The sequence below is a fragment of the Felis catus genome, chromosome A2, assembly GCF_018350175.1.
Source record: "Felis catus isolate Fca126 chromosome A2, F.catus_Fca126_mat1.0, whole genome shotgun sequence".
Classification (NCBI taxonomy): domain Eukaryota; kingdom Metazoa; phylum Chordata; class Mammalia; order Carnivora; family Felidae; genus Felis; species Felis catus.
In genome coordinates, this window is record NC_058369.1 from 133350319 (window position 1) to 133494497 (window position 144179).

The 144179-nt window shown below is 38.3% G+C and overlaps 2 protein-coding genes across 3 annotated transcripts; one reads left to right on the forward strand and one right to left on the reverse strand.

The window, feature by feature from the left end:
• Positions 1-749: 749 nt before the first annotated feature.
• LOC111557449 lies at positions 750-3024 on the reverse strand. Its single transcript, XM_045052637.1, has 3 exons — positions 2767-3024; positions 2166-2724; positions 750-1851 (listed from the first exon to the last, which is right to left on the reverse strand). The coding sequence occupies exons 1-3, from the start codon at positions 3022-3024 to the stop codon at positions 1643-1645; spliced, it is 1026 nt and encodes a 341-aa protein (XP_044908572.1). The 3' UTR covers positions 750-1642.
• On the forward strand, positions 1735-89877 carry MDFIC (MyoD family inhibitor domain containing). 2 transcript variants are annotated; one of them, XM_045052633.1, is made up of 5 exons: positions 1735-1869; positions 2922-3107; positions 21503-21625; positions 55390-55668; positions 87144-89877. In XM_045052633.1, the coding sequence occupies exons 2-5, from the start codon at positions 3023-3025 to the stop codon at positions 87389-87391; spliced, it is 735 nt and encodes a 244-aa protein (XP_044908568.1). In that variant the 5' UTR covers positions 1735-1869; positions 2922-3022; the 3' UTR covers positions 87392-89877. The 2 variants fall into 2 exon arrangements, with proteins under 2 accessions (XP_044908568.1, XP_023106283.2); XM_023250515.2 differs by lacking the exon at positions 1735-1869 and adding an exon at positions 2498-2639.
• Positions 89878-144179: the final 54302 nt, after the last annotated feature.

Genomic DNA, 144179 nt, shown 5'->3' on the forward strand with positions numbered 1-144179 from the left:
GATGCCACCCTTACACCTTCCAGAGGGAAGACCTGAGTTTACCTAAAGAAGCAAGATAGCCTTGAAGACGGATAGATCTGAGTTCTAAATCCTAGCAGTGCAATCCTGGCAAGTTATTGGTAGGGCTGATCTAAGAACACAGAAAATTTATAAAGTGTATGTATGATAACTGATCTATATATTTTTAAAATGTTTATTTTAGAGCTAGAGAGGCAGAAAGAGGGAGACAGAATCCGAAGCAGGCCCCCGACTCTGAGCTATCAGCACAGAGCCCGATGCAGGGCTGGAACTCAAGAACCGTGAGATCTTGATCTGAGCCGAAGAGTGCTTAACCAACTGAGCCACCCACGAGCCCTGACACCTGGTATTTTGATGTGGCCCTTGTGATCTAGTCATCATGCCAGGCTCAGTGTAATCCATCCAAATGCTTCTGCTGTATAATGCTCAGGTATTGACCCCCTGTCCTCATACCTGACATTATTCCAAATGCTATAGGAGACTTATGTTTTTCACTTATATTTTTATTTTATAATTATTTTTTTATAGTAAGCTTATTATCCCTCATGGGACCCTGTGAAGAGTTTCTCTTATCATCTTTATGAGGCAACAAAGGGATAGAGAGTTTGACTAAGTTGCCCAAAGTCACACAGCTGAGCAAGATACAGCATTTGACCATCCTGGTGATTCTATAACACAGGCTCTCATTTATTCCTAATATTTTTATTTGAATTTTATTCCTTCCTCATTAAAAAGTAAAATGTTTAAATTCAAGAAGTGTTTATTGAATCCCTTACCATGTGTGCAACATTAAGCACTCTGTGTGAAATTAATAAATATTTATTGTGCCTATGACTTTGTAGAAGAGTTGTAGAACGTCTTGATATTCATGGACTGTAACCTCTGTGAGGGGATTAGAAAAAAAAGAAGTCAAGGAAGTGTGCAAAAAAGGGATAACACAATCTTTCCGAGTGGCTACTTCCTACCCTGTTCCTTTGATTGCAGATAATGTTGTAGTAGACAGTGATGTTTCCTAAACGTTTATTCTCTAAAGGAACTACAGTCATCCTCAGAATTGATCTGCTTCTATCAAGCAGATTCTAGAGTCCAGGCCCCTGTACAAGTTTTCAGCAAAGTGAAGGCACTTTTATGCACACTGTTTCTGAAATGTCTAAAGACAGAAGAAAAAAAAATTAGGCATAGGTCATTAGGGAAAATGTCATTTGTCTTTTGGGATGTAGAGTTTGACCTCACTGTCATCAGCAACTTCAAAGTCTGTGTTCTTCAGGTTTAACTGAAAGTAGGTTGGGTTGCATTGGCAGTTTCAAGTTAAGAAATGGATTTTTTTTTCAATCAGTTGAAATCAATTCCAGTGGGTTTTTTAAAGAAAGGAAATTCCTGGGATATTATTGATACACCTAGAAAGCTGCATCCAGTGTACATTTTCTTCAAGGTTGACAACATGACTGATTTCCTCTCTTGGCCTAGAGATTTAAAGCATGAGTTGGTTCTACCTTTCTAGAAATGAATTCTGCATTTTGCTTGCAATGAAAGAACAAAAGTTACCTGAATATATTATTAAAGTACTTTGTACCTGCAAATTGCTTCGTACAAGTTATTCTAGGCTCATCAGGTTATGCTACAATCAGAACGCCTGATACTTAGTTGGCTTTTTACTTCCGACCACAGGTTTATTTTGCCACCGAAGCCATTCACTGTGCAAGGCCTGGCTTGGGGCCCTGGGCCAGGGCGTCCTCTGGGATGTCAACCTTGTCTGCCTGGATGCCTCCAGTTGATTCAAGCAAGTGCAACTGGTTTTACTGATCCACGTTCCTGTTGGACCAGAATAAAGACCTGAAAAAGAGAATAAAGGTAACTTCAGAGGCATAGAGTTTAAACACTGAGCTAAGGGTCACGGTTTCAAAACCACACTTTTACTATCCTATCAGGAAAGTTCGATAAATATTTATATTTTTTGTTTTGCATTGTCCCTCCTAAAGGTTTCTCCTTCACTCAGGGAGTTCCCAGATCTTCAGTGGGTCTGGGACAGAATTGGGAAGAAAGGCTGGGAGAAGAGGGAATGGGGTAAGTCTGGGCAGGAAAACGCCTAGGCAGCCAAGGACCAGCCAACTCCCTCCTTTCTCTCAGCCCCTAGAGAAACCCCTTACCCGGAGCCAGCCCGTTCCGGCTTTGGCCTCCTGACCCAGACAGTGCAGGGCGAGGGAGACCACGTTGCACCGCCCCCAGCCTTGGGCGGCCCGCCAAGAGTTCGAGGCCTCCTGATCCGGATGTGATGAAAAAGAGCAACAGACTGAGAAGTGTTTCAGGAGTGGAGGAGTGGTGGCAGGGGGACAGAGAGCCAGAGGGGGAACAGGCCCCCTTCCTGGGGAGCTGGCCGGACTGAGCTGGCTGGAAAGAGAGGGCGGAGAGCACGGAGTCAGAAGAGCGGCCACTGGCGCAGTTGCAGCCACTGCAGTGTCTGGGCTGAGCCTGAGGGAGGCGGGGAGGGACGCGCAGGGGCGGCCGCCACTGCTGCCAGGCCACTGGGGTGAGATGCCGAAGCTGCTGGATCCTCGCTAACTTTGCCGGGCGGAAGAGGAGAAGGAGGAAGGGGCTTTGAGAGAGTTGGGGGGGATGCCGAGGTAGGTGGTGGTCTCCCCCGCCAGAAGGAGGAGGGGTTTGGTCCCCTTCCCCGCGCTTCCAAATCCAGTCTCCCTTCCCCGCCCCCTTTCAGTGCCTCCCTCCCACTGCCCTCCCCCGCCCCCCAACTCCACCACTGTCAACGTGCGGGGTAGCAGTTTTCCTCCCGGGTTTCAAATCAAAACTTCTCTGGGGTGGGGTTTGGGGGAGGGAGGTGGAGGGGCAGGGAATGTCCTGCAGGGGTGGCGTGCTGGTCTCTGAAAACACTTTTTCCCCCCCACCAGAAGCAGTCAGTTCTCTGCACCCACCACCTAACAGCCCTTCGCGTCCGCCCCGGGGGCGGCGAGCTAGGCGGCAGCGCGGCGCGGGCTCGGTGGAGCGGCCCATGTCCGGCGCGGGCGAAGCCCTGGCTCCCGGGCCCCAGCGCGGGGCCGAGGCGGGCGGCGGCCGGCTGGGCGCCCCAGCCCAGGGTGAGTGCCTGCTCGCAAGTTGCGAGTCGCTTTGTCGTTGTTGCATTTTAAAATGTGTCCACACATTTACTGATTGAGGGAGGGGGGTGGAGGTTGGTGTGCAATGAGGACGGAGTCTCACCCCGTAGTTGTGAACTTTTGCACAGTTAGTGCTACTCAAGAAAGTTCTCCAGGACTCCAGCCCTAGATCAACAACCGGATAAGAGGGCGGGATCCGCTGGTCCTTCCACTCCCCCTTCCTTTGACTGCAGGGAAACTGGATGACATGATTGCTTCTTTCTTAAGCATATGCATTTTGGGGCCTAAGACTCCAATATGTGGGATCTGAGGCACTCTCGCCTGCTTCACTTCAGTTCTTGTGTCTTCCTCAGATCCAGGTCTGTTGCTGCTCTCTGAACAAGCTAAGCACTCTGGGCTCATCTTTGTTTCTTGTGAGCCACTCTGCAGCTCAGTTGATGATCTGGGGTTCTGTGACCAGTTCCTTTGGAATGGCTCACGCAAACGTTTCAATAACTGTTTTGTTTTGAAATCAGCATGCTTTAAAAAGGAACACTTGGCAAGAATGAATTAGCTCCTTTGTGTTTTTCCAAAGTGTAAACACAGGCAGCCTATAAAGAATATGATCTTGTTTCTGGGAGACTTCCCTAACAAGCTTATAAACAAGTCAGGCAATATCTTTGCTCTCTTGAAGGTAACATCCTTGAGGTTTTCAGGGAGCAAGGGCCTTACTCTTCTGATGCAGTTTCCTCTAACGGTGGCTCTGATTTAGAAAGTTCTGATACTGATTTGGGCTAAATAATTTTCCAGGTCTTCAAAACCTACTTTATAGTCCTGATTTTAAGCATAGCTGATAGCTTTTGTATTTCTTTGACAATAATGTAGTGAGCTTCTTGGGATTGGTGTGGTTTTTTTTTGTTTGTTTGTTTGTGTTTTGTTTCTTTGTGTTTTTTTTTTTTTTCTTTTTCCCCAAGCTGCAAAAATGGAAAGGAAGAAGTTAATGTTGAACTCAAAAGAGGTGAAAGCAGAAAACATCCATGGCTAAATTAAAATGTTCTGGCATTCAGGGCTGTTAAATTGAATTATGTTTATCATTGCTTTTTGCTTCTAAACAGTGAGTCATTTTTTTCTAAACAGAAAATAGAGCAAATCAGAGAAGTAGAATGATAAACATGTTTTCCCAGAAGCAGCCCATGCTCTGCACATTGTATTGCCAACAGTCATTTTCCCGTTGTTAGGCATGCCCTTCATAGTCTTATCGACTCATTGATGTTTCACACTTGAGCTGTTAATCACTATTGTTAAACAATGCTTATGTCAAAATCCACATCAAACACACTACAAAAACAATTGATTTGGACATAGTGATATCTACAGTGTCCAACTTACTTTAATAATACGCATCGTTAGAGTCAGCTAGAACTTGCAGTGGTGTGTAATGTAATGCAATGCAATGCTGTAAAATATCACATGATTCTGATTTTAGGAAGTGAGCATCTAGAATGGTCTGAAGTGCAGTTGACTGCATACAGGATTACCAGTGTGCAAACTCTTGGGGTTATATTGTACCTGAAAATCGGCTTACCCTCAGCAACATAGTTATATACCGCCTTTTTATTAGTTTATCTTCGACTCACATCCTTTAAGCATCAATTTAATTGCACGTGTAATATAAGGTAATGATTGTAATGATTTTTTAGGAAGAAAATCTTCAGATTCTTGCTAAAATATTATGCCTCATACAAGCAGATTTCATAAGGTAATTGAAAGAAAACAAATTTTGGAGTGAGTGGGTAGGGTAAAAGTTTGCAGATGCAGCCTTCCATAGGTAGTTTGGTCCTCTTGGTAAAGGCGTTAGTGAAGAAAGAAGCTTTGCTCACAGAGTGCCCTACTCTCCAGCTCTTGAGTTCTTTCCTCTGTCCTTGGATTCTTTATCATCTTTTCAGAAGAATAGTTTAATAATTTTCTGGTCAGATGTGGCTGCTTAGTTAATTGAAACTTGATTTAAAATTTTTATATATTAAAATCTGTGAGAAAAATGGAGTGTTTTATGGCAATTAGCAGAAAATATCTTTTCATGAAGAGGAAATATAAGGTCAAGTCTTACCTTGTAGGCAAAGATAGATAGATGTCAAGATAAAACCTATGCATATATTACTATATCATGATGAGATATCCACACTCCTAACTAAGGGCATGCAATGTTAAAGTTAAAAGAAATTATAGGGGGGTCTCTAGTGAACTCCCCATCAAATCTAAAATCCCTTTCTCCGTTCTTCCAGATGGTTAGTTAGAAACCTACAGTGTAGCTGATTCTACGTAACGGCATTCAGGGTTAGGAAGGTTTCCTTATTAAGAGCATTGTTCTACCTCTTTAAAATTTCTGCTCTTTTCCTGTGATTCTGCAAGGAAAACTCTATTGGTTTGAAAGCATTAAAAACATTTTCTGTGTATTTTGAAAATTGTTGCAGAGCAAGAACATAAGCTCCTATGCTCCAGACTGTACGAGGGAACCAGGATGGGTGTGAGAAGCTTGTAGCAGCAGGGATCTTGGGCCCTGGGACAGCCCATGGGCCAGGAGGTGGTGATGCTCAGCTCCAGCTCATTGTTGCCATTTGGGCTAATATCTTCCAGTATTTCAAGAGACACTGGAAATACAGATTTTTATGTATCATCTCTCCCTTTTTAAAAGTTGGCAATTGATTAAATACAATTTTGCCCCGGCCAACAAAACAACTACACTTTCAGGCTGGATATGGCCTCTAGGCAGCTGATCTGTTATCTCTGTTCTAGAAATCAGAATGTAAACATGTGTTTATAACTGTTTCCCTATTTATGACTAACTTCTGAAAGATTGGCTTGATTTGCTGTCCCATGCAAAGTCCCTGTATGAAGGTCTTGATAGATGAAGGATAATTTGGGCCAAACTTAATTTTGTTTTAAGAGAGAATGGATCTTGTATACGTGATTCATCTAATTGTCATTTTTTTTTCATTCTTGGATTAAACATCTTAAAATTCATTGTGTTATCACTGAAAATGTAGGTACTTACTTTTTTGTGCGAGAGTTACTAGAATCCATGTACTCGGAAGAGCTTTTTAATTAAGTACTTCATTCATACATTTGCAACCTGGGACTATGAGGATTTATAAAAATAACTTAGTCCAAATGGATCACTTTAAAAAAATTTTTTTAACATTTATTCATTTTTTGAGAGACAGAGACAGTGCAAGTGGGGGAAGGACCGAGGGAGAGGGAGACAGAATCTGAAGCAGGCTCAAGGCTCTGAGCTGTCAGCACAGAGCCTGGTGTGGAGCTCGAACCTAGGAACAATGAGATCGTGACCTGAGCCAAAGTCAGATGCTTAACCGACGGAGCCACCCAGGTGCCCCCCACTGGCTCACTTTTTAGAAAGGTTGTCCAAAGTATTCAGGTGACTTGGCCAAGGTCTCATGCAGTCCATAGAAATCAGGGTAGAACCACAAACTGGGGAATATATGTCATTGTGATAAATGTGGTTGAAGTAAGGAATGAATATAAATCTTTCCTACGGATGGATGAATCGAAGATAATAGGCTTTGGATACTGTGAATCACTTGAGCCTGTTCCAGTCCCTGCATCTTCCCCCTCCCCCCGCCACTCCCTGCATTTGCCAAGACTTCGATTGTTGGACTGTGAGTGCTGGAATATACTTTAATGTGATAATGTGTGATTTAATGCACTCTTCTCTCTTGGGAGAGTCCTCTGAGACTATTAGGCAGACTTTTCATAGCAGGATGCAAAATGCCAGTGAAGTTAATTAAAAATAATTTAAAATAGAAGCTAGGGAGAAAATCTTCGAGTTGAAATTACATAAGAAGAGCTTTGACTTAGAAGCTTAGCTAAGTTGTCAGGAGTTTATAGTGGCTAATCAGATTTCCTTTATGGGAAGCCTGTTTATTTCAATTTATACAATGTATGCTTGTAACACCCACGTATCATATTGTTTTATCCTTCTGATTAAGGATGGAATTTCTCAAAGTGGATCCTCTTTGGATAGCTTCTCTCTCTGGTTCCAGTCCGGGGAGATTGTGCCCTCCAGGAGACATTTGGCAACATCTGGAGACATGTTTGGTAGACATACAGGGAGTGGAGTGGGTCCTTCTAGGATCTAGTGGGTAGAAGCCAGGGGTAATGCTAAATATCTTACAATGCATAGGACCAAACAGCCCCTCACAACACAGAATTATCTGGCCGAGAATGTAAGATGCATTGAGATACTACCCTAATATTTCAAGGCTACTGACATTTTTGGTCCCACTCTGGACTTTTAGAATCAGAATCTCTGGATATGGAAGGGTCAAGAATCTGTATTGTTAACAGTCTCCAGGTGCTCTTTATCTCTAGTTGAAAATAATTGTTATATAGGCTTTTGTCTGCAGAAAGATATATTGATAGGTTTCTAGTAAGTCTCTCATTTTTAGTTAGAAAGGCCTCAGAAAGCTTTAAAAACAGTCTCTCTTTCAAGTTCCAAATTTTAAATCCTATCACTCTGTGTATCTTCTACATTACTGTCAGCATGTTTATCACATACCCCAATTAATAAAAATAATCCTGAGTGTATTCTTCCTCAAAGAACTTTCTAACATTTTGTGGACTGTAACACAAATGTATTGTGAACTTTAAAAAGGAAATACAGAGATGAAAATTGTAAGTGGATGTAAGTACATGAAAATGTAAGTGAAATAGGTATTTTAGTACTTTCTTCTACCAGCTCAGTAGATATTCGTGTCCTGCCACCGTACACTTCTCTTTGGAGATCCCAGCATTATGGAATAATAAGGAAAAGAGTGCATAATTTGCACATGTGTTGTGTTCATTTGTAAGTTTGAGTTTTGGAACCTAAGTTACCCTTTCTCATAGAAACAGTGATAAATTATATTTAGTTCCCTAATCTCAAAAAATTAGAATCAACTTATATTAAATATTTATTACTAATTTTCATTTCTACCATAGCCTTTTTTTCCCTCTTTGCATTATTTCTGCTTTATTCAAATGCTTCATAAATATTCAATCCTACACACACACACACACACGAATATATATATATATATATATACATATATATATATATATATATATATATATATATATATATATATCTTGAACCTTGCTGTGTGACAAGTACAGAGAGGAATACACTGAATGAAATTCGGGTCTTGCTGAATGAATGATGGGAAGACACCTACATTCACCCATAACTGTAATACAAGGTAGACTGATAGGTGCTATGATAGATGTAAAAAGAATGTGTGATGGCAGAACATGGGAGACAGAAAGTATCTCTAGCTGGGGCATTTGGAAGAACTGCAAGGAAAACTTTTGATTTGAGCTGGACAAAGAAGCACGATCATAGAACTCAGCTCTGTGAAGATGGATAATGGAGAGCAAAACTTGGAGGTGATTATTACAAAATGTTGAATGCTTCACTAAGCCCTTTGTATGGGCTGTATCAAAGAACAAAGAGTGAGGTAAAGTTGTAAAGATAAACTGAAGTAATTCTGAGGATGGCTCTAATTCTCCACTAAGGCGTTTGTATATCCTTTTTGTAGGCAGTGGTGAGCCATTGAAAGTTCTTGAGAAGGGGAAGGACAGGACTAAATTGGTGTTTTTTTAGGAGAATAAATCTGGTGGCAGTGCAAAGGATGATGTTGGTACGAGGGGCAAGAGTGAAGGCAGTGATTATCCGGGAAGCTATGACAGGCACTTGACAAAAAGGACATAGGGCAGCCCCACTAGGAATTTGATTGAGGAAATGGGTTTAAGGACAATAGCAAAAGTAGGATAGAGTTCTTCCTAGCTGTGAGAGCCCCTTGAGGGCCTTAAGTTTTACTTACTCAGCTGTGAATCTCCTAAAGCATAGTGTCCAGATTTTGTTGTATCCAATTGATATGGTTGAGCGATGTATTTTATACGGGAGGTAGTGTGAAGGTAGAAATTCAAGGTAATCCAGGGGTTTGATTTTTTAGCCTGAGTGGAAACATGGGAGGAGCTGTTGAGTCTTCTTTGGATCATCTTCGTTCCTGGAGCTTATCCCTTGCCATGATAAGCCAGTAAGCCACCAAGAACTAGAACTTGTACCTAGGAGAGTGGTGAGGGTCAAGCTCACAGGGTCAGAGTTCACCACCAGATAGTTGATGGCTGGACATAAGAGTGAGGGAAAGGACTGAGGAAAAGCTCTGGGGGCATGGCCACACTTGAGGAAGGAGAAGGAAAAGAATACAGAAAGAGAGTCCATAAGGATTGGTCACAGAAGCCTTAGAGGTTTAGTGGTCATGGAAGATGAAAAAAGTTGTGATTTGTTAAGGGAGAAACCAGCTGTAGAGAGGATTTCAGTTGGGTGGATTTTGAGCTTGCTCACCACGTGCTAATGGAAAGAAATCGAGGGGAGAGAGGGAGATGGAAGTTGAAAGGGTATGGGGTACAGTGGTGGTGTGGTGGGTGTGTGTAATTGAAAGTAAAATTCCGGGACAGAATTGGACAGAGACCAGTCATAGGAAAGTAGACCACGTTCCCTTTACAGATGGGCATGGGAGAAAATAATAAATGATAATCTAGACACAGTTTGATGAGAAAGAGAGATCTTGGAAGGCCTAGATCTTCTTAGCAAAGTAGATGGTAACATTTGCTGAGAGCAAGAGTGGAGGGCGGTTAGGATGAGTCAAGAAATTTGAGATGTGTGGAAAAGATTTCAAAGAATGAAGTATTCAAGAGGGATTCAATCTGGGGCAAACAAAAGGGCTGCTCTGTAGCACTGAGGGCTTAACTGAGAATGAATGGCATGAATTTTTAGTGGACACGGTCAGCATGGTTGATTGCCTTTCTCAGCAAGGAGCATGTGGGAGCTTGGGAATAGAGCTGATAGAATGAGTTTTTGGAATTAGCATAGGGTTGGAGGTTGGCAGGGTAGAAGCAGTGGGGGACAAAGGCGGAGGATTACCCATGTGTGAGAAGAGTGTGTTTGTTCTAATGAATCTTGTGTTCTAGGGTGTATGGGGAGCCAGACAGCCCAGCAGTGTAATTGGCAGGTAAGGTTTCTGGCCAGCGAGAACCATGCCTGTTGGCCTTGTTTGGTCAGTTAACATGTAAGGATTTATACGTTTATACATTTATACATACATATATGTATTTGAATGACCTTTATAGGGCTAGTTGGGGGGGAAACTGGAATTTTTGGGTGTGTAAGAGCCTTTCCTGTTTCTTTGAACCTTATTTCCTGGATCTTGTTGAGGTGATATCATGGAAAATTCTAATAGCTGTGTGCAATTATTTTAGTATCATTATATTTTTATAATAATAAAAGATTTGGGGAAAATAAGGAAACCTAAATTGACATAATCTGAAGTTAAGCCATTTGCAAATGGAAAATTAGAACGATACAATAACCAACAAAGGAGAGAAATGATTCAACCAAATAAATGGTCTTTCTGAGGTAACATGATTATTCTACCCTATATAAAGTTAGGGGATGTGATTTTTATGTTTCTTTTTCTAAAAGTCTTTCTTAAGTTTTTACTAAGGAAAGATTGATCCTGCACTGTCTAGATACTAGATGTTTGGATAGTTGGATGTTGGTGATTGGAGCAGATGAAGGACGTCGTGGTTCCTCCCATTGTCTTAATCATACATGTATTTGTGCACCAGTGTTTTGGATGCTTCTCTCTCTTTTCCTTATCTCTGTGTCTGTGTGTCTTTTTCCCTTTCCTCCTCTCCTTTTGCCATTGACACTTTGCTGAAGTTACTTAAACTTTTTGTATCTGCTTTCACATTCGCATACATCTTCTCCAGAAGGAAAGCTTTTAACCTTGAGTTTGAAAGCCAGTTATGTTTTAAAAAGATTCTAATTTAATCAGTTAGGGTTCACTAAGTAGGAGCTATGAACAGAGTTATTTTAACATTAATTTCGTTTGTGGTTTCTACTTGCAGTCCACTTCTGTTTTCAGATTCACACCCACATGATCTGAAGTAAGATGATTCATATGCATGTGCTTTTATGCCTGATTTTTTTTTTTTACTAGTTTCAGGAGTAGAATCTGAAGTTAATTTTCCTGCCAGCACATAGATTTCATTATTGATACATTTGAAGAGAAACCGTGTCAACAAATCGTTTTTGTGTGCCTACTGCGTGCGAAGTCTTGTGCAGATTAAGAATCTGTAATGCGTAGTTTGCCCACAAGGAATTTGTAAAGTTAATTCCTTGTCTAAATATCATTTCAAGATTACAACAAGAACCAGGTGACAGATTAGTTTATGGCCAGTTGCCAGCTGACTGGTGCAGTTCTGGAGCATACAAATTCAGAGGTTGAATGAGAAACCCAGAGTGGCAAGAAGTCTGTTCCTTCTGGGTTGGGCTGCTAGTGATCCCATCTGAAGAAGACATAGTTTGCAGGTCTTTTGGTTTGAATTATGCAGAATTGAGCACCAAAAATAAAGCAATTTGTGGTTGAGTAGGTGACAGACTCTCTGAAGGCAGCTGGAACACACAAAAGAACCAGCCTCTTCTCTAGGATCGGGTCCTCCTACTCTTTTCCCTGGATCAGCCCTTGATCTCCTGGGCTCTATAAACGTGGACCTACTCTGTTGTTTGTTTTTCCATCGCTCATGCAGCTTGCATTTTCTGAGGGGTATTACTCTTTATTTCTCACTGAAGTTCAAGATGAAATTTTGGAGCATGGGAAAGGTGTAGGAGCTTCCATTAAAATATGTACAACATGACAATATACCGATTTGTCATCACTATGCGAAATGAATTTTTACTTGAGCTAAGGAGTAACATATTCAGTCTTTGTGTTGAAATAATTTCAAGAAAAAGGTGGCATTGGTAGTGGGCCTAGGAAAATATACATGTGAGAGAGATTGGGAAGTTATAATTAGCTGGATCTCATAGTTGACTCTGTTAGGGCGGAGAAAATAGAGAATTGAAAGATGATTCTGTGAACACCGCTGACCAAGATATAGACTATAGTTGGAGAAACAGGGCCAGAAGAGAAGTGGTGATGAATTGCTAAAATTTTAGGAAATGTTGAGTTTGAGTTGCCAAAGATATATTCAGGTAGAGGTGAGACTTTAAATCTGTAGGTCAGGACAGGGAGCAAGTCTAGAGGAATGGATTTACAAGTTCTCCTCCTGGAGGCCATCAGCCATTTGTGAGATTACAAAGATTGTGGGGCCAGAATGGGTTTGTTGTCTTAGAGGAGAATCCAAAGAAAGCAGTGTCTCAAAGAAATGATCCTGAAGGCAAGAAGCCACGTCACTTTTGGACTGAAGTCCAAAAAATAAATGGCAATATGGTTCTTCTTCTCTTATCATTATCTTATTTGTGTTTTCACTACTATGTGAAATGCTCTTCTCCATCCTCTCTCACTTATATCAGGAGTGGACTCAAATCATAGCTTTGAAAAAGGCTTTACAGATGAAACAACCCCCTTTGGTTCACTTTTGATTTCCATTGGCCTTCATTCTTGTAACAGTGCCAAATTAAGGTTCATCCCCACCCAATATAACTGAGAAGTAACAGAAAAGTTTTAGAATTGTGGCACTTAACAACAGTGATCATGACAAAAGACTGAAGATGGGTGTGTGACATCATTTAAAAAAAAGAGGAAGATGTCAGAGTCCTCAATTCCTTTTTGTAATGGGCTTAGTCAATTGCTAAGAAAACTGCTGCAGATATGGCCTCTCTGGATTTCCACAGTAAGACAAACTGTTTGATGATGGCTTTCTAGACAAGATGAAGAAGACTATCCTGTCTATAAGGGTGAACAGAATGTTAAAAAGGTCCCGAAAAATGATTGAAGGAATTGAGGGTGTTTAGCACGGAGAAAATAGACACAAGGGCATGAGATATTTTCTAATATGAGACAGTCACAGAGGGAACATTAGACTTTGATTGCAAAGAGCAAAATAATGATGAATCAGCAAAAAAATGTAAGGAAGTAGATTTTAGCCAATTGTGAGGAAAGCCTGTGAATGATTAAAACAGTCCCAAACTGGAGTCAATGGTGTGCTGAGGCTATTTCCCTGCCCCAGAAGTAGTCATGCCTATACTCCTTGGCTTGTTCTTGGGGATATTGGATGGTGAAGGTATTCATCTGAATTCAAGTTAGCAGGTTGGGCTGAGACCTCTAAAAGCTCATCTAACTCCAAATTCCATTAGCCTGTGAGTGTTTGGTTTTAGCATGAGTATACTTGGTTGAAAGAACACAAATGAACATATATTTGAAGTGGAAGGAGTTTACTATGCCTCAGGGTAGGTCATCCTGAAAATATATTTTTAGGAGAAAGAGCTATAGGTTTGGATGTCAAAGGGCAGGAGATAAAGATGACCTAGGTAATGTGCCCTGGTTGCAAGTATCAGCTTTCTGTCATCTAACTTCTCCCTACTCCTTCTGCCATTTATTTAGAACCCGGATTTATTGAGATATTATTATATTTTGTACCTATTCATTTGCATGGTTCTATTCAATTGTATATTTATCTAACTTTGGAATTGTTTTCCGCTTTGCTGTGTATATAACCCACTCTACCTACCCCCAAATTTTGAACCAGTTGAGTCAATGTCATTTTTATCACTCTTGAATATAAATGCACCCTAAGCTTTTAAATGCATACGGAGCCCTTTGAATGAATGCACACTAGATTTTGCTCAGTCTTATTTTTCAAAATATTGATAACAGTGAATTGATTAAATTAAATTGATTCAGGCATTTAGTTAGTTCTAGAAACATTTATAATGATTTGTGCTTATATAATAATTCTTGTATTTGCAAAATCATGAAATTATATGCATATGGGGGCGCCTGGGTGGCGCAGTCGGTTAAGCGTCCGACTTCAGCCAGGTCACAATCTCGCGGTCGGTGAGTTCGAGCCCCGCGTCGGGCTCTGGGCTGATGGCTCAGAGCCTGGAGCCTGTTTCCGATTCTGTGTCTCCCTCTCTCTCTGCCCCTCCCCCGTTCATGCTCTGTCTCTCTCTGTCCCAAAAATAAATAAACGTTGAAAAAAAAAATTAAAAAAAAAAAAAAAGAAATTATATGCATATGCTCATTCATCTGTTAAAATATTTTGGTTATCTTAAATTTTTGGACAATGAGATTTTAATCCAATTTATTTTTTGTTCTTGAATTAAAATTTTTGAGAGAACACGTGTGTGTGTGTGTGTGTGTGTGTGTGTGTGTGTGAGTGTGTGCAAGCAAGGGAGGGACAGAGGGAGAGAGAGAATCCTAAACATGCTCTGTGCTGTCAGTGTAGAGCCCACTGTGGGGCTCAATCTCATGACTGTGAGATGATGACCTGAACTGAGATCAGGAGTTCAACTGACTGACATTCAACTGAGTGAGCCACCCAGGTGCCCCGATTTTAACCCATTTTAGAGCATTAGGCAAAGCAGGTTGGTTTTGCAATGTTTCTTGAAGGTCATTAGGCTTGAGGGTTTTGTTTGTTTGTGTTATTTTGATGAGTGAAGAAGTAAAATTCCAGAACCTTAGGTCTTCCTGGAAACTGCTTTATCTTTGATTTTTAAAGGTTACATATGGGAAGCATTTGTAGATTTCCACATTGTTCTGAGCCTCTGGGAAAAACAGACCCAGATTTTTTACTTTGCCCAGAGATTTTAGTCTTGGATTACTTGAGATTTCATAAACCGGAACACACATAGACCATCTGAAACGATGCTGATATTTTAAAGGAAGAGTAAGAATTGTTTAAAACAATTGCTTTGTTTTCAGAAAAAGGAGGTATGAATATAGATTGCACAGCAGTAAGAATATCCATAATATATAGATTATAAATAATCTGACATAGATTATTATCAAATATTAAATTGAATTGGATGAGATCTAACATGCAAAAGTCCCCAAATTTAAGTACAAAGAATGGTACTTGTATTCCTTTTATATATGAATATATGTGTGTTTTACACTAAGTTTTTGAGGTTTTGTAAAGATTTCTGCCAAGCACCATCATTTATATTAGTCTTCCATGAAGTAAGCAAATAAAGTATGGTTAACGAGTAGAAAATATATTTGATGGTTGCTTTGTACATTTACATATACCTCTGCCTAGTTCAGTAGAATATTTTGAGGTGGCTTATAAGAGTACATTTTAAAAGAATGTTAAAACCTAATAATGGAAAATACAGGTACCTAGGAGATCCAAACATGAGGGAAAATCAAAATGTATATAGAGACCGTAGGGTCAGACTCACTCAATTTTGTTTGTAAATTTGGGTCAAAAAGAAAACTTTTTCTTTAATACGATGTTCCTTGTGCATCAGGAAAAATGTATCGCTTCTCAGAGAAAGCAATAGTTTTCCTCATACTAAGTCTGGAAATAGATTTCTTGCCTGCTTTTTCACATAGGGATTACTGACTAGATAGTTCCTTCAACATCTTCCATATGATAGCTTTATATCAGGGTTTTAAAAGATGCTTATTGTAATAACAGTTAATGAAATAATAATAGCAAATGTGGATGAGCCCTTACTATATAACAGAAACTCTGCTTTCCAGGCATGATTCCGTTTATTTCCACAGCCAGTTTATGAGATAGATACTATTGCTATTCCTATTTTAAAGATTAAACATGTGACAGTTAATTTGCCCAGGATCCATAGCATTCGTGGTTGACCCAGGCACCCTGATTTGAGATCCGGTGCCGCTAACCACTTCCAGCGCAAAGTACAATTTAGAGATGGTCTTTCTGTCCCAGAGAACCAAAGAGAGTCTTTGTTCATCAGGAAGGATTCAGATATCTGCACTTGTACATGACAGGATTATCTCCATTTCTTGGAAAACCCTGGCACGTACAGAACTCTGTGTTTAAAAGCTCATTAGTAATTTTCACAAACTAATCATCCTCATGCAGCATGGCTAGATTCTTTTACTATTGTGTGCTAAAAGCATTTAACTCTTGAGATGGTATATTTGCTTGATTACAAACTGATGGAAAGACTATCCCTTTTCAGTGGTTGACACTGTTATCTTTTAGAAAGTCTTAAGTTTACTATGTCTACCTTCAATGGGCAGAACTGAGACTAGTTATAAATTACCTGATAGCAAATTTGTGTTCAAAATAAAGAACAACTTACTAATAGACCTAACTGACCAGGAATAGGGTTGTTTCCTTATGTGAGGGATCATTCCTTGGAGGTTTGAAGGGCTGAGTGGTGTGGTGGTGGGTCTTTCTACACTTGGTACAGTATCAAATGAGCTGCAAGATGCTTTCCACTTCTGGCTTTTCTCCTATTTTCGCCTGAATGTCTGTCTCTGACTCTCATTCTGCATTCTCATCAGTAAAATGAAGCCAATGTGTTCTTACGATATCATTGATGGTTCTGGAGATCAAATAAATATTAAAGCCCTTTGAAAATTGCTAATACTGTAATTGCAAAAGTTAATTAATTTACTCTTTCAACGAAAGGAAGTGTTTTATTTTTAAAAACTTGTTTAACAACCATATACCAGTTAAGCGGCTGTTCTGTGGCATAGAACATAATATGTTGTACGTATATTATTATCCAATTTACTTATATGTAATGCTTTTAGATTTTTCTCTTGTTAATCACCATTCAACTGGGTTATTCCCTAACTCTCAGAGGTCAGTAAAATTCTCATTCTCAAGGTTTCAAATTTGGACAATGTCGACGAGGTAAAATATTATAGAATTTTAAATGAAATGGAAATTCTGTTTACCTGGATCTCATTCTTCTTCAGCAGGAACGATTGAGATTGGAGAGAGATTACTTTTCACCATTCATACCCTTGTTTAGAAAAATAACAAAAAATAAAGAGTATTGATCCTGTGAGAGAGTCATTTCTGAGTAGGACATATTGTATTTAAATCGATCATTTAGAATTCTTACTATTTTCTTTTGATTCTTTTGCTTAATTCATGCTTGTTATTTTCTTTGAGAATTAACTCAAATCCAATGCCTTACAAAGGTTTTTCTTTGATTTCCTCCACTCTATTCTGAACCCTTCAACGTGTATATGAAGTTTTGGCTCTGTTGTTTAGACTGTTTGCAAAGTCAGACTTACAGAATTGTGGAGACAAAAAAGGCCTCTGCCATCATCCAGCTCAATGCCCTCACTTCTGTTTGAAGAAAATGAGACCCAGCCCCAGCCACATAGCTGGTCAGTTTTTGAGTCAGAATTACAACCCAGTGCAGTTTCCATTACCTTCTGTTTGGTAATTGCTTGATTGTTTTGTGTGTATGTTTGGTCTCTCAAGCTAGAGGATTTTTTTTTTTGTCAGAGACCAAGGTGACTTTATTTTCCTCCCTCAGCCAAAGATTTCTTCCGTACTTCTGTGATTCCTGGGAGGCTAGCCTTATGGAAGCAGATGCCAGTAGTATGCAGCTGTCCTCTGGTCTAGTGCTGTTTTTAAAGTGTCTTCAAGTGTATTTTAATTTCTAAAACAATGCTTATGTATTCGTCTATTAGTAGAGCTTGTTAATGTCCTATATAACTCATGATTTGTATTTTCATAGTTGTCCTGACCTGGAGACCAAACTGATTACCTCTGTATTAGTGATTAGGTAAAATTGTATTTTCTCCTTACTTGGAATACGGTGACGAGGTGATGTGAAGTGAGGTCTGTATTGCAGTATTGAATAGGCTTTTCTAAGTGTTCTCGAAATCGTGTAGTACAGAAGAGCTTGCTTAGAACAGTGTCCCTCAAACCTGGCCATATATGATGATGACATCCCTCCCCCCATCCTACCCCATACCACCTGAATTGGAACCTGTGCCTCTTTATGTTTAAGGGTCTCAACAGTGAAGACCCACTGGCATAGAAGAACAGCATTATTGAGATGACCACGGTCCCCTTTTAAGAGAAAACTGTTAAGTTAGAGAGCAGTGCTGCTTTGTTGTATACGCAGAATTCTTACAGAAAGGTACGGGCTGAGCTCATGCATCATGAAGTTACTTGATTGCCTATGGGATGTGCCTTTTGGGACCATATACTAGTTTAACAGCATCTACAAACCTTCATAAACCCAGGAAGGAATTGATTAAACCAGGACTGTCGCCCTGCTTCTGCAGTTCAGAAGTGACACACACACAGTAAACCTCCATTGATAACAGAAATCTATTAGAAATGGCCTGTTTGTCATCTTACTGAGTAGTGGCTGACCCAAAGTACTGAAAGTTGTAGTAAGGTTGGTTCTGCGGCTGGGCATCATGATTCCCGCCTTACTATTGTCTATCAATTAAGTCTTAGTCTGCCTCCATACGTTTCTCCAGTGTTAGATGTAACGGCACCCCATTTACGAGACTGTTATATAGGTATTCCATTAAATATTACAAACATGCCAATAAAATAATATACACATGTTAAAAAGTTATAGAACATTCAAATGGTCACAGAAATTTAATTTTTAAAAGTGGAGAATTGGCAAAAGTCAACTGAATTTTTATGCTTAGAACCTTTTCTGAGCCTTGTTTTGGGCTGGGTGCTGTGTGGGTCATAGCAAAAAGCTGAGGCCAACTTTTGGGCTAAGACATTTACTTTTCAAACGAGGCAAAGTTGGATAGACTGATGATTATGATTTGATAGTAATTACATTTTGTTTCTTATTTCTTGAATATAAAGGGACAAAGAATGATAATTTTTCTTTTTTAACTTGAGAAGGACTCTAACTCTAGAATTTCACAGATAAGGAAACTTAAAAAAAAAATAAGTGATAAACTGTTCCTTAATAAATACTTAAAGCAGAAGAACTTCATTTTCCTCTTAGTGGTGGGTCACTAGTAAATCAGCGTGTATATGGACCACATGACATTTTCATTTATTCAGTGGAGAGTTTAGAGGGCCTGTGTTGAGCACTTGAATATTGGACATGATTCAAATGTGAGTCAAGTGTGTCTAGAGGCTTTATTCATACCTATTTTCTTTTAGTCAGCAATGCTTCATAATGCCCTGGTTTCATGAATTAATTTTAATGGAATTAAACTTGAACAGCTCAAAATTATATAATTAATTTCATTCAGCTTCAATTAAAGTTGCTAATTGAATCAAGCCTACTAGCATGACACCTGGCGGCAGTTAGCTTCATAACAGTAGCAGCAAGTGTGTGGGACTCTGCTGATGAGCTAGTTTGTGTATACTAGTGACTTTTTATAAAAAGCTCTTCTGTTGATAATCTCAGAAAGGCCTTGAGTTGACTGTAACAGTGGAAAGATTTCTGGAGTTGTTTAAAAAAGTAAAGATTTTAATTGAAACGAACACCTCTCAGGAAGATTACATTTTCTCTAGGATAATGCTGAGTAAATGTTACATAAATCTTCTAGAACATATTGGTTTAGCATGCTTCTGATTTATATTTTACTGCTATCTGAATATGGTTTTGCTTTCTGAAAATACTTAGCATTGAAGACCTTGCTTTTTTTCAGAGATTTTTAGCCTCTGGACTTAGTCCTAAGCGGTGTCCATCTATTTTCATGTGTTGAAATGTGTTTCATGGCAGAACTTTTCAATTGTTGTGAAATCCCCATGGTACATGAGAAACTTTTGCATGTGCAGAAAATTTTTCCTTCCACTGGAAATGTTAACAGAGTTGACTAACAACTTCTGTTTGAATCTCTTTCCTTTCCTTGCTTCCATGGCTTGACATCATCCAGTTTCTCGTCCTTCTCTGACTCCTGTCTAATTGTACAGACCCCTCTTGGTACTCTTATTTTAATGTGCTCACTCTTTTGATGGGCCCACTCATTTAAATGGCTTTAGCAGTCAAGTTTAGGAAGATCACTTTTCCCAGCTATAACTTTATTTATGATTTGCACTTTCAAATGTGCAACCTAAAGTCCTCCTCTACTAAACTGTAAAGTTCAGGAAGGCCTGAGCTGTGTCTCAGAATTCATTGAGCCTTCATTGCCCGACATGATGCCTAAAACATCTATGTACAAATAGATATTTTTAACTAATAAATTGTTCTCCTCCTCTCCAGGTTTTCCCCTTCAAATCCTTGACCAAGAGAGCTCCATCATCTCCAATCCCATCTTCCCTGATCATCTGTGCAAATCTCTAGTTATGTTCTCACATCTACCCCCTATCCCATCTTGTTGTTCAGTAGATTAAGCTCTGATTAAACTGGACTATTCTAAGCCTCTCTTATACTCTGTTCTCCCTCTTAGATACATCCATACTCCAGTGATTGTCAAGGATGTAAGTGCAGTAAAATTACCTAAGTGCCCCATCCCTAAATTGAAATAGAATCTTTAGTGGTGGGGTCCAGGAATCTGCTTTTTAAAAAGCCCCCCAAGTGAGTTAAAATGCAGACGGGATTGAGACACTGCTGTGCACAAATGAATTAATCTTCCTAATGCACAGCTCTGATAAAGCAATTCATAAAGCTTCAATGGCTACTTTGACTTACTCATCTTGCCTTGAAATTCTGTCTAGATTTCTCACCTTCACATTCAGATACCCATGCTGTGTCCCTAATCAAACCTTTATAGTCTTATCTCCTAATGTCCCCCTTAAAGTATTTCACACTCCAGAGAGTTGGAACCTTTGCTGGAGTTTATGCTTGTGGAGTTTGGCCAGGCCATGCTTCCACCTGGAATGACCTTTCTCCCATCTCTGTTTGCAGAACTCCTGCTAGTGTTTTGAAGACTATCCAACATGCACCTTTCTCTGGGGTGCTGTTCTTGAGGTCTGAATCTGGATGACTTTGTTTTTCTTCCTTTGAACCTCTTTATTGCTCTGGACCTCTTCTAACATGGATTTTACCTTGTGTTGTAGTTAGCTTTTTGTTTGAGTTGTTATGTTCCTGATCAGATGTTACTTTTCCTTACTGGCTTCCCCCCTAAGAGCCCATAAACCCCTGTATAAATCTCCCATCCTAAACATCTCCCTTTGTGAGAATACGTAACACAGCCGTTGCCTCTTTCCCAAGTTTCTGCAGAGAGAACTCTGCTTGTTTCTGTACCTTCTCACTTCTCAGTTGTTCCCACTGAGCTTCAGCCTGATTTTTAATCCCCTCTGTTCATTGGGATCTCTTCTCCTTTGTTGCTTTCTCTGCTGCACCTGCCCTCTGCATGTATGGACTCACTTTCATCTTTTATGTGACCTTTCCCCATTTCTCTGTCATGGCACACCACTTGTGTTATGATGACTTATTTACGGTAACAGGTTATTTTTACTGTAAACACGTTTGTTTCTTCGATGCTTGTCACATAGTAGGTGCTCAATAAATCTGTTACTGCTTCAATACCTATGCGACAGTCAATAGAGGTACTGCTCCCACTTCCTTAAATTATGGCAGACTGGGAAGCATTTGGAAGAAAAACACCATAAACTGAAAAAAATAGAGAACAATATGTAACATTTAATGGTAATAGATCTTTTGTTTTATTTAGAAAAATGTGATAAAGAAAATACTGAGGGAAATATAACTCAAGCTGCCGATAGCTGCTTCGCACATGGAATGATGCAAGACCAGTCCATTTGGGGAAATTGTTCAGATGACGAACTCATCCGAAGTAAGTATTTTTAGAGAAAATCAGAGTGATTTGGGTATATTCCTATGATAATAGGCTTTTAGTTAATTGTCCCATATAATTTTCCTGGAAATCTATAAACCAACAGAGTTTATCTGAAAGTATGTTCATGAGTATTTTAAAAAACAGAGCTAAAACTACAATATAGGTAATCCTGTTTGTCCATTTTCATCCTTTGTGGTTTTTTTCTTAGAAAAGGAAGAATTGACCTGTAAACGTTGGATTTTATTCTCATAGAGCTAGAGATAAAACTTAATTCCTTCTTGAGCAGTGACTGAGAAGTAGTCAGACAATTCTAAATGGACTGTGAAACTAAAAAGATAATGAAAGAACAAAAGGGCAATGAACAGTATTTTGGTAATGCCATTCTGGTCTCTGTTCTTGTAGCCAAATGACTCCAAATGTTTTTTTTTTTTTACAATTCCCATCATGGGCATTACTTGGCTTTTCTTTTTCTTCTCTTCCTCTCCCTGAACTTGCTCTGTAGACTGTATACAAAAGCTGTGGTTTATTTCCATTTGATGGTGGGAATCCCCCGGAAACACCAGTATCTTTTGGGGACTATGTAGAATACTCATGATGTGTCAGGTTCTCCTAAGACCTGAGGCTTTCCCCCACCCCCACCCCCACCCCCACCCTGGTAGGTTCAAAATGAATTTGCTATATAATGAAATATTCTTTGTAGCAAACAGGTAAGTATAAAGAATATTGTTATGCTATTTGGTGATAGAAAAAAATACTGTCAATTGCATGAAATAGTTTCTTTGTTGAGATGATGATGATTCAGCCTGTATGATGGGACACTGGCACTCTGGAAGCATCTGTCTAGTTGTTTTACTAATATGCCCTGAAGAAATGCAGAGACAGGGCGCTTTGTGCCCCCCCCCCCCAACCCTGGGAAAATGGACAGATGAATGCATACACAAAAGATAAAGTCCGAAGACAGAAACGCCACTCCTGCCTGAAAAATAGCTGGTGAGAATTTCCAAATATTTGCGGGTGACCTTGGACTCTGAATTCTGATTTACAAATTTCAGAAACTGTATTTTCGTTCTCGTCCTGGTCACGCTTTTCTAACTAAGGCAAAGGCGACTTTGTTGGGTCCAGAGAAAAATCTGATGTCTGGATTTGCCAAAACGGAATGTTTTATGTCATATTTAAACTCAACTCAAGCCTGGATAGCACTTCAAAGTTTGCTATTGTGATAGCTTCTGCTGTTCCAACTCCCTGACACTGAACTCTACAAAGCTGCCTGGATTTCCTTCTTTGGCCCCATAGGGTAGTTGGCCATCTCTGAATAATTTAATGTCTGTCTCTCTTAACCCCACAGCTAGGGAGATGTGTGTTTTCCTCTCAGCATCCAGCACATTTTGGGGGGCCCAGTGAAATCTTTTGTAATAACAGTAAGCCCTGGAAAGAAGGCCCTGGCTCAGAGTTGCATGGGGGAGGAGGGGAACATCTGTGGTGAGTCAGGACCGGGCTGGCTCCTGTTCCAGGAGTCCTGTGTGGCTCCCTGAGCACTGTGGAAGAGGAGGACAGCTGGCTCTCATGGAACTGATTTTAGTGTTCCCACTGTAGTGTGAGCTTGGCTGGATGCAGGGATCATCAGAAAAATGAGGCCGGCTGGGGTGTGGGAACGTTTTCAAATGCACAACCCACTCTTTTTCCAAGCTTCCATGGGATAGCTCAGCTGCATAAGCAAGAAGTAGAGGAGAGTGAGTCTGTTTAATACAACTTCTTTTTCTCTATCTGTTCTTGAGAGTGTTTAGAAGGGCTGGCAGCTAACATCTACGTTGTCCGGATGCCTGCTGCTTTCTTTGTTGGACATTTAAGGCGTAATTTATAGGGGACTGTTAGCTGTCAGTGTGATGAGGCTGTTTTTACTTTTCTGAGAATAACTGAGCTCTGGAAAGTCAAGGGAGTGGTTGCTTTGGAAATTGTATTCTAATTAAAGGGTGTATTCTCAGGCCTCATAAACGAGATCCAAGCTGAGAATAATTTCCAAATTATTCTCTGAACTTTAACCCTGACCTCAGTGGACCACCCACTTGTGGCTCACACTTGGTTCATACTCCACACAGAAGTTCAAGAGCTTTGTGTGTCTTCCCTGGTCCTTCTAGAAAACATTGCAGGTGACAGACCTCAGGTACAGTGCTCTCAGGGCCTGGATTTCACATTGGTTGCCCTTGAGTTGCTAACTTATTACTGAGAATCCTTTCTGGAAGTTATAAATAAAAGAGAAGAAATCCATATGGAATCAAACATTTCGAATAAATAGGCCACACACAATCTGGTCAGGGAATGTGCATTGTGATTCTCTTTCTTATGAAATTTAAATTAAAAAGACAATTCTAACGACTCAAGGTTTTTTTTTTTTTTTTAACCTAAATCAAATCAGTAAAGAATTAAAAATGTAAGGAAGGTAATTTGAAGAAATTTTATGTTTGGGAAGTTTTATTTTTTCATCTTACGAGTTTCCTTTTTACAGTTTACAATGGGTTCATGTTATGAGAAAATATTTTTGGTCTATAATTGCTGGAAAGGGGCTTAAGTCTAAAGTTTAGAGTTTATAAGAGTATATTTTTATGACAACACCAGTAAAGACTTTGGCTTTTCCCCTCAGTTTAGCGTATATGATTCAGTATATAATTTGGAGCTATGCCTTGTTTTTATAATCACTATTCCTCTGAATTGGTAAAATAAATGTGGCAGGGAAGTGACACCCTCAATTAATATTAATTTTTCTATTTAACCCATAATGCACATAAACTGGTAACAGGCAATAGGCAACATTTCATGTTTTAATTAGACTAGAAAAGGAACAGAAGTAACATTTTGATCTTAGTCTTTGGGGGGATTTCTAAGGTAGGAAGGAGTGTGTGTGTGTGTGTGTGTGTGTGTGTGTGTGTGCGTGTGCGCCTGTGTTCCTGTGCTTACATTCAGATACATGTAGTATTTTCCTTTAATTTAGGTCAAATTCTATTTTAATTATTTCTTATAGAGAGCTCACATTTTTCTTTGTTCTTCTTTCTAAAGTGCCTTAGGTCTCTATCTCTGATTTTCTAGGTCTTTCGGAAAAATTCTTATCACTTAACTTTATCCTTGGCCATTGCTTTTACATACATGTCTCCTAATTCTAAATGCCATTACTTAACTCCAGAAATTTTCCTTAGCTCCTCTTCTGAAATAAATGTCCCATTAAATTAAACTATTTTGTTCAGCTAATTCTCTCCTTTGTGATTTTGTAGAATTCCCATGATCTGAAGCAAAGTTCGAATGCTCTACTTAAATGGCAATCCTCATTCTATTTAACCCATTTATTCATTCTGAAGAGTTTCTGGCTCTCGTAATAGTAAGCACTCAATTGGCAGTAGGTTGCAAGCCTGTTGCCCAAGTCACTCTTGCCTCCTCTTCATGGAGCTAATGCATCAGGCTTTTTCACTCGGCTTGCTGCTTGACATCTTCCTCTTGGTGTCCTCTGAGCTTCCTCTCAACATCAGCGGGCTCGGTTATGAGGATCTCTATTCTTTCTTTCCCAAGACTTGGCCAACGTAGCTCTGATCGCTCCTTAGTGAATATTATTTTATCACTTTAGGGGCCGCCTCTATGTCTAATACTGAAAATGGCAGATACTCAGGTGTACTGTTTATATACAGAGAACATTTGTTACTTGGTGACAAGGAAAGATCCGGAGAGATTGGGGTTTAAATTTCTTTTGCAGGTCTCATGTTTGAATGCACATTATAGTAGTAGTATTAATATTCTCCGAGAATTCACTCATATAACAGAGGATGTAAACAAACCCCTGAAATAAATACCACCCAATAAGACTGGGAGAGGCAGCTTTCGTGTTACGGTTCTCAGTGGACCTGGAATTCTTTCCTAATATTGCATGCTCATTCATTGTGGGATCCCATATCGGGAGCAAGTCATTGTGACGTCATCTTGCTCAATATCTTTGCTTCCATTTGTCTCTCAGAAAAATTCTCTTTTTAAAAAAAAAAATACACTGACCAAATGGTTATGTGGTTGCAGTTAAAATGCTTTGGTCTGAAGAGAAGAATCTTTAAAAAATTTTTTTTAACGTTTATTTATTTTTGAGACAGAGAGAGACAGAGCATGAACGGGGGAGGGGCAGAGAGAGAGGGAGACACAGAATCTGAAGAAGGCTCCAGGCTCTGAGCTGTCAGCACAGAGGCCGACGCGGGGCTCAAACCCACGAACCATGAGATCATTGCCTGAGCCGAAGTTGGACGCTTAACTGATTAAGCCACCCAGGTGCCTAAACATAAGCTGTTTTTGATGGTTACTTATAATGATCTCATTGTTCAATGACCATCACTAGGCTGCATTCTAGAATGGAACTCAAGTTTACTGACACACTTCTCCCTTAGGGTGCATTATTCCAAGCTCATCTAGGTTTTGACCAAGAAGTTAGAGAGAACCATTGCCATCTTTTGCTTTGGGCATCTTAAGTTCAGTTCTTGGAGGCCAGTGGGAGTTGATGGTCAGGTTCGGATCCTGGATACATGATTCCTGCTGGTGTTGGGCAAGTTATTTAAACTCTATGATCAAAATTCTCATTTTTTAAATGGGGGTCCTGGGGTGCCTGGGTGGCTCAGTCAGTTAAGCATCCAACTCTTGGTTTTGTCTCAGGTCATGATCTCCTGGTGTGTGGCATTGAGCCTTGTGTTAGGCTTCACATTGTAAACGTGGAGCCTGCTTTGGATTCTCTCTTCCTCTCTCTCTCTGCCCCTCCCCTGCTCTCTCTCTCAAAATAAATAAACTGTAAAAACAAAATAAAATGGGGGTACTAATTCTGTATACCTTATTGTGTTATTTTAAGGATTATAGGAGAAAAATATTTTTTATGCTTAATTATCACAGAAATATGTGTCTGAACATTGAATCGATTTATTGATTTTCATTATCTTTGGACACAAGTATCAGTTTCAAAGCTTTGTTTTTTGCTTTTGTTCTTGCTCGGTTTCTTTCTTTCGTTCTTTCGTTGTTTCTTTCGTTCTTTCTGGATCCATGGTTCGAATGGGTTACATGTCCAGACACCTGATACGCTGGGTATTAGACCATGTCTTCCTGAGATCATTGATAATTATGTCATAATAGAGCATTGGATATTACATGGTTTGTGCTTAATAAATCCTTAAGAAGTACATGGAATTAATGAGATTCTTAAAAATACATCTTGCTTGTATTATTTCGTACTTTAAGTTCCTAATATGAGCATTCTAAATCAATACATTCTTTCTTTTTTGCCTTCTAACCCCCTTCTTATTCTCAAGCCATACCTGATTCGTTCACGTCGAGTTCCAAATATTCATAGATGACTCCTAAAGATATTAAAACAGTCAAGTCATAGGTTTGACTGCTCTTCACTTTGAAGCTAGTCTGAAGAGTTCTCAGTGAACGGTGGCAGTGCTCTGAATAATGTTCATTGTCTGTGGAGGTGGGTAGGAATGGCACTTTATGTAAGACCTATTTTCGTTCCCTGGTTCTTACTTTTCTTGCTTTGCTAGAAGAGTCTGAGACTCCTTTAGTTCCTTTGTTCCTTCATTGCTCTTTCCCTTGCTTTCTGCCTATCTCCCCAGCTTCCTTCCTTTCTTCTTCCTTCTCCTATCTTTCTCAACCTTTTTAAATTAGTTTTAAAATGCTTCGCGTTCTGTAAAGTATACAATGTATATAGCTGATGTTGTTGTCCTTACTATTCCTATTAATATTCTAATTTATTACTTACCCTTCACCCTTATCTTATACCATGACTCATTTTATTTCCAGTCTATCTCTTGCTGCCCTTTTGTCAAAGATTTTCAGGCTCTTTCTGATATCCCTAAAATCTTTTGGTCTTTATTGGGAGAGATGAGATGATATTGAAATACAGGTGGTGGGTGGGGCTCAGTGAGGGAACCAGATATATTCCTTTCCCATCTGGGAGTTTCTTCAAGTCTCAGGGAGGAGCTGAGGCCTGGAAATTACCACAGAGATTACCCTGAAAATGCTAACCACTGAAGAAATAACATGTAATGATCAAGACCATAAATGCTGTGGTCTAGATAATTTTAGTTCTCAAACCTCCAACTTCCTGGAGTTGAATACTGTGTGAATTTACACATAAATTATTTTTTTGTAGAATATGTTATTCATGGGTACCTTTCAGGATTAGGAGTCAAAATATAACTTTTAAAGCTGAATAAAAAATCGGTTCTTTTAAGATGGAGTGTTACAGTGTGCTGACCCTGTGTTATGTTTGTGATGCAGTGATGAACACTACAGGTGTGGCCTCTGTGTTCAGAGTTGATAGTCTTGAAGTAATGTGTGTTATGAAAGCTTTGATGGGAAGGAGCAGGCTGTTACATGTTCACATTTGAGAAACACAAATTCTCATGGTAGGGAGAGGTCAAAATGGGCTTTCCAGAGGGAGCGATGTATTTGGTAAAGCCAAAAGGAGCTAGCCAAGTCTGGCAGAGCATGGGAGTGGGTGGAGCCAGTGTTCCAAGCCAGTAGGATGGTTTACAGGTCTAGAGGTAAGAGGTCAGCTGGAAGAGAGTTGGAGAAGTTTTGCCTAAGCTGAGATGGAAAATATTGGATGAGAGCTGGAGGGAGGTGGGAGGCAAAGAATCTGTGAACATAAGGGTTAAGGGAAGATGGAAGGTATTGAAGGGAGTAGTGACTGAAGCAGGTTTATTATTTTGTTGGCCTATATTTTAGGGCAATAACTGTTGGGGTAGCTGGAAAATATAAGTAAGAATGAGAAACGGAAAATATTAGGATACCGACTGGGAGACTGTTGTATTAATCCAACTGAGAAAGATCGGTCTTGGATGGGGTAATGGCAGGTAGGATTCAGCTTTTTGGGGTGTACAGTCAGTAAGACATATGGGGTAGGGGAATGGCAGGTGCTGGGGATGAGGCCAGGGTTTTTAGTTTGGACAAATGATAGTTATGATGAAAAGACAGTGGGGCAAAGGACTTAAGGACGTTGTCCAAAGAGAGTTTATAGCGCTGGGCTGAGGATATCAGATGGGTTGAGAAGGAAGTAGAAACAGGAAAGATCTAACAAATAAGAAAACTAGCCAGAGAGGCTGACAGTCCCTAAAGGTTTGTATTCCTGAAGAAACAAAACAAGTATCAATGCAGTCAATGCAGTAAATGAACAGGAGAAGTAGAAAGAGTAGATGAATTATGAGATTGGGAAATAAGAATTTAAGATTTCTGAGGTAGGACAACACCCAAGGTGTAGTTGTGAGGCTGGATATCTGAAAGAGTTTCTTCCAAATCCAGAGTGCTAGATTTGGAAGAAATTTTGGAGGCTTCATAAAAATTGCCCTGTTTAGTAGATGGGGAAACAAATCCAGAGGCTCATTTCAATCAGCACGGCCAGTAAGAGGCAGAGCTGGGGCTTATCTATGTTTTTTGTTTGTTTTGAGTCTCAATCATCTGAATTCTTCATCAAAACATAATAGTTGAGAAGAAGGCAGCCAGTTGGTTATCTCTGGTTCTTTCCGCTTTGCCCTAAGATTAGTCACCTGTTGGGGAAGAATGGAAGAGTAGTTTGATATTCTTTAAGCTGAAGACCCTGAAATGAATGAAAAATAATGCACACTGTGTGGAGCTGCTGGTTTGCTTCATTGAAAAATTCAAAGGGGTCTTCTCCATCTAGTTCAGTAACATACAAAATTGGGATTTTTAAAAAAAAGATATATATATCTCCATCTATATGTATATATCTATATGTATGTGGGGGGTTATATATATAATTGTGTGTGTATGTATATGATTTTTATCAAATTAGATGTGTATTTTTCTTTTTTCCGTAATGAAAGATATCTCTTTGCAATAGTTACTTTTAGGGAGTTATGTCAAATTAAGTGTGGGGGGGGTGCATTTGTGAAGAAGACTTCCACTTAATATTGTGTATACCTTCCTCTGAATCATTGATTTTTCCCCACAGGGTAAATTCTCTTATTATATTAAAAGCAATAACATTTTAAAAGGAAAATTCTCCCAGATAGCAAAAAATACCAGGGCAAGGGGCCAGCTTCCGAAAGCTACATTAGAGCCCCAGTCACTTGTAAGAAATGCTTCTCAAGTGACAGATAAGCCAGGAGATTCAGATTCCTTCGGGTTCTGTGGAAGACAGGACCAGCTAAGTAAATTGGTGGGTGTGTGCGTGGAGAATAGTGCAAAACGAGAATTCAGGTCCCCTTATTCAAAAACTGTGAATTTTAAGATGGCAGCAGCTGAGCTTTGCACAGGTCAGAGGTCCATGAAGCTGGGCCTGGCTGGAGGCTTCAAGAGAGTGGCCATTCCGTTCTGGTAAGCAAAAGAGAATACTGTATACCCGTTTTATAATTTGGTTTTTCAGTAAGGCACTGAAGTTCTAGAATGAGGAAGTTTTTCTTTGCTTGGCAGATCCTGCATTTGTCACAAGCACAAATGACTTGTACAGGTACTTGGGAGCTGCCATGCAGCAGACTCTGGAAGACAATGGTTCCGAGCTTTTATCCAGCCACAGGAGTGAGACCTGCTTCCAGCTTTAGCCATGGCTCAGTAGTAGAGAATGAGGTGTGTTAGAATGAGGAGGCTTGGTAGAAATTCCTCTCCATTCCTTCCAGGAACTCCATTTCCCCTCTGCCTTAGCACAGCTGAGAGTCAATACAGTGACTTGTCCTGTGTTTCTTTCAGTGAGTCTTTCAGGACTCAGTGGTAAATCCGTGCTCCACAGTTTTCCACTGAGAGCTGGATTCTTCCCAAGTCCTTGGGTTCTGCAGTAAAACACATAAAAGGGAAATTTCTTTTAAAACCCTCTGATGCTGGTCTTAGAGGGTGAAATTGCATTATGTGAGCTAGAGAAGGAGTGGGTGGAGAAATTTGTTCTGCATTGGACTATAATCTAATTAAATACATTTCCCATGGTTCTTGAGAACTTGGATTGGGAAATTTTAGAAAAAGCAAAAGATTTCCACCATCTCAAATTGTCATAAATAATTGATTCATGCCTGTGATCTAATAAGACCATTCATGTCCTCTTTGGATGCTGCCCATCATTGCTCCTCGTAATGGAAAAGGTACTAATGTATCATCCACGAAGAGGCCCTCTCTGCAGGTGGTCTTCTGCATATTTGTTCAGCACTGCAAAGGTGCTGTAGTCATCACAAAGGTGAGTGAAATGTAGGCAGCAGCAGTGAGAACATCGCGTCCAGAGGATGATGTGATCATGCGCAATTAGCATTTTTCTCCTCTTCCTTATGAGTTAGTTTCTTCTTTTTGCACTTCTCCCGTATCCAGTAAATTTTTGAAAGTCCTATCAAATAGCTCTGAATATGAATAATTACTACTGGAAATGTCAAATGAAACCCATATTCTTACATATTTAGGTTTCTAATATTTTTCATTTTAGCAAGTTTCAGGTGGTTGATTTTTGGTCTGGCTTTACCTGTTGAAACAAACAGAACAAATGCCTTTTAGTACTTCTTAGGTAGATAGGTATAATTTGCCTTTTTTTTTAATAAGAGGAATCCCTTTTAATTTCTATAGATTATACCCCAGTGGAATATATGTGTGTAATATAAAATGTGTGTGTGTGTGTGTGTGTGTGTATTAATTTGAGAGAGAGAGAGGGAGGGAGGGAGAGAGAGACAGAGAGAGAGAATTTTTTTTTTTAAAAAGTTTATTTTTGAGACAGAGAGAGACAGAGCATGAACAGGGGAGGGGCAGAGAGAGAGGGAGACACAGAATCTGAAACAGGCTCCAGGCTCTGAGCTGTCAGCACAGAGCCCGACGTGGGGCTTGAACTCACGGACCGTGAGATCGTGACCTGAGCCGAAGTCGGACGCTTAACCGACCAAGCCACCCAGGCGCCCCAAGAGAGAGAGAATCTTAAGCAGTCTCCACGCTCAGCATGGAGCCCGACATGGGGCTTGATGTCACGACCCAGGGTTCATGATGTGAGCTGAAATCAAGAGTTGGGTGGTCAATCAACTGAGCCACCCAGGCACCCCCCTTTTTAATATATCATTTTAAATGTATATCATAAGATCTTTCTTATAGGAGGTTGAATAAAACTGGCTTTTTTCTATAAAGTCCAAATTTGTTTGGACTGATCCAAATCAGGGTAAAATATTTCAGGCTATAAGATCTTCTGATAATTTAAACATTAAATTTGAGGGCGCCTGGGTGGCTCAGTCGGTTGAGCCTCCGACTTAGGTTCGGGTCATGATCTCACGGTTCGTGAGTTCGAGCCCCGCGTCGGGCTCTGTGCTGACAGCTTGGAGCCTCGAGCCTGCTTTGGATTCTGTGTCTCCCTCTCTTTCTGACCCTCCCCCGTTCATGCTCTGTCTGTCTCTGTCTCAAAAATAAATAAACATTAAAAAATAATAATAATAAAATAAAGATTAAATTGGAGCCTAGCTGCTAGTCTGATACGTGGAAAGTTGATGTGAAGGGGGTGTTGGTAGTAGCTGACACTGGAAGTCAAATGGCAGAGTCTTAAATTACTCATTGCATGGAAGAGTATTGAGTGTGTTGTTGCTCTGATTATTCTCACATTCTCTTCCACCTTCTAGTCTAAACTATTTGATCCCTAACTAGTATCCAATTTGTTCTCGAAGTCAAAGCTTCTTTTAGTTTCTTTATAAAGCTTCTTTTAATTTCTTTGAAATCACACTGATTCTTGACGACTTTAGCTCAAAGGCCCTAATGTCTATTTCACTTCAGCCACCTTACAAATATAGACCCACCTTGGACCTTGTTACTGAAAAATCTCTAAGATTTCGAAATCAGAAATTGACTTTCTCATTTCTGCCTGTTTTTGACTTTAATTAGGCCTAATCTGTGAACTATGTTCTTTTGCCTCATAGTAACTCATCTGCTTCTTCACTTCATGTGCCTTTGTTTTCATGGCCTGCTAGCACCTGCAAATGATCTGTCATTATCCCCCTCAGTTCTATGACCTTGTATCCTATTTGCCGTGATAATAAAGTAAGACAACACCATCAGTATTCTCAGTTCAGATTCCAGGGGCTGGGGATCATAGATAAAAGATGTCATATCGCAGTAAGATTAGCTGTGGTATAAATACATACTCTCTAATCTCAATTGAGACCTCTCTGATACTCAGTTATACTTTAATTTCTAGTTGGTTTTCACTTATGGTCTATTTTTGCCTTTTGATTTTATGACACTTCTGTTTGCTGAAGACTCAGATTGTATTCTGATACATCTGTCTCCATCACTGAGATATTCTAGGCTCTATTTTAATACTAGCTCCTGGTATTCAAACCCAGTTTGGTCCACATGGATGATACTTAGTCTCTCCTGGAAGGTTAAATACAACTAAAATAGTCTTTTTTTTTTTTTTTTTTTTACCATTTATTTGTTTTTGAGAGAGGGAGAGAGAGACAGAGTGTGACTGGGGGAGGGGCAGAAAGAGAAGGAGACACAGAATCCGAAGCAGGCTCTAGGCTCCAAGCTGTCAGCACAGAGCCCGATGTGGGGCTCGAACCCACGGGCTGTGAGATCATGACCTGAGCCGAAGTCGGACGCTCAACCGACTGAGCCACCCTGGCGCCCCTGAAATAGTCTTTTAATACTGATAGGTCAGTTATCGCAGTGGTCTCTTCTCAGACTTCTGTGTGTAGTGTTTGACATGACGTGCTTCCTGCTGGAAATTCCTGCCCCTGCCTGTGTAGCTATACGGGGTTCCTTTTCGGATCCTCCAGATGCTCTGAGTTCCTTTCTGTCTCTGAGCTTTTGCACTCTGGGTCTGCCCACCAGACTTAATTGTCAATTCCCGAGAGAGACTTCCCAGACTTCTCAGTCTAAACTGGGCTTCCCTATTTCTCCAGGCATCCTTGCTTTCTGTCGTTGTCACAATTTGTAACTTGTTTCTGCTGTTACATGTCTACAGGTCTCCTGGCTTTAGGTTGCACCCCCAGCAATTAGCATTGATCCAGGAGTACATTGGACCTTCCCTAAGCTACTTTGGATGACTGTGGGAATAAAAGAAATTTTGCTTTTTTTCCTCCACTACTTCCTTTCATGAAATTTTGCCGTAGCCCAAATGCATTCCTTTTTCTTCCCTCTCCGGGTCCGATATTTTCCTTCTCCCATGCTTCACTCATGCTACCTGTCTCCCCACATCTCCAGCTGTACAGGCGAGCCATGCTGTGATTTCTGCAAGCACAGTGGCTTTATCTTCATCTCTCCTAAAGGGCTCGTTAATTTTGAAATCGTCCTGTGTGGATGGCCCTCTTCCTCATCACTGAACTGAAGGCTCCTTAAAGGCAGAATTGGCGGCTCATTCAGCTTTGTAGCCCTCACAGCATATAGCCCAGGGCCATGCACAGAGTTTGTTCCCAATACTGTCATGTTAATTGTTGAATAAATGAAAATCTGTACCTTTTGACTACATTTAGCTTCTCTGTAGGAGACTGACAGCTTTGAATTGGTTAAGCTGTAGTAATTTGTCTTAAAATGTGGATTGACTATCTTTGCCTCTCTTAAGGAGCTAATTTTCTCAGTCTACAGTTCATGCATATCAAAGGATGCTTTTTATTAGTAATATTAACAATGTTATTACTTAGAGGTTTTTACAGTTAATGAAATTTTTCATATTGATGATCTCACTTGGCCTATCAGCAACTTTATCAGGCAGGTGGAATAAGTATTATTATCTGTAGATGGGCCTGAGCTCAGAAAAGCTAAGCAGTTTACCTAGGGCCACACAGCTAATCTCCCAGTGATGTAGCCCTGACTCTCAGATGGGGAAAGAGTAGGGAAAGAGTCAGGACTCTGTGGTGTTCATGGTCCCCTAAAGATTACATTAAAATCATAGGGGAGATGATAGTTTTCTTAAATTGTTTATTCCAAGCTGAAAATTCTAATCCATTTCCCTGGTTGGAAATTATTGCCCTTGTTCACTATTAATGATGTGACTGTATCCTGCCTTTGTGTTGGGTCATAAAAAAAAGTTAGGAAAATTTTAATATACTATATTCTTTTGGAATTTTACCTTTGTTGTGATAAATTCAAGTCTATTCCTGGGCTTACAATATACTTGACGTTTTCGAAAAAGGGCTTCTTTGTTTTCAGAACTATTATCTCATTGCCTCTATGAGAACTTACCTGGTCTCATTCGGAGAGAGAGGCAGAGAATCCTGACATCTGCTGTTCTTTTTTTGTGGTCTGAAGATAGGCATTTTCTTTTGGCACCAAGAAGAAATCAGAAACTGAAGCTGAAGATACAGGGGCCAGAATATGCTGCTGTAGTCCTATGCCGTTGTTGAAAGCAAGGGTTCTCCACTCTTTGCCTTAGCTTCAAAACATATTGATGTCCAGACCAGTCCGCACCAGTGAACGTAGATCATATGTGGGCATGGTCTGGACAACCTTAGTTTTTCAGAGCTTCTTAGTTAATTCTGAGGTATAGCTCAGACTTAGAACTAATATGGTTTTCAATTGAATATATTGCCCAAACAGAGTTTTTCTTTGAACATTTAGAGACTTTTTGTTTGTTTTTTAGAAAGTGGTTTCTTAACAGTTGTGTTTAATGACCCCTAGGGACTGATAGCCATGGCTGCCTTTTTGGGAGAACCCAGGTACTGGCTCCTTGATTGACACTAAGCTTGTTTTGAAGTTTTCTAGAGAGATGTTTACATCGTTCACAAAGTGTTTCTTACTTTTAGTTTCACTGTGCGGCACTTTGCGTTCTATAATCCTGGAAAAGAACTATTACAGTTGGTACTTGTGGCCTCGTTAAATGGCATGATGGGGTTGGATAGCGCAATGAAAGGACTTTAAAATCGAAAACTTGATGTCGCCATAAGGGATTATTTGATTATCTTAGGAATCTTGATTTATTAACCCAAGATCAAGGTTTATGTTCCAGAAGAGTCAGATTTCTTAAGGTTGAAAACTCTTTTGCCTGTTTTTCTGAGGAATTACAAATGCCTGCTTTCATCTTCTCTTGACACTCTGTCCCGAATGGGAATAAGCCATCTCTTTCAGTTAAAAATGTCTGCAATAAGCAGCCTTCCAATCAAGTGTGTGTAGATATAGTGGAAAGAATATCTCCTTACCTATTACGGCAAGAGTTTGTTCTCGAAGTAAAGCAAAGTCCCTTATAATAGAGATACAGTTTACCTAAGAGTCAGATTAATAAGTAAAAAAAGATCAGCTTTTTGAATAATATATGAATTCATATGATATCAGTGGTATCTAGGCATTTGGGACAATACATAATTAGTTTCAGTGCCTTTAGAGAGGGAGATGTGGATGTTAAAATAAATTGCTGATGAAGCACATACTTTGGAGAACAGTGTATTTCAAAACTTTGTGCAGTATCAGCTATTTCTTTCAATGGTATGGAAATATAGCATAAGACGGAGAAGATTTATTAGGGGCAGTTGTACACCATTCTTACTGTATAAAAGTTCATAGTTTGCTCATTTGGAACTAGCTACTAAAAGAAGAATAATGGCAAATATTTACAGGGCTGCTGGGAAAACATTAGTTCTGTACAACTTCTGGCACCATTTTTTGTTGCCAGTAAACCAGGAATAAGCATTCGCTTCCATAAGAATCATCACTATCGCAATATTTAAGCATTTAAAAGAGCTTGGTCATTTAGTTATTAAGAGTGACTGTTTTTACAAAACTCTGTAGAATGCACCTACCCCAGAAGATTCAGTACTCGTGGAGTAAGAAGACCTGGAATTGTGGAATAAATATATTCTGAGAGAAGAAGGGAGGAACAGAGTTTGGAATAAATTGATTTTATTAATTTGTTAATTAGTTAAAAAGTGAAACTGACTCTGTGGAAGGAACTGTTTTGCCATGAGGAATGAATATCCCAAACTCAACTGTTCTTGGGCAGTAGCCTGTCTCCTCATTCTTACCTTGAGGGAGTTCTTCAAAGGTTTCAGTTTTACCAGGAAAACTAATTAGGCTCCAACCTACACACTAGATGTAGTTGAACGTTCTCTGCGAGCACAATTTACCATCGGCTCCTGAGTGTGTGAGACTCATAAACGAAATACTGTATCTTTTGCACAACTCTTTGAAGTTTGTGCTCTGATGTTGGTGCATTTACACTATCATTATCTTAAATGGTTTCACAAGTTTTTTTCCCGAGAAGTGGGGCCCCTTACCTAGCCAAGGATTCATCGCCCTGCTCATCACTTTTCTCAGGGTCGCTTATTTTGATAAACATGACGTTGATGAGCAATTCCTTGTCTCCATTAAGCCTAAAGAAAATGAGGGGTTTGTTAGAACACTCACTGGGAAGAAGTCTTTAATTTAGTTTGTTTTTCTGGTGACATCTACAGCGTTAAAGTAAAAATATTTAAATGGAACAGTTCACCGAGTACATACTTAATGTGTAAAAAGAATGAATGTGTGGGAGTGGTCATTTTCTGCATTTAATTTTTTTCTTTTTTACTAAAAACAAACAAAAGCCCAACCACTACTTCTTCCACCTAAAAAACAAAACAGGGTAACTAAGCTCACAGAGTCAGAATCTACGGCTCTGGCAGGCTGAAGAAGGGCGATTATAGCTTGGTCAGTAATAATGACAGATTTTGGTGTCCATTTTAGTGTATGAAACACTAAATTACAATGAATTGAAAAGATGGGTAGTTTATAAACCTAGAATAGCATATCTTGGGGGATAAGGATGACGTTAAATCATTTGAGGATGGTTTTGGTCTTTTCTCTTAATTGTAGGTACAGTGTTATTTTCACGTCTTTGCATATTAATACAAATGTGGAAGTATTTGTGGATAGCCTTTTTTGGAGAGAGGCTCATTATTATGTGTCTCTCACCCTTTAACGTATCCCTATTTTTTGTTTTGTTTTTGGCACAAATATTAGAACTCAGTCCCTTGAAAAATGTCATGTAGAAGTTTCATTATTCAGATAACTTAATTTTTATAAGTCTGCATGAGTGCTGTTTCAACTTAGTTTCCAGGCAGTAGGGCCTGATGCAATCCACTCTAGTATGCCTTGCGAACTAAGTGCTGAAATCTCTCCTACTGTTACTGATGATGTATGAAGACTTGGGAAGAACTGGAGGTGTCACTGACGACAGGTACAAACATAGCATGGTGCTTTTTTTAAATTTTTTTAACGTTTATTTATTATTGAGAAACAGAGACAGAATATGAGCAGGGAGGGGCAGAGAGAGGGGGAGACACAGAATGAGAAGCAGGCTCCAGGCTCTGAGCTGTCAGCACAGAGCCCGATGCAGGCTGGAACTCACGAACCGTCAGATCATGACCTGAGCCGAAGTCAGACGTTCAACCGACTGAGCCAGCCAGGCTCCCCACATGGTGCTTTTTTAAAGCAGAGGAAGGTACACATGTGGCAAGCCAATTAGATTCACTCCCATATTCTTAATAGACAAAGGTAAATGTAGGAAAAGTGAAAATGAAATTATGGGCAAAAGCTTGACTTGTCAGCTAGCTCTAGGTTTGACTGGAGTGATGCTCCTGGTCAGACATTATAAAAGGGGCTTTGTATAGGCAGAGAAGGTCAGATGTGAAGTCCTGTGATTTGGATTCTAATCCTGACCAAAACTCCTTAGCTTGGGATCACTGGGCAAAGTCACTTCATGCTCTCCACCTTCAGAATATGGACGGAAGGGAGGTACTCTCTTCTCTCACTACCTCTTGAGGTTAGTGAAGAGGCAAACATGAAAACCTAAGTGGAAATACATTGTTAACTCTAAGTTTCTAGATGCACATTTGTAATACATAACAGTGACAGTAACTGGTACCCAGATTAGACTAAGAAGTGCAGGGCCATTTTGAGTTAGGCATTGGAAAGAATGGAACCTCTTCTTAACCCCATTTTCAGGCTGATCCCGAGATACTGAGCAAAGACCGAGGAAAGAAAGTGGGGTTGTCTGGATTCTCCCATTGGTTAGCCAGGAGTTAGCAGGGGAGAGTCAAGTACACACAGCATGGCCTGTTGGTATGATCCTAAAACGAAAACAACAACAACCTAAAACACATCATCAGAGTTGCCTAAAAAACCATGAGAAAATGAGACTCTGCACTGAAGAGGCCTCTCTTTATTTTAAAATGAATTTTCAGTTTTAAATACAATGAAATATCTCAGTCATAAACAAAAGATTACTTTTCTAGGAAAAGGATACTAATTTGCCCTTGATCCTGGTAATATCCCACTCTATTAGTGTTTTCAGTATAAAACAATATTCCTACCTAAGTTACCAATCAACTTATATGCTTAATAAATAGAACTCTGATTTTTCTTAACATTAAAGTAGCTCCTTTAGAAATGGGGAAAAATGAATATTGAAAACACCCATGAGTGAACCGGGCTCAGCTTTAACAAGTGTTAACATTTTGCCACATTTTCTTAAAGTGTGTGTGTGTGTGTGTGTGTGTGTGTGTGTGTGTGTGATTGTTTTTTAAAAATCATGTTTAACATGGCAGATTGGACATACATATTCCATTCTCTTTGGAAATCCCACTTAAATGATTATAAATTAAAAATAATTTTACAGAGAAATTTAAGGAAAGCAAGAACAGACCAGGAAATGACAGATCAGAGATGTTAAGAGTTTTCTGTAAGGTGGGAAGTAGATGAGGAAATAACTGACTTTGTAGCACTGAGTAGCCAAAACCTAAGTGTCAGTATGACACAATCTGGCACTACCCCCAAAAGGCTCCGGATCTTGAGTCACCGAGGCTCTTGGGCTCTGGGGTGAACTTTGACGCCCAGAAGTGTGCTGGTTGGAAGTTTGCATACAGAAGGCTTAGACCATCAGATCTCTTCCCCTGCTTGAGTCCGAGTACCATATTATTCCCACTCTGACTCTCATAAGACACAAGAGAGGGATGCTCTGGGCAATATAAACCAGGGAGGCTCCAGATCATAGGCACCTGGCACAGCACAGCACGGGAGTGAGTGGCATAGTGATCACAGGGTGCTCAGTGAAAATCAGCTGCCGGAAGGATGAGTCACAGTTAATGTCCCAGCCTCCTTTCCTCCTAAGCATTGATGGACATGAACCAGATAGCACATACTATATAGAGAAAATACTTATTTTCATATTCTGTTCACTGGTTTTCCACTTTTGAAAAAAAACAAGTCTTAATTTTACCCCTACTGGTTACCATTGCTACAGCCCTTAGCTCCTGACATCTAGCCAAGAGCAGAGGGTTTGTGAACCTTGTGAAATTAGTAATTGTTCGCTGGAGGTGGACAGCTCAATCACTACTGTCACTCCCCCTGGTTAACCTGGCTCCCAATCAATGGTCCTATTTAAGTGTCATACCTTCCACCCTCTCAGACTCCTTTCTCTAGAAAAAGATGACATTTGAATACTTACCTTAATAGATATTATCTAGATGACATAGATTCCGAATTATAAGGCCCTAACAACATGGGTGCTTACGTTGGTATTTTCCAGTTTGTTTTATGTATATATTATATGCCATGTTTACATTGTTTCTCTACATGTGGAAAATGAATCCTGGGCCTATATTCTTGTAATATTGAAGTTAAAGAATGTCCCTTAGAGATCAGTGTGTTCAACCTCTGTGGGTTCTGTGTTTTGTTTGTTTCAGCTGGCAAATTGAAGCATAAAGAGGTAAACAGTTTATCTAGCGAGACTCAGGTAGTTGGTGGCAGAAATGGGCTAAAATTTTTGAGAATGGTCTTTGATTATCAATGAGAATATATCGTTAGCTCTTGCAGTTTGTAAACTACAGTGTGGGATTTGCAAGGCTAAATTTTTCCTCAAGTTTTCATTTAAATTCTACTTAGTTAACATACAGTGCAGTATTAGTTTCTGGTGTACAATATAGTGATTCATTGCTTCCGTACAACGCCCAGTGCTCATTACAAGTGCCCTCCTTAATCCCCATCACCTCTTGAACCCACTCCCCTCCCTCCTCCCTTCTGGTAACCATCAGTTGGTTCTCTAAAGTTATAAGTCTGTTTCTTGGTTTGCCTCCCTCTCTTTTTTCCCCCATTTGCTTATTTCTTTCCTTAAATTCCACATATGAGTGAAATCCTATGGCATTCGTCTTTTAAATGCTATATTAATTGAAAATAATTGCTAGAAATTAATGGGGATTTTAAAGACCCCAGGTAGATAAACTTATTCAACTGACTGTCCATTTGCCCATTTTGTTCTCCCTTAAGAGTTTGAAATCATGATAAAAATTGCTCTTGGTAAGCTCTCTACTGATCTGTGACTCCTGTATTAGAGTTAGGATTCTCCAGTGTGGTGCACAAGGCAACAGCTATGAGACTCGCTGGAGGAGTTTGTTTTTGAAACCACGCAAGATATTCCTGAAGGGTATATGTTGCTCAAATAAACTTCTGTGGAGTTGGAAAAAGATTGAGAAATACTGCTAGAGAATTATATTTTGAGTAAAGGAATCAGATTTTGAAAATGGGAATAAAATAGGAAGAGGACTACAAAATCGGAATGACAGTCTCCTTTCTAAAATCTGAGCAGATTCCTAAGAACAGTAGCAAGATTCTCCCACAACCATTCATTTCACTATCCGAGAACATGGAATAATTCCTGCTAGTCTCTCCAGCCCCAGAACAATTTTCATCCACTTTAAATATAAATAGATTTGTACATTTCAGAGAAATGGATGTATGTGTTTCTTTCTTAGAAAGTAATTAGAGGATAAGATTTCTATAAATGTTTCCTAATATTCCAAATTGTAGTTGTATATATACAGTTGATGGCCCCTTTTTGTAACTTCCTCAGAAGTCTTTTCCTGGGGGTATCTTGATTCACAGTAAAGTATCTAAGTCAACTTCTGGTCAGTTTTATTGAGAGTGGTCTTATAAGTGATCTTATAAAGTGGTCTTATAATTTACTATTGTAATGGCTTATATGGTAAAGAAGCAGAATATCTGGAAGAATATTGCCAGGAATTGTTGATGGAAGCATTCTATGATTTTTCTGATGCATTTGTTAATGTTTATCCTTTAAATGAGGCAATACATGTTTTGTCCAAAGGACTGTGTGAGTGTCCTCTAGCCACACTGGCTTCCCAGCAGGTCAGCAGATGTGCTGAGCCCTGTTCTGTTGCGGAGCTTTGCACGTGTCGTTAGGTTGGCCCAGAACCCTGGAACTCTCCGCGAGGCCTTCTTCCCCTTCAGGCCTTTGGTGAAATGCCATTCCTAGCTATCCTAAGCAAAACAGTTTCACTTATTATTCTAATAGTAGTATTTTTCCTTCATAGCAAGTACCATGATTTCAAGTTGTATGTTTTGTTTATTATGTACATGTCTCATGTCTTTTTATTCAGCTCTACTTGACGAGTCTTAGCGCTGTGCCTGATACATAGATGTTCCATAAGTATTTGGACACATAAAGAAAACAGAATTCTGTATATCATGGGCACTTCACCCACTCTTAATCTTCAGGTGCTAAGATCTATCGTTGTTTTTTACTGTTTGTGGGTTTTTATCTACTGCTGGAAGACGGAGCAACATTCTTCAGAATGTTAACGAAATTAATATGAGGTCTATGGTGATGAATAAATTTGACATTCTCATTTTCCCATTTCATTTGAATGATAGCTCATAACTGGCCTTGTAAATAACACAGTGTGTGTGGGCTGTTACAGGGTGTTAGGGTTGTTATCTGGGTTAAGTAGAACTCAAATTATATCAGAGAGGTATGGGGAAAGGCAAACATGCTTGTTTTCCTTGTTTACTTTTCTAGGTAAGAAATGCGTACTTAAGGTTTTATTTTACTGGATTGAAATTGGGAGCTGTGAAATGAATATTATTGTCTGTCATTCCTTCATTCATTTTTCTAAGTGACCACTATTTGAGGTACTGTAACACATCTTCAGAAGCGCTGGGCACTTGAATGTAGCATTTAGTAAATGCTCATTGAGTGACTGACTGAATGATATGTCTCTTGCTACGGAGGAGCGTATCTACAGTCTGGGGGAAAGGGCAGACCTTTAAACAGATGTTGGTCTTCAGGGAGAGAAGAAGGGAGCTTTACTTTTAGTTTGTGGCCCAGTGTCCACCAATGAAACCCGAGGGACATCTCCTGGAAGGAAGGGGTTTTTTTTAAATATATTCTTAAAGAGATGGTAAGAAAGAGCACTTCTTCTTTCAAGGGCTGTCATCATCTCGAGATGTGATGTTTGGAGCTGTTTCAGAGAGTCTTGTAACTCTGAGGAGAAGAGTCGGATGGGAAAGTTGGCATGCCGAGGATGGCAGTGAAAATACAGAACCTGTGAAATTAGTATTAATTAGAGCCACCCTGTCTTCAGATTTCTTGTTATGCAAGATAATAAATATCTCTTAGCTTTGTGAGGGCAAGGCATTTGTAAATTTTGTGAAATCTCTTCTGCCTGGAACAGTGGCTGGCACTGTAGTATGTACTTGCCAAGTATTTTATGATGTATTTAAGTTAGTTTGTCGCCAAAGGTACCCTGAAGGATTTAGTGGCTTTTAATGGTAAAATCCAAGGAAGAAATGGTCTCGATCTTGTTAATCTTTAAACGTGGTTAATGAGTTTGTTCCTCTGTGCTCATGTTGGGGTAACATTTCATTCCCATAGAGGTTAAAATAGTCTTGATACATTGGTGAAGACAAGAATCTAAAATTCACATTCCTCAAATCCGGCTCCAAAAATTTAAAGTAGCCCTGTAACGGGGTGGGGAGCGGGGGCGAAATTTCATCTTAGGAGAAGACAAGTTGAGAATGAGGAAATAGTGTTATTTTTTACCTAGTCCTTTCCATATTGAAACCTTTCTATTATGTTTAACCTGTGATCTGTTGCTCACGTGTAAAAAAGAATTTAAAATTCGTATGTGTGAATCTGCCGCCACAGGTTTGGAAAACTTCACTGCACTGTTTTTCTGAAAATTGTTTTTAGTTACGTGGGATAAGCAGCTAGTTTATTACTTCCTTATGGAGGAAGCTCTCCAGGATCTCCCCTAGGAGTTGGACATGATCGTTAGGGCCATTCCAGTCTTAGAGTCAATTCTGAGAACTTTGGAGTCCTAAATCTTTAAATTAGATCAGAGAGAGCATCACCTGTAATGAGAACTGTTCTTAGAATGAAAGCACAGAGGTTTCCTTGTCTCGGACCCTATCTTCAAGGAATTTATTGAAGAGTGGAAAGCTATCCCAATAACAAATACTCACCAGTGAACTTTGAGGGTTATGACCTATATTAAAGCTCTGGGGAATAACAGTGGAATTTACTTTTTTTCTGATTTACCTTGTATAAGCTACCAGAAATAAATTTCTTTTTAAATGTTCAGTTAGCAGTGCATCGTTTCCTCTACCTGATTCCCTGTCTTCTAACTGGAACTTCACTTGCAATTCTGCTGCTCCAACCTCAAAGAGATACGAGTTTTACTTGTACATTAAGTTGGATTTACTTTTATTAAAGGGCAGGGAGAAAACTTTCAGATGTATAATTTGGTACTGACTTTTTAATGCTGTTTTCAGGAAGGTCACTTAACTAGTATTTTTGATGCATTTCCCTACACATTGTATGATATCTGTAACTGAATCTTTAATTCCCTTGTTATAACGGAGAATTTCTTGAATCCTTGCTATAGCTCCACCATCCTTATATTATGCTTTTACAGCAATTCCCTAGACTCGTGAAGGTGAAGGATGAAGTTTATAATGGTATTGAATACCAAACTGTTGCTTGATTTATTCAGGAAGGTTGTTACATACTGGGATCAAGTGACAGCTTAAAAGCTAGTATAATTCATCATCATCAGTTAATTTTCACTGGGTGTCCACTGGGTGCTGAACACTGTACATGGCTCTTTGTCAGCAGGTATGTGCCTGATAAGGTTGATGGAACTCTAAGAAGACGGAACCTTGTCTTTAAGGCACTTGCTGTATAATCAAAGGCAAGTCAGCAAATGCCCAGTGTTAAGCTCTGTATACAAAATGTGTGTAACTAAAAGTACTTTATTTTTTGAACGGTTCTTGTCAGTAAATTGAGGTCCTGCTCTCATTAATAGCCATACTGGCACCAGAAGAAAGTGGGTGATGTTGGATGGATCAAGATAGGTGTCAGTTATGGTCCAGTCTTTGCTTGACCAGCACATATTTATGTGTGTGTCTACATACAGATACTTTTTGTTTCCGTGCATATGGATTCAGAATATTCTTAATGAGATCCAATTATCCTTTCAACCAACACATGTGGACTCCACCTGTCCCTAATGAGAGATGAATCAAAGTCACATTCAGATGATGCATCTAGAGCTAGCGTCATACGGTCATTGTTCTGCACACCTCTGGGTGATATTTATTCCTCCTTTGACATGGTTCAGAAATGTGATCTCAAATCAAGTTTGGATTTAGCTCCTCATGATCTTGCGACTTATGTTTGAAAACAAATCTAACTGTATGATGGTAAAGGAAGTATAGGGCAGCTGTAGTGTAAACTCTCAAGTACAGTACTGATCTGGGGAATGTCCGTGTCAGTCTGGTGAGGGATAGTACAGAAGCATCTCTTTATTGAATGTTTCCCTTGACCTTGGCCTGGGTTCTGTAGGCAGTAGATGTGCTTACTCCAGGATCATCTGCTAAGAAGATTTCCCTTGTTGGGTGTCCCTCATGGCCCTTTCCTCAAGGAAGGGCTTCAAGGATTTTAGCAGTTCTCTTCTTGTTAACAAGGACTTAGATTCAGGGATTGCCTTTTGGTGGAACTGTCACAAGCCTTTATTTTCTAAGCTAGAGATTTTTTTAGCAATGTAATTTCTTTAACATCTTTGTTATTTATCAATATCCTTTTGGGGGAGGTGATGGGGTAAGACTTCATTTTCTGGTAACTGGCATCAGAAGTTGGTTGAATAATCTTTGACTCTGGTCCCTTGACCTGCCATCTGTGTTTTTGAGCTCTGATCTCCTCCTGTCTCTGCATACTGGCTTGCCGTCACTAGCTCTTTCTGTGGTTGGTGAGGCTTGACCCCGTGGCCGCTCCTTCCTCAGGCTGTATCCCTCGTGAATGAGTTATGTGAACTCCTGAGAGGCAGTGAGTGCGGGAGGCACTGGAGCTGGGAGTCTCAAGCCTTTCTTGAGATCAGCACACTCAATTTTGACTGAATACATAATTTGGTTGCTGAAATCCAGTTACCATGTATGACTCTCTGAACTCTAGTGGTCCCTCCTCACTGGCTACTAAGGCTCTTGCTTAGGGTTGTATGTCTGTGAATTGCACCAAGGCAAGTAGAGGCCAAAACCTACTCTTTGTCTACTCATTCAGGTATGCAATCAGGCAAGGAAGGCTTTTGAAATGTGTGCAGAGGGGAGCACCTGTTTGGATTTCCCACAATAGCAAATTTATATGTGTGTTGCTGGCTTTGTTTGTGTTGCTTGAAGGTAAAAGGAGCTCCCTTGAATGAAGCTGCCTGCTTTCTCCAGGTGGCTGTTACCATGGCCAGTTAGAATGGAGTTTGTTGTTTTATTGCAGCAGCTACTGAAGGCCATAAGAAGTCCGATATACCAATTTGTGAGTTTTCTGCAGAGTACTCCAAAGCTCCAGCCTCAGTATGCACATGATTTCTGTTCTAAGAACTGATGGCTACTCACTTCAATGAACTGCTTTGCTACTGGTTCACAGTGACTACTGATTTTCTAGGGTAGGATGTATTGATTCTCATCTTCCCCATTCTTGGCTTTACTTAACTAGTTTCACACTTTAATAGCCTACTCTTGATGCAGTTTTTTATACTGGATCAGAGTTCTTGGTTTCAAGGTTTTTTTGACTTGTATCCTTGCCTTACTGGAGAGCCCTCATCCCATGGAGGAGGGCTAAAGTCACTCGAAGGCAGGGATGATCCAGGACCTATGTCAGAAAGCAGTTCTGCATCTACCCAAGTATGTCAATGTGTATCTTCAGTTGAAGCCTAAGAGTGCTGCATGCTTCTTAATGGGAGGTGTCCTTACATGCTTTGTGGTCCTTGAAATCTGTAATTAGTATATAAAACCTCAGGATGGATTCTGGAGTGTTAGATATGTGGGGTTTTCAGTGTGTACTTCCCTTAGTTGTTACCAACACTAATTTTACTGCAGTGTATGTTGTTTGAAGTTAGTAGATGCTGCATGTGGTTAAATAAGGTATTTCTGATATGTTAAAGATATGTGAATGTGTCCTATTCCATTGTGATAATCAGGTGCTTTTATTAATTTTTATTTTTTTAATGTTTATTTTTGAGAGAGACAGAACAGAGACAGAGTCTGAGTGTAAGCTGGGGAAGGGCAGAGAAAGGGAGACAAAGAATCCCAAGCAGGCTCCAGGCTCTGAGATGTCAGCACAGAGCCCCACATAGGGCTTGAACTCACAAACCATGAATCATGACCTGAGGTGAAGCTGGATGCTCAACCGACTGAGCCACCCAGGTGCCTCAATAATCAGGTGCTTTTAAAATGATTACTTATAAACATGGTATTAATATTTTTTTAAAAAATCTTTTTCTTTAAACCTATGGTGAAACACCAGCAAGGTCAAAGAAATATTTAACTTATGGTCTGAAGGTTGAAGTATGAGTAGTTGTTCTGTGATACTTGTCTTCCTACTGTTTTCAGAATTCCAAGGAGAGATTCTATTTGTTAAGACATAACACAATTATAGGATTTTTCAAACTTCTGCTTGCCCAATAATTGTTTTTTTTTCTTAAACCAAAGAAGAGCCTTTTATAACTTAAAAAACAAAAAACAATAAAATTTTAGGATGTAAAATAGATTTCTGGAAGAGTATGACTTTGTGTTGCCTTTTTATTTGTATGTTTTCTCTCCTACAAGAAAAGGCTGCTTAGGCGAGATATATATATATATATATAATTTTTTTTTTTTAGTTTTTTTTAACGTTTATTTATTTTTGAGACAGAGAGAGACAGAGCATGAACGGGGGAGGGTCAGAGAGAGGGAGACACAGAATCTGAAACAGGCTCCAGGCTCTGAGCTGTCAGCACAGAGCCCGACGCGGGGCTCAAACTCATGGACCGCGAGATCATGATCTGAGCCGAAGTCGGCCGCTTAACCGACTGAGCCACCCAGGCGCCCCTATATATTTTTTAAATGTAAGTAGATAGGCACTTTTTTTTAGATATGTATCATATAGTTGCAAATAATTATAAGTAGAGGATATTCGATCAGTTGAATCAAATGGTAGAAATACCTGAAAACATAGGGATACCTACCGTAGCAGAATGACCCCATCTTCACTATGGGATTATATCAGAAGACCGTGTGATCTGTTAGTACATAAATAAAGCTTGTAGGTAACAATCCGTAATGAAACTTGCTAACTTAAACTGAAAAGTATTCTCTTCTCAAATGTACGAGTGGTGGGCTCATGTTATCCACATAAGTTAGCTAGAATCCATGATGTGTAAGAGCTGGCATAAAGTAAGGCCAAGTTTGTCATTCATCTGGGGATGGAAACAAGCATTCAAGAAAAGCTACACTTGGAGGGAATACAATAAAAATTGTTCGTTCATTGGCTTACTGCTGGGGACTTTTCAGTAAAACATGTAAATCTTAAAATGTCAATGATTTTCCTTATTTTTAAATATATTTTTCAATCAAGTCATTATTCTTTCTGAACAATGAAAGATACTGTGTATTTTTTTTGAAACCTGTTATTTCATAAAAAGGTCTTGCATTGATTTATAGGGGGAAAAACCCCTAGTAACAGAATTAAAAAAAAAAAAAGCCTAATAGTAAATCAGAAAGAAATGATAGGAAAATTATGTAGGGAAGAGTAAGGAAAGAGAGTAACTGTGGTACGAAACTGGAAAGTGCTACTAAAGTGTCCATACCCATGAGGACCTGTCACTTTATCTCATTTTGCTAGTGAAGGGCCTCATGCCCAGGGAGATGAAGTACCTTTCTCAAGCTTACAGAACTGGGGAAATACTGACTCTAGAATTCAACCCCTCATGAGTCTCGCTGAAAACCTATCTTCCCACCATCTGCTAAAGCCAGTGTCTCATTTGAGGAAAACAGTAGCAATTGTGTACAAATTGCTCCTGATGTAAAGGTGACCAATTTGTCCCAGTTCACCTGTCTTGTTTTAAAAACTAAGAGTTCTGCATCCCAGCACCTCCCTTAGTCCTGACCAAATTGGATGGTGGTCACTCTACTGGATTTCCTACCAGCCATGATGAGGCTAAAAATTGTCTTTGAGCAGCAGAGTAATGCTGGGATACTTTTCCTGCAGAACTGCATGATGCACGACTATCCCTCAGTAATAACTGGCTTCTGCATGGTAAAGCCAGCTCATCTGCTGTCTTCTAAGACAAACCCCAGGCTGTGGGTTTGACAGTGGTCTTTCTACTGCTACTAATGTACTGTTTCTTTCTAGTGAAAAGTGGTATCTTTTAAGTCATTTGGGCTAGGGGCAGTTCATATATATGTACTTAGAATTTGCGTCGTTGTTAATAGGGTTTGATAGAAGCTGTAATGTTTGGTAACATTGTTTATAACAGCGAGTCCCAGCATTAATCCCATGACTGAATAAAAGTTTATTTCTTATGGAACAGTATAAGATGAGCACACTAGGTCAGTGAGAGGCTCTTCTCCCTGCTGCCATGCAGATTCCTTCTGTTTGTTTTCTCCAAAATGCCTAAGATATTTCCCACTGCTGTGGTCAGAGCTGGGTTGCTGGCTAGTGCAAGAAAGAAAAGTATAGAGGACACACCCAGGGCTTAGGCCCAGGCCTGGAAGTGGCGGAAATAATTTCTGCTCTCATTCTTTCAGAGTGAACATGGATATATGGCTGAACTGAACTGCAAGAAAGACTGGGAAATGGGTTAGCCAAGAGCCCGGGACAATGGGGAGCATGGAATTGGGGAAAAGCTAGCAGTCCTCCCTCCTTTGAGCTCTTCTTCATTATGGTTAAGGACTTTCTTAATGATTGATTCTCCAAACAACTTGTCCAGTTTTATCCTTTTGTTTGGGAAGTATTTGCAACCCCTACCACTGATAAGTGATGAATTACTATTAAAAATGCTTTCATCATAAAGAGAGTCTCTTCCATCTTGTACATTTCAAATTGCGTAGAGAGAATTTGATTGGGCTTCTCAAACCGATCAATGTTCCAAAAAGGACACAATTGCAAAATATATTTCACTATGTTAATATATACATTAAATAAAATGAAGATGGAAAATATAACACGTGATGAAAAAGTTCAGAGGCTCAAGAGATAAGTCAAAATTTTCAGAAAGACCTTGGGCGGGGAGGGGGGCAGAGAACTAAGGAAACAGGTAGAAAATGCCAGGAGCTTTCAGACTGTGTAAGGGCTAAGATGCTGGGTCTATCTAGGGTACACTGAGAAAGGCTTGTATCAAGCTGAGGAACAGAGCCATTATTTTAACTTTTATTTTAGTTGATTTTAGCCTAAATCTTACATTATAACAAAGATAATTTTATCACATTAGTGCATCTCGAAGGGATTTTTTAAGCTATTGGGTATTGACGCGTATTACATGTATATACAATAAAACACCACTTTATTTATATATAATCTCCACTATTTTAGTATGTGTGCACATGTGCATGTTTGTCTCTGTCTCATAGTGACCATGGAGTCACATAATATTGGGCATCCAGAAAAGCTTTGTCACCTATCTCTGGGAAGAGTAAATTCAGTTTATACCAAGTCACCCCCTAACAATATTCTATTTTGATAATTTTGTTACCATTTTAAATTCTAAGCATTTAACTTTTTTTCATATGCATACCACCACCATTTAAAGTGGGCAAGTGGTATGAGAATTCTTTTGTAATTTTATTAAATCTGATTTGTGCAAGAGACCAGTGACTGAAGAGGTCTTGCACATGCTAATAGATTATATGCTATAACAAAATGTTGCTTTATATTGCCCCTCAGGCAGCTACAGTTGCAAGTGTAGTTATTACTTGCTGCAATATCACCCAGTTTAAAAAAAATTATCAAAAGAAGTTCATGCTATTGACTCATTACTCCCATATTTATTATTCTTATTGAAAATCACTAGATTTAATTCTATTGGTTTCCTCCCTGATTGAAAACATTTGAACCTAGAAAGCACAGTATTTCTTAAGACATTTGTAACTATTCATCACAGATATTAAAATTACAATCATGCGGCATTGTGTGAGCACTGGTAAAAAAAAAAATTCTTTACACATATGGTAAGCGGGTGACCAATGCTATCCAGGTTTGAAGATGCTGAATGTTCATATAACTGGTATTTGAAATTTTGATGTGTATTGCATTAGTTACTGAATGTCAAGAATACATTTTTTTTGCTCATATAGAGTAAGTTTAAAATGGGGTCTTTTGTAGAAGCACCCATCCTGTTTAGAATGATATAACAGATGCTGAATGTTCACATATCAAACAAAATGCCAGCTTTCTGTAGAAAAGAGGTGTCAAAAAGTTTCTTTGTACCTTTAACGCATGTGATTATGTAGTACAAAATGCAGAGTTTGTAAAATTTCTTGAATATACAGGCAAAAAAATGAATAATTCAAAACAACTCGTAAGTTCTACATTCTATTGTCCCTTTATAACGCAGGCAGAAGATAGCAGTGCGCTCCCAATAGAGCTGAATTTGCACAAGTTACACCTCGGAAAATGCCAGATGGTCTATGGTCTACTTTTGAGAGCTGTCACATATGTAAAGATTTGAAAAAAGAAAGACAGCTGAATGAGAGCAGTGGATCATTAAAGGGAGAGTGAGGGTCCCTAGGCATCACTTGTGTTTTAAGAAGCATTGTGTCGTTCCCATATTACTGTGGGTTTTTTTTTTTTTAAAGCCATACACAACTTTTACACAATAAGGAAAAGAAATCTATTTAAAGCCAAGTAGTTAGGGTTTAATCAATCAGATGTTTTTGTTCTTTGAGAATAAAATCCTGTTTCTGACTTGGTTTTGCTTAGAATTTGACTCTAAGATTCAAGTCACACCCATGAAAAATTAGCAGTGAACTTAAAATAAATGTTAATATAGCTAATATACCTAGGGTTTATCCATTTTTAATTTGACTTACATACTGTATGTATCTGCCCTAATCCTAAAACTAAGAAATTATTTTAATAAAAAAAAAACTATTACTATTAAAAAACCAAACTGGCATAAAGAGATAATATTTGGTCACCTGACCATAATACAAACTATAGTTAAAATAATTAGAGGACAGTGAAACAAAAATGAATGTACTTTGATTTATCTGCCAACAGAAATAGATATCATTTTGAAGATTGAAATGTAGATAAATCATTAAGGATATGTTTGAATACCGCTTGAGCCATATCTGGTAATTTGCAAATAGTCAATTTTGATAGTAGAAAAAGGTCAGATCTGTCAGTTTGAGAATTTGGTGGCAAGACATAGTTGTCTTTTACCACCTTTTTTTAAAAAATTTACTTATTGGAATGTTTTAACTACTACATAGTAGTTTTAAATTTATCTTGGATTATGGACTGTGACAGGATATTTTTGGTTGATAAGAAGTCTCCTTAATATTGGTCAATTGGATATTTCAATTTAACCAAGCTCTTGGATTGCTTTTGAAATATTCTTTTCAGAGAAAACGTGGCCCAAACATTCCATTTATTTGGTGAAATTACTGGTGAGTGCTCTGAAAAGACCACATTACGTTTGACTATCTTCTCTGGCATCCCTTTAAATACATATGCATAACTATGTGTGTTCAATAGCAGTCGTTAGGGTGTCCTTCTAGTTGATACAAGTTACAGGAGCCGCAGATTAATCTCTAGATCAAATGATTGCACACTCATAAGAAATAGATCTACCTTTGCAGATGCCTTGTCGATATTTCTTAACAGAAGGGCATATATGGCTGCTAAACAGAGAAGTAAGGTTTTTTTCATCGAAAGTAAGGAGAAAAACAAAATATTTTGATACATTTTACCACCATTACCTTACTTTTTAGACAGTCATTTTCCTTTATCACTGAAGAACTGAAAAACTTTAAGGGAGCTCATAGGTTAGTTTAATAAATCAGTTATCAATGTTAACAGATTTTGTACGAAAGCATGCTTTTGTTAAGTAAAAAGAAAAAGAATGTTTTTCTTAAAATATGCACATTCATGAGTTAGCATGTTTTGATATGTTAAGATGTTTTTCTTCAAGAGACAGAGGATATGTGAACAGGAACGGAGGTAAACGATGTGTGCTGGAGATTTACTCAAATGCAAACTGTCTTTGTCAAAAATATATACCAAGTCTTAGCTAATCCCCAGAACACAGATAATCAGACATGGTCGATGCCACATATAATTGTGACTGCTTTGCATGCAATACTTTTCTCAATTGAAGAGTTCTTAGTATTCAGATGTAATATACATTTCATAACTGCTCATATTCATAAATGGAAAAGAAGATTAATTAAAACAGCACTTTTAGATTTGAAATTGCAGGAAATTATAAAATAGTAAAATTTTGGGACCAAATTGTTTTTGGTGGTGGTTTTTGCTGAAGTGCGATGATGGATAGCTTTGCTTAGGGGCTACTCAATCAAGGTGAATGTTGATTTTAATAATTTCATTATGTAACCAATGTAAAGTAACACTGGGGGTGGGGGGAGTTAGGGCTCTTTAGCTACAAACACTAGATTCCATTTTGGCTAATTTAAATAGAAAATAAATGTATTAGCATACAGGCCCTCCCAAGAGTTACACAGCCACAGATCATTCCCATCTATTCAATGGGGCTTCTTTGTTGAAAACCCCACTGCTAGACTGTCGGTTCATTGGTCTGATAGGAAGTGGACATCAGACACTGCACCCCACTGCCGAGACCAATAAATGCTTTCTACATGGTCTGTGCTGAGGGTTTCCACCTCTCTGGTGGAGGTGGCTGCCTTCTTGCATTGGCCATTCTGCATGTAAGTTATACTTGTGCTTAGTAGAACTTAGGTCACATGCCTGCCCTTTAGCTGCACAGGAGTCTAGGAATGGAATAGAGGAATTTACCAAAAATCCATGAGGGTGTTCAGAAATGCCAGGCAACACCAATGATGAACAGTCATCCTGCTTTTTTTTATGATTCATTGTCCAAACAACCAATTAGTTTGTCCCTCCTTAGTGTCATGATGTTAAAATAGTCTTATATTTTTTCAATCTGAAAGGTTTTGCTTTTCATAGGTAGGCATTTAATACACCTGTAATTTATTTGGTTAAGGAATACATGCCCTTAAATGTGTGCACACATTTATATTGGGAACTCTCTCTGCTTATCCCCTGGTTTATGTGTTTGTGTCTGAACCATCAGCTCACTGCTTTAGCTCCTGTTGGTTTTTTGATAAGACTATATATGTAGTAAGTCAAATGCTGCAACCCTCGTTTTCTTTCTGAAAATTTCTTTAGTGATTGATTACTCTCCCTCATAAATTCTTGAATCAGCTTGTCAAGTTCCCTCAACAAGCCTGTTGTTTTATGGGAATTACACTAAATAAATAAATTGGGGAGAATTAACATTTATATGCTTTACAGTTAGTAGTATATTCTTTAATGTCCTTTAGTATTTTTATAATTTTTGCCAGAAAATCTCTGCCCATTTTGTCCTAGCTTAATTCTTAACAGTGTTTTTCTTGGCTTTGTTTTTTGTTTGTTTGTTTGCTTGTTTGTGTTTTGTTTATGATACTATGAAGAGTTCATTTTTTCTTGTATATTTGCTATTTGGTTTCTGTTGGCCTAGAGGAACTTTTTTTTTTTTATTTTAATATGGTTGATCTTGTATATACCTTGTTAAATTCTTTGTGTTTCAAGATTTATAGTCTCCTAAATTTCCCCTAGAACATTCAAATTAGGTATACGTCTCAAAAACATTTTTTTTCAGACCTGTTACTTCTTTTTCATATTTATTGTTTCCGCCAGGACCTCTAGTGTAATGTCGAATAAGAGGGGTGAAGCTGGGCTGCCTTTTCTTGGTCTTGACCTAAATGGGAGTGTTTCTATTGTGCTGACATTTAACTCTGGCAGATGTGTTTTATCAGATTAAGGAAACTGTCTTCTATTCCTAACTTTTCATAAATGGTTTATTTTTATATCAAATTGAAGGATACATACAGAAAAGGTTTTCTTCTCCAGGATTTAAAATAAAATTGAAGGGGTGCCTGGCTGGCTCAGTCGGAAAAGCATGTGACTCTTGATCTCGGGTCCTGAGTTCAAGTGCCACATTGGGTGTAGAGATTACTTAAATAAATAACCTTTAAAAAAAAATGAAGTGAAATTGAAAAGAAAAACAACTATATTTCCTTCTCTATTATCCAGCTTTGACACTTGAATTCATTGTTCTTTCCCTTCTATCTCAAAAGACAATTAATTACTTTAGCCCATTATCAGAGATAATTGAGATAATATTGCTGTTTCTAGCACCCTAAAGAGGGGCCTAGTACATAGAAGATACACATTTGCCGTTGATTGGGTGTGGAATAACTTTTTCAGATTTCCAACTTAAATTTTCTTAAAAAAACAAAAGTCTTTCCTGCTATTTTCCTATTCCTTGTGTCAAGTCACTTCTGATGACCCTGTTCCCACTTTGCCTTTTGTACTAATTGTTTTCTCTGTGTCCATGTTAATTAATATTTCCTTTTTCTCCACCTTCCATTTTTTAGTACCACGGGTGAAACCCAGGGGAAAAAGAAAAAGTCTGTTACTGCATATATTTTGATGATTTTCAAATATTTTTTTAACTGGAAAAACTTTTCCTGTTCTTTAGCCCAACCTCAGCGCCTGCCTCAGCTTCAAGCGTCCCTACAGGAGCCAAGTGAGGAGGAAGGCGGCAAGATAAAGAACGGCCCCACTAGTCTCAGCAACGGAAACGGAATTCACCACCACGGGGCCAAAAACGTATCTGCGGATAATCGAAGACTTTCAGCACCTGTTTCTAACAAAATGCATAGAAAAATTCAGTCCAGCTTGTCCGTCAACAGTGATATCAGTAAGAAGAGTAAAGTTAATGCTGTCTTTTCCCAAAAGACAGGCTCTTCACCTGAAGGTACGTTTGAGATACATGCTTATTTTATTTGACCAGATGTAAAATCATATTCACCAATAACTACTTGATCAAGCAAACATGAATGAAGAATCTTGCTTATCTTTCAAACAGGAGTTTTGGTAAAACGCAACATCTGCCTAGGGAAACACAGGCTTGGAAAGGAAGTGTTAGCAACTGACATCCTGCTTTAGATTATTGTCTTCTAGAGTGAACAGTCAGGACTTTAAATAGAACTCATATACCTATTTTTTTTAATACCACATCTGAACACATGAATGCAGCATTCTGGTGGTGTGTGCCTGTGTTCTCTCTGTCCCTGATTCATTATGATGTCCTGTGGTTCAGAAATGACTTGCTTGTATTTTTGTCTTGCAAATCAGTTCTTAAATACACACAAGTAAAATGAGGAAAGGATTAGGTAATTTCCATCCTCTCACCAGGGATGGGCCCGGTGATCTGTTGCTTCACTGAGGAGCATCTTCCAGCCCCCGGTGTTGTCACCCCTCCAGGCCCACCTCATTGCCCATTCACTTTGGTCTGGTTGTGGCCTCTCCTCCCGAGGTACATGGGTGTTCTTTGACCTCTGGGGAATTACTGATTAGGTCTTCAATGTGCTTCACCCTGTCCTTGGCCAGGTTCAAGTCAGGTTAAATACTATGAACGTGAGAAAGCTTTTATTAGAACACAAACCCATCCGATGATGGGTTTACAGCCCACAGAGTCCTTTCATAAAAATGGCTTGCTGTGTTGTATTTTGTTAGAGAAGAATAGCCTCCCTACCATGTGTAAGGTCCCAGATTTCGCCCAGCCTATCCATGTTGTTCTATTCTTCCTCTTTCCTCTCCTTTTAGCAGTTCTTGGGGATCAAAAACCTCGCATCTGCATTTTAGATACAGATACAGGTATATATTTCCTCCTCTGGTTCAGATCTATATGTGATTCTTTTTTTCTAATTCCCCTTACCTTTCAATTTTAATTACCATGAAATTTTAAATAAGGCAAATTCTGTGGATGCCTCTGTGAAGTTGGCCATGCTTATTCATAGAGATAAATTGAGTTGTAAATAGGAAATTGTATTGAGAGTTACCAGTAAGGAGCGGGAGAAAGGATATTACATTTTGGCTACAGGTGTCCTAGACTCAACTGAGGTAAAGTGTTAGGTTGATCAAATGATATGATAATAAGTGGTCTGCATAGTTCCAGGTCAGTGACACTACTTTCCAAACTAATTAGATTGAAAGGGACATGATTGACACTTTAAAATGAGTTTGACATGCAAGCTGTATGGTCATCTCGGAAGCAGAGGTAGGCTGTTAACTAAACTGGCTCTCCAAGGAGTTGGGAAGGCAATGCAATTTTCTTTAGAGTATCTTTGCTTCCCAGTGATTGGGTGAAATAATTGAAATCTACTTGTTTTATACATTTGAATTTACTTATTACAGCCTTAACCTCTTCTTTTCCATTTGATATTTACTTATTGTAAAGAATGGTGTATCAGTCCTACCTGAATTGTATCAATCCAACCTGAAATAGCTTATGGAACTTTTAGATTGTCCTTGTTTATTTTTAATTCTGGGTCTGAAGTTATTTCTAATGGAAGAATGCAGCCTCCTAACATAGGAAGGAAGAGGAAAATCGATAGTGTTGAAATGAAATAGAGTTGTGTTCTCCCCCTTTCTCTCCCAGGCCTGTGAGTGTATGAGGGAGATAAGGATGAGGGAAGTCCCTTGTCATCCTCCTCTTTATCACCACATCTTTTCCAGGTTGGATTGGGGAATGAGGAATGTGAAACACAAATGAAGATGTCTAAATATATTGTACGTCATCCTATCCAGAACGTTGCTGTGAGGGTATAGGATTTAGCTGATTGTATGTTGTTGTGATTGCTCAAATCTAGATGAACATGTCCCAGTTTCTTGTGTTCTCCAGCTTGGGCATCCTCATGCTTTTTGATGCTGTTTAAAGTTGACTCCTGATTTTCAGTTTTGAAGTTCAGTTTATTCTCTGGCAATGTAGTTGTAGGGAAACAAAAAGTACAGACCTGGTAGATGGCAAATGAAATGACAAAGTGCCGGCCACCAGCTAGCTGGGCGACTTGCATTTCTCAGGGGGCTGCTTTTTCTATGAAATGGTTTGGAGTAGGAATCTTCCAAGTTAGGTTGAGTTCAGGATTCTGTGATGCCATCCCCACAGCAAAACTGCTTCACTTCAGCGCAGGTTTCTTGCTCTGCAGAATGTGATTCCTGGTTGAGCAGAAATTTAATACTTGCTGAGTAGGCCCGGGTAATGGCAGGAATGGTTCTGATGAACAGGGAGAGCATCTGGATTTCAGGAGGTATGTCACAACAGTAGGTCTTGAACAGGCTTGATTTAGGACACTGATAAAAGTGGATACAAATTATTTTTTTTTAAATGAGAGATTTAATTGTTTTCTCACTTTCTTTTTGTTACATTTTCTTAAGTCTTTATTGTCTATGCCTGTTCCTCCTACAGTAACAGGAGCAAATGAATAGCAAAATAATATTCACTCAATTCAGCTCAAAGACAGCTAACCACAGTTTGACAGTGTGATTTCTAGACAAACGGTGCCTGTGGTTATTTTTGTGTTACACATAAATAATATTGACAGGGGCGTTTTTTCTGGTTCAGAAGATGGAATTAAGTATGAAACTATTTTATTTCGCTTCATTAAAAAAAGTAAGGGCCTCTTTGCAGACCAAATTTTGAAAAACCCTTAAGGTGTGGGCCCCCTTGGGGTGCCGGGGTGGTTCAGTTGGTTGACTGTCTAGCTTCAGCTAAGGTGGTGATCTCACGGTTTGTGAGTTCAAGCCCCGCATCAGGATCTGTGCTAACAGCTCAGAGCCTGGAGCCTGTTTCAGATTCCATGTCTCCCTCTCTGCCATCTCTGTCTCAAAATTAAACATTAAAAAGTTTTTGAATAAAAATATATTAAAAAAAAAAGATGTTGGCCCCCTTGCTCACACAGAGCTTAGGATTTACCAGCCCCGTAATTGAGTCAGTGTGTTGGCAACATCTTGTAAGATGCAACTGTAGGTTATCTATGGACTGAGCTCAAGTAGTAATGTGTATTGTTCATTCTCTTTTAAACTAGGCTAGCATGATTTCATTGTACCCTCCCAACAGCACTTTAAGTTAATCAGCTCTATGTAATTGTCTTATTATAAATGAGCCAACTGAGGCACAGATGGGTCAGGTGAACCCACTGAAGTCAATTGACAGGTGGTAGAAATAAGATGAAACCCCAGACCTTCTGGCTCCACAATCTATGCCCCTAACCACTGATACTTTGCCTTACTGAAGGTCTTTATGACAAAGGTCGTTACTGGTCATTCCCGCATCGCATCTGATGTTGATGGTGTTATCTGTGGATGAGGCAAGGATCTTAGTATACATTTGCCTTCTTGAAGCTTTTCCTCCTAAAACTATAAAAACAATTCTCACACTTTTGCCCTAGGCTTGTTTCCCTTTCCTGCCAGACTAAAGTGCCGAAGAGGTTGGACTGAGGTGACTCAAATTTTGTTCTTTATGAAGCTTTAGTGCTGGGCACCATTATAAATTAACTCTATAAATTAGAGTTAATAAGTGATACAGTGTTTTATTCCACACACTTTTATCCTACTCTTCCTTGAAACCGGCACTGCAAAATAAAATAGGTGCTCATATTCATTAAAAAATGTTATTTTAAAAATTTCCTTTTTTGCAATAGAGGAAAAAAAATACCCGTGTTGGAAAATATTGTGCCTTTTATTTAAAGTTTATTAAATAAGTAGATTTCTACTTGTTTTGTGTAAAAATATTTTCATACATCCTTAAATTTTCTGATTGCATCACCCATGCGGAGAGTTTTAAGACTAAATGTTTAAGATTCTTGACCTCTCAAATAATTATAGGATAATTTAGCATCATGTAATATTCAAATTGCCAAGGGTTTTCATTAGACTCTAAGACACTTTTCTTATCCTAGGAATGGTAAATCTAACACATTTGAGGTATGCCAGTTACAGCTATATATTTGTGTGAAAATTAAGTTTCAGCAAAGGTGTTTTTAGAATAGACATTATACCTTTCGGGTTAATATGCCATCTTATATACTTCTCCAACCCCAAAGCTCATCGAACTTCAATTGAACAAGACAGCCAAGAGCCTGGTGTATATAGCAGTACCTAGGATCTGTCCCATTTTTAATCACACACAGGCTGTGTGGCCTAGGGATTAGACCACAGACTCGGAAACTAGTCGGCTTAGGTTCAACTATTGGCTTTACCACTGACCTGTGATGTGTCCTGGGGTAGGCTTTGTACCTCAGTGTCTTAAGTGTAAAATGGGGCTATTATTAGTACCTACCTCATAGAATTGTCGTAAAGAGGAGTTGAGTTGATGCCAAATTCATTTGAGTTAGAACGGCAGTCTGGCCCAGATGAAGCATCTGATAAGTATCACTGTTGTCATTGTCATCATTAAGGAGCTCACAAGTGTTAAGAATGTTAACTTCCTGAAGAAGGCAATGCCTGGGTGGACGCTCAATAGATAGATGAGAGAGACATTCAAGGCTGTTAGGAATTAATGTGGTTTGTTCAGATAATCATAAACAGTTTACTGTGATAGAAGCGAAATTAGCCATGAGAGTGGAAATGTGACAAAGGGAAAGTCCACAGGACCCCTGGGATGTCCTGTTCCTCTGAAGCTTTAAAGCAGTCTCTTTGAAGGACACCATTTTATATCCAGTATACATTTCTTTGAAAAAAATTTTCTCTCCATAATGCAGAAATTCCATGGTTGCAGTTATTCAAACCAGATGCCTTCTTACCTGTTCAATATTGCTATCTATTAAGCACCTGCATGCATAGTGCCTTCACAACTTTTAGTATGTTAGAAATAAACTATTGCCATACCTGACATGATGAGTTACTCTGGACTTGTTGAGCTGGGATGCTACCAATCTCTAGGAAGCTTTTGGAACTATGGATGGACTTGAGCCCAGTCTTCCAATGTTACTGGTTCTCTCTGCTTCCTTTTCTTCAAACTATTTTCTTGGTTTCCTTCCTCTCTGACCTATCATTTTAGATTCTTCTTCCTCCCCCTTTTCCGTGTATTTCCCCTTGTATTTGTAGTGTAGCAGTTTTTCACGGTATACCAGAGGGACAGGGCACCTTAGCGTGAGTAGGAGCAGGTGGGGCACACAGCCTTCAAAGTGGATGTGGCACGATTGAGCATGAAAGGGTGAAAAGCTCAGGAGGTGATCAGATATGTCCTGCCCCGCCTTTCTTGAGCATTCCTGGTGAAATGGTAAAAATATCTTTCCTTGACCTCATCACTTCCCCTACCCTCCTCACCATCTGCAAACCTTGGCACAAGGCCATGTGTTTCAAAGCATGCCTTTACTCCATTGGTTAGAGGTCCCTGTACATGTGGTTAAGGGGTACAAGTAAATGCCCTTCCTTCTTGTCTCCCCTCAACGTGGGATGCTCTCGTCATTTTCCTTGCCTTTTTCACCTGTGTACATTTTTTTTCAGAACTCAACTTAGGCATCATCTCCTGATGCCCAGTTTTGAGCTAATTGCCCCTCTTTTGTGTCCCCATAGCACCTTCCACATACCCAATGATACTGAAGTTTGTCTTCCTGCCTGCACTAAAATGTAATTTCACTGAAGGCCAAGACTCTGTCTCATTCTTTTTATTTCCAGCACAGTCTAGAGTCTGGCTTGTAGTAAGTGTTGAAGCAAGTAAGGAGTATAAACCTGAGAACACAGGTACTTGTTCTTTAACATTCCATAGACATTGTGGTTGAAACCTCAGAAAGGCTGAAATCCTCAAGGGAGAGCGTGTGGAAAGATAAGAGTGCAAATATCAGAGGTCAGAGACAAAAATTCTACTGGGGTAGGACTGGAACTCAGAACTTCTGCCTCTTACCCCCATTGTTTCTTCATTATTCCTTGTGATTTTCAGTCAACAACATGTTGCCAAATCCTAAAAACAAGGGGGAAAAAAAGTAAAATTCAAATTGAATTGTTCATTCTTAGTTACATAATACTATAAAATCTTACATTCATTTTCCCCCATAAAACGTCAGGTTTGCCTGTAATTGTAGAAATACAAGTATTTTAGTGGAAGGATAATAGGATTTTATGAGAGGACTATAGTGTTATAATTTGAGCTTCCAGAAACACACCTCCTCTGACTTTGGCAAGATAGGTTTCTGCTTTCCTCAAAATACTTAGTTTGCTTGGATGATGTTTTGTTTTGTTCTGTTTTCTCAGGCACAGTGCCTTCCATTCCGTGTCAAAATGGTTGTGTGGGAGAAAGGTTTAGAACTTTGCTTTCTGAGGCAGTAGTTGCCAGTCCATTGGAAAACAGGCTTTTAGTAAATTTCACTGCTCAACCAACCAACTAAATGGCACAAGAGTCATACAGTAGATGGGTACGTGAGGAAAGACGACATGATCAAAGTTGATCTCAAAGTAGAAATCATTCTTTTTATTGAGATATTTTATTTATTTGAGATATTTAATCAGCTTTTTAAAAAAAATTGAAACAATTATCTATCCAAAGTGCTTATAAAATGTTTTTCTTTTTTTTTAATAAATGATGTTTCTAGATACTTGAATACACTGTAGATTTTAGGCAAATAGGTTAACTATATAATTGATGTTCTATAGTAAATTATTCTCTTACCCATCCCTTTAATGATCAAAGAAAAGATTTTATAAGGTTCTGAAATACGTATAATTTAACATTTGGAACAGAGATGCCTCAGATAGCTTCATTTGAAATAGCTTACAGTTTTGCAGGCCAGGTTAAAGAAGAGAAGCCATCAGCTATGCATGGATTTTACTTCCTTCACCTTTGGCTTTTTGGTTTTGTAGACAAGTTGCTTAGGCCACTGTTCTAATGATCTAAATTAGTTTAGCATTCACTCAGGAGATGGGTGGGGAGGAAATAAAACAATGAAGATAGAGATATATTGGCCAGGAAGCTCTGGGGTGTGGGGTGGCAGGGTGAACAGACCATTTAGAAACCCAGCTTCAGAATAATAGGCTGAATGGAAAGGATTGAACAGATCTTGTGACCCTATTCATACACCATGGTTTTAATTTTTTCTTTGATGATGAGAATTTTAGGTGGTGTTTGTGTGTGTGTGTGTGTGTGTGTGTGTACGTGAAACAGCACTAGGGGATACAGTAGCCAGGCTTCTCTAGAGCAAACTTTGTTTTCTACCCTGTGAGTTGGACTGAATGTGATAACTGAGAAGCAGAGGTTTTCTTTAGGGTTTCAGGATTAAGGGCTGGGTTAAAACTGAGTAGAACTGAACAGCCGTCAGACCTGCATCTGAATCAGGACCGTCATTAATTTTCTAGTTCAATTAGTTGGAAAAGGGAAAAGAAATGAGGAAATCATGAATAGCTCAGTGTAGTTTAAGGATGACCATGAGTTGAGTTTTAGAACTGTTGGATTTCAAATGATGATACACAATTCAAGAGCATTTGGGAATATATAGTTGGAACTTGGGAGGAGTTAAACCCAAGTATGCTAATTGATATTCTCATGGAGGGAATATTTGAAACTAAATCTGGTTGAGTTCTCTTAAGAAGAGATTTATGAGAAACAGTCAGATGGCGGAAAACTGACTGACTCAGAGATCACTGGAGGCCAGCCAGCTTGGTGGGAGGGGAATGTGGGTTCAGCTTGCACACTTGGGAGACAATCGCATGGAAAAGTTCAGATTTTTCTCCACAGGTGATGTTAAATAGAGTCAGAGTGAGGCCACGATACTGATAAGATAGCCCTCGGGAGACCTCAGAGGCAAAGAAGAGGATTATCTTGCTGAGAAAAACAATTGGAAAGGATAGTGCCACGGAGGCCAGGGAAAGAATGTAGGAAGGGGACTGTGCCAGATAAGTGACAGGTTCAGCGGGATGAATACTGAAATATTTTATGGGTTTCATTGTGGACATCATTTGGTGACGTAATTTAGAACCATTTGCATGGAGAAACCAGAATGATGTAGGCTATGGAACACTGAGGAAACACATGGGCAACAGTAGTTCTAGAAAGGCTCAAGTCCAGGGTGGAAGTGTGGGTCCAGCGAGTTTGTTTGTTTTTCATTTTAAGATGGCAAAGCTTTGAATGTGTTTACTTTTCGATGGAAAGGATCAAGGAAAGAGGAAAAGTTTGAATACATAAAAAGGTAGTAACATTGACTTCTTAACAAGCCAGCATACATGGGTTCTTTAGAGTTTAGCTCTTTATGTGGTTGGATATCCATTAACAAGGCAAGAGAATTGAGCAACCAGAAAAGCATTTACTGAATTGTTAACCTAGATGACTCCACTCTGTTTGTGGTGTGGTTGATTAATCTTAGAAGACTTCTGAATAACCTCTGTGGAATGACTGGGTATGAGGAAATGTAACTTAAAGTGATTAAAAAGCCTACCTCAAGCCCTCACTCCGACCTCATTCCAGGAGCACTAACTGCCATTTGAATGGGAGGCTTTCACAGGGCGGGCATTTGTGATTCTGAGTTCCAAACTTCTGACTGTTGTCTTTTGGTTCACAAGCGGATGTAAGTTGATAGCTTCTTATACTTTAGTTTGGCAAGACCCTTAATTGAATTTAAATCCTAGCCTCTATATATGTATAGTATAAGAAAGGAAATACATGAACACAAAAACAGGTAAAGAATTAGAAGAGGGGCGCCTGGGTGGCTCAGTTCGGCAGCCAACTTCAGCTCACGAACTCATTACTGGTGAGTTCGAGCCCTGTGTCAGGCTCTGTGCTGACAGCTCAGAGCCTGGATCCTACTTTGGATTCTGTGTCTCCCTCTCTCTCTACCCCTCCTCCACTTGCACTCTATCTCTGTCTCAAAGGTAAATAAACATTAGAAGAAGAAGAAAAGTGTAGGAAAGATGAGTAAAGAAGCCACTGCATCATCCAGGAAAATAGAAGACAGGTGAATTTTAAAATATATATAAAGTAAATTTATCTTGTAATGTGGCTTACTCTTTTTCTTTTTTTTAAGTGTATTTATTTATTTTGAGAGAGACAGAATTCCAGACAGGCTTAAAAGTGCTATCAGCATAGAGCCGGACACAGGGCTGAAATTCACAAACTCTGAGATCTTGACCTGAAATCAAGAGTCAGATACTCAACTGACTGAGCCACCCAGGCACTCCTCACGTGGCCTACCTTTGACTGAATTACTATTGTAAGTAAAAGCTTGCAAAGGTTAAAACCTAACCTGTAATAAATTGAAATATTATGATAGTCTCTTACAAAGTAATTCTGATCATTTTTGGCTCACGGGCTTCTTTGAGAATCTGACAAAAATTGTGATCCTTTTCCTCAAGCTTTTAAGAAAGATGGTAAGAAAATCCTGTCAGTTCTTGTGTTGTTCCTGGAAGTAAATTAAGACACTTAACAGTGAAGGTGGTGCAGATAATGGGGAGCCTGAAGAACCTTCAAAGATTTTGAACAAATGAATGACATGGTCTAACTTAGCATTTTTAAGCATCACCTGCCTCTGTGCTGATAATCCACTGCAGGTACAGAAGGACCAAAGAGGCCTACTGTGTGCCTTTTGCAGTAAGTCAGGTGGGAGATAGCTGTGTTGGATCCGGGTGGCAGTAGAAGTGGTGAGATGTTTTTGCATAAGGAGGTATTTGGAAGGCGGAGTAAGATTTACTGAACAGTGAGATTTCAGAGAAAGATAGAACTTAAGGATGACTCCTGAGGTGTTTTTTGTTAGTTGTTTTTTTGTTTTGTTTTGTTTTGTTTTTTGCCTAAGCAATCTAAAGTAACAAGTTGCCATTAATAGAAATGAGAAGGCTATAGGAAGAACAGGGTTTTGTTGGTAGAGGAAGATAAGGATTTTGGTCATGGATTTGAGATACTCTTTATTTAACTGGTGATATGAAATAGTTGTTTGAATAGAGGTGTCTGGAATTCAGTGGAATGGTCTGCAGCCTAAGATACATTTTATGAATCATCAAGATACAGAATGTTCGACGAATGGGATCTCCGAGGACTGGGGTTCTCAACCTGGGGACCTGGAGGAAGATCTTCTGGGCAAAGCAAGTAGGAAGTAAATTACCACTCTCTGGACTTTACCCCCAGAGATTCTAATTCATTTGGAATTGGAGGGAGGCTGGTGGCTAAGGTATCAGTATCCTCTACCTGCTTCCCACCAGATTTAATATGCATGTAGAATTAGGAACTATTGCTCGGGATGAAGATAAATTTAGGTATTCCAAAAACTGAGTCACTGGACTAGTCCAATATACAGAGGTCAGAAAATGAAGAGGAACTTTAAAAGAAAGAAAAAAGAAGAGGAGGAGGATGAGTAGCCAGTGATCGGGGAGAAGGAACCACTAAAGAGAGACAGCTTGGAAACCAAATGGAGGAAGTGTTTCAGTATGAACGAATGAATGATCATGGGTCAAATGAAACTGAGAGGTCCAAACAGGTGCATGGGAGGTGACCGTTGACATTGTCCTGTGAAGGTCATTGGTGACCTCATACTTTTGGTGTCGTTAGGGGGATAAGAGTATGATTAAAGTGGGTTCTGGAGAGAATGAAAAGAGAGGAATTGAAGATTGGAAGTCTAGGATACTGTATTCAAGGAATTTTGCTGAAGGGGGATGTTTTTAGAAATAGGATATATTGGGGGCAATTAGGTGGCTCAGTTGGTTAAGTGTCTGACTTTGGCTCAGGTCATGATCTCATGGTTCATGAGTTTGAGCCCCGCATTGGGCTCTGTGCTGATAGCTCAGAGCCTGAAGCCTGCTTTGGATTCTGTGTCTCCCTCAATCTGTCCCCCCGCCTGAACCACCACTCACATTCTTTCTCTCTTAAAAGTAAATAAACAAAAAAATATTTAAAAAATAAAAAGAAATGAGATATATTGGTTGATTGTTATTGGTGATGATGCAGGAGAAGGATGTCCTGGAGTGTAGGAGAGAGGGGAGGAGATCCATTACAAAGTGCTCTATCTATATCTTATCCTTCTCAGGTTTTAGACCATTAAAAGCAGCCATGGTTTCAGATGATCTTTATAGTGTCCACTATAGTAGTGCTTATAGTAGGAGACACTTTCTATTTCTTTAGCTGGATATCTTTCAAATAACCAGTAGGATTTGGCATAGGTTTACTGTTTTGGAAACCATCCATTTAAGAAAATACTTTATCATTTGGCATGCTGTTAATTATGATAAAAGTTTCCATTCGTTTTAGAAGGATTTCAAAAAATTATTTCATAGTTACAATAATAGCACTAGACACTGCGTAATAACTACAATTCTCAAAGGAGGAAGTTTTTGGGAAAAGATACAGAATGTGCAGGATGTTTTGAATCTTCTGACAAAAACTGGCTGATGACTCATGAGTCTCTTGTAGTTTATGAAGTATACACAGGGAAAATAGTATCAAAGTATTATTCATTGAATATAATTTTTATCTTCAAATATTTGAGATGACCACTCACAGTAAAACTTGCTCTCTGCTGGTCACAGTAAATCAAAATTCTTTGTTTTGTGTCTCACTTTAACCTAAAATTTACCACCATAGCTACAGTATTTACCTTGTTAAAAAAAAGAAAATTAGTTCAATTTCTGAGGTTTGAAGGATAAAAATCTTTAAATGAGCTAATGACTCGAGGCAAATACTGATGTGTAATCCATACCTTAACTTGTGTCCAAATGCCAGATGGTCTGCCCACTGACAATCTGGAAGAAAGAAGAAATTCAAAGTTTTAAGCCTAACTGGGTTATGTTCATGCTACTTTGACTTCAACTAAAACCATTTTTGATAATGCTCTATTCTGTATTTTTTGTCTTGGCACCTTAATAAGTTTCCTGGTGTTTTTTGTTTTTGTTTTTTTTTTTGCCCTATGTTTTTCTATGTTCTTTCCATTCCTTCCTTTGTGTGCCCCACTGTCATCTCTGTATGCTCAAAAGATCTATTGTTTTACTGGTTAAATAGACACTAAAATATTTAAGAATAGAGAATTGCAATACTGGGGGGAAACCCATTTGGAACTGTTTGGAGTAGGCCTTCAAGCTGAGTTTGGGCTCCTTTGGTTTGTAACTCCAAAGTATACTTTGTGTAGTCCATCTGTCTTTCTCGCCCCCTGCCCCTCCATCACTCCATCTCTTCGTTTTTCTCTTTTTCTTACTTTCTCTCCCTCCTGACTCAGACATGTTGCATGATTTAATTGAACTTATTGCAATTTACAGGAACCCAAATGACAGTGATTCATGACATTTTCAATGTTTTAATATTAGTGTCCAATGGTTTTATTTTTAGCTTTTGTGTTTGTGAGTATGGGTATGAGAATTTTGAACAATGGTTATCTTCTTCTAGATTGAATTAGATTCTTATGGTATTTGAGTTGATTTCTTTCAGAATACATAGTTGCTCACTGTTTGGAGTTAGGCAGGGTCATTTGAGAATGTAATTTAAAAAAAAATGAAGTAACATAGAAATGTGTACAGTTCATCTTAGAACTCTTTTCACTAATTTTAATACTAATACATAGTGTTAAATTAGTGTAGTTTTTGAGGACTTTTTCAAATTAATTTGTATAACTCTCAGATAGAGGGGAACTCAAGGTACAACTTTGCCTTATTTCTGAAAATTTCTCACAAGGTAAAATATTTTCTTAAAAGAAGGCTTAGGTTGAATATACTTAAATGAATAAATATACTTAAGTGAAGCTCTTTGAAAGATTCATTTACGATCCACCAGTTCAGGGGTCTTAGCTTCGGGAGGGGTCCATGACTTTGAGAGGGAAAAAAAAAATCAATTTCATTAGTTTCTGTACTTGAAATTTAGCATTTCTCTCAGTTACAAATGGAAACAATAAACTTTAGTAGCATTAGTAGTACTTTTAACTTTTGTCACTGATATTTTCTTTTATTATTAATTTTATTTTAGAGAGAGCATGCATGTGAGTCGGGGAGGGGCAGAGAGAGAGAATCTTAAGCAGGCTCCCCTCTTGGCTTGGTGCCTGATTCGGGGCTCAATCTCATGATCGACTGTGAGACTGTGACCTGAGTTGAAATCAAGAGTCAGACACTCAACTGACTGAGCCACCAGGCACCCCAATCACTGTTATTTTCATATCCTATTACCATTGCTGCAGAAATCGTGAAATAATTGTTTATGCTAATCACTACTTTAAAAGTATAGCAGTTACAAGGTCAGTGGATCTTGTCATTGATGTGTTAGAAAAAGCACATACTTACTTTTATTCTACCTCAACTTTTAATATTGTAACTATTCAACATAATTGGTTTCCTTTGAAATCGTTTTTATTTGACACATTTGAAACTGTTATTTTATGTCAGTGGCAGACACACAAAAAACAAGAATACCTGCTCTATCCTGCTTTGCTGCATCCGAAGCATTCTTTGTAGTATAATTTCCTTTGCAACCTTACATATCTGTGTGCAATTTTCATAATACAGAGAACACAGATTTTTTAACAGCTTTTTCTTGCTCGTATGAAATTGAAATAAGCATAAAAGACATACCCAAATTTCCACGTCAAAAAACAATATTAAATAGTAAATTCCCAAGAAACTGTTGTTCTCACGTTTACATCTTCATGCATACTTTTGTAAAAAAAAATATTTTTTACCCACGTCATACTCAGCAATATCAGGATATAGAGGAATGGAGAAAATTATTTCCGTGGTTTTGCATGCCACAGTTTGGGTAATCTTAATTTAACTGTCCATAAATAAATACAAGACAAAACAGAGGAAATGTATCAAAAGTCAACAACCTGGTGAAAACTTTGTTTCCAGGCTCTCAGGCAAATCTTGCAAAGGGATTTGAATTGACCTGTAACATAGCGTGGCATCATGGCCCTCTTCCCAGCACGGGACCTTGGTAGTTGGTACTTACTTTGCGTCTGCCTGGCTGAAGGGAAAATGGAAGCTGGTAGGTAAAGGAGGCAATTAGAAGAATAAAAGTGAATAATTATAAAACAGTTTACTCAGGGAAATTAATTGTATTCTTTATGTTGAAAGGGAAATATTCATACACATAAATAATAGTGGTCTCCTCAAAGATTGAGAAATCCAGGATTTGGGGGGAAATGTGAAGATAATTGAAAGAAAAGAGCAAAATGGATGAATATACTAGTTTTCCAAAGACATATTAAACCTGCCTAAATTTCCACTCTGAATTCTCTTGGGAAATCAGACTGGAAGAACTGGACCTCTTGGGGAATAATATCCCCATAACATAACATAATTTAAAGTTGACACTAGAAGCTGAAGTTTATTTTTTTTTCTAATAATTATGCTCAGTGAGGGATGCAGAAATTGCATCTTGGAATGACAGAAGAGTAGTTATTTTAGAAAGAACTTTTCAACATCTGTGGTAGATATCTCCTGGAAAATGTGTTCTGTAGAGTGACAGGAGAAGATGAAGTAAAACCAAAAGTAATCTTCGCCTGAGGCCATACAAATGAATTTCATGATGTCAACAGGTATTTAAGGATCTGCCAGGTGCCCAGGCCTGTGTACTGGATTCTATAGAGCAGTCCCATGTTATTTTGTAATCTAGTGCCTTTGAGTATTATTCTTTTTTAAAAATTACACTTTTAGTCAGAAATAACTATGAATATGCTGGCTCTTGAACTCCACTTGACCCTTATTATATGTACCTGGCCTCCCAGATGTTGTCTTCCTTATTGATATTTGGATCCCTCGATGAATCTCCCGACTCGAGACCCTGTCCTTCAGGCATGCCTGCCTTTCAGAACCAAAACCTAGACCCCTTTTCTTTTTCAACCTCTGTCTGTACCAAGACGCTGAGCACTACCAAGGAAACCTTGACCTCCATAAAAATCACCATCACGACCGATGTATGGTCTCAGATCTCAACTGGATTTTCAGAATCCCTCAGCAAACCTTCTGTATGTCCCTGACTCATTCAACAAATCATTATCAAGCTTGCTCTGGGGCAGGCACCCTTTAGGGGACGAGGACATTGCAATGAACTACGCAGATAAGCAGACCTGCCCTCTCCATTTTCCACAATGGCTATTATATTTTGTTGCCACTCTCATTACATGAAGCTCTCTGAAACTTTCTCTCCCTCTCCATGGGGAGAAGATGCTTTCCCTGTACAGATTTCTTGAAAGGTATCTGCATTTGCGGTCTCTACTTCCTCATTTTTCAATTACCCCTCCTCCCACTGCTATTCACTTTCATCCCTATCACATCACTGGAATTTCTCTGGCTAAGCATACTATTTGACACAATCTCCTTGAAATATTTTACTCTCTTGCTTCCACGGCACCTCCCTTTCTTGGAGTTTCTTTGCCCTTGTTAAGTCCCCAGTTTGCCCTGCCTACCCCCTCTTCCTCAGTCCTTTTCTCAAATGCTGTTTGTCCCCTTCCGTCTCTTCTCCTTTTGCTCAGGACATTCTCCCTGGGCAGCTTAATAATTGTATTTGCCGTAAGCATTTCAGCGACTCTGGCTCCCTAGCCCAGACCTGACCCTTAAGCTCTTAGGCCAGTGTCTCCAACCACCTCTTGGACAACTCCATCTGAATTTCTTCAGAATTATCCTATGATGCTTTCAGAGTATCTTTAACTAAACTATTTGTCTATGTTTCTTGCTTAGTGAATGGTTCCAGAATCCAAGGAGTCATACTTGACTATTCTGTTCCCATCATTGCCTCATCCAGTGTCTTAGCAACTCGTGCTGCTCTGACCACTTCCATTATATTCCTCAATAATACAGTGTCAGGGGGGTCAGGTAGGTATATATTATCACTGATGCTGCTCTTGCCTCCTCCTTTCTGAAATGGAAAATTGAAGGCTTTCTCCTTGGTTTTCCCTGCCCCAACATCCCTGAGCCACTTGGATCTCTAAAACTATCATATTCTTGCCTGTGTGCCTTTACATTTCCTCCTCACTACCTGGAACCACCTTGGCTTTCTCTTCACCTAACACATGTCATCTGACCATCTGTTGAATATGTGTTGACGCTAAGTTGGTTGAGACCCAGGAGCATCTGTGAACTTGCCATTGTACTTCGAATATCGTGTTAAGCCAAGTAATTGCTCTGTTCAAAGCCAAGGAAAGACCCTGAGCTATGCTTTCATAGAAACTTAGTGCCTGGAAAGAACTTGGAGATTATTTTGCTCTTTACTGTAAGAAGTTAGACACTGAAATCATTTGCTCAAGGTCACTTAGCCAGTTAATGACAGAGTCAAGACTAGGAAATAGGTTTTCCAGATCCTGATACATGGGATATAATACTTGGCTGCCTGTGCCACTCACGAAGATGGCAGAGTGATCATAAATTGTAACATTTTTGTGCCCCCAAAAATGTCATTTCCCTGTTGCTAGAAGCCTCACCAAAACCAAACAGAGAGACAACCACCACGGACACTCGGGGCATCTGTTTCAGTAATTCTGGCATTTGCTGGCTGGAATTGCCACAGTAGGTAATGAGCTGTGACTCAGGGAAACCGCCATTGGGGGGTGGCCCTGATGAAGTGCACAGCATCGAGAGGCAGCTAAGTAAAAGTGTTCTTATTTTTTTTTTACCTTCTTTTCTACAATTTAAAGTAATATAACAAGGCTCCAAAATTTTTATTATATGAGAAAACCAGGTTTGTCAGTTTTAGAGTACTTGCAAACGACATGTTCATAGATTTTCTTGGCTGTGGAATTGTTTGTACACTAAATTAAGGTGGAGGTATTTATACCTTATAATTTCAGTGTCATGCTGTCCTGTTCATCGGAGGCTTAAAAAAACAAACAAAAAAAATGGTATTAATAGATAACATGGGTGGAGAGGGAGGGATATGGAAAGAGTAACAATGCCATCACTGATTCACAAATTAATTCTATAAATAACAGGATTTACCTCCTGTGCACTCCTTTGAAATACGCTTTGGTGTCTCATTTCGCTCGGCTTGTTCCTCTTCATCTTGCCTGGAGTGTCTGTCAGACTGCTGTGCCTCTTTGGTTGGGGCCTGGCTCTTGTACCAGGACTGGGGTGCACAGCCTGGGCCTTCTCAAGGCAAGGCTGCTCTTGCCTGTGTGAGGCCTGTCCCCCCTGCTGGAGATGTGGTCCCTGCCTTTATAGGAGCTTACAGGAACAGTCACCACCAGGGCCTCTCAGCCTTTTTCCATGGTACAGGTGCAAGTGCCTGGAGAATGATTGTTCCAGATCCCAGCCCTTCGAATACTGTCAGCTTCCTCTCCTTTATTCCCACACTGTCTTAAAGACCTCATGACACAAGTGATCTAGCCAATTCTGGGGGCCCTGGAAGCCTAGTAGCATCTGATAGTAGGGAGTTCTTGTTCAAGATGGCACAGTAGGATCCTGAACTCACCTCCTCCCACAAACACCCCAAATCTACAGCTACATATGGAATAATTTCTTCTGAAAAGAATCTGAAAACTAGCTAAGTGAATCCTTCACATATGGCAGAGAAAAAAAAAAAAAACCACATCTAAAGCAAGCAGGAGAGGCTGAGATTAAAGCTCACACCGGCACAATGACAGGATGGAACTCAAAACCTAGAGCCTCTCCCTGAAGAGCAAAGAGTTTGAACCCCACACTCAGCACCCTGACTTTTAAGACTGTATCTGATAGAAAAACCCCCAAACATCTAGCTTTGTAAACCAGTGCAGCTTATATCCCGAAGACCCAAAAGACTGTGTCGGACCGGGAAGTGGCTAGTAATGGGCTGGTGCGTGCGGACCCACATGCCCTGGGCCCAGTAGAGAGGCAGAGGATTGACGGATGCCCAGACCTTAGGTCAAGCAGATACTCTTTAAAATAAAGTGTCAGTGTGAGGGGCAAGCACCTAACTTAACACACATCTAGGAAATCGCCAGGATTCTCAGATCTGAAGCTGGCAGGCTCTATCTCAGGGAGGTTGTTCTGACTAACTCACTGTAATCTGGGTTCACCTTGGAAGGTGAACACTAGCTTTGTCCTGCAGAATGCCAGTATCTCTGGGAGAAGATGAGCTTATACACATCTGGTGCCCAGGGACACCATTCAATCGCCTAGCTGTGGTGGATAGCAGGGCCTGCGTTCCTGGGTCCCACAGACTAACACAGGAGAGACTGCTCTTGGCCAGCTGCCACTCCAGAGGCACTGCACAGATAGCAGACTGAGACATACCCCCCAGTCTCTGCAAGGGAGTTCTATTTGCTTAACATGACCTTTGGCTTTGGGCAGGCTTCAGGTTGGGCACATATGTAGGGGCCTACTTGTATGCACTTCCAGAGAAACGGCCTGTGAGTGCCGTCTTTAAGCTCTCCCTTTGCCTTGCTCCAGATAACCAGTATCCTCCCAAAAGAAACTTCTATACCCAGCTAGTACCCTCATTTTTGTGACTGCCACCAGTGGACACCTCTAGATCACCTGGCCTTGGAAACCAGTGGGATTTATAGTTTTAGTGCCACAAGATTATATATGTTTGCGTACTTTACAAGCCACTGCTGCAGGGGAGGGGGGGGAAGGGGGAGGGGGGTCATTTTCCAAATAGCCTTAATCTAGGTGCTGACTGATTTCTTCCCCTTTGGGACACCAGTAAGTCTTAGCACATCCTCAACCACTGGGAGCCAAAAATAAATAAATAAAACACTTTGGACAATCACAAAGGTTTGAGAGACAACCACAAGCTAGGACACGGTTGAACAAGAAGATATATCTGCTACATAAAGCCATTTCTTCAGACCGGGCAAGGTGGCTGTTTTATCTAATGCACAGAAGCCAACACAGAGAGTCAATAAAAGTGAATAAAGAGAGGAATATGTTTAAAAAGGAAGAAGATAAACCCTAAGAAAAAGTTCTTAAATGGAGATAAGTGGTTTACCTGCCAAAGAGTTCAAAATAATGGTTTCAAACATGTTCACCAAACTTGGGAGATGAATGAGTGGACACAGAACACAGAGATATAAGACATTACCAGATGGAAGTCACACAGCTCAAGAATACAAAACCAAACTAAAAAATATACTGGAAGAATTCAACAGCAAACTATGAAGCAGAAGAAAAGATCAGGGAGTTTCAAAACAGGGCAGCAGAGCTCACCTCATCAGTGCATAGAAAAAAGGAATGGAAAAGTTAAGATAGCTTAAGAGAGTTATGTGACAACACTGAGTGGGCCAACAGTGACATTAAAGGGATCATAGAGAGAGAGGAAAGGGGCAGAAAAATTATTTCAAGAAGTAGTGGCTGAGAATTTCCCTAACATCTTGAAGAAAACAGGTACCCAGATATGGAAGCTGAGAGATTGCCAAATAAGATGAACTCAAGGAGACTCACACCAAGACACATCATAATTAATATGTCGAAAGTTAAGAAGAAGGAGGTAATCTTAAAAGCAGCAAAAGAAAAGTATATGTACAAGGGAACCCCTATAGACTATTCTCAGATTTTTCAGCAGAAACTTTGCCAGAGAGAAAGGAGTGGCATCATTTATTTCAAGTGCTGAAAGAAAAAAACTTGTAACCAAGAACACTCTCCAGCAAAGTTGTCATTCTGGATTTCAGGAAAGAATTTTCTAGACAGATAAAAGCTAAGCCTGGTTTACAGTAAATGTTAAAGGAACTTCTTTAAGCTGAAGAAAAAGGGGCACTAATTACTAACAGGAAAACATGAAAGTATAAATCTCAGTGGTAAATGTAAAGTTCAAAATAATCTAATGTAAACATGGCAGATCACTTGTAAAGCTAGTATGAGGGTTAAAAGACAAAAGTAGTAAAACTCACTATAACCACAATAAGTAGTTAAGATAAAAAGATGTAAAATGTGACATCAAAAAAGAGGGGGAAAGTAAAAATGTAGAGCTTTAGAATGCATTAATGCTTAAGTTATAAACTTAAAATAGGCTGTTGGATATGTCATTATATGTAAGCCTCTTAATAACCACAAAGCAAAAACCTGTAGTAGACACACAAAATATGAAAAACATGAAGCATATCTAAGAATAATCTAAGCATAACCACTACAGAAAATCATCAAGTTACAAAGGAAAAGACCAAGTGAAAGAAAGAAACAGAACTACAAAACAGATTAAAAAAAAAAAAAAAAACAATTAACAAATGGCAGGGGCAGCTAGGTGGCTAAGTAAATAAATAAATTGTAAAAAATGGCAGTAAGTACATACCTATCAATAATTATTTTAAATATAAATGGACTAAATTCTTCAATTAAAAGAATGGTGGTATGAAAACACAAGACTCATCGGTATGCTGACTACAAAAGACTCACTTCAGATGTATAGTTACATAGACTTAAAAGTGAAGAGATGGATAAAGATCTTCCATGCAAATTGAATCCAAAAGAAAGATGGAGTAACTGTATATATATCAGACAAAACAGACTTTAAAACAAGGACTGTAAAAAGAGATGAGATAATCATATGATAAAAAAGGTAGTCCAACAAAAGAATATAGCATATGTAAATATTTAAGCACCCACACAGGAACACCTAAATATATAAAACAAATATTTATAGACCCAAGTGGAGAAATAACAATAATAGTACAGGCTTTTAATACCTCTTTCATCAATAGATAGATCATCCAGACACAAAATCAGTAAGGAAACATTGTCCTTAAGCAGCTCATTAGACCAGATAGACTCAGCAGATATACACAGAGCATTACACACAAAAGTAACAAGAGTATACTTTCTTTACAAGTACCCATAGAACATTCTTCATGATAGAGCCTATTAGGCCCCAGAATAGTTCTAAATGAGTTCAAGAAGATTGAAATCATATTAAGCAACTTTTCAAACCACAGTGGTATGAAATTAGAAATCATTTACAAGAAAAATGGAAAATTCGCAAACATATGGAAATTAAATAACATTCTACCGTACAGCCAGTGGGTCAAAGGAGAAATTAAAAAATACCCCAAGACAATGAAAATAGAAGTACAACACAGCAATACTAATGGATGCAGCAAAAATAGTTTTACAAGGGAAGTTCATAATGATAAATGTCTACCTCAAGAAATAAAAATTCAAACAGTGTAACTTTACACCTCAAAGCATTAGAAAAACAAATGAAGAACAAAGTTGGTAGAAGAAAGAAATAACAAAGACCAAGTGGAAGTAAATGAAATAGAGGTTACAAAAAACAATAGAAATGACCAATGAAAGCAAGAGCTAGTTCTTTGAAAAGATAAGCAAAATTGATGAACCTTTAAATTCACCAAAAAAAAACCCCTCAAAAAATCCTCTTTAATAGATGAAACAGGAGACATTACAACTGATATCATAGAAATACAAAAGATTGTAAGAGACTACTATGAACAATTACATGCCAACAAATTTGACCATCTAGAAGAAATGGATAAATTCTCAGAAACATAAATTTACCAGGTTTATTTATTATTATTGTAACTAATAAACCTCTTTATTTTATCACAATAAAATAGAAAATCTGAATAGACTGATTACTACTAAGGAGATTGAATCAGTAATCAAAGATCTCCCAACAAACAAAAGTCGGGACCGGATGGGTTCACTGGTGATTTCTACCAAATTTTTAAAGAAATAACACCAATCCTTCTCAAACTCTCCCAAAATAATAGAAGAGGAGGGAATACTTCCAAACTCATTTTTTATATGACTAGCATTACCCTGATACAAAACAACACAAGGATGCCACAAAAAAAGAAAAAATATTACAAGCCAGTATCCCTGGTAAACATACATGGGAAAATCTTTAACAAAATACTAACAAACAAAATTCAACAGTACAGTTGAAAGATCAGAGATTATGATCACATAGGATTTACTCCGGAGATGCAAGGACAGTTCAGTTTCTGCAAATCAATGTGTATACCATGTTAATAAAATGAAGGATAATAAAATAAAGTATATACCCTTTTAATAAAATGTCATCTATAGGTACATAAAACCTCTGACAAAATTCAAAATAAATTTATGATAAAAAATCTCAACAATTGTGTACAGAGGGTATGTATCTCAACACAGTAAAAGCCATATATGACCAGTCCACAGCTAACATCATACTCAATGGTGAAAAACTTGGAAGTTTTTCCTCTAAGATCAACAATAAAACAAGGATGCCCACTCTCACAACTTTTATTCAACATGGTAAATTCCAACCAGAGCAATTAAGCAGGAAAAAGAAACAGGAGACATACAAATTGGAAAGTAAGAAGTAAAACTATTGCTATTTGCAGATGACACAGATATGTGTGGAAAACCGTAAAGTCTCCTTCAAAAAACTTAGACCTAATCAGCAAATTGAGTAAAGTTGCAGGATCTAAAATCAGTATGAAAAATCTGTGGCATTTCTATACATTAATAACAAACTATCAGAGAAATTAAGAAAATAATGTTATTTAAAAATGCATCAGAGAATAAAATACACAGGAATAAATTTAACCAAGGAGGTAAAAGACTTATACACTGAAAACCTACCAGACATGGTGAAAGAAACCTAAGACAACTTAAATCTGTATGAAAATATTCTGTGCTCATGGATTGGAAGAATATTGTTAAAATGTCCTTACTACCCAAAACAATCTACAGTTTCAATGAAATCCCTATCAAAATGGCAAGGACATTAATAGTACAAATAATCCTAATGTTTGTTTGGAACTACAAAAGACTCTGCATAGCCAAAGCAATCTTGAGAAAGAACAGCAAAGCTGAAGGCATCACACTCTCTGATTTCAGTCTATATTACAAAACTATGGTAATCAGAACATGATGGTATTGGCATAAAAACAGACACATGGATCAGTGGAACAGAGAGCCCAGAAATAAACCCATGTATATATGGTCAGTTAATTTTTGACAGCAAGCCAAGAATATGCAATGAGTAGAAGTCTCTTCAGTAAATGGTACTGGAAAAACTAGACAGCCGTATGCAAAAGAATGAAACTGGATCACTATTGTGTACCATACACAAGCGTTAACTCCAAATAGATGAAAGACTATAAGATCTGAAACCATAAAATTCCTAGAAGAACACATACTCAGGAAACTACTCCTTGACTTCTATTTTTGTGCTAAGATTTTAGACTTGACACCAAAAACAAGCCTAAAATAAACAAGTGGGACTACATCAAACTAAAAGGCTTCCGCCCCGCAAAGGAATCCAACAAAACAAAATCATAACCTATCGAATGGGAGAAAATATTTCCAAAACCTATATAATGAGGAGTTAATATCCAAAATATAGACAGAATTCTTACAATACAAAAGCAAAAAAACCCCAACAATCTGATTAACAATGGGCAGAAGATCTCAATAGATATTTTTCCAAAGATGATATACAAGTGGCCAACAGGTACATGAAAAGGCGCTCAACATCACTCATCGTCAGGGAAATATAAATTAAAACCATAATGAAATACCACCTCGACCTTGTCAGATTGGCTATTAGCAACAAGAAATACCAAGTATTGTTGAGGTTATGGGAAAAAGTGCACTATTGGTGGGAATGTAAATTTGTTTAGCCACAATTGAAAAGAGTATGGAGGTTGCTCAGCGGTTAGAAACAGAACCACCATATGAGCTACTAATTCTAGTTCTGGGTATTTATCCAAAAGAAATGAAAAGACTAATTCAGAAAGATATATCCACCCCCATGTTCACTGCAGCATTATTTATAATAGTCAAGATACAGAAACAATGTTTCTCAATGGATGAGTGGGTAAAGAAGATGTGATGGATATATATAGGATATATTTGTGTGTGTGCGCACACACACACACACACACACACACAATTGAACGTTATTCGGCCATAAAAAAAGGAAAGAAATCTTACCTTTCCAACAACATGGATGGACCTTGAGGGCATTATGCTAAGTGTGTAAGTCAGAAAAAGACAAATACCATATGATCTCAGTCATATGTGGCATCTAAAACCAAAACCATGAGTTCGTAAAGAACAGATTGGTGGTGGCCTGAGGCAGGGGGTGGACATGGTAAAATGAATGAAGGAGTCCAAAAGTCACAAACTTCACTTATAAAATAAATCAGCCATGGGGATATAATGTACACCATGCTGACTATAGTTAATATATTGCATATCTAACAGTTGCTTAGAGAGTAGATATGAAAAAGCTCTCCTAAGGAAAAAAACTAGAGTGACAGATATTAACTAGACATCGTGGTGATCATTTCACAGTGCAGATATATTGAGTCATTATGTTGTACACCTGAAACTAATAGGTTATATGTTTTTTTTTTCATTTCAAATGTTTATTTAAATTCTAGTTAACATACAGTGCAATATTGGTTTCAGGAGTAGAATTTAGTCTGTCAATTATACCTCAATAAATATAAATACATAAAAAGCATGTGATACAGTAAGGTGTTATTTTACTGTTCTTATCATCACCACCAGCACCTTTTGCAGGATCACCCTATTAGGTACTATTTGACTTAAACAGATTTCTTTTCATAACAGTTCCTTGTGCAGTATTTAGGCATGCACAGATCAGAGGGGAAACTGAAATGGTAATTGTGAAATAGTCACAGTTGTGAAAAATGGGAAAAACATTCAGGTTTGTGGAGACATTCCTTAGATCATTTTTACACAGTCATAAGAACGTAAATCCTCTAGTTTTAATGAAAAAGTGTATTTTTTTCCTAGGCATAGATGCCATTGTGACCAATTTTAGGAGACACTGTCAGACATATTCTTTCTAGGAAAATGCTTTTAAGGTCTAAAGTGGATTTGGTTCTCTAAGAGTTATATTCAACTTCTTTATTGAACTTTTTGGATTAGAGATACTCCAACTGGCTGGCTGAATAAAATCAGCATTGAATAGGTTCGGATAAAGTGTAGTCTTACTGTGTTTATGCCTTCTAACTTCCTGAGAAAATAAATGGATCATTTAAATATGGGAAAAGATGATTATTTTAAGTCTTCTGCTGTAGTCAAACACAAGATTTACTAATTTTTTTCTGGGCAGATTTCTGCTTCACTCCTGCAGATTCTGTCTCTTAAAGTTGCCATTTTGGGTCTCTGTTTTCAAGTGTTTCAACTATGAACTAAGCCTTTTATAAAACCTCCTTAGTTTAAAATGGAATGGCCCAATTTTGGTGTAGTAATCAGAGTGAATGAAGTCTATTGGTAGGTAGAGACGTGGGGCCTCCCTAAAATAAATATTTTTCTATTATCTTCATAGCTATCACAGTAACAACATTTAATAAGAATTACATGATAAATCCCTTCTTGAGTACTTTTTAAGTTTATTTTGAGAGAGGGAGAGAGAGGGGGAGGGACGGCGGTGGGGGGGGGGGGAGGGAGGGAGTAAGGAAGGGAGGAGCAGCAAAGGGGAGAAAGAAAATCCCAAGCAGGCTTTGCACTGCTAGGGCTGAGCCTGATGTGGGGCTCAACCTTACAAACTGTGAGATCATGACCTGAGTGGTAACCAAGATTCAGATGCTTAATCAATAATCTTCACTGTAACCCTCTGAGGACAGTATTGTTATTACCAGCTATCAAATTTGTGATCTTAGTGTTGTAGGGATTCGGTAAGTTAATGTACATGTTATGTGCACCACCTATATTTTTTAGCTTTTGTTTACCCTCTTCTCTTCCCATATTTTAACTACATGTAATGGCATGTAGACAACAACAGAAAATGTTTTAAACACGTAAAATGCTTTACATAAACACGTCTACTAACTGAGCTTTTAGTCCTCTTCAGATTTCTGTGTACAGCTCCTGAGGTGGAGGGGAAGGTGTTCAGGTGTATATGTTATGTTCCTAGACTTTGTAAGATGCGACTCTTTACAAAGGACTACTTGACTCAGTCCTACAGTTAAGTAACGACTGACAATTACTGGATCAAATCTCTCAGAGAGTTTGGAATGTTCAATGAATCAACCATGGAGCATGCAGCAGAATAAACGGATAAGAGAAGCAAAAAAATCTGTCCCTTCCACCTACTGTAATGTAAAATGCAAATGCACCTCTCATAGGTACAGGATGGAATCCAGAATTTGGACATGTGCTAGGAAAATTATCAAGGAGTCCCTTTCTGGGGTGTGGGAGAACGGTGCTCTTTTTTTTTTCCCAAGGTTCTTTTGAGTTTGCCGAAAGGAAAGAGAATAGTAAAGAGAATTGTTCGGTTTTCCTAAGTGTGGTCTTTGTACTGCAGTGGAAAATATCGCTCTTCTCTTTCCTTTACCTCCTGACCTAACTCCCTTTCTTCCCCACTAGGAAAATGTTGACTGTGTTCTGGCTAAGATGCATGGCCTCACGGGGACAGCAGTGCGCCAGAGAGTTCTGTGTAGGAGGTACGCTTCAGGCCAATTTATGCAGGCAGCGGGTCATTCTAGGGCTGTAGGCCAGAACGCTGTGCGTCCTCTGGCTGGGAGACTCAGAGCTACTTGGAGCTGAGCTACCGTGCTGTATTAGTAAATATCTCCTGCCCCTATGAACACTTGAGGAGCACAACTCCCTGGAGATGTCTGTGTCTCATCCCTCACAGCTAGCTTTTCACATAGGCCAGATACTAACTTAGCCATCCTGGCTGCAATTCAGGATTACTAACCCCCACTTCTAGCCTGGTTTCTGGTTTTGCCTTGAGAAACAACAGTTGCAGTCAAGCAGTGTCTGGGAAGAAGAATGCCACCAACCAATCAGGCATCCTCTGTACGGGGAGCCCCTTTGGACGCCCCCTTAGTTGTGAGCCTTAGCAGGTCAAGACATGGGAACACCTGGGGGTTCTCTGTAGCTTTGGGTGTGAAGTCAGGTTTGGTCTCTGTGCAGGTATCAAATGACTAATTATGCATAATTGACTGCTCATGTTCTAATCTGTAATTGCTTTTTGGCATCCTGTTAGCCTGTTAACAATGTTAACAAACTTCTGTTTCTCAGTATATAGTTTACTTCTTGGGGACTTGGTTAAGTAAGAAAGTCGTTTCAAGCATTGAAGACATAGGAAACGTTATTAGAGATTAGTCGAGATAAACCACATACAAATCTGGTTTGTGGGTTGTTCTCAGAATTCACTGCTCTGCGCTTCCCAGTACTCTGCTGTTTGGGGTCTTTGTTCCAAGAAATTCAGAGCATCTGTCATACCACATCTTAAAAAAAGAAAACTCAAGAAATGTAATAGACTCATTTATAACAGAGCTGAATGTACTGTGCAGAGAGTTTTCTGATGGCTCTCCCCCCTATTTTCTGAGCATTTGGGGCCACCTATGATTAGGGAAATCGATCTGGGATCATTTCATTATTAAATTAACATGTTCTTAGCAAAATGAGTCTTTGGTGTCGTTTTAAACAGACCAAAGCCCCTTGGGCCAGTCACGGCCATTTCCATAGTCACCTAAGATGCTGTTGAAGTAGGTTTCTGTTGTTGCCTTCAAGGCCTGGGGCAGCCAGATGTTTTCCAGCTAGACCAGCTGCAGGGGTTTAACACTGATGACCTTTTATAGGATTCAGATATTTTGTTTGGGTTTGTGTCTGCAGTCATTCATAACAGTTTTGGTTTTCTTAAATCAAATGTTGCACTAAACTTTTCCTTTTATGCTTTCTTGCAAGATACTTGGCTGCTGGTATGTGCCTTTGTGTTCCTCAATTTACAGTAGCTGTCAGTCTTGCGCTGAGTTCCCCTCTCACTAGCACATTGAATTGTGCAATTCTCGCTTGGCCCAGTTTGGGACAGGCATCCTTCCCAGAACCTAGTTGGCTTCTCAGAGGTTAAATGCTTTTGGCAAAAACTGCAAGTATGACTGAATAAAACCATAAAAATGAAAAACCTCAAGAACAGGGGGGAGAAATTATTTCTGACTGTGAACTATCATCGATGCAGACAACTCTTCTTTTTCAAAGTGTCTCTGTTGAAGTCTTCTTAGTTTGCTAATTCTTAGAATCTTCTCTTTGCTTCAGATAAAACCAACATTGTAATGCCTCTTATGATTCTTGATTCCCCTGGGGGTGGTGGGGGTGACAATGGAAGAAACTCTATCAGCTATTTTGTCTCAGTTTAACCTTTTCATTGCCCCAGTCACAAACTGCTCTTTCTAGAACCCAACGAAAATAAATGTTTTGGACAAGGAATAAAAATCAGATTATGAAATTGGTTTGATAGGATCCAGGGATTCTTTTGTTTCTTTTGTTGTTTTCATACCTCGGAAGTTCTTGTCAAGTACAGGTAAGGACTGTGTTTGTGGTACACGCCCCTCTAAATGCACCATATTTAACATCACTTTAATCTCTAAGGTGCAGTTTGGTTTGTGGCTTTTTTCAAGGTGCCCTTTAATAGATTGGTTTTTCAGAGTAGCTCAAAATGGTTTTCTAGTGAATTATGTAGGACCTATGTTCTAAGAGGATGCCTTTTTTTATTTTTATTTTTTTAGTTTTAGTATTTACCTAAAGAATTGATTCTTTTAGAACCTGTGTCATTACCATGTTGTACCAGAATCCCTACATAATCTGTTCACTGCTTTTGTTCCTGTAACTGTGGACTTTAATGTTTACGTTTTACATGTACAGATTTGTGTCTTTTGAGACCTGCTCTCTTGGCTGCCCACCTTCTGATGTCTGTCTCCACAGTGTTACTGGCAGTGTATCAGTTCTCCAGCTCATAAACTTTGCTCTTAGTTGTTGAAGGTTAACCTCTACTATCAACTCTTCATTCAGGTGAAATTCAGAATCATCTTTAGAAAGGAAAGGGACATGAATCAAGGCTAAAAACAGATCAAGACAAATCAGGAAGGTGGGGGTTTATAACTGATCTTCCCCCAAGGAAGATGAACCAAGCGGTCCACCCCTGCGGTCAACACAGCATGCTGGATTAGAGCAGGGCCTTTCCCTGCGAACCATGTGGTTCTCACCCCGACTCTGTTCCTTACAGCCTGTATGACTCTGGGCAAATGTTCTCAATTTTCTCTATGTCTATATTGGTAAAATACGGATAATATCAGGGCTGCCTCTTGAGAGTATTATTAAAATTAAGTGAAGTAATATTTGGAAAAAGCCTTAAATAGAGATCAGTACAAAGTATCTAAAATAGTTTTTTAAAAAATAATCAAAACATTTTCTCTAAGATACCATATTTCTTAATATGAAAATAAATAATTTTCCTTTATTTATGCTAGGCTTCCCATTCTATGAAAGACAACCACTCATACCTATTAGTTACAGAAATCACATTTTGTTGTAGAAGATAGGCTAGAAAGGAGTATTTGATCTATTTACAGCTAAGAACTTTCGTTTTTTTCATTTTGTTTACTAAAAATACAAAGGGGGTTTAACAGACTTAAATTGATCTGTGAATCTTGTTGGCTAAAATAGGAATTGGACAGATCCTATTCTGGGCTTAGGGCTTCTTATTTCTGTATGACAACTGTCATCATCTAAAATCAGGAAGGGATTTTCATTCGCCAACGAATAGAGACATCCTGTGAGTAGCAATGAGCTGTTTAGTTTGGAATTATTCTGAAGGCTGTTGATTTCTTACTCATCACATTCAGTCTCTCCCTCCTGATTGTTGGCTTCTTCTCCCTCTCCCTCTCCCTTTCTCCCTCCCTATCGGCAGGGCTGGCCTCCCCTTCTTTTGAATCAGCCATTAAAACTTCTTATTTCATTCTGTTACCAGATCTTGTTAATGCCTCCTTAGCCATATAATCAATCCCATATCTCTAGCTAACAACAAGATTTGATTTGGATTTCTCTTTATTTAACTCTCAAGGTCTGAAAATTCACTCATCTGTCTCTTATTTTACTTTAACCTAAGAAAAGCCACATAACCTAAGAAAAGCCACAGTCATTTTTGAGAAAGGATTGGTATCTTGAACCTATGGAGAACTTCTACAAATCAGTAAAAGCACAACTTAATAGAAAAATGAGGGGGAAACATGAACATCCTGAACACGTGTTTCAAAGAAGAGACCACATGAATGGCCAAACGTGAAAAGATGTCCCAACTTACTAGTAAGTAAGTAAATACAAAGTAAAACCACCATGAGATGCCGTTTCGCACTCACCTAATGGGCATATATGAAAGTATGACAGTTCCCAAGATTGGTGAGGATGCAGACAGTGAGCATTCTCAAACTTGGTTTGTGCGAGTAAACTCTGGAGCAATCGCTTTGGACAACCCGTTTGCATATCCCATGAGCCAGCAGTTCTGCTAGTTATATATCATGTATGTTCTCAAACACTTGCACAAAACCATTCCCAACAGTGATGTTTGGAGTAGCAGAAACACTGGAAATGACAAAGATATTCATAAATAGTACAGATAAATAAATTATGGCATATTAAATCAATTGGGATACTCAACACCTGGAAAATAAGTGAACTATAGTGACATGAATCAGTGAGGGGAAATCTGAAACAAAGTGTTGAGCAAAAATGCTACTCCCAGGAATTCATAAGGTATCATTTCCCTTCTGAGTGGCTATGTAGGGATGTTTACACATTCACTGTTGCAAAAAGTACAATGGTAAGTAAGGGAAAGATTGTGTCAAAACTCAAGACATTGATCATATCTCAGGAGAGGAAAATACAGTTATTAGAAAGGGACTAAAGGAGGCTTCAAAGATATAACCCTCTACTTCTGAGTCTAGGTGGGATGACCATTCTTTCCCCCCTTTAAAATCGATAGATCCATTACAGATAGTTTGATATATGGTGTCGTTTATGATTAATACATAAATAATCTAGTGATCAGTAATATTCTTAGGGTTTTCAGAATACTCAGTTAAAGGTTCTTCAATGTCAAGTGAGTTTTGTAGGTTCCGCTTTCAGCTTTGAAATACAAGCTTTCCCCAGCAGAATAGAAAGTTAAGGGCAGAAATGTTATGAGTGGTTAAATAGGAGTATTTGTTTGAAGGCATACTGAATAGAACTGGCTTAGTGCCAGTTAAACACTAGTTTCTTAATATCATGATAATCTAGCTCGTTAGCTCTTTAGAACACTTCAAGTACCTTATACATCATGATGTACTCCATAATATACTGAATGTATCCTATTGAATTTTTTTTTCCTTCCGATTTTGGAGCAGGTGGGTGGAGCAGTCAAATTTCTATTTCTAAAGGACTTTACTGTCACAGAATTGTTTGAGCCTCTGTTATAGAGAGCAGTAGCATATAGGGACGATGCGTAAGAGACACAGAGAAGCGGAACCTAGGACCAGGACCACGGCACAATGTATGAAAGTGACATGAAATCTAACCTATACCACGCAGCAGTATACACAACAATGATCTGTTTTTGTTTTTGTTTTTTTTCCTGAATGCAATACCTACGTCTCAAGATTCCTCCTCGAAAATTTAACTTAAGTTTCTTTGTGAGCTTCCAGCCCCTGGAAAGACTTCTAGGAGTGCCTGTCACTGCGTTCCAGATTCCTTATTTTGATCAATTCTTATTAATTCCGTCCGTTGCTGACTTATGTAATTGTGTTCATTTTCTCTCTCTCATATGTGGTCCCTTCCCAACTGAAAATGAAGATTGCTGTGTCCACTGTATCCTGGCCTGCTTGTTCTGTGAATTCCTGACCCTCTGCAATATTGTCCTGGGCCAAGCTTCGTGTGGCATCTGCACCTCAGAAGCCTGCTGCTGTTGCTGTGGAGATGAAATGGGAGATGACTGTAACTGCCCTTGTGACATGGATTGTGGCATCATGGATGCCTGTTGTGAATCATCAGACTGTTTGGAAATCTGTATGGAATGCTGTGGAATTTGTTTTCCTTCATAGATATTTATCTTCTGTTGTGTTAAAACTGGAGAGTTTTAAGATTTTTCTTTTAAGGGGGCAGAAAAGCCCATGGTAAGATTCTCATGAAGCAAGCCAGTATTTGCACTGTTAACTCATTAAGTAATCTCTGAAAGCCTTCTCTAACCAAATCTACATGGTTTAATATGTGAAATTTTAACTACTTGTAAACTTCATAGGTTACAATGACTGAGGGACATTTTGACCAAAAAAAAAAAAAAAAAAAAAAAAAAAAAAAGCTAAATGTCTCCTCCTTTTATACACATTTCTATTTCTTTTAACAATTCCTAGGAGCCTCTTGCTCCAAATGTATTATTTCTCTGTGGGTATTTAAACCAGACAGTTTATTTTTGATGTTTATCTCTCCATGGTTCAAAGTAAGCATTTCTTTCCTTTCAAGTGAACTTTGGGAAACAAACCCACACCGTAGTTGGGCGCCCCGTGCTAATCTCCGTGCTCTGTTCTCACTTTCTCCACTTGTTCAACAGACATTGAGCTCCTCCTGTGTATAATCGCCTGCTCAGATGCAGAGACGGATGCCATTCAACTCTCATCTAGAGGAGTGTACAGTTTAACAGAGCAAAGAGACCTGTACAGTATGAACCATTCCTCAAGGCATGCTGAAGTGAGGATTATGCAAGAGAAAGACTGAAAAGGCCCTAGGAATACACAGAGAACAGCTCTTGTCTACTGGAATATGCACAAGGCCTCAAGGAAAAGATGGTATTTGAAGAGGCCTTTTGGGATGAGTGATCCATCTATGGCTTAAATGAATTAGATTTAGGACCAAGTTTTAGGTGGGGAGCCTGAACTGTGTCTGTCCTGAAGCAGTTGAAAGAAAAATGCCTTAAGTATGTATTTTCTTTAGTTGCAGGGATACAGTTTTTTTTTTAAGACTATCAAATTCAACTAAAATTACACAATAACTTTTTACACATAATTTAAATGTGATAAAGTTTTTGGTAAGAACATAATGATTTATTAAAATAGCTCTATTTTATGAAGAACGTGGAATGCTTTTGACAAATTGCATTTAAATTAGGTGATTTTTTTAATACTAAAATCCCAGTATTCTGATTTTGATTTATTCAAAAATGTTTGTTTTCTTTTTTTTAATTTTTTAAGAGCTTTAAGTCTATAGGGAAGGAAGGTTGTTTGTTTTGCTTCATAACCAATGTTATATTTTATAAACACAGCTCATCTTAAATGTAAACCATTCCTTCCAAAGCAGTGGGAAACTTGACATCCACTACTGTGACCAAATTTCCCTATTGCAATTTTATGTTAAATTAAACCAACAGGACAGGTTATGAAGATGCTGCAAGAGTAAAGAAATAAGTCAATTATGAGACTAAGTCCATAGTAAGACGTAGAAACTTCATGTAGCCCAGATGAAAGGGGGAGTACATTTCCATACTATGGGCTTTCCTACTAAATCTGATCTCCCCAGAATTGTAGTTTGGTTTGAGTTAATGTAATTCCTTGTAGAAATTCTGAAAGCGCACTTTTGGATTAATAGTTATTTTCAGTTCTTCTAGTTGAAATTCAAACTCATGATAAAAACAAATGCATTTTTTTAGGAAGCCTTTAACAAACCTACCCTTTTCAGAAAGGTTTTAAACCTCAAGCATAGGAATGTCACCTACAGTTTTTCCTTTGAGATAAAACCCAGTTCTACTTCTATCATTACTGAAAGGACTTAAAAAGTCGGCAAACTCTTGAATCCCCTTTTCAGTGCTATGTGCGTGTATACACACACACACAACCTTTAAATTGTCGGGTTTAAATAGAATTCTAGGAAACAGCTGTCTTTCTCTTGTCTCAAGAGTGTCTTTCATTTGTTACATTAAATATAAGAACATCTTTGTACTATTTCATAGTAACCAGAATCTGAATATTTACATATACCCAATGTTAACTTATGCGTATATATTAGGATATAAGAATATCATCTGTGTATTGATATGTAAAGCCTTCTAATGACCTAGAATTGTTAAAATGTCACTTTTCATCATGCAAAATTTTTCAACCAAGTGGTTTATCTAATATTTAAGTATATTCTGCCCCTATTTGCAATGAAAATATTAGCACTTTTAAAGTAATGTTTTTCCTTAACAGAGAACATTACTTGATAGCAGAATTTTATTTTCCTATTTATGTTCACAGGACTTTTCCTCTATTGTCTACTCCAGTCATGCCATAAAGTGTCTTGTGTGATTTTTAAAAATGAAAAAAAAACAAAAGTAGGAAAATGTGAAAATAGTTTTCAATATATGTTAGAATTTCTGTATGTAAAATGTTTTGTTGAATTACATGGCCGTCATGACTAAGTGCTACAGTGTACAGTTATAGATTTGGTCTCTTTTCAGATGTGGAAACTTAACCTGAAATATTTTTAAACTGGACCTGTATTATCCTGAATACATTATTTTGAAATAAAAAAAAATTCTCTATTGGGCTTTAGCATATTTCCTATCTGATTGTTATACTGATATTTGAATTAATTCAACTATAGTTTAAACCTTGAGACTTTTCTTTGTTACTTCCCTTTCTGAAGATTTCATATTTCCTTATGTAAATCACATGACTCACGCTCATAAATGAACTATGAAAGATTCAGATCAGTTTATACCACAAATCATAGTTAATACGGTATTTTAAAACATAGTCTTAGGTAAATGGTTTTTATAAGTTGGGAGATAATTCTGAAGTAAATAAGTGGAAAAAAAGGTCATTTTATTTTTAATGTATATAGTGAGATTACACACACACACACAAAATCTATGAAATTGGATATTAGATTTAATGAATTTTACCCAAAAGTTAAATCAGCAGAAGTATTTTCATCTAGGGTTTTTAGTGGTATAATTTTTAAGTAGTAGGAAAGGCTTTATAGTATTTCACCCCCCCCCCAAATCATTTATTTAGCAGAAGGCTATTTGGGAATATTTAATTTTTATATTCTTCATCTATTAACTACATCCGTTTTTCTCACCTAAAGTAGTCAGTATTTTTCTGAACAGTTCAAGGAGTAACCAAGGCAACCTTATGTAATAACTTTCCATTCTTTATCCATACAAACTCTATCAGTGCCCTAGATTCTAATGTTATAAATGTCAAAGTCACTGCCTAACATAAATAAGACTGGAGTCCTGAGTCTGTGGCTTGCCTTCTTGCCTTTCAGTTTAAATGCTTAGATTTACCCAACCACCTAAAGAATAAGTTTATTTATTAATGAGATTATTTTTCAAATTATTCAAGACCTTTATGCCCTTTCCAATTACTTGTGATTTGTTGGCCTGTAGGTTTATTACATCTAATCTGACAGGCAGGATGAAATTTCATCAAATACTATAATATCCATTTTTATTTTCCCTTTACACTAATGTAGTGAAGCACATCATTTTTATTTTAAACAGTAGTTAATATATTAATAGAGTTTATTCCACACTTACTATTTATGTCTTTTAATCAAGAATTTTTACAAGGGTGTCCCTTTAACCCTTCATCTCCATTTCCCACTATAACCAATACATTTACAAGTGCCTATTTTTAATTTTTTCAATGTTTGATGACTTTTGAGAGACAGAGACAGGGTGTGAGCAAGTGTGGGGCCGATGAAGAGGGAGACACAGAATCCGAAGCAGGCTCCAGGCTCGGGGCTGTCAGCACAAAGCCCGATTCAGGACTCGAACTCATGAACCGTGAGATCATGATCTGAGCCAAAGTCGGACGCTTAACCAACTGAGCCACCGGGCGCCCCTACTTTCTCTAGATACCCAATGGGGTCAGAACCCTCACGTAGTTTCAACCTAGGTAAGAAGTTTGGCACCTCCCAGGAGAAAACTGTATTTCCTTGCTCATTTTCTATTAGAGATTCTGTAGAAGAGCTTATAGAAAGGTGATAGCATGATGCAGCCCTAAAGTGGAGGGTGTTTTTACAAAAACTGTCAGTGGTGACTAAATCCACCATGTTTCTTCACATCTCAAAATTTCCAACGATGCCTGCTCCCTTGACCTTAAAGGACTGTGAATGAAAACACCATATAAATGATCAAATTTTGATGAAATCAATAGGCAGTCTGGATTGCAAAGGAGTCTGAGCACAGCCACAGCCGAGCCCCACCCTGTAGAACACAGGATCTCTAGGCAAGCAGAAGCCTGCACCACCTCGTGCTTCATCAAACTGGGACAATAGCGTGACGGTTTCCACGGGGACTACACCGATAGCTCCCAAGCTGCCAAATGTCCTCATGAGTAGTTTCCTGCCTTCCCACTGAACTGTGGCTACTAGTTCCAGTTCCACCATTTGTCTGTTATTTATGCCCTCCATCTGTTGCCTCAGTGCTTGCTAAAACAGAGCCCTGCATTTACTTGTGAGGTGACCGTGAAGAAATCACGTTAGATAACCATCCTTTGACACATTACCAACATGGGGTATAGATAACACATGTTAAAGACAAAGTAGAGCTTTGCAATTAAGTGCTCACTTCCAGGCAGGTCTTTGTGCGAGGTTCGGTTGAGAATGTAATTATTAGGAAAATAGTAAAAAGCAAATTCAAACCAATTCTAAGTTTAGCTTGAAAAATTGAAAAGGTTCTTAAGTTCTGTCTGATGCATAAAGGGGTAGAAGCAAAAGAATTACGTTCCAAAGCCAAGAAAGAGGGTGTACAAAAGCAGCTGATCCACTTGACATAGTTCATAGCCTTTTGCAAAGGAATAAAAGCCTGTTGAGCAGGGAACCAAAAGATCTCATTATAGGATGAAGCCAAGCCATATTAAAGCTTGTGCACTAGTAACTATGTCTAAAAACAGCCTGCTGTTTTATATTGAACCAATACATTTCTTAACTTGGTAGGTTGCAGTGTAAAGATGTACAGAGCCTGTCTGCTGGATGCTCTGCCAATTACAGATGTGGCGGAGCGGTGTCAAACACCTACAAATAGTTAGGATCTCGAGCAATCTTCGAGTGAAACAAAAGAAGTGTTAAAATGTCATCTCAAAACCTAGAAAGCACAGTTCATCATGTATGTCTGACTCTTAGAGTCTTGAGATCACCTTTATTATATAATTTAATGTGGACGTCATATGATCCCTCAATCAGAATGCACAGTTCTTTCAAGGACATGAATAGTGCCTGAGAGATAAGGAGAGTATCTTTTAAAAGTAACACCTTCAGATGACAAGGCATCTGTGATCAGCTCTGCAGGAAGGGCGTTTTATTGGTGTTGAGGCGGAGGAGGAGGGACATACTCACGAATACATATTCTATTAGATTTTCTTAGATCATCAGAAAGAATAATTGGGCATATTTACACAATTACATTTTAGTAAACTATTATGCCAACTTAACGAGAAGACATATTCTGGTAAAAATACATTAAATTGCAATCCAAAGGCAATTTTCTGCTGAGGACATTATATTTTTTTTATCTAATTATTCACAAATTAATGAATAAAATTAAATTCCAATCACTGAAGAAAATGAAGCAATGGTAAGAATCAGAACTACAGATTAGTTAAAGCAAAGATATGCAATGCATAACAGAATTAAAGCATTTCTTTTACTCAAACTCAGTGCTTAAAAAAGAACAAATCCATCATCTTGAAATTTGACTTGTAGCTTGACATTAAAAATAATCTGAGTAGAATTTTCAGTGGGGTAAGCACAAAACTAGTTCAAGTTGTGTCACTCTCAATTACTGTACTCAGGTGGTGTGCCCATTAAAATTCCCACTTGTGGGTTCCGCTCGCTATGCAAATGGGGTCATTACCTGGAGAATTTAATTGGTTATGACACTGGGAGTAGGACTTTTCCTTTCAAAATAAACCTACTTACACACATTTTCACTAGAAATGTGATTGTTATATATACTTTGGATTGTTTTGCTCTATCAATATTTACTAAAAATAGATGGTCTTTGCTTACTTATTTCTTACGAATAATTCAAAGTAGATCCAAATTACTTTGTGGATATGGTTTTGTCTGTAAGACTACTTAGAAAGACTCTTTGGTAAATCAAATTGCTTATCAAAACATCAGGAAAGTCTTTATATCTTTCATACCACCCATCACATGTGGGTACACTTCCAGAAAAGCTTTTTATCTTTTCATAATATACATTTTCTCTCTCCTGCATGTCTGAATATTTGATTTGAGGGGATCCTTCCATTTTTTTTTTGTCACTTTGAAGAAATGGACAGTTAAAAACTTAACCTGCCCTCTTGGATGTATAATACATATATTGGATATATAATATGTAATGTATAATCATTTATATGGCTGAGGAGCCATGTGTGTAACACTAGGAAGGCCTTTATGTTCACTGATAAGTCTGGGTGAGGACGTAAGTTGTTTGTCAGAACTAGTTTCACAGACACTTCCACCAAGAGCCATCAGACAACTGAATTTAAGGAGAACGAACAACAAATTGGTGTGAGAAGTGCAGCTCTTCATACACCCACCATCTGTTCTCCTTGACTGTGGTGATTTCAACTGGAGAAAACCTGAGTTTATAGTTACCTAACAAGAATATTAATAATGGCCTGAGTTCACAACGAACACTGAAATTACAGTGTGGCTCAGTGGATGTAATATGAAACTGGGCATCCAGGAATTTAGTTCCTAGACACTGACTCCCCCGGCAGTTCCCAGAACGAACTTGAAGTAGGAACAGGATTGCTGTAAGTATTAATGATACAATCCCAGGGAAACACTAACAGTTCCTTGAAAGAGAGGGGCTACGCGGTCCAAATTTTTATCACGGTACCAAGTTGTACAAGCCAAGATTTTATCACTGGCTTATCTAGACCTACAGAGAATTATATTTCCTTTAATGCAAAAAAGAATATTCTAAAATGAGAGAAAAAAATAATTGCAAGGATGAAAGAAGAAGAAATACTACACATTCCTAACTGGACCATTGCGCAGGATTTTTAACATCTGTAACTATGGGAAGTTTCCTATAGAATATCAAATATGGATCCAAGTCTCTGACATTCATTTTTCTATGATATTTCTAATTGTGCCCGGAGGATAAGAAGGAGTTGGCGCATCCAATAAATATAATCATTTACATGCACGGAGCTCCCTTTGAAGTTAATAGGACCTATGGAAAGGAGAGTTATGCACCACGAAAACGGAGTTCAACGTGAATCTAGTTCTCTCTTGTTAACATGCAGCGGTATTGCCAACACATTTGGATTTTCTTACTGCTTATCTTTTCTTTGTATGTGATGTTTAAGTTGGAGTTGAGTGAAGTGCTCCATGTGTAGGGGAAAGATAGTCAAAAAGAGAGGATGATGATTACAAGCGCATACTCAGGGACCGGCTTTATGAGATCATACCCAAAAGCGATAGAGCCTGACATTCGTAGAGCTTGTTTAACTTCTCAGAAAAAAACCATTTCCACTTTCCCATTTGATCTTTACAACCCTACAATTCATCTAGGATGTGCATTTTTCCCTCCATTTTACAGATGAAACAATGGGGACAGATGGCTTAAGTTCACTTCCCAAAGTAACACAGTTCCCTTAGACCTCGGAAACCTGATTTCTCTTCCCAGATCTTGCTATTACAACCCTATGTTTCTTAAGAAATCTTACATATAGGGGCGCCTGGGTGGCTTAGTCGGTTGAGTGGCCGACTTCAGCTCATGTCATGATTTCCCAGTTCATGGGTTCAAGCCCTGCATTGGGCTCTGTGCTGACAGAGTCTGCTTTGGATTCTGTGTCTCCCTCTCTCTTTGCCCCTTTCCAGTTCGTGCTCTGTCTCTCTTGGTCTCTCAAAAATGAATAAACATTTAAAAAATTAAAAAAAAAAAGAAATCTTACATATAATGTAATATAATAGATTCAATCACAACTGCTCTGCTTGAAGCTGGCATGAGGACATGGGGATCTGAATTCTCTCCAGCCTTATTTCCTGTCTCTCATCTCTCCCACCTTGAGTGGGTATCCTGGCACCAGCTCCCAGGAAGACTGAAAATCGTAGCCACTATACTACTTAAATCTCATTACATGCGCTGACCCCAAATCAATCAATCCACAATATTTCACTATCGTATGCCTACTTAACACTATCCCTCTTTGTCCTCCCCCCCCCTGCCCCCAGATGGATAAGGAATCAAGAGTTATGTGTTCATTATAAATTGTTTCTGGTCAATTCTCCATTTGTCCCTCTAGGTCTATTCTCGGTCTCTGCCTGCTTTGTTCAGGCTCCCTTGCTTTCTGGTTTCCAGTTGATTTTAGCTGATGGCAGTCATGAGAAATCAGAAGGTGGGAGGAGAGAGGTCAAGGTGTTAATTCCCACCCTACTTCCTGGCCCCCTTCCTGCCAGGTAATGAAATGACCTTTAACAACTCCATTCCCCACCATAAAGTGCTGCTGTGTCGTCTCCCTTGTCTAGAGCTACAGCTCTCTTGCTTTTGCCCCTTCAGACATAGAGATGTAACATCTCCCACTGTTGCTAGTTTCTGGCACTCCAAATGCCCTTGTTGGCTACCTTACAACTGATTCTTTCTCTGTAAACGGTCCATTTTATTAAATGCTCTTCAATTAAGCTCTTTGAGTGAGCTGTTTCCTGTCAGTACTCCAATGAGATAGTGAGGAAGAATGAGCTTGTGTGTGCAAATGCACATGTTGTCTGAATCCAATCAAGTTATCATGTGCTTCTAAGATTTATCAAAATAATGTTAACTCTGGTGGTTTCTTAGATGTTTTTCTCTTTAGCATGGACAGTTAGTCAAATCTAATATTGCAAGAAATACACTAGACACTCCAGAAATTAACTTAGCAATTTCAGGTTCAATGATTACACATCTTGATGCTAACATTTGACACTATAACAAGCTGTCAGTGGAAGAGGGAAGGAAAGAGAGTATCATTACCAGGAGTTATCCAAAGTTTACAACGGAGTTTATACAGCTTTAGGATTCCTAGAGATGACAAGGTTTAACTTTGTTCCACACAACCTGGAATGATGCAACATCATTATCAACGTAAGCAGACCCACAATAGAAATCTTAGCCTGGAAATTAGTCTTTCCAGAAATGTCCTATTTAGAGACTCCATATGAATGTAAACAAAGGTAATACAATAACTTAAGTGGGCATCTGTATGCCTTGAGAGTCAAATACTTTTAAGCAAAAGTAGGTCCAACATAAACCTTAGGTTTCCAAAGTTCAACCTGTAGGCTCTGACCTGTAGACAATGGGAAGCTTGCTAAGGATTTTAATCAAGGAGATGATGAGATCAAATTTATATTTTGATGTAATTTTATTGGGGCAGCTGTATGAGTGACAGACTAGAGGGCTGAAGATGAACTGAGGCAGGCTAAAAGATTGTGCGTTCATTTACACCAAAGATGGTGAGGGTGTGAACTAAGGCAGCGACTGTAGGAACACACGGGGGTGGGAGGAGGGACTGAATTAAATGCATTTCTGGAAGAGAACTGAAAGACTATCCTAGGTGAATTGAAGTATTAAATGTGCCTGGTGCCTACAAACAAAACCAACTGCATGAATATTAGATAAAAGTCAAGTTCACAGAAGTTTTAAAGCCCATTAATGTTTCAGGCCACCTATATCACGTTTTCACTCAGTCAAATAATGGATCTGAAAATGCTTGTAAACAGTGTCACCAATATTCGGAAACTTCTTCAGAATTCCATTTAGGGTTTACATGGTGGGAATGGTGGTATATATGGTGTTCTGGTGGCGAACTAGTGAGAAAAATACCAGAGTAAAATCTTCCAGTTCCCTAAGATGCTGGAGATGGATGTTAATGTGTGTAGCCACGGGTTGCTGGGGAGGAAGTACAAGGAAAACAGGAGTAAGGAGACATGGACAAAGGCTCTCCAGAGTTCCTGGCATGTAGGACGTGTTCCTGTGTATATTTGTTAAATTAATATGTGAATTAATGAGTATGTATGTATATGTGTAGATGTGTGTGCGTATGTATGTATATATATATATACATACATACGCACACACACACACACACACACATGACATGAATAACTGCACAGAATCAGATGTGTGTTGCTACAACACGCTGAATGACAATTATAAGCATAATAACTGAGAGAGGACAATTTCCACTGGACTATACACACTATTGTTTGATCATTTTTAGCTAAACAGATTGCTAACCAGTTACTGATTACTAACTGTTGGCTAAATGAGTCATTCTTTAATTGGCTTAATGAGTAAGTCTACTTCCCATCATAAGTCTTAGATAATGTATGACCCAAATCTCTTTGGTGCGCCTCCAGCAGTTCGAAAATTAGGGAGTAAATCTTCCAAAGTTATAGTGTTGCCAGCCTTTGTCTTTTTGCACAACCTGATTCAAATTTTCAATTGGACACGTTCCAAGTTTTGTGTTAGTCTGGGAGGGTGTTTACTGGCCCCGAGAGATTGCCTAATTTGTCTTAAGTTCTGTGCATCACATATTATGTTTCCTTAGTTCAGAAAGAAAAAAAAATGACCCAAACCTGCTTTTACTATTTTATTCTTTACTTGCACACACAAAATTTGCAAAAGGATCATAGAATTAGACTGTTTTCTTAAAAAATAATTACGTTTAAAGGTAAATATTTAAATTCACATTGCAAATACTAATTAAATTTCAAGGGGTCTTTAAAATATAGGTGCTTCCTAAGAATAATAAGGGAGAAGGGGAGGCACCAGGGCAAAAGGGAGTCCCTCGGGCTCTTTTTGTCCCCAGTGATGGAGGCTGATACTTGAAGGGAATCACAATGCAGCTTCCCGGGAAGTAGTTTGATTTGCATCTGGCAACTGGATCGTAAAATACGAACTGAGGGATTTTATCTGTTCATTAAAATATTTAATAATTGTTGACAGTACGGAGGACAAGGCAGTGGGAATCCACACCAAAATACAAAAACTTACAGTTGCCAGATTCTTAAAATATTGTATGTCACAATTCCTTGGGTGTTCCTGTTTTCAGAGATCATGTCATAGAATAAAAAATGTCATGTGCTGAGGCTTCTCGTGTATTATGAGAGTCAAAAAAGTTGTCTTTCTTTTGAATTACATTTTCCTTGAAACAAAACTTTAAGGTTCTCTGATCTAAAATATGATAAATTATAATGAAGTATATATGGGGTACATATAATTAGGCAGAGTCTATCCCGAAACTTACCTATTTTTAAAGTATCTCAATACATAATAGTGACATCATAATCATTTCTTCTTTAAAGAAGAGCATGTGCCCGGGACAAATGACTATTTCCATGGAGAGAAAAGTTAATATGTAATAAGGGAAAACACTTTACTTTTATGCTTTCTTAAATTTCAGAAAGTATGACTTTCAACACGTATGATCCTATCAAAGCATCACAATACGTATAGATGCACATCTTTGTGATGAGAAAGTTCTACTTTTTCTATATGCGCTCAATTATTTCCATTATTTGGAAGTTGGCAGACTGTCTTCAAAAAGGTTTTCTACATGAAAAAAAATATGGAGGGATAATACATTGCATAATGACACCCCAAGTTTGCATTAATAAAGTATTCCACTTGTAAGTTTCACAACTAAAGTAGCCCTGTGGTTGTCATAGATTACAGTACACACAATTTGATTGTTCCAGGGTAGACATCTGCCAGAAACATTTCAGTTTAGCAAGATGAATTTACCTTAGCCCTGTCAAGAATCACATTACAATGCCAAAGTATTGCTTTGAATATATGTTGAAAAACAGCAATAAATTTATCGAGGTAGGGTTTCAAATCCCCTCAGAATCCTGTCATTACTGGTGCTGTGGCTAGGCACGTGTGAGCTCAGGTTACTCCATGGGGGATTTGCCAATAGTAAATGCCACTCACTCAGTCGGAACAGCTCAAGAAAAGGTATTGTTGACTGTGAGTGATACAAGGAGTTTATCAGCATCACAGCAAGGATTCCAGCATACTTATTTTAGAAAAAAATATAAGGATATTTGAAACAGAATCCCTCTCTAAGCCATTTAAGCACACTCACATGGCAAGTTGTTTATCTGTAGCCCTTTTCCTTCTTAATGGCAAACTTCTGTGAATGATTGGACTAAACTCTAATAGAAACCACCTTTGCCTCCAAATACCTAATATTAGCCATCGTTCATTTGAATAGTGGAGTCTGCACTTCCCTTGTGTGTAAAGTACGGGATAGGAAGATAGCAGGAGATGCCAAAAATTGGTCATTATTCTAAAGCTACACAAGAACTATTGGTAAGTTCACATCTAGTGTCTTTGGGAGCCAAGGTAGACCACACTCTCCTCTACAGCCTGCTTCACAAATGCCAGGTGAAATTTTACTCTAATTTCTTGAAAGGCTTATGAACTCTACCAAGAATTTGCTGCGCACTTTGGGAAAATTTTATGGTGTAGACATGGCCACACGATAGACTTCTTATATCCATAGCAACTTTGAAAGTCTAAGATGCACAATAAAGACTACTGCCTTAATAATACCATGGGCCACATCCGTATAGGCAAGATTGTGTGCAAGGTTCACAGTTTAACTACCATAAAATTTAGCTGCCGCTTTCATTTGAGAAATGTGGCAGATAAAAGCAGTTTCAATATTGCACCATTGCATTAATGTAGATGTAGCACAGATATATTAAATTTTTTCCTCTCAACACCATGCTCTAAGAAAGTAGTAAAAGTATTATGTTTGCATGATACTGATTTGACATGTAGTCTGAGAAATATATGAAATGTTGTATTTTTAAAGGACTTGGCTTATGAAAAGTCATATTTGAGGGAGTGTGGAATCAATTCGCAGGGATAGTTTATGGTCTAGGAACTCCTATAAGCTATTGGAAGAAACTAGTGTGTGCATGTGTGTATATATGTAAAATCGGACAGAAGTAGTATTAATAACTTATATTGAACTTCATCAAGGGAGAATAAAAATCTTACAATCTCTAAGTTTATAGTTGCAATACATCTATGGTATTTACTTAGTCTAGAAGTTGTATTTATATCATTTTACAGTTTTTGTACCTTCTAACTGCTTTCAGTTCAGCTAGAAATACAAATTTCTATCGCATTCAGGTAAGCCAAATTTAAAAAGATAAGATCTAAGCATAAAAAGATCCCAGAAAACAATGAACTTTTTAGTGTGTGCGTATCTTTGTTTGATGTAACCACTTATATATCCTGGAAGAATGTCCAGAACTACTGATTTGAAGAAGGTTTACGGATATTTCTGTAGGAAAATCGAACTATGATATAGATACTGGGAAGAGAGGAGAAACCCATGGTGAAATAACCCAGAAAAACAAAAACATAATAGAGAACAGATATATACAAGTGTACCCTAGTAAAAAAAAAAATCAACACACTATTGGCAGTATATCAAAAAAAAAAAAAAAAGAAAGAAAAAGCATTCATAGACTATCAAATTGTGGCACAACAGAATATCCTATCACTACAGAAAAGTGAAAAACAACACTGCACTCATAAGGAAACATTCCTTTTATTGAAACTGTGGGAAATCCTTTTTTCATATGAATTCAGAAACTTTGGACATGATTACAGGTCTGGTATCTCTCCAATATATCCTCTATATTAAAATTAAAAAAAAATAAGCTTTCTCATCTTTTCTACTTGCCTGCTACGGTCTAGTAAGGAGAATTAACACTATAAATCAAATCTATTTCCTCTGAAGTTACTTGCATGGTGAAGCATGTCAAGCTTTTTATTTTTGAGAGTTTCTAAGTGTTTGGCAGCCAGATACCACTGCTCCCGGGGCTCCCTCTCTGGCTTTTAGATCAGGTAAAAATAGGAAATATTCAGAAACTGATGCTCCACATTCTTTCTGAGATAGAAGCCTGGAGCATCAAGATTCTCAAAAGGCAAATTCCAATTTGTAGAATAGTTTCAAAATAGAAATTATCACTTAAATCACTTAACATTATCTTGTACATTGTGGTGCATGTGTATGTACATATTCGTTTTTAAGGAATAATTCGTAATGTTAAATTAATCCTGAGAGTATAGCAGTTTATAGAAATAACAGCACTTAGGAAACTGAGCACTAAAAACCTGTGGGATATATCTATTTTTTAAACTAGAGTTAACACCCCTGAACCTGAACATCGGTCTGTGTCACTTGTGTCTTTGTCCTCTTTGCATTCTACCTGCACACATTTTTTTCTTCTCATGATACTGGCTTTCCTGTAACATTCCAACTCCACTTTCAGTCATCACTCTTCACCTTCTTTCCCCCAGTTGCCTGTTGATAAACATCCCCTCCTAAGTCCACCATCCCCTTTTCCCTGTGCTTTTCTTCAACATAGAATTCTCTCTTGACGTTCTCAGTACCATTCAGTCAAGTTTGGCCCATGTGAAGTGGCCACTTTTTCTAAGCACTAGGAAGACAAGATAAATCAGAGTTGGCTCCCGCATTTCTGGAGCACATAGCAGACTGACGGAAATAAAGACATGAACAAATTATGAAAGTGCATGGTCAGAGGTCAGAGAGAAACGTGAAAGTTTGATGGGATTGCACAAGACTAAGGCTTGGCAGGAATAAGAATTATGATGAAGTATTATTTTGAGCCAGTTCTTGAAGGGTGATTTCGAGTTTCCCAAGCAGACGAGAGGAGGACGGACAGTCAAGCACAAGGTGCGGCATCCACAAATACATGGAGCGTGAAGAGCGTGGCATGTCCTAACACCAGAGAATGTTCAGTGTGGCTAAGAAACCACTTCAGCAGGACGGACAGAGTGGAAAGATGAGACAGAATAGAAGTTGTGGTCAAGATGAGCTTTTATGCCATGCCACGTAATTCAAAAATTTTTTTCTATGTGCTACAACTTAAAGCAGGAAGATAGTTTCAGATTTGTGTTTAGACAGATCATTCATGCAAAAAAATGGAAGACACTGGAAAGGAGAAAGACTCAAGGGAGAAAGTGAAACCAGATATGAGGTGGTTGTTATAGTGAGGTCCACGAGTGGCCCTACCTAAGGCTACCAAGGCTGCGGCTTAGGTCTTTCTTGGACCTCCAAGAAGAGGTCCAGAGAAGAAAAGTAAATTTCAGAGTTTTTTAGTTTGTATAGGATTGCCTTGAGGGCACAGTCTGAAGCAAGAAGGTATATTTAGTTTATCTGGGAGGTGATTCCAAGAGCCGGATTGAGGGATCCGGGACAGGGAAGCAAGTGAAGAGGAAAAGTCAATTTAAAGGTGTTACTGAGGTTGTCATTTGGGCAATGGGGCTCATTTATGCCAGTACCAGCTGAGAAGGGCACAGAATACTTTTCAGAAATGTGTACCTAAAGGACAAGAGGCAGTGACATTAATCTATAAGCTCCTACTCCATCGGTCTCCATTGTCCCTGAGAGTATCCACACCTCACACTTCCAGGTTGTACTTTCTCTGGCCAGTCTAGCTTCCATGAGGTCTGAACTAGAAAGCCTGGTGCAGAAAGCGAGTAAGGGGCACCCTGATGCCAGATTTGGTTAGCATGTGGGTAGAAGTCCACAAGGAATCATCTGCCCGATTCACATCTGAAAACAGAGGTATTCACACACGCGTGCGCACACACGCACGCGCACACACACACGCAGGAATATTACCCAGTGATCAAAAAGAATGAAATCTTGGGGTGTCTGGGAGGCTCAGTCGATTAAGTGTCCAACCTCAGCTCAAGTCATGATCTCACAGTTCATGAGTTCAAGCCCCGCGTTGGGCTCTATACTGGCAGCTCAGAGCCTGGAGCCTGCTTCGGATTTTGTGTCTCCTTATCTCTGTCTGTCCCTCCCTTGCTCACATGCTCTCTGTCTCTCTCAAAAATAAACATTTTAAAAAAATTTAAAAGGAATGAAATCTTACCATTTGTAACAATGTGGATGGAACTAGAGTGTATTATGCTAAGCAAAATAAGTCAGTCAGGGAAAGATAAATATACAATCTCACTCCTATGTGGGATTTAAGAAACAAAACAGATGAACATAGGGGAAGGAAAGGACAAATAAGATAAAAACAGAGAAGGAGACAAACCGTAAGAGACTCTTAAACACAGAGAACAGACAGCACTGCTGGAGGGGTGTTGGGTGGGGGAAGGGGCTAAATGGATGATGGGCATTAAGGAGGGCATTCATTGGGATAAGCACTGGGTGTTATTGTGATGAATCACTAAATTCTACTCCTTAAACCATTGTTAAACTATATATTGGCTAACTTGGATTTAAATACAATTAAAAAAAATAATGGTAACCACAAATAGGTACTAGTTGAAGCTACTTAACCTGAGGAGATCACTAGAGTAAACACGTAGACTGGCATCTCTTGACATGGTCAAACTATAGGGTACACCCACAGAAATCAGGAAATATGTTTGTATTTATTGCCGTATGCACTTTTCTGAGAAGTAAGTCCAGAGATTTACCACATTCTCAAAGTGATTCTTGATCCACAAAAATTTAAGAACCACAAAGTTGGAGCAAGAATGCAAGTGCAAGAAAAGAAACCAGAAAAACAACATTTGAGAGTCAGAGAGGAGAAGATGGGAAGAGAAGTGTTCATGCCCAGGCTTTAGAATCAGAAAACCCTGAGTTTGATCAAGGCTGTATTTGAATTTGAGCAGATTATTGCATTCTTTGAGCCTCATGATGCTCCTCTGTAAAACAGCGATAGTAACACTTAGATCTCAGGGGTATTTTAAGTATGAAATGGAAAACATGTGCCAAGTATCTAGAATTAAGTAAATTCTCATTAAACGAGTTGTCAGAAAAGTGGGAAAATGCCAGGAAGAAACTGTATAATAGAACCTGAGGGGGGAAAAAAGACAAAAAGAAGTAAATAATAGTTTTCATTAGGCAAGTATAGAAAAGGAGGTTGAAAAGAGTTCATTGAGTTTTTGATGAATTTCAAGAATAATCAAAATACAATTGTTGGGTAGAGAAGGTACCTTGAGGAGTAAAGTACTAGATTGTCAGAGCAGATTCGTACAAATCAGGTATCTCACCCAGTAGTGAGCTTTACAAATCATTTAAGGATATCCTCAATCAAGAAACATAGACCAAATAGAGAGGCCTGGAAATTCCACACAGCTTTCCAGGTCCTTCCTCCCACATTAGACATGCTTTTCCTGGCCCAGAATAATATATGGAATCTCCAAATAAGGTTTTGCAGGGTTACCTGACAAGTCAAGAACATTAAAGTTATGAAACATCTGCATTTTATACCCAAAGGAGTTCTATAATTTATGAGACATTCTCTAAGGAGTCATGCCTTATAAACCATAGATTCTGAGTTTATTTACTACAGTAAACCTTTAGTCAGGGGCTTCCTACTATAAGAATTCTATGGAAAGTTCTCTTTCTCCTACCAAATATTATTAGTGTCTCTCTCTAAGAGAGAGAGAGAGAGAGAGAGAGAAAGAGAAGAAAGAGAGAGTCCAATTGATGAGGAGATAAGAATAGTTCAATTTCCTTACTTTTTCCTCAGGGGTGCTCCCCACCCCCAGAGAGACTGAATGGATCACGAGGCAACTGCCTGAACACTTCTCCTCAGTACCATATTCACTGTGCCACCCACTTCTAACTCAAGTACCCAAGCAGTCTTCTCTTCCAATAGAGAAGTTATCATTTTTTTTTATCATTTGGTATATATCCTTCCAGAACTTTCTTTAAATATTTATTGGTGTATGTTGGATTCAAATATGTGTGTGCCATATATGTGTATATAATACATTATTGATTTTTCCCCCCTAACAGTATGTCTTGGCTATCTTTCCATATACTTCAATTTTTTAACAATTTTAACAGCTGTGAAGGGTCTGAGATTTTACTGTTTGCAGGTTGAAAGCTAGCTTGCCACAGTTTCATGGATGCTGGCAGATGACATGAGACTCTTGGGTCAGAGATAAAGAACTTTTCTCCCAACAGCAATAGCAGTATCAGGAGTATCAGCATTTATACCAATCCCCTAAGCTCCAATTCCCATAGGGTAACACGAAGAAGGATAGGCAATGTCTGTATATGCGGTTGAATGACCCAAACTTATAGAATGCCAAATCTTCATTAATTGGCAGTCAGAAGAACAGCTTTATGTTGATGCTAGAGGAAGACACTGTATTTATTATACTGGAGAGTAAACAAACAGCCTATACTCCAGAGGGAGATAATATCTCTATCTTCCAAGGCTATTCAGTATACATTCTTGTAAGACATGCAGAAATGTAAGAGGTGCCATGGAGGATTGTCTCCCAACAAACAAGTGTATACAATTTCATAGTATTAACATTATTTAACCATTCTCCTATTAATGGTCATTAACAGTTAATGTAGAACAAGTTCTGCTTTCTCAATTATTTTCCCAGGGTCATTTGCTGAATGAAATTAACTTTTATTTCTTTTCCTTTTTTTTTTTTTTTTTTTTTTTGAGAGAGAGCATGAGTAGGGGAGGGGCGGGGGGAGGGGGTAGAGAAAGAGAGAAAAAACTCAAACAGGCTCCATGCTCAGGGCAAAGTCTGATGTGGGGCTCAATCCTACAACCCTGGGATCATGACCTGAACCAATATCAAGAGTCAGACACTCAACCGACTGAGCCACCCAGGTGCCCCTGAATGAACCGAACTTTTAAAGTCAGTGACAAACTGTTCATTTATTTTTATTTTATTTTATTTTATTTTATGTGAATTCATTTTCTGAAGTAGGATTTTGTTGGTTATCTCCCATAATGGTAGTTTTTCTCATATGTTTTGAATGCTTATTCTGCATCTTCCTCTTGAATGCATTGTCATTTGTTTTTCCTCTCTCAATTCCACGTTTCCCTTTCTACTGTCTAGGAATTCTTGAGTTGTTCCATCTGGCCTCATAGAGCCATCTTGTCAGAATCAGGTCTTAGGTTGATGACTAGTGGCTCTGGACTAGGGACATTTCAAATCGACTCATTGAGCCAGTATCTGGGTTGGGTTCAGGCTAGGCTTCAAATCTGAGTCTCCTCCATCCTGTCCCTCAAGGTATATGCTGTCCTTGGCCACTGTCCTCAGGGATCCAAAGCAACTATTTTTATCCTCCTTTGAGGGCAGTGGAAACATGGGGCAAGGAGTCAGAAAAGAATATCTGAGAACTTTGTGTTAAGAACTGAGGCTGATGTAATATTCATTACATCACAGTAAATGAACTTCTTGCTACCTTGACCTAATTGGGGTCTAAAGCCCAGAGAGCTCACACTTGTAGCTTCACACACTTACCACTTTGTGCACCTGCTGCAGAAATATACTCCACAGAGGCATTAAGCTTGTTTTGGGCTAATATATGTAAACACACACACACACACACACACACACACAATTTAGATATATATTGCTTCTTTTTCTAAAAAAAAAATATATATATATATTTTGTTTTCCACACTGCTATGTGTTTCAAAGGACGACCTCAAAAGATGAACTTAAATTGCGACCTCCACTGGCGGCAAATATAACATAAGCTCATTTATACAACTCAAATAGCATAAAAACAAGCAATCTGATTAAAAAATGGGCAGAGAATCTAAATACACATTTTTCCAAAGAAGACCTACAGATGGCCACAGGTCCATAAAAAGATGCACAATGTCACTATTTATCAGAGAAATGAAAGTCAGAACCACAATGAGATATCAGCCCACACCAGTCAAAATGGCTAGCATGAAAAGACAAAAAATAACAAGTATTAGCAAGAATGTGGAGAAAACGGAGCGCTTGTGCACTGTTAGTAGGAATGTAAATTGGTGCAGCCACTATGAAAACCAGTATGGAGGTTCTTCAAAAAATTAATAATAAGACCCCCCATATGATCCTGCAATTCCACTTCTGAGTATTTATCTACCTGAAAGAAATGGGAACACCGACTCAAAAAGATATCTACACATCCATGTTCGTTTTAGCATTATTTACATTAGCTAAGACATGGAGACAACCGAAGTATTCACTGATAAAAGAATGGATAAAAAAATGTGGGACACACACGTACACAGCAATATTAATTAGCCATAAAAAAGAAGGAAATTCTGCCATTTGTAACAACACAGATGGACCTTGAGGGCATTATGCTAAGTGAAATAAGCCACAGAGAAAGACAAATACCGTATGATCTCACTTACATGTGAAATTGAAAAACACAAAATCTCAAAACCCAAAAAGCAAACCAGAACTCAAAGATACAGAGAGCAGATTGTGGTGGCCTGAGGCAAAGGGCTGGGGGTAGGCAAAACAGGTGAGGGTGGTCAAAAGGGACGAACTCCTAGTTAGAAAAGAAAATGGCTAATTTACACAAAATTGTGGCAATGTGTATGATGTAATTCTTTCACACGGTTATAAATTGACACCTAATGTTTAAGATTAGTTTTGAGCTGGGTTTAAATCAGTGGAATTCTTCTATTAGAAGAGCAACTATGGAAATCATTTCCAACTTCAGAACTTTCTTCCATGCCCTAATAATTTGATGACCTTACAAACGTATTTTCTTGCCATATGTAAAATATTACCGTCAAGTCTATCAAGTCCCAATTAGCCCAGACTCTAGACCCAACTTTTTGGGAGGTGGGACAGTGGACGCAGGTGGGATGGGAAACCAGTATGCTTAGTTTTTGAAATAGATGAGTTCTATAAATATTAAAATTGAACACAGTCTTTTTCTTCAGTTCAATCATAACCATCTGTGGTTCCCAAATGTAAACAATAAAAAAATAGTATTTCAATAAAGCTCAGAATCCAGTGAGAGCTTTTCATCACTCAGAATTCCGAAAAATGGATAAAGAAAATAATTTGTCTTTTAAGAAATATGGTAACTCAAAATACGGTAACACAGCCTTTAATTTTCTATTATTATTTATAAACGGTGGAAAGCCTTTTTTCAAAAAAGAAAAACGTTTCAAATTTTGAATAAATTGTTAGACACAATTAGTGAAGGACAATGCAATCAGACCTTGAAGGGCTTTTCCTCTAATATTGTGTACTTTTTACTTAGATTGTCACTTATCTAGTGCCAGTGTGAATTAAACTAAGGAATATATATAAAAACAGCAGACCTACATATTCATATAGGTAAAAATGAGATAAACTTAAAAAATACCTCCTTTGACTGAAACTTTATCTTTGCCAACAGACCTAGAATCTATTCCTAGCCTCATTTTTGTTGTTGTTGTTCTACAGATAGATAATAAATAGTGATCTTTGAGAAGATTTATTGAGAATTTTTTTCCTCACCTGATTCTGGGGATATTCTAAGAATATCTGGGGATTTCTAAGAATATCTAGGGATTTCTAAGAATATAGAACTTGTGTTGCTATTTCACATCAGTAATATTTACATGAATGAATCTGTCTCTTGAAATGAACTTCTACACTGATATCTAGCATATTTTCTCTAGAACCTTGTAGTATATAGAAGTTTAAAATCAAACTTTGAGATTTCTTACACCAGCAAAATTTCCCTAACTGGTTTTGAGAACATAAGATTTTGATTATTTTGTTTTGCTAAGCAAAGACACTTTTTAAAATCTGGTAGTTGATGTCATTGAAATATTTTAACACACACAATTAATCAAGGGGATAATGTCAGAATAAATTACTGGTTTTCCCAAGAAATAATGGTTGTCAGCTTTATAGCAAAACAGTATTTCTTGCTTACATTTCTGGTTTTGAAGTGAACCCATGAAAACCTTCTTGTTGACTTATTCAAGAAGGATTGAGACCTGACCATACACTAGGTTCTGTTCTAAATGCTAAAGGAAAGAGGTTAACAAAATTAAGTCCCTACTTTCAAAAAGATTGTGTTCCAGGAGAAGAAATAATAAACAAATGGACAAGCAAATATGTCAACTGGTGATGTTATATCAGATGGAGAAAAATAAAGCAGAGTAAATGGAATAAGGAGTGCCAGAGTGGGACAGATGATGATTATTTTATAGAAAACATTCAAAGAAGACCTCTTTACAAGGGTGAAATGTGTTCAGCGATCTGAAGGCAGTCTAGGAATAAATCATGCTGCTGTCTGGCAGAAGAGAAAGCAGGTGCAAAGGCCCTGAGGCAGATGCATGCTTAATGTGTTAGAGGAATAGTACAGAGTCCTGCATGACTGGAACAAAGTGAGGTGTGGAAAGACTACTTAGGGAAAGATATTAAAAAGTTCATGGGTGGCCAGATTACACAAGGACTGTTAAAACACTTTAACTTTGAGTGAGATGAGTAGCAAATGGAGAATTTTGAGAAAAGGAGTAAAATGATCTGTCTCAATTTTTTTTTTTTTAATTTTGGAATAGTCTTGGATTTACTGAGAAATTGCAGAGACAGCAATAAGAGTTCCCATATGTGTGTCACTCAGTTTCCCCATTGTAAACACCTTCCATGACATCTTTGTCAAAAGTAAATAACCAGCATTGGTGCATTACTATTAAGCACCTTCCAGACTTATTTGGATTTCATCAGTTTCTCCATCAATGCCCTTCATCTGTTCCATGACCTAGCCCATGATCTGAGCTACTTTACATTGTCATGGCTTCACAGTCTCCTCTGGTCTATGACTATTTCTCCATCTTTCCTTGTCTTACACACCTTGGCAATTTTAAGGAGTAGTGGCCAAGTTATCCTGTACCATGTCCCTCACTCTGGGGGTGTCTGATGTGTAGCTCAAGGTTAGATTGAAGTTTTGGGTTTTGGGCGAGAGGTCATGTCATAGCAGAGGGCTTAGGATATCCACATGATATTAACCTTCATCATTTGGTGAAGGTGGAGTTTACCACATTTCCCCACTTAAAGTTACCCTTTTTTCCATCCTATATTCTGTGCTTTGGAAGAACAATTTGACATTTTTAAAGGGTCATTTGATTACTATTTTGAGAATAGAGTAGATTCAAGCTGACAGTTGGGAGGCTGATGCTCTTAATGAAAGATGTTGCTTGCAGTACACTTTTGCAGAATGAACCCCCACGTAAATTTAAAAGAAGGTGCCCCTTTCACTTGAGGATATCTTTCATGAAGCAGCAATAATTATTAATATTGAATCTCAACCCTTAGGCACAAGCTTTTAAAACAAACTATTTGACAAAATTGGACAAACTTCTGCATGTAGCAATGATAGTTTTGAGGAAAAACATGTGTATGATTGAGTTGTGAGCTGAACAAGCCACTTAGTTTCCTGGTACATTTTTTCTTTCTTTCTTTTTTTTCACATGAAGGAATTACTAATAGACAAAGTAGTTATTCAGACTTGGGTCCCTGGCAGGCATTATCTTGAAAATTACAAACCAACAACAACAACAACAAAAAAAAACAGTTCAGATTAGATATCTTTTATATAAATCTTTAGTGATTTTTAATTTAAAAGCAATGGAAGGAATCAGTAAAAGGGCAACTGATGTGAATTCACAAAAAATTGAATGACTACTACTCAGAAACACAAAAACCTATTAGGCAAAATGGCTAATTGGGAAAATTGTTACAAGCAATACTTATAAGCCAAGTATTGCTATCTTTTATATAAGAGTATTTTTCTTTTTCTTTTTCTTTTTTTTGCAGGCAATATTATATTATGTATTATATAATATTATTAAATTAATAAAATATCATAATATAATATAAAATATTCTGTTTCTCACTTCTTTCTTCCCTCCCTCAGGAAAATATACTAATGCTTAACAGTGGTTGTCCCTAATTAGTGATATTAGGGACCTTTTAATAGTTCTCTTTTTTAATAATCGGTATTTCCCAAATCTCCACTTTTTACACCAGGGAGGAAAAAGTGCTAACGATGTTTTAAGGCCCGATATTTTACTTTTTTTTTTCTTTTAGAGTTTATGTATTTATTTGAGAGAGAGAGAGAGAGAGAGAGAGAGAGAGAGAGAGAGAGAGAATGACAAAGTGAGAGAGAGAAAGAGAGAAAAAGAGAGAGAGAGAGAGAGAAAATCCCAAGCAGTCTCCTTGCTGTCAGTGGGGCTTGAACCATGAACCCTGAGATCATGACCTGAGCTGAAACCAAGAATGAGATGTTTAACAGAGTCACCCAGGAACCCCTAAGGCCAGACATTTTAAAATCATTTTAAACCGGGGCGCCTGGGTGGCGCAGTCGGTTAAGCGCCCGACTTCAGCCAGGTCATGATCTTGCGGTCCGTGAGTTCGAGCCCCGCATCGGGCTCTGGGCTGATGGCTCAGAGCCTGGAGCCTGTTTCCGATTCTGTGTCTCCCTCTCTCTCTGCCCCTCCCCCGTTCATGCTCTGTCTCTCTCTGTCCCAAAAAATAAATAAACGTTGAAAAAAAAAATTTAAAATCATTTTAAACCAATAATTTATTTATATTGACATTCTTTATTATGCAAAAACCAAAAATCATCCTGAATCTTTAAAATTTGAATAAAACAGTTAAGATTGCATGAATGCGTCAGTACCTCGTCTCCTTATGGGAATTAATATAGAAGTTTTGATGTTTCCTTCAAGCATGAAGCACTTTTTCAAGAATTAAATATATAACTGTCCACAATAGAGTTTTAGTTGATAGTGAATTTACAACTGTCTTTGATTATTAGCAGTTCTAATTTGAAAAATATATTTGATTAAAAAATGAGACATTGGTTTAAATATTTTTGGGTAATAAATATTGATTTAAAGTTTTCTTGGCTCTCCCAGTCCCTCATTATGAACACAAATGCAGAACAGTTACTATCTGCACATGATCTGAAGGATTGGCCCAGTACTTTGAATTGTACAAGAATGTAAGTTCAGCTGATTATGTTTTCATTCCAGTCACTTTTATTTCAGTACAAGATGATACATAACAAAGAACATTTTGAATTCATTTTTAAATTTTAACTTCTTATTGACACGTTAGCATCACAACGTTTCCATAATTTTTAACAGTTTAAAATTTAAAAGTTAAAAATGCAAAAAAAGGTAAAACCTCCTATTTTATGTCTTCCCTGCAATGGAGTCAGATCGTCACATCTTTGCTCCTCAACCCCTCCAATCTGCCAGAATTTCTGTGTAGTGGCTTAGAAATGTTGGTTTGTGTACAGTTTCCATTCCTTTTATTTCTCCTAGAAAAAGGACAGCTAACTAAATTCAACCAAGCTTAACCAACTTCTCCTTCTCTTTTCCATGAGAATGTACGAGTGCTTGAAAAACTGTGCATTTGGAGAACTTAATGTAAATGCTTTGGCAGCGTTCACTGACATGTCTAAGCTGGCACTCTCTGAGAAATTAAAGGGTAAGTTGACTAACAATACCCTCAATTCTGAATTTCTCTGGCCTTCTCCAAAACCTGAAAAGCATTTCTACTTCTAGTGATTATAGCTGTAGAATCACCTCGTGAGATGTGTCTCCAGAAGTTTTAGGTTACACTCCATAGCCAACAGAATACTGTTAGGTGTATATTTCTAACAATTACAATAGCTTTTTCTTGTTACTTACCCACTAACTCATAACTCATGCTTCCGTATTTCCATTATTACTAGGCAGCAGAGATTCCAATTTTTATTGTAGCTTTCTGTAGATATAAGCCAGGAGAAATTCTTATCCATTAGATCTTCTCTTAATGCTGAAAATCTAACCTCAGTCTCTCCTTTTTATTTCCCATTGTTCTTCCATTTCGCTCTTGCTTTTTTTTTTTTTTTTATCTCTTTCACTTGTTTGCACAGTGTCCATCTCTTCGCCTGTGAAGGCTGCCTCCAAATGGACCGCCATTAAGTCAGAGGTCACAAGCTTCCTTCAGTTTGCTCTTCCATTTTCTTACCTAAGCCCATTGAGCAGATGTTCATATTTGTGGTTGAGCAAATTAGGCAACACCTTGGAAGAGAATTACTTAGGGGTAGGTCAACCCTCTGTGGTTATGCTCCCCAGCTAAAAATCTTGAGGCTGTGGAAGCAAAGTTGTTGTTTCTCCTTTTACCGGACTGTTTTCATAAGCTTGTCTACCCTTGCAGAGTATTGAAGAGGCCTCATTTTCATGTTTGTTTCTTCCAAATGGAATAAAACTTTTTGTGTGCTTTCGTTCAACTTTGCTCCTACATACATTTTGATTTTAATCAAAAGCTTTCTTGGAGTGAGTGAAGGCCACCTACAGAGCTAGTTTATGTGTTTAAAAGCTTTGTTTATCACCCAGAGTGATACAGCCTATCATAGGGGATTCATTTTGGTTCAAGGACACATTATTGTCTTGATTGGGCTTAGACATCAAAGGCAAGAATTAAAGGGTTCTGATGAAAACTTTCCACCTGACACACAGGTGGCTAAAAGTATGTGCTAGCCTTTCTTGGGTCCTTTTGTCACCTTTCTTAGCTTTCTTGTTTTGAAACATGATAATAGTAGTATTTGAGTTTTCTGGGGATTTTTGTTCTATATTGCATGCTGTGAAAGGATTTTTCTAGGTTCTGCTTCTGGGCTCCCTCTGATCTTGTGATGTTAAACACACTGCTGTCTTCCCTCGGCATTACTCTCATCATTTTCTTCTCCTCTTGTCCCACTTCTGTCCTGTGTGTGTGGGAGGGGGCTGTACGGCAGATGTGAGAGGAAATTGAGGAGAATGGCAGAGTCGGGGGATGTCAGGGAATCACACTGCTGAAAAAAAGAACCTCCACAACTTCTAAAAGAAAAAAGGATAGGCTGTACTGGTCTTTGCATTTTTTTTTCCAGCATAACCACAAAAGTTAAACTTTTTTTCCAATGAAGCCTTTCAAACAGAAACACTGTCCCTTATCTTTGAATTTTGATATCATCTAGCTCCTAGAGCTATGTCCCCAATTCATGAAAATTCATGGTTTGTTTTCTAAACAGTAGAGAATGACTTATGCAACACAAATCCTATATTTTCTAGTAAGACCAGTGTCATTCTGACCTTGAAGAACTGTGTGAATTGTAATGAAAATAAATACTTCAATAAAGCATGACATCATATCTTGATTCATTTTGCATTGTGTGTATTTAAGGGAAATACTAGAACTTACTTCTGATAGTTTTAATACCTCGGGAAATATGTTGACTTTTGCTTTCTCTCTTGCCCCAGGGTCATGTTTGGAAATTCCACTCAGTATTAAAACCAGATTTAGTCAGTCAACAACAACAAAGAGAGAGAATGTTGAGGTTTTTTTTTTTTTTTTGGACTAGTTGTCACTTTTTAAATATCTTCCTTATGCCAGTCACTTTGGTGAGAAAGATGTACACAGATGCACACAAAGGGAAGCAAAATGTTGACAAACATATTGAAGAATAATTTAATATGTATCAAATTTCTTGCACATAAGATCTTTCTAGTATCACATTCTGCTATTCAGGGCTGCAGTTTAATCTTTCTTTGATATTATTTCCTGGAATGACTGGCTGGGATTATATAATTAAAACAATCTGCATGTGCTAGCATAAATTTGATTGTTCTAGACATTACAACTAAATTTAATAGGACACGTGACAAGCTTTGATGGTAAGGAAAATAATTCAGGCTTTGGGAGGCTATCTACTTCATGCTTCATGATCATCAGAAGTACTTTACATTCATTAAGAAACTTAGCATGGTTTCTGGCACATAGTAGGAGATAGATACAGATATCGATACGATTCTGTTGAGTCTAATACATGAAGAAATATGCCAAACAAATTAAATACCTAACAACTCTCTTTAGAAATTTTTATCCTCAGAGAAACAATGTGTAAGGATAATCATGCAGATACCTGGAAAAAGCCAGCAAACAAACCATAAAATGACAACATTAACTGCTCTTTCAGCTCTGTAATGAAACATACATTCATCTGTGAGTAATAACGGGGATGCTGCCAAAATATCAACTTTTGGCACTGAGTGCTTTTATTTAGTAATGCACACAGTGTGATAGGCTTTTATTTTAAAACTGGAGGGCAATTAACAATTGTTCTTATTAACATATTCCTTTTTTTAAAATATGAACTTTATTGTCAAATTGGTTTCCATACAACACCCAGTGCTCATCCCAACAGGTGCCTTCCTCAATGCCCATCACCCACTTTCTCCTCCCTTTCACCCCCCATCAACCCTCAGTTTATTCTCAGTTTCTAAGAGTCTCTTATGGTCTGGCTCCCTCCCTAACTTTTTTTTCCCCTTCCCCTCCCCCATGGGCTTCTGTTAAGGTTCTCAGGATCCACATTCTGATACCAACACTCTATATAAAAGAAACCTATTGATAGAACACATTGTTTTTTTCTCTCATTCTCTCCTCCCCTCTCTCTAGGTCCTGCTGACATATTATAATTGGCTCCAACAAGACCCTTCTTCAGTTTCATTCGTTTGTTCATTAATTCATTCATTCACCCATGTATCCATTAATTTTCTTTTGTCCATGCTCCCCACTACCACCTGCCCCACTCATTCATCTTAATACATGCATGCATGTATACTCATGTATGTATGTAGTGTGTGTGTATATGTTCTGTTAAATGTGTCAAGTCTTTTGCATATAGTTTTTTAATTTTAGTAAATGATATTGCACATTGGATTATTTTTTCTTTTTAGTCAGATCAAATTTTTGGGATCCATCCATACTGCTTATGCATATCTCACCCATTGCTCTGGCATACAGTTCCTGCTATCATACTCATTATTGGTTATATAGTAATGGGTAAATTACTCAACCTAAGCTTTAATTTCTTCTGTGAAATGGAAAGGATATATTCTACCTCATTAAATTGTGTTACAAATTAAACGAAAAAATGTGACAAGTATCTAGCACATAAATTCTCAGTGAATGGAAACACTCAGTATCTATCAAGTAGCTCACTATGGCTTGGCAAAATAGGGTAGAGGACAGTGGGAAAATGTGGAGTAATATGTAAGATGAAACTGGAGAGTTGGAAGGACCAGATCATGAGCATTTTTTCTACAATACGGTAAGAAATTTGTACTTCTGTGCTTTAAATTTTTGCCCAGAACTTCCATTAGAATCACCTGAGATTGAGAATTCATATTTACAAGACCTACCCACAGAGATCTGTTCTGCCCATGTGGCTTAAATAAATTTTTCTAATGCAACAGAGTTGATAATATGTTTTTACTATGTGCGATGTTGACTTCTGCCCTTGAAATTAGTGGTAAGGAAGGGACATCGTTCCTAGATCTGAGTTTTAAAATCTTAAAACTTTGGAGCAGGAAAGTACTCAAAGCCCTTTGCTTAAAGTATAAGGTGAATAAACCTTTGAATTTGGGGGTGATGGAAGTTGGGTCTGCCCTGTATCAACCATTTGTCCGAGCCTAGGCCAAGGCTATTACCGTCCTCTGTTGGATCTCTCCACCTCTAAAGAAGAAGAAAAAAGACAAACTCATCTAGCCCCTCACCTTCAGTCTCTGGGGAAAAATGACTACAGTCCAGTAGGCCTGTGGCCCCTTTCTTCTACAAACAAACAAAAACAAAATAAAACCTCGCCATCTACTTTCCTAACAAGCTGTTCAGAGGATCTTGCCTTTTCAGGCACATTAACATTTGAAAACTTTTTGGCATTAGGAGTCATCAAAAGGTACATGTATTTTAGAACTATGATGTCCAATACTTTAGCCATCAGCCACATACAGCTATTTGACTCTAACTTAATTAAGTATAACTAAAAATTCATTTCTTCTGTTGCACTAGCTACACAATATCTGATGTGTCTAAGCTGCTACCATATGGGACAGTCCAGAATAGAACTTTCCCATCATTGCAGCAAGTATCACTGAGAACAATGCTTCAGAAAGTTCATTCTAGTGGCAAGCATGTAGGATGAATTAGAAGGGAACAAGACTACATTCCAGTGAAAACGACATGGGTGAAGTCCTGACAATGGCCCGCGGGAACAGAAATAGTAAAGATAGAGAAAACTGGATGGATATGAAAGGCCTTGTTTTTGTAACTTATGCTTTGAACACTTATTTAGAAACAGTTTTTTTTCTGAAATTCTCAAGAAAATAAATAGAATTTTAATTATATTGCTAATGGGACTTAAAAAAATTATCAGTAGGTATTGCCTGATTGCTTTATAGAAACACTGTATCCATTTAACCTCCTACCAACATCCTAATGACAACAAAAGTCATCACTGAAAACAACTTTTCCAATTGGATTACACCAACATGGAGTCTCATTTGTAACAACTAACTTTTCCTGGTTTGTCTATCTTTCCAATCATTACATTTTTGATATACCATTATATTAATCATCATACAGTCAAAACTATTGACTTCTTTTGTTCTTCCTAACAATATTTGTACATTTACTGATCCTTCTTTAGATGCTAGATTATACATCGTACACATTTGAAGTGTTCTGCAGGTCAATACAAATAGTGTTTATGATATTCTTAGGCAGGATCTGGTAAGGAACTCTTGGGAAATTTATAGTAATATAAAGATGTGATGTGGTTTGTTTTAGGTGACAGATGTAGGAAAAAGAAGCAACACTTTATACAAGAAATATTTTGAAAGAATCATTAATACCTTTCAAAGATTGCCTACATATATGGGAGAAGGAACCATGAATTAGAAAGAATGGTGTTAAGACAGAATGACCAACAGACTTCAAGAGTCATGATTAAGGAAATTAAATTGGGTGGTGACAAACTAAGTTTTAGAAACACTGATTTGAGGGAAGTGGACACATGACCAAGCGGCAACTAGCAGTTATTTAGAGGCAAAGAATTAGGTCCTAGGCAAGAGGAAGGAACCAGAAATGTGGCTTTAGATTCAGAAGACAACATAAGTACTTGAACTATGAAAATGGAGGGAGGAGATATTTAGAGAGAAAAGGACTCAACTCTCCATGTTTGGGCACTTTTCTTTCTGACTTCTGTTTTATGTGCACTTGGCCATGAGCCAGACTGGGGAAGCAGATACGGGTAATATACCACAAAACTCTTTCCCTTTATAGGTAATCAGCTAGGAGCACATTTCATAAAAGTTATGCTGCCCCTTTTTCTATACCGCCCTTGCCTCCGAGCAGGTTACCTTGCCCCACTCCCAGTCTAAACACAGAAGCCCTACCTCCTCTGTGCCAATAATGTAATCCCTCTGCCTAAAACCCCGCATAAAATCCAACATTCTTCCCAAGATTGCCTCCAGGCCCAATCTGATCACACAGTCTGCTCACCTCACTTGCTCTCTGCTTTCCTTTGGTTACCTAGAGCTCCCCCATTCGTTTTTGCCTTTTGAGCCACATCAACTAAACTCCTTGTTGTTCCTCAATATGCCATGCATGCTCACATCTCAGGACATTGGCTCTGTTCTTTCTTCCTGGACGAAGGAATACATCTCCCTGTCAACCCTCCCCGCCCCAATGCTCTCAGAGTTTTCAAGTCTTTGCTTACATTTCAATGAATCCTACCCTGACTATTCTGTCTATATCCTCCTCAAGGAAGCCCAAAAATTCAGTCCCTTACACTATTTTTCTTCTTTTTATCCAGGGCATATCACCTTCGAACATACTATCTAATTTACTATGGTTACTGCCTGTTTTTCTTTCTCTAGAATGTAAACTCCACCAACGCATCTGAAGTACCTAAGCTTTATGTCTGGCACATAGGTCTTCAATAAATCAATCCTCAAAAATGACTAATTTCAGTAATTTCTACATTTCCTGTTAAGTCAACTTTGTCATTTATATCAGATCTCAGTACCATACTCTTAAGAATTCTATTTTTAACTTTTTCCCCCCCCACAAAGTAATCTTATTGAAGCAGTGGTCCCAATGCTAGATATTATCATTTCGTATTTGCATTTTATATAATCCTCTGGCCTGCTTGTCTAAATGACATGTGTCAGGGAAATGGTGCTTACCAGCCACTCACACCTGTCTTGTTGATGTTTGATGGCTTGGCTTATTTTGTCTCGTTCACTTCATAATTTCTTGAGAAATTTGGCAGAGCCTTTCCCAATGGTGTGAAAGCATTTTCTATGGGCTTGCTGATGGTGTGACTATCTCCCTCTGGTGTTATAGCTTTCAAGTGGCTTAAAATAAAAGACTGAATTATTCCTGTACCTGGCAGTCTTTATTGCTGCACTTCATCAACTCAATCCTACTAAATCATTAATTTATTTTACTTACATGCCTACACAAGCATGGTGAAAAGGAATCTGCAAAAATGCCACAAAATAAAGTGCCTTCTTTATTGCATTCCTGGCATTTGTATAGAGCAGAAGACTTCTTTTACAAATTCTCTTAAATTTCCCCATTAAAAGAAGCCCGTCTCCCTAAATTTTAAAATGGCAACAATAGCACTTCTATTAGAAAAAAATTCAAAAATATTATAGAAAGACCTTGCATTGTCATCACCTGCCTCTGAGACTTTCATACAATCATGGATGAAGGAAGTCTCAAGAACAATCCTAGGACTCCTCTTTTCTTCTTAGACCCAGACCACTGTGCTTCCCTGTCTTTCTAGAAATTCATTATGCTAGCTTTCCCTGATTATCTTGCTATACTCATCCTCCTTTAAGTAGTATGTTCCATGGTATTGAATTTTGGATTTTAGAGCTCAAAAGAAGCGATTATTTGTCTAATTCTTGCATCATTTGAAATGAAGAGACTTGATCACAAAACATTAGATTCCTTATTTAGTGCCCTCTCCATACTATATCAACCTCCATAGCTTTAAAAAAAAAACTTTTTAAGACCTCCAGTAAATGGAAAAATCTGGCTCAGACTGTTGCTGTCAGGTGGACAAAAAATTATTTTCGTCAGGTTACAGATAAGGCAACTGAGATGTAGAGAGTTTGTAAAAACTCTTCCAATGTCACAGTTAAATTGTTACTGGAATTCATGCTGCTCAATTCTTCAAGCCCTCCAATTTATAATGACATAAACAAAACTACTTAACATTAAGCATAATTGCAACTCATCTCAATTAACCTTCTACTCAAATGAATTGTTATTTATAAATATTTACAGAATTTTGGCACTGGTGAGAGCCTGAGGTTTCTATTTCATATTTTGGAGGAATACCTATTCTTCAAAGTATAGGCACTGTAATTTTTGGTTGCTCATGAAATATTTATTAATGCTAATGCTAATAAAAATAATGCCATGGTGATTATGCTCTTCAGTCATTAATGCCCTGAAAGAAGTAATTTGCAAATTGGTACACTGTCACTCAAAGTATTAATTTACCACATGTGGGTAACAAATTACTTCTGGAATCAGGCTAGGCACAATTGTCAAGGCTCTCTGAAGTTCCTCGCCTCCACCCCCCGTAGCGCTCACATTCATTCAGTTGCCAAATCTCATAGAGCTATTTCCACAATGTCTCACATATATTCCCTACTCCCTCCAATGTATTGCTACTATTACCACCTGAGTTCAGGTCTTTCCTATTCTTGTTTAGAGAACTTCATTAGTATAGGAATTGGTTATTCTGCTGTCATTCTACCTCTACCCCAAACTGGCCTATGTGGTGGTCATATAAGCCTTCCCAAGACATGGGGACTTGAAAAATCACCCAGGGAGGAAATAAACAATACAGGCAACCAACAGTTGGGATTCAGACGTCATCAAGAGACAGCTGGAGCTTTTCTTAAATTGAACCAAAGTTCCAAATGCAACCTTATATAGGTGCATGCTAAATTAAATACATTGGGCAATGCTTGTATAACCCTTCACTGGCTCCTACATGAAATCCCAACTCTGAGCCTACCCTTGCACACCTGTGTGCACAGATTCTCAACTTGAATGCTCATTGGACCCTTCCACAGAGCTTCAAACATACTGATTCTAAGTAATTGGTGAGGAGTGGTGTGTGGGCTTTGAGATTTTATAAAGTTCCCTAGGTGATTATATTATATACTTTGGGACTAAGAACTTTTTTTTTTTTTTTTAACGTACGAAAAGAGACAACTTGTTGTAAAAGGGAAAATAACTCCTAAGAAACAACAGACTGGTGCTCACTTCTGGATTTTGCCTTGAACAAAAGATCTCCAATGTATCAAATGCATTCTACTAAATTTCATTTCCTTATCTGTAAATGCAACATGAAGGAGTAAGGCCAGGTTAACATATTTAACATGAACATGGCACTTGTGTACTTGACTCTATTTGAAACTGAGAATTTAGCAGTGAACAAGAAAAACAAGTCTCCGTTCTAACCAACTTCATAAAGCCTAAGCGAAGGTTAAAAAATAAAATAATCAGAAATTACGATAAAAACTATGAAAGAAATCACTGATAAAATGAAAAAAAAACTTGAGGAAGGGATGGGCACTATAATAAAAACAATAGTCTTGGGGCGCCTGGGTGGCTCAGTCGGTTGAGTGTCCAACTTCAGCTCAGGTCATGATCTCGCAGTCTGTTGAGTTCAAGCCCCACGTCAGGCTCTGTGCTGACAGCTCGGAGCCTGGAGCCTGCTTCAGATTCTGTGTCTCCCTCTCTCTCTGCCCCTTCCCCGCTCATGCTCTGTCTCTCTCTGTCTCAAAATTAAATTAAAAAAACATTAAAAAAAATAAAAAATAAATCAGACTTTCTGTTTAAAAAAAAATAAAAGTAAAAAAATAAAAACAATAGTCAGAAGTTACATTTGTCAGATATTAGATAATCCCAATCTCAATTTTGTAAAGAATCAACAAAGTAGACCATACCAATAAAAGCAAACAGCAGACTCCTGAGGGCTTCATATCTAATGTGTAGCATTGTAGAGACTGAAATTTTTTGATTGGCAGCATTCTGCTTCATTGCTTCCCCCACTTTAAACATCCATGTTTTGATGAAATAGGTAAAATCTACTCTTTGGACTCTTTGAATGTAACAAAAAATTGGTTTGGGATGATCGAACTCAATTGTTTTACTGCACAGTGGGGCTATAATAAAATTACTCCTTTCCTGGGGATTGAGAAAAACTGAGTCCATTGTTCCTGGAACAAAGTATCTGAGCAAACATGAAATTTCAAACTTATAAGTTGTCCAGATATTAGTAATCAGTTGTGTGCCTACACTGACATTGCTGAGATGCCACTTTCTTTTCCTGGGGCCATCTTTTCTGAACCCTTATGGTGGGAATTCTAAGGACCCTACTTAGGGCTGAGAGAGGCAATAGTGGGGACAATTCTTAGTGTTAGGGTATCTTGTACTTTATAAGCTATCCATGAATTAGACAATCTGGATCCTTGTTAACAAGTCCAAATGGAATAAGAAACATGAGCCAAGATTCTGAGCCAAGTGAGTGTGGAACCATGATTTGCTTGCCATCTGGAAGAATCCCACAAGTCAAGGAGCAAGCAGATTGAGGCTGAAAGTGGAGATGCTTCTCAGAGTCTAAGGCAATGCCTAGGCAGTGAACATTTTTACTTTTATCTAAAGTGGTCCAATTTCACTGCAGTGGTCCAATTCACTTTAAGTACTAACTTTTTTCGATGCTATTGTTAAGATTTGATTTCTCCAAAGCTCTTACAATTTTTCCCTCTGGTTAATTTCTCTGTCCTTGTAAATGGTCACCCTATCTCTTCAGCCACAATAATAGCATAGTAATAAACTGCAACTCGCATTTATACAAGACTTGTCACCTGTCTGGCACTAGGCTAAGACCTTAATCCCCTGGCCTCTGCTCTGCCTGTCTCTAACCTGAAGGCTAAGTGCAACTGTGACTTTAAAAAAAGCTCTTTATAACCAATTGCTTTGGCAGGGAAGTAATATCTAAAGAGAGCAGGTGCATTCTTCAATGCGTTCTCTGTGTGTTTTTGGAAGACTAACAGCCCTCCTGCTCTCAGGGTTTCGCCTGAAGAATTTCATGTCTCTGATTATGCGGCAGGCCTTATGGGGGTTACACAGTCTCAGCGTTGTCAAACATTATGGGCAGGAAAACAGCAAGCCTAGGCTGATTAGTTCTGCTACCCTGAAGCCAGATAGCAGGGTCAGGGCCTGGCACTGAGGGGATGAGGCAGCAGAGTTCTGGGATGTGGCCTCGGAGAAGTCAGGAGAGAACAGCCCTCAAGGTACTTGTGCTGAAAGCCCTGTAGAGGGTGTGTGGCTCCGACACGGAGCAGAAACGGAGGTCTACCTGCTCTACCAGACTGGTCCCGCTTCAAATACCTAGGCATTATTCATCACAACTGTATAGGGGCCCAAAACAAGAGACAAAGGCAAATGACATGTGTGGGCAGCCCCACTAAAACAGAAATGCAAATAGTAGCACTTTCTCTAGAGCAGTCACTGTTGGAAGAGCTTTTGATATAATAACTCATTTGATCCTTTTAATAAGCTTATGGAGTAGGTTTCTATTAGTCTAATTTTACAAATGTGGAAACTGAGGCATCAAGAGATGAAGTATTTAAGGTCACAGAGCCACTTAAGGCAGAAACAAGACTTGAACCCAAGAAATTTGGCTCTACCGGCTCTGTTTGTAAGCACTATACAAGAAGTCATATTTAAATATAATTTATGAATTTCACTTCGTGTTTCTTTTACATACAGTATTTCATGAGGTGGATGAGGCAGGGTCTTTCACACAGCCTGCCACTAAGATCCAAGATTAATGTGTTGAAGCATCGTCAGGGTCAACTACCATGCTGTTTTGTAAATTAACCTTGGTTGTGCTCTAGTCAGACTGCATTGGGAAGTGAAAGGTTTTACATCTTGGATCTTCCTCATTTACTCACAGGCAATGCCATCTGGGCCCTCAGTGGCTGGCTTCTTGACTATAATTTAACAAACACTCATCTAAAACATTTTATTCCTGAGACTGAAATGTGGTTGTATAGACTGTGGGGTACAAAAATACAACAGGATCTAGTGATGTTTGACAGCATAATTTAAAGAAACTGCTCAAAAAATATTCAGTGAGAAATGGGTCAGGGGTATTTAGCAAGTGTAGGTCTATAAAGCTTTTGCGTGGTTATTTCCCTGAAAATATATGTTGTCTCAGACACAAAAGGCTTCATCATTGTTAGTTAAATGCCTGAGTAAAAGATTTAGAACTGCTTCACTTCATTATGTCTCATCCAAGCCCAGGGTGGCTCATCTTAATATTAAACAATTTATTATTTTCTAAGGAGTAGCAAAAAGGTAGTTAGCACCGGTCAATTAAAGAAGTTCCATAACTAACACAAGGGCTGATATACTAGTGTGGAGCTCGAGTTTATAAAATGGACATTAATAGTTTAATGTACATTTCCATAAATAATTCCCATTAGACTCATTGTGGTCTGCCCTTATTGCAATGAAGAAACTTTATATATATCTATTATACCCCTTTGTCTTACTTTGTAGCTATCTCCTGCTGTGCCAAAAGGGCCCTCGATTCCCGACTGTACCTATCACCTTTAGAGAGGTTCCAAATTGACTCCCTTCAGATGCCACTTTTTTTTTTTTTTTACACACATCATCTTTCACAGGAAACTAATATCCTTCTACTTGAATATGATGAAATCCTTGTTCATTGGTATCATTGTGTCATGTGACAATTGGAAATTTCTCAGCAAGGAGAAGTTGAATTGGCGTAAATAAGATCCTCAGATTTCTGCACTACTGAATCCATTCTTTAAAACTATTCAGTTTTCATGCTTTTGCCCAACTGGTTTTACCTTAACTTAAATAAATAGCCAATTCATAGTATTCAAATCAGGAAGTTAGAAAGACACCAAGAAATTAAAAGAAAGCAGATGGAAACGATTGTTAGGGTACAGGTAGAGATTTGCTTTTTAGAAAACAGTTTTTCAAGTAAATCCAGGCACATACTCTTTGAAAAACCAGTAACACAGACAAGCCATCAATCCAGTTTTATCAAAAAATAAGTAAAACACACACAGAGAGAGACAATGTTATAGCGACTATTTGTAATTTACCTCAACACTTCCTTCTGGCATTAGCCTTTTCACTTAATGGGCTTCCTTCCCCCACTTCAGTTCATTAGCTACTATTGGACCAGAGGAGAAGTCAGTGTCGTGGACCCAAGCCAATCAGCATTGCCTACAGTACCTAGATACTTTATGTCCACATGGCCAGTGTTGGTCCCAGGAGAATGACTTAAGGATATTTGCTGGTGCAAAAGCACTTGTTCTCTTGTGCCTTATTAGAAACTGGAAATATCCAATCTTGGGAGATACTGGCTACCATTTCGTAATATAAGGAAGAGCTTATCTGAGACTGTCAAAACAGAGGCAGTACATAGGAAAGGGGATTTTTTTTTTTTTGGAAAATATTTTGAGCCTCTGTATTTAGTAATCCTGGAGTAAGATCTAAATGAATATTTAGCAAAGCAAATCAATGAATTGCCACTTGTGCTAAAGCCAATTTGAGTTAAGTTTTTCATCTCTTGAAACAAAAAGCAGTCTAAACCAAATATACATTAAATTAGCCACACACACTGTAAGGATGAGATGGGGATAAAATCACAAATTTAGAAGTCTGTTCTATACGAAGAAGGTATATGTTTGCTGCCAAGTGAAAAGGACACTCTTCGATACTGGGTTGAGTATGTATATAGAAGCCCTCTCATTCCAAATGTGGAGTGTATATCCATCCATACTTTTCTGAAGGACAATTGAAAACACTGGACTGAGGCCAGAAAAAAAGTCTTCTTTTGAAATTATTCCCCCAAATATTCAGAGTTGCACATAAATCTTACAGAGAGAAGGATGCATATCACGGGATTAGTTACATTCATGATAAATGTACAGCAGCCAAAAGTTCAAGAGTAGGGGACTGGTTAAGTAAATCATTTCAATTTAAAAAAATGCAACACTGTGTATCTTAAGTTGTTGATATTTAAAAATACCTTTTAGCAAGGGAAATATTTTTTTTAATATTTTTTAACATTTATTCTTTTTTTTTTTTGACAGAGACAGAGCACAAGTAGGGGAGGGGCAGACACACACACACACACACACACACACACACACAGAATCCAAAGCAGGCTCCAGGCTCTGAGCTGTCAGCATAGAGCCTGATGCAGGGCTTGAACTGCCAAACTGTGAGATCATGACCTGAGCTGAAGTTGGCCACTTAACCAACTGAGCCACCCAGGCACCCCAAGGAAAAATGCTTTTAAAACCCAGGTCACTAAAATATAGAAAAACAAACACCAAAATGTAAATGAAAGGACAAGAGAATTAACATTTACTTTTCCGTGTTTTCTTCTTTTGGCTATACTTTTTCTATGGAGTATGCTTTAAAAAATACATGTTAAAATTTAAATTTTTGATTTTGCTTGCTTTCTTATTTTCCAGCATTTAAGGGTAACAGCTAATAACTGGAGTATCTCTTTGTAAAATGAACTGAGGTGTGAAAATATTTCATCTAATAACAAAGTATTCCAAACTGTGAGCACCTAGACTCTCCCAGTCCCTGGAGGGAGATCACTGCAACTAACATTGTTGACTATTAGCCCCAAAACACCAATTTATCCCTGAAGGGGTTTTAGTGTCTATCACATGGACAGAGAGCTTTAAAATAAAAATTGGCTCTATTTAGACATTTATTGCTCCAGGTAAACTTCTGTTTATCCCATGTTTTGCTTCATTCCTTTTTCTTCCCATTTCATTCCAAGACCCAAAAATGAAAAAGAAAAAAATAAGCTCCATATGACAAGATTTGTCTTTCTTCCTAGAGAATAAAGCTGCAGGTTTTTCATAGTGATCTTAACCAAGAACAACTCAACTCAACATGTATTTCTTGGAGAGGTTTAGAAGACTTTCCTCATCCTGTGACTCAACTTTTACCCTGCCTTCAACTGCTAAGCTTTCCTCTGATGCTTATTTTTTGTTGCTGTTGTTACTGTTGAGGGATATTTTTTGTTGTATTATTTTTTTGAGACAGAGAGAGAAAGAACACAAGAGAGAGAGAAAGAACACTTCAGACACGGAATCTGAAGTAGGTTCTGAGATGTTAGTGCACAACCCTATGTGGGGCTTGAACTCACAGAGCTTGAGGTCATGACCAGAGCCAAAATCTGACACTAAACCAACTGAGCCACCCTGGTGCCCCAATTGTGTGCAATGCCCACCTTCCATCCTTGGTCTTAGTGCAAGAAACACAAATCTTTCCAATGTAATAATGTATTAAGGGTCCAGAAATACACAGCGTGCTCTGGGAGCCCAGAAAAGGGGCACTTAAATTAGTCTGGAAATTCTGATAAAGTTTCCTAGAGGAAAATACTTGAGCTGAATCTTCCAAATGACAAAAGAACTCATTACTTGAAAAAGACAATGGTGGGCACCAGAGTGCAAACGCCATTGCTAAGGGAGACAGGCAGGTTATAGATCTGAATGAGGGGCTACATCCAGCTACCTCATGTGCAGGGTCCAGAGGAAGCGCAGAGGCTGAAAGCCCAAGATTTCCCTGGCAAAGGGGGATACATACAAATTCACACACACACACACACACACACACACACACACACACACACACACACAGGTTAGGAGGCAGGGACTGGGGGCAACCTGGAGAAGCCAGAAGCATGTGAAGGGAGAACACAGTCCAGCCTCAGTGGGAAAGCAGGCCCATGCTGTGAGTACTTCTGATTCTCCAAGAGAAACTAAAAACTAAATGGTTCAACTTCAAATACAGTTTACACATGGTCAGTTCAACTAAAACAATTAAAATACACTGTGCAAGCTTCAACAGCAAGGCTGCAGGCCCCACCTAGCATCAGGACCACCTGTTTGTCTCTCTGACCCCACAGTATTCTTCCAGCTATGAATTACTGACAAACTCTGTAGAGAATATTGTCCAGGAGCATCCTTTTCAGGCTTATTTGGAAGAATTAGTCAATTTTAGAAATAAAGTTTCAGTATAGTATTTAGAATGATCTTGCATGTTCCCATTATAGAACTCTTAGCGATGTTCACAGTACTTAAAAAGATGCTTCCTGTTTAAAACAGTCCAAAGGCTCTCAAACAGTGATGATGCTACATAGAATCACCTATGAAACAGAGGTATCAGAGAACCATCCCAAGCCTATTGTCCAGGAATATGGACCTGAAATTTGTGCTTACAAAACATCCATGCACACAGCTGAAAATCACTGTATTAGACTTGGGGACATTTCCATTGTGTTTTGCTGCTAAAATTGTTTCTGTTAAACTTCTAAGTAATGTAGTGATATTATATACATTTTGTAGTTAATACAATTTTCACACATACTGAAGAAATACCAAACTAAGGAATTTAAGACTAGAATCCTTTTGGAAACAGAATGAACTTGTTGACAAATATTGACACACAATCTCATATATATTACGTGATCATTACATTTTACACATGAAAATCATGTATTTATAACCAAGTAGTCAGTAAAGAATAAAAATCATCTGAAATATTGATATTGCCCTCCATTCAAAACCCAATTAATAGCTGTAAGTATGGCTGATAAATAATTTATAGACTTCTGCCTAGCTATAGGTGATGCATACTTTTAGTCAATATAAAAGTTTCTAGATATGCATAAATTACAGGAAAATAGATTTAAATATACTAGACCCAGTGAAATGTTTGGAATAATTTTCTTAATAAAGTAATAAATAGTTGGCTTGTTAATTTTTAAAAGGCTTTGAGGAGGTAATTCTTCCAGAAATTCTTTGGAACATCCTGGGGACAATTATAATCAGGTAATAATGAGTGCATTTCAAACAAATGCCATTGTTCATGCATGATTACCAAGTTATAGCAACTTTTGAAGAACCAGCCTTCTCTTAAATGTTTTGCAACTTTGGTTGCCATAACAACGTAATATTGGTTCTTTACTCCTAAAGAGAAAAACTGCTTTATTTTTCTTTTCCCTGAAGAAAACTTAAAGCATGATAGGCGAAATGTTACATTTAGTAATACCAAGTTTGGTGCAATACAGAGACAGAGAGTGGGGGGAAAATAGACTTATTAATCACGTTAATTCCTGGGGCGCCTGGGTGGCTCAGTCAGTTAAGTGCCCAACTTTTTATCTTGGCTCATGTCATGATCTTGCAGTTCCTGGGTTTGGGCCCCGCATTGGGCTCTACACTAAAGGTTTAGAACCTGCTTGGGATTCTCTCTCCCTCGCTTTCTGCCCCTCCCCCACTCATGTGCATGCATGAACTCTTTCTCTGTCCCCAAATAAATAAATTTTAAAAAGCTGAAAAAAAAGTCACGCTAATTCCCATTCCCCCTTTCTTCTTCAGGTACTTCAACATATTTTGTCAAAATTGCATCTTATTTGGAACTTGCAAGGCTATTTTGCTTACTAGGAACCCTATATTTCTAACACTATGTTCTTAAATCCAAGCAATTGTTATGTTGAAATTTTCTTAGGAAAGAGATGAATGTGAAAACTGAACTAGAAAAGCTATGATTAAATAAGGACAAAAGGAACACTGGAATAAATAGATACTATGATCTATACCCAGATCCCTTTATGGGAGGGCCTCTATTAGCCCCTCTTGAAAAGGTTACTTCTTGTAAGGAAACCTGCCATCCATATTCATATTATCATTTATGTAATCAGTTTCCTTGATGCCAGGACTACGAAGAGAGTTGTCATGTATGTTTTTATGGGTTAATGACTACCACTGAATGGTGATCTAGAGTAAGGTACACCGGACACTCTGGGCATTCCCCTTCCAGATCAGTACACCACTGAGAGTTCCCTGGAAGTTAACTAGATTCCCAAGTCACCATCCAGTGTCTCCAAGAAAACACCACCACACACCAAGTTATTTTTGACTCTTCCATTTTCCTACCTCTGACATGTAATTCGTTGACAAATCTTGGAAAACCTATTTAAGGTTGTTCTATTTCTTCCACTCATGCCACCAGAAGCATTGTACAAACCACACTATCTCAAGAGCTTCTGAACTGACCTTCCTACATTCATTCTTATTCCTCTCCAATCCATTACCTACATGGCTATCAGAATAATTTTCTTAAGTGAGATCATGTCATTCCCTGGCTTTAAACTTTTCAATTATTTCACATTACTTTGAAAATAAAATACAAAACCTTTAAGGTTAACATCATCGAGACAGAAGGCAAGGATACACCTGATTCTTCCAGGGCCCAGAGAGAGAAGCCAGGCCAAGGAGCAACACTAAGTATGTAGTTTCAGTCTATTTTATAATGGAGGAACCCTGTTTCCTCTCTTCCTTTTAACAGGTCAGGCATTAGAGCAACATTATTTTTTTTTAATTTTTTTTTCAACGTTTATTTATTTTTGGGACAGAGGGAGACAGAGCATGAACGGGGGAGGGGCAGAGAGAGAAGGAGACACAGAATCGGAAACAGGCTCCAGGCTCCAAGCCATCAGCCCAGAGCCCGACGCGGGGCTCGAACTCACGGACCGCGAGATCGTGACCTGGCTGAAGTCGGACGCTTAACCGACTGCACCACCCAGGCGCCCCTAGAGCAACATTATTAATGAAGGACATCACCCTTCCTGGATGCCAGAGAGTCTGGATATGAGAGGTGAAGTGTTATGGGAATTAAAATTGTTCATGGACTTCAGCTGACAGGATATGGAGACCCTGGGGCCGAGGTGGAGAAAAACACTTGATTTCTCCCAGAGGTGGGAGTAGGGCTGGTCCCAACTATTTTGTCCAAAGCCAGGCAATTCAGATTGAACATCCAGGTCATTTCCAGTGGGTCCTGCCCTTTGTATATCATCTGACTACTCTCCTCGTATAATTTCATTTTCTTCAAAGCATTTATCAAGATCAATCATATCTTGTTTATTTCAGAAACAATTAAAAAGCATTTATTCATGCCTACCATGCATCATTCTAGGTATTTGTTTACTTATTAATATCTATGTTTTTCACAAAAGGTCAACTCCATGGACAGGGAGCTTTTCGGTCTCGTTCAAAGATTTATCCTCAAAACAGCCACTACATAAACATTTGTTAAATGAACTAGTCAATTAATTACTGGTTGTTGACAAGTGTTTAAACCTAAAACATTTTTTTAATTTTTTTTAACGTTTATTTATTTTTGAGACAGAGAGAGACAGAGCATGAACAGGGGAGGGGCAGAGAGAGAGGGAGACACAGAATCTGAAACAGGCTCCAGGCTCTGAGCTGTCAGCACAGAGCCCGACGCGGGGCTCAAACTCACGGACCGTGAGATCATGACCTGAGCCGAAGTTGGACGCTTAACCGACCAAGCCACCCAGGCGCCCCTAAAATATTTTATTTCAACTCATCAGTCAACATTAATTTACAAAAAAATATGTTTTAGTTCTAATCTTAACCATGTCCTTCCAGCGATGCATTTTTTGCCTTAATTATGAAGTATTCTTAACATTTATCATCCAAACTGGTTTACTTGTGAGAGTCAAAGAGACACATTAGAACTGAACAGACATTTGTCCAAGTAAGACATCCAAATAGCCAACATGTACATGAAAATATGCTCAACATCACTAATCAAGGGAAATGCAAATCAAAACTGCAAGGAGATCATCATCTCACACCTGTTAGAAAGGCTATTATCAAGAAAACAGGAGATAACAAGTATTGTTGGGGATGAGGAGAAAAGGGAACCCTCCAATGTTGTTGGTGGGGATGTATATTGGTGCAGCCACTATGGAAAACAGTATGGAGTTTCCTCAAAAAGTTCAAAATAGAACTGACCTATTATCCAGTAATCATACATCTGAGTATATGACTAAATAAAATGAAAACAGAGTATTGAGAATACATCTGTACTCCCATCTCCATTGCAGCTTTGTTCACAATTGCCAACATACTGAAACAACATAAGGGTCTGTCAATATATAAAAGAATAGAGAAGAGACGGCGAGTATATATACAGTGGAATATTATTCAGCCACAAGAAAGATGGAAATCCGGCCATTTGTGACAACGTGGATGGGGCCTGAGGGCATTATGCGAAGTGAGGCAAGTCAGAGAAACACAAATACTGTGTATCACTTTTATGTGGAAACTAAAAAAGTTGAACTCATAGAAACAAAAAGTAGAATGGTGGTTACCAAGAAGTGGCATGTGAGGGAATTGGGGAGATGTTTAGGGGGATAAACTTGCAACTAGTAGATAAGTAAGTTTGGAGATTTAACACACAGCATAGTGATTATAGTCACCAATACTGTATTATCAACTTCAAAGTTACTAAGAAACCAGATATTAATTGTTCTCATCTCAAAAAAGAAATAATTATGTGATAGAGGTGTTAGCTAATACTATGGTGATAGTCATATTGCAATATATATTTGTTTATTTACTTATTTTTGAGAGAGGCACAAGCAGGGGAGGGACAGAGAGAGAGAGAGGGAGACACAGAATCTGTAGCATACTCCAGGCTCTGAGCTGTCAGCACAGAGCACAACTTGGGGCTCAAACCCACAAACTGCAAGGTCATGACCTGAGCCAAAGTCGGTCACTCAACCAACTGAACCACCCAGGCATGGCTCATCTTGCAATATATAAATGTATCAAATCGACATGTGGTACACCTTAAACTTACACCATATTTATCAGTTCTAGCTCAAAAAAAATGTATGCCAGGACAGCGAGCATTAACTAAGATTGCCCTAGGTAATGCAAATTCTACGGTCAGCCTACTGAATTTTTTTCTACAAAGCCTGTTTCAATATTTTAAAATAATTTTTATATTAACACATGGTATTTCTAATAATCTTATTTGTCATGTATGCACTCAGATCTTAAAAAGAATAATTTATAGTTGGATATTTGTTATCAAGATAAAAGCTAACACATCGTGTTTACTGTGTACCAGGAAATACCTAAATGTTTGACTTATTTTAACTTCTTTAATCCTCACAACAACCTATAACATAGGCACTTTAATTGTTCTCATTATAGAGGTGAGAAGACTGAGGGATATAAAAGTTAAATAATTATCTCAAGGTCACACTGCTGATGAGTAAGGGAGCCAGGGTTCAAACTCATCCAGCTTCCCACCACAGTCCATGATCTTCTTGTCTAATTGTTCTTCGCACGGTAATTGGTATGGGGTAGACTGTGCAATGGTTTGAGGAATGTTTAAGAACTTGACATAGACAGGGTGCCTGGGTGGCTCAGTAGGCTGAGTGGCCAACTCTTGATTTCACATCAGGTCATGATCTCATAGTCATGGGTTCGAGCCCCTCATTGGGCTCTGTGTTCACAGCACGCAGAGCCTGCTTCAGATCCTGTCTCCCTCTCTCTGCCCCTCCCCTGCTTGCTCACACACACATTCTCTCTCTCTCAAAAATAAATAGATGTTTAAAAAAATGAACTCGACACAGGCAAAGTAATAATAGGGAATTTCAGGCACATTGCAAAGCATAGTTTAACTGCCAAGAACATCCTTATTCTGGGTAAGTCTTGGTCAAAAAAGAAAGAAAGAAGGAAAAAAAGATACTATTCTTTAAACAAATTTTTAAAAATTTATTTTTGAGAGACACAGAGAAACAGAACACAAGCAGGGAGGGCAGAGAGAGAGAGAGAGAGAGAGAGAGAGACAGAATCTGAAGCAGTCTCTAGGCTCTGAGCTGTCAGCACAGAGCCTGATGCAGGGCTTGAACCCATAAACTGTGAGACCATGACCTGAGTCGAAGTCAGACTCTTAACCAACTAAGCCACTCAGGCTTAGGGCCTAGGGCTTCTAAGCCCTAAGAAGATACTATTCTTATCTTAGAAACATCATTTGTTAATTTTTCAATTGCCAGGCTGAAAATAGGAAATTTCAGGTCAATATGAAGTGATGAGAATAGTCTTGAATAAATTAATGCAGTAAGAATTTGGTGTCAGGCAAGTGAAATTAATGTCTGAAAGACTTTTAAATATGATACTTTGGACTCAAATATCAAATTTTATTCCTGATTGAGATCTTAAAATCCTAGGTATAAGTGGCAACTTGTAGGAAACCAAAAATGTCTCGATGTAGACATTTTAAGAATACAAGTGTAACCATTTGCAAGGAAAAATTTTTTATAGATTAAAAATGATGGTCTTGTACACTATGGTATTAATTATAATGTTATCCACTTATATTTTAATCTTCACTAGTTTTTACTTTGTTTCAAAATTACTTTTTAAAATAATATTGATTTTCATTTCTGCACGCAAAGAGCTTGGAAGTTGCCAAGTTGCCGCTTCATTCTAACAAGTAAAAACATGAACAAAGTAGCCGGGGGGTGGGGTGGGGGGGGTGGGGAGGGGAAGTGTACAAGATCCTCAAAAAATTAAAAATAGAATTACCCTATGACCCACCAATAACACTACTAGGAATTTATCCAAAGGATACAGGAGTGTTGATTGATAGGAGCACATGTACCCCAATGTTTACAGCAGTGTCATCAACAACAACCAAATTATGGAAAGAGTCCAAATGTCTATTCACTGATGAATGGATAAAGATGTGGTGTGTGTGTGTATACACACACACACGCACACACACAATGAAGTACTACTCGGCAATGAAAAAGAATGATATCTTGCCATTTGCAACAACGTGGATGGAACTGGAGTGTATTATGCTAAGCAAACTAAGTCTGTCAGAGAAAGATAACATGTTTTCACTCATATGTGCAATTTGAGAAACTTAACAGAAGACCATGGGGGAAGACAGGGGAAAAAAAATAGTTACAGAGAGGGAGGAAAACTGTAAGAGACTCTTAAATACAGAGAACAAACTGAGGGTTGATGAGGGTGGGGTGGGGGCTTGGGGGCGGGGAAAATGGGTGATAAGCATTGAGGAGGGCACTTGTTAGGATAAGCACAAGGTGTTGCATATAAGTGATGAATCACAGGAATCTACTCCTGAAGCCAAGAGTACACCGTATACACCGCGTGTTAGCTAACTTGACAATAAACTATATAAAAATAAAAATAAGATAAAGAAAATAAAATAAAATAATTAGCCAAAATTAAAAAATAATAAAAAGCTGAGAAGTCAACAACTGTTCTCAAGTTCTTAAGAGAAGGGAGGACACAAGGCAAATGACTGCCCCCAAGACTGGAGAGACACCTTATCAATTCAGGGAGTCACGACTTACCTGAGCAGAGACTCAAGAGCCGACACCTCCACAGGAATGAGTGCCAGGGTAGGAAGACCTGAAATGTATTTGAGAAATTGCTGATGGCTTAGCGTGGGCAAGCATAGGAGTTAAAAACTCCAGGGCCACCCAGTCATAGAGGGGGACCACCACTATGTTAATGAGATTTACCTCCAAAAGCTTGACCTGGCTCCCACAGTAAATACGGAGAAAAAATTGTCTCCTGCTTCCAGCAAGGGGAGGAGAAAAGCAACCATTTTGAAGTAGACCAGAACATAGCTGTTCTTTATAAAGCCTTCTCTCAGGGGAACCTAATAAACCAGGGCCTAACCAGCTGGGCATTATCAGAGCCTAACTGACCTAGGGGTAGGGAAATACCTCATTCAAGCCAGCTTTAGCCTTCCACAAGGGAGAAGGGAAATATCCAAGTCCAGCCAATACTAGCCATATGGTCCCACCAAAAGAGAGAGAAAAAAACAAAACAAACAAAAACCCTGAGAAACACTTCAGTTAATAGTCCAGAGGCATAGGCTCACTGAAAGACGGAGATCTACTCATAAGACTAAACAACACTTCCCCTCCCCCTACACCACACCACCACATTACTAAAGGCCTATTTACAGCTGTTGCTTTTACTAGGCACATCATGTATGGCTATCAAGGAAAAATTACAAGTCATGCCAAAAGGCAAAAAACACGATTTTAAAAGAAAGAGCAAACACCAGAACCAGACACGGCAGAGATGTTGGAATGATCATACTGGAAATTTAAAACAACTATATTTACTATGGCAAGGGCCCTAATGGATAAATAAGACTGCATGCCAGAACTGATAGGGAATGTAAGCAGAAATATGGAAATCCTAAGAAGAAACCAAAAGGAGATATTTGAGATAAAAAATATTGTAACAGAAATGAAGAATGCTTTTGATGGGCTCATTAATAGATTGAATGGTGCTGAGGAAAAAAAATCTCTGGGCTTGAGGACATATCAGTAGAGCCCTGGAAAATCAAAAAGCAAAGAGAACAAAATCTAAAAAAAAACCCAAAAAACAAAAACCCATAAAACAAAACCAGAATATCCAAGAACTGTGGAATAGTTACAAAAGGTGTAAAATATGCTTAATAGGAAAAATAGATGGTGAGAGAAGAGAAAGGAACAGAAGAAATATTTGAAACAAAATGGTGGAGAATTCCCCCCCCCCCCGCAATTAATTTCAGACACCAAATCACATATCCAGGAAGTTCAGAGAACATCTAGCAGGATAAATGCAAGAAAAAAAGAAAAAAAAAAGCCCACAGCAATGAAAACAAACAAAAAATACCTAGGCATACATTTTCAAACTATAGAACACTGAAGATACAGAAAAATTCCTGAAAGAAGCCAGGGGGAAAAATACCTTAACTATAGAGGCACAAAGATAACAGGCATATCCAGCTTCTCAGAAACCATGCAAGCGAGAAAACTGGAGTGAAATATTTCAAATGTTGAGAGAAAAAGACCACCAACCTAGAACCTAACACCCTGCAAAATTTTCCTCCGAAAATGAAAGACTCTCTCAAGCTATGAAAAGACATTGATGAAACTTAAACGTGGGGCGCCTGGGTGGCGCAGTCGGTTAAGTGACCGACTTCAGCCAGGTCACAATCTCGCGGTCCGTGAGTTCGAGCCCCGCGTCAGGCTCTGGGCTGATGGCTCAGAGCCTGGAGCCTGTTTCCGATTCTGTGTCTCCCTCTCTCTCTGCCCCTCCCCCGCTCATGCTCTGTCTCTCTCTGTCCCAAAAATAAATAAAAACGTTGAAAAAAAATTAAAAAAAAAAAGAAACTTAAACGTATTTACTAAGTGAAGGAAACGAATCTGAAAAGGCTACATACTGTATTATTGCTATTATATGACATTCTGGGAAAGGCAAAATTATATAGACAGTAAAAAGATCAGTGGTGGCCAGGGGTTGGGGAGGGGGACGGAATCAATATGCAGAACATTGAGGATTTTTAGGACAGTGGAAATACTCTGTATAATATCCTACTAAGAAATACGCATCATTATACATTTGTCCAAACACATAGAATGTACAAAACCAAGAGCGAATTGTGATGTAAACTGTGGACTTTGGGTGATTATGATGTGTCCATGTGTCGATTCATCAGTTGTAACAAATGTACCCCTCTGGTGAGGGATAATAATGGAGGCTGTGCATGAGTGTGGGCAGAGGAGATATCTGTACCTTACCCTCAATCTTTTTTTAAAGTTTGTTTCTTTATTTTTGAGAAAGAAAGAGAGAGAGAGAGAGAGAGGAAGACAGAGAGGCGGAGGGGCAGAGAGAGAGAGGGAGAGAGAATCCTAAACAAGCTCTAAGCTGTCAGCTCAGAGCTCACCTCAGGGCTCATTCTCATGAACCGTGAGATCATGACCTGAGCCAAAATCAAGAGTCAGACACTTAAACGACTGAGCCACCCAGGTGCCTCTATACCTTACCTTCATTTTTGCTGTGAACCAACAACAGCAAAAAAAATTCTTATAAATATGACATATTTTCATTGTAAATTATGTATTAAAAATAGAAAAAATAGAAAAACCCCACTCAACCAAAACCTGGCCATCTGAAGTAGTCATTCATAAAATTGATTATACAATGTGGTGCATATTTATATGTGTAGAAGGATGGGTAGATAGATGATTTGATAACAATACTATGCTATTTTTAATATAAAAATATCAATTTCAATTTTGATGACACTTAACAGAATTTGAAAACTGAAGCAGAACTGATGGAATTTCTGTACTCTAGATAAAAATTTAGCATCACTGGTGGTAAAATTTCCCAAATGATCTAGGGTTGACAAAAACAAAAACCAAAAAAAAAAAAAATCATTGAGTATGGAAAAAAATTTAAAGTCTTAATTCCTTTCTCTTATGGAGTGTGTTCTGCTGAAAGATGAAAAAAAAAAAAACAAAACAAACAAACAAAACCCACTCAAACGTGCTCCGATGCTTTCCTCTCCTGATCCAAATTGCTAAGAACTAGTAACTACCGAACTTAATAACACAGCCTTCATGACCTCTATATAGGAGAATATTTTGGAGGAGTGGTAAGGGAAAATTCACACAATAACTGTAACTAATTTTCAGGTTAGCTAAAGAGCTATTTTCCAGAGCATCAATTCCTCCCAAATTGTGGATGCCATACTGATATATATATGTATAAATATGTATATATATATATATATACATATATATACATATATATATATAAAATCCAAGTTAATAATATGAATTTTCTGTGATTTCTACATTTTTAACTCTTTGTTTTATAATTAAGTGAATGCAAAACTCACCATCCTTTGTCTTCTGTCAATTTCATTGTTTCTCAGTTCTGAACTTAAAAAAAATCCATCTCTTGGGACAGGGTTTCATCACATAGTTTTTTTTTTTTTTTTTTATTTCTTTTGCTTGACCTTGATTTTTTCTCCATAAGATTAATTACCTGCAGCATTTCCTTCATGAATCTTAATCTCTGTTTCCTTTATAGTTGCATGATAACGTGGTTGAGTATACATTTTTGACTCATGCTTTCTTTATCTCACAGCTTTGTAATTATTGCTTTACTATCTTTGGGCGTTGACAGATACCTCTCTTCCTTTATCCCAGCATCTCTGATCAAGCCATCTTCAGTTGGTTAGATTATTTTTTCTGTATTAAAAATCTTGTGTTTGGCTATTGAGGTATCATTGGCCTACAATAGTGTATTGGTTTTAGATATACAACGTAGTGATTTGACATTTGTATACATTGCAAAATTGTCATTACAATAACTCTAGTTACCATCTGTCATCTTACAAAGTTACTACAATATTATTGAGTATATTCCCTATGCTTTATTCCGTAGGACTTATTTATTTTATACCTGGAAATTCAGGGGCGCCTGGGTGGCGCAGTCGGTTAAGCGTCCGACTTCAGCCAGGTCACGATCTCGCGGTCCATGAGTTCGAGCCCCGCGTCGGGCTCTGGGCTGATGGCTCAGAGCCTGGAGCCTGTTTCCGATTCTGTGTCTCCCTCTCTCTCTGCCCTTCCCCTGTTCATGCTCTGTCTCTCTCTGTCCCAAAAATAAATAAACGTTGAAAAAAAAATTATACCTGGAAATTTGTATTTCTTTCTTTAGAGTTTTTATTTTAATTCCAGTTAACATCCATGTTATATTAGTTTCAGGTGTATAATATGGTGATTCAACGCTTCCATACATCACCCAGTACTCATCACAAGAGCACTCCTTAATCCTCATCACCTATTTAACCTATCTCCCCATCCCCCTCTCCCCTGGTAACCATCAGTTTGTTCACTATAATTGAGAGTCTGTTTCTTTTAAAAAAATTTTTTTTTACACTTATTTATTTTTGATAGAGAGAGAGACAGAGCACAAGTGGGGGAGGGGCAGGGAGAGAAGGAGACACAGAATCCGAAGCAGGCTCCAGGCTCCTAGCTGTCAGCACAGAGCCTGATGCGGGACTTGAACCCACAAACCACAAGATCATGACCTGAGCTGAAGTCAGATGCTTAACCGACTGAGCCACCCAGGTGTCCCAAGAGTCTGTTTCTTGATTTCTCTCTCTCTCTCTCTCTCTTATTTTTTCCCTTTGCTTGTTCTTTTTTTCTTATATTCCTCATATGAGAAAAATTATATGGTATTTGTCTTTCTCTGACTTATTTCTCTTAACATTATACTCTCTAGCTCCATCCATGTCATTGCCAATGGCAATATTTCATTCTTTTTATGGCTGAATAATATTCCATTGTGTATATATACGACATCCTCTTTATCATTCATCATTTGATGGACACTTGGACTTTTTCCATAATTTGGCTATTTTAGATAATGTTGCTGTAAACATTGGGTGCACGTATCCCTTTGAATTAGTATTTTTGTATTCTTTGGATAAATACTTAATAGTGCAATCACTGGATGGTAGGGAAGTTCTATTTTTAACTTTTTGAGGAATCTCTGTACTGTTTTTCAGGTAGCTGCATCAGTTTGCATACCTACCAACAGTGCAAGAGGTTCCCCTTTCTCCACATCCTCACCCACACCGTTGGTTAGGTATTTAACATCAAGTAATCTTTCCGTTTCTTCAGGAAGGGCTCATGAGTTGTATCTTCTCTGAGTATTTTTTGGTTGTTGCTGTTTTTTATTTATAAAATGTATTCCTCTTGCCCTAGTTTGACAACCTATTTATATGCAATATTTTTGTTATGTTTACTTATTTTGAGAGAGAGGCAGAGACAGAGGAAGAGAGGGAGGAGGAGAGAATCCCAAGTAGTCTCCACACTGTCAGTGCAGAGCCCAACATGGGGCTCAATCTCAGGAACCATGAAATCATGACCTGAGCTGAAACCAAGAATCAGACACTTAACTGAGCCACCCAGGCACCCTTGTATACAATCCTTAGTTACACTCTTTGCCATTAAATTGTTGCTAACATTTTTGCCCTTGTATTCTGGTACCTTCTGACACTAGATTAGGTTTAGTAGAAGTCTAGGAGCAGTCTGACATTTCACCTTTTATTATTTATACACACATATACGTGCACGTGCACGTACACACACAAATTTTTTTGACCAAAGAATTCTTTATTTACCTCCAAAGTTTAAAACTTTATCAGGATTTTTTTAGTGTAGATGTCTATAGAAAACTGTCCTAGACTATCATGCATCCTTGGGATCTGCAATTCAATTCTTCCTGATTTTGCCTGATTGTATTTCAAAATCTTTCTTTTTGCCCTTGTTGATGTCCCTACTTTAGGGTCACTAATTTAGGGAAACTGGGGTAAGTCTGCCTATTCATTCTTAGTTCAAATTTCTCCAGAATGGAGAAATGGGATATATAATATTAGGGAATAATCTTAGGGATACTAAAGTTATCTTTTTTCTCTCAACACTGATAAACCTATTCCAATGTTCTCTTTTCCAGCATAACCAGTCTATTTATTTGTCCCATTCTCAATATATGAATTTATAAATGGTGTATGATCTTATTAAGTATATAAAATAGTACATGGCCATAGGGTACAATATTACCACAAAAGAAAATTGATGAACAGAGACAGAAATATACATATGTGATATCATTTGATACCTCTCAATTTGCAACGAAGTATTCTTACTTAAAAGTAAGGTGTTTACTACCCCCGCCCAAATTTTTTTACCCAGATCCTTAAAAGTCTGACAATACTTTTCAGTTCTTGCTTGTTCCATGCACTGTGATGCATACTACATAACAGTAATTTCATGCAATAGTAAACATGAACTTGGGAACTCCTTGGCATCTTCAATGATTTTGGTGACCGTTGCAGGGTAGAGAGCAATAGACCTCTGGAGGCAAAAGTACTAATACACACAGGCACCTCATTTACTTGGTTCTCATTTGAACATCTCAAACGACTTAATTCTGGGTTATTCAAAATTGCCTTAATTGATTTTCAGATTTCAAGTGTTATTACTGGGATGTATTTTTATTTTACTGCTTTGCCTCTGCTTTATTGTTTTGCTCATAGCTAGCCCATTGAGATCTCCTGCTACAAGGCATTTTCTTCTTAGCCATATTTTATTGAAATGTCGACTAGTAGTAGAGTTTTCCTTTCCCTGGATTTTTGAAACTCAGAGTGATTTTGGCTTTTACATGATACTTTAATAATGTTGCCAATCCCCTGATAAGTTGTTCACATCAGCTATTTAGCCCCAATACCTAAAGCTTGGGAATCACAATGATTCTCTTCACGTTTTGCTTCTGCATTCCAAGAGTTATGAATATTAAGTTGTACTTGCCCCAAAGCAAAAGTGTATTCACCAAGATATTTGCTGAGATCAGGAGTCTCTGGGTCTCATTTAAAAACAATACCATTAATAAGAAAGCACCACAAAGTGTATGACATTTGAAAGGTAAGAGAAACAAGAATTCAGAATTTTTTAATAAAGTTAAAATACATCCATTGGCTGAAAGTTACCCTGAGTAATGCAACAGAACATCTCACATGAGGCTGATATTGAATTCTATCTTTTAGGAACAATTCATGAGAGCAAAAACAAAAACAAAAACAAAAACTTCTTGGATTTTCAATTATTACCCTTGGATTGCACTTATTTGGGCTTTCACAAATTTTAAGCTTTGAGATAGTAAAAATTTCAGAAGCTGATTTTATATGGTAAGTTACATTTATATATCATTTCAGTCAAACAATGCTATTATTTTAATAGTAAACATCAATCAAACTATAAAAGTTACTTATTCCTATTGAAAGTCCTAGCTAATATAATTATAGCATTGTATAAAATATTATAATTTTTTTTAAATAAAGAAAAACCAATTTCAATTCCAACTACTGTTTCTTCTTTAATTTTTTAAGTGCATTTATTTATTTTGGGAGAGACAAAGACAACATGAGCAGGGGAGGTCAGAGAGAGAGGTAGAGAGAGAACATCCCAAGTAGGCTCCATGTTGCCAGGGCAGAGCCAGACTCAGGGCTCAAACTCATGAAACTGTGAGACCATGACCTGAGCTGAAACCAAGAGTCAGACGCTCAACTGACTGAGCCACCCGGGTGCCCCAACCAGAGTTTCTTGATCATATCCTTGTTTCCTCAGAAAACATAACAAGATAGATCATCTGGTAGGTTGAAGGACCTCTGCACTGTAATAGGGCCAGCTTTGAATTTCACTTGACTTCTCAGAGCTTTCGTGCATTTTTACTTTATACAACTTACAAAGGAAAAACTGAACTATGTTTTGTAATATTTTTGTCTAGGCTTTGAAATAAAGCAGACTGTTGATTTGGAAGATTCCCCAGACATAGCTGCAGAGAATAAAAGATCACTAAATTTAAATTCCAAAGCATGCCCACTGTGCTGGGCAGTGGAGTAGCAGTTCCAGTATACCATGATCAAACCTTCCACCACAAGTCCAGAGCATCGACTCTCAAGAACTCTCGACTCTGTAAGCCTCCCTAATATCAGAGCTAGACTCTTAGCCTGTTCAATAGGAGGGTACCCTCGGCAGTCACTTTTTTTTTTTTTTTTTTTTTTTTTTTTTTTTTTTTTTTTTTTTTTTTTTTTTTTTTTTTTTTTAGTTTCTTCACACTCAGCAGAGAGAAATCTTTAGAGGAACTGTGCGATTCTCAACTATTCTCAAGTCTCAGATCAAATCTAAAAGAAGTTCAAAGAACATATAAATTAGGAAAAACAAAACAGAATGAAAAAGAAAGAAAGAAAGAGAACATAAAAACCAAAACTCAGCTAACTAAACTGACAATTTGGCTCCGGTTCAACAACCGTGACAACAAAGGTAAAGACAAACCTCATTTCTTACTGAAAAGACATAAGCAATAGAGACTTTAAAGTAAGGCAATTAAAACACATTAAGTCCAATAATTACATTCCACAGTTTTAAAAGTTTAGTGGTTATGCACTGCCTCGTGAACTGAATCCACCACTGCTTGGATTAATGTTTAAGAACCTCCAAGAGTTGGCAACAATCTACTTTTCTACCCTCATTGCACCAGAATGCTTTCGAAATGTTCAGAATTAAATCCATATTTCCTAGAATGTGTCATCTTAACTCATAGCTCAGCTGATTTTCTAATGCTCTGTCCTATGCACCAGAGGATATTAACATTCCAGGATGAGAAGCTGAGAAGTGGAAAGAGAAAAAGCCTCAAGTTCTAGTCCTGGCCTGCCATTAACTAGTTACATGCAGTGAGTGGGTCAGGCTTCTTTTATCTTTCTTTCTTTTTTTCTTTTAAGTTTATTTATTTTGTGAGAGACAGAGCACAAGTTGGGGAGGGGCAATGAGATGGGGAGGGAGGGAGGGGGAGGAGAGAGAGAGAGAGAGAGAGAGAGAGAGA

Excerpts from the sequence above, each read along its gene's own strand:
- LOC111557449 (XM_045052637.1), bottom strand. The coding sequence starts at position 3,024 with ATGGGCCGCTCCACCGAGCCCGCGCCGCGCTGCCGCCTAGCTCGCCGC. Across the intron at positions 2,725-2,766 it reads CGCACGTTGACAGTGGTGGA|GGGGCGGGGAAGGGAGACTG; the intron begins GTTGGGGGGCGG and ends AGGCACTGAAAG. Across the intron at positions 1,852-2,165 it reads CCGGAACGGGCTGGCTCCGG|GTCTTTATTCTGGTCCAACA; the intron begins GTAAGGGGTTTC and ends TCTCTTTTTCAG.
- MDFIC (XM_045052633.1), top strand. The coding sequence starts at position 3,023 with ATGTCCGGCGCGGGCGAAGCCCTGGCTCCCGGGCCCCAGCGCGGGGCC. Across the intron at positions 21,626-55,389 it reads AGATGACGAACTCATCCGAA|CCCAACCTCAGCGCCTGCCT; the intron begins GTAAGTATTTTT and ends CCTGTTCTTTAG. Across the intron at positions 55,669-87,143 it reads GACAGGCTCTTCACCTGAAG|ATTGCTGTGTCCACTGTATC; the intron begins GTACGTTTGAGA and ends CTGAAAATGAAG.